Source organism: Dreissena polymorpha, chromosome 1, assembly GCF_020536995.1.
Source record: "Dreissena polymorpha isolate Duluth1 chromosome 1, UMN_Dpol_1.0, whole genome shotgun sequence".
Taxonomy (NCBI): domain Eukaryota; kingdom Metazoa; phylum Mollusca; class Bivalvia; order Myida; family Dreissenidae; genus Dreissena; species Dreissena polymorpha.
This window is the reverse complement of record NC_068355.1, coordinates 39,106,007-39,216,628: the sequence shown is the minus strand read 5'-3', so window position 1 is coordinate 39,216,628 and position 110,622 is coordinate 39,106,007. Positions and strand designations below refer to the sequence as shown.

The window sequence follows — 110,622 nt, the reverse complement described above, 5'->3', positions numbered from 1 at the left end:
AGGTTTGGGGGGATTCTGGGTAGGGGCGTGGGGTATTGTTTGGGTGGAATGGATTGTGGTATTCAGGTAAGTGTTGTTGTGTCAAAGTAATCATAAAATGTGATCATTAATAAAGAAGTTATGGCAATTTAAGCAAAATGCTCAATTATCTAAGTGTAAAAGGGGCCAAAATTATTACAAAATGCTTGATACAGTGGTCTGCTCTTGTTTATAGGTTGGGGTCATGTTGGTAAACAAGTATGCAACATATAAAATCAATATGTCATAGGATATAGGACATATTTGGGGTACCACGCAAACTTTAACATAGATTTATCAATAATATGCATATTCTAAGTATAAAAGGGGCAATAATTATGACAAAATGCTTGATAGAGTTGTCTGCTCTTGTTTATAGGTTGGGGTGATGTTGGTAAACAAGTATGCAAAATATGAAAGCAGTATGTCAAGGGACAATGAAAACAAATGGGGTAGTACGAAAACTTTAACATTTGCTGCATATTATAAGTGGAAAAGGGGCCATAATTATGACAAAATGCTTGATAGAGTTGTCTGCTCTTGTTCATAGGTTGGGGTTATGTTGGTAAACAAGTATGCAAAATATGAAAGCAATATGTCAAGGGACAATGAAAATAAATGGGGTAGTACGAAAACTTTAACATTTGCTGCATATTATAAGTTGAAAAGGGGCCATACTTATGACAAAATGCTTGATAGAGTTGTCTGCTCTTGTTTATAGGTTGGGGTCATGTTGGTAAACAAGTATGCAAAAATATGAAGCAATATGTCAAGGGACAATAAAAATAATAGGGGTAGTACGAAAACTTTAACATTTGCATACTAACGCTAACGGAACTGAACGGAACGGAAACGCCGACGCCGGGGTGAGTAGGATAGATCCACTATATATATTTCATATATAATAGTCGAGCTAAAAAGTAGTTAAAAAGAGCTGTTTCCATAGGAAGACATATGGCCCCAAAACGCTTTTTCGAAACCTGAACGCAGATTTCGAAACCTAAACGCGGACCCTGAGTTCAAGGTCAAGGTCAAAAGGGTCAAACATTTTGCGAGTATGGAAAGGCCTTCTCCACAAACTCATGCAAACCAAATATGAAGGTTACATCTGAAGCGACATAGAAGTTATGAGCATTTTTTGAAGCCTAAACGCAAAAGTGGGACAGACAGACGGAATTGCAATCACTATATGCCCACCTTCGGGGGCATAAAAAAGAAACAAAACGCTTGCCAAAACGCATTAATATATCAATTGTATATTTAAATGCACTTAAGTTTAATTTACCTGTACAAAAACGTAACGTCTCTTAGACAAAGTATGTGTTATCAATATCAAATACCTACAGTTATACGAGAGGAATCAGTTAAGTGGAATGACGTGTGTAATCCATAAGACTACCCTATAGGACGTTTCGTCAGTTCGTATTTACATTTCCAGAGAGATGTTGCCAGGAGGCAAAATCATAAGAACATGTCACATTATGAAACAATTGTAAATTATTCCTGAAAAATCATTGGAGCAGAAAGAATTTACAATATGCGCATGTCCGCCATAACAAAGTTAAATACAATTCAGATTATTAGTGAGTGCTATCGTGAGTGCTATCTTGCGCGAAAACGAAGTATCGGATAGACGGCCATTGATCAGGATGGACACGATTATTGGGTTCTGACCCCCGTAAACTACATGCTTTAACAATTAGAAATTGCACGGATATACCGTTTTGCAAATAAATCCCCCCGTCCTATTTCTGGGAGCCCATCAAGAGAGTCAGAAACAAACAAATTCGCTATAAAACATGACGTCATAATGAATATGTAACATGACCTGCACTGTAAAGGGAACGGGATTGGGGAACCAATAGATATACGGTACTTAATAATAATGGATTTCAAAATAAACTTAAAACGGCTTGTGTTACTTACGTAGTCCCTCGTGGTCCTTTGCTTTTGACTTGTCAACCTTTGGCATAACTTTCTCCCCGGGTTTCTTATTCGGGTCAAATGTCGGTGGAGGCTCATTGGCTGCGGGGGAGATAGGTGTTGTCTCATCGTCAAAGAAAGACCCGAAAAACGCGTCGGACATTCCTCCCGCTCCAGCTGAAGCTCCAGACCCGCCCACAGAATTAGCGTTCGCCACCGCGTTCCGCGCCGGTACACCGTTTGCTACAGCAGTACGTACCGGTGCGTTTGATGCTGCGGTCAGTGATGGAGCGTTTGATACCACATTCCGCACTGGTTCACGTCTCGTCGGCGCTACAGCATCCGCGCGTGCCACCGGAGGTGCAACTGCGTCAACGCGTGCCGCAGGAGGCGATACTGCATCAGCGCGTGTCGCTGGAGGCGCTACTGTGTCAGCACGTGCCGCTGGAGGCGCTACTGCGTCAGCGCGTGCCGCCGGAGGCGAAACTGCATCCGCGCGTGCCGCCGGAGGCGCTGATGCTTCAGCGCGTGTCACCGGAGGCCCCAATTCGTTAGCGCGTGTAACCGGAGGTGCTACTGTGTCAGAGCGTGTCACCGTAGGCGCTGGTGTCTCGTCGGCTGGCGGGGGCGCTTGCGTCTCGTCGGCAACAGGCGTCTCCTGAGGCACCGTATTACTGCTGCCGTTATTGTTTTGAGGCTTTATCCGACGCCGACGGACGACTCTCCTCCTCGGTTCTTGTGGCGAGCCGCCGTCGCCCCCGACGCCGTTTCCTGTTTGGTCTGGTTGCGTGTTGTCGGCGGTGACGTTGGAAGTTGGATTCGGCTGTGCGTTTGTCGTGTAGACGTACAAAACTATCACAGCTACGGCTAGTGTTAATGTTGATTTTGAAACCATATCTTGTTCTGAAACATACAATAGTGCGTCAAAATTGACATCATTAAAATTATTTTGGTTGGTATCAAACAATATACATTTTGTACGTATGTCGTGTTTCATCATCAATGTGTTAATGACATATGATAAAAAAAACTTTAAAATTCGTATTAAATTTGAATGTTATTGCTCACAAATACCCTATCTACTCATTAAAGTTACTTCTGTTAGACGTAAGCAATATTTACATTCATTTCAAAGCGTAATTAGTTTTCAATACAAAATATATCACTAAACGTGAATGATTAATTCCTTACGTATTTACACGTTACACTTTTATGGAATATATACAATCTGTTTCATGTATGTGTTTGAACATTTACAATTCGTTTTAATTTGAGTTATTATTTTGCCAGGACTCATTTGTTTATTTGTATGAGTCTCTGTACAAGAATTAACGGTGCTCGGGTTAGAGAGATGATACTGTCCATGGCAGCGATCACAAACTTAATGTTAATAACCAATGATTAACAGATAAAAACGCCCAAAAGCGAACCGCTAAAAACCCCATAAGCGCTCCAGTGGTCTCAAAAAACATATTTTGTGTTTCTGTCTTCAAAAGTATAAAAACCGGATGTATCTAAAAAATAAAAGCCCACAAATAATGAGGTACTATTAATTAAACGTGGCTCGAAATCAACGTTCCAGTTAACACGAATAGCTATAAAATTAAATACCAAATATTTAAAGAAAATAAAAACAACAAAAGTTAATTGTCCTTAACTCATTAAGCAACAGTAAACGTACGTAGGGCATGCGGTAAGTTGCGAATTTGTGACGTCGTTTGACATTAACACGCCATAAACGTCAGTCACGGGGAGTTATTTAACAGGAGTAATGTAGTATTTTTGTAAACATTATGAACACTCTATCTTCGGTTGTGCACGTCGTGTTTGTACAATTGTCTCAAAACGGATATAATAATAACCATCGAGACGGCCATAAAATGTAGTTATTATGTGGGTACCGGTTGTTGTCAGATATTTCAAAACCGTTTTGCAATCGTGTATTTCAAAATAAAGTTATTTATTTTAATCATTATTGACACAACCTTCACATCAAAAGCCGTAAGAGTATCAATTTCAAAAGACCCAAGGAAAAAAACCTGTACAATTACTCCTATTCCTTCACGGTAACTAAACAGCAGTCATATCGGTCAAATAAAAAATCTCATCCTTACTTCATATTCAATTTACGAATCTTGTTTGCCTTGGGTTAGATTATAACGTTAACTAATTAAATTAACACATATTTTTCGTGGGTTTGGATTACAATGATCCAGTACAACTGGAGAAACACACTTTTATGAAGAGAATATTCGCAATAAAAAATCAATTGTTAAGACTGGACCCAAAGAAACCTCATGCAATTAAAAAATTAACACATATACTAAGAATGCAATTAGGATAATCAATAATATACTTTCAAACTCTTACCTTATTTTCTGTTGTTAAAAATCCAGACACCGACCAACTATGTAAGCGTTAATCAACTGACGTATCTACACTATCGTATATTACTGAAACACGACGTAACGCAACCATGACGTGTCTAACATCATCCATCAGCGCTGTTGTACGCAAAAACACCGAATAATGCGAAAGAATCGGTTCTTGTGCATTAATTGCAAACCGCAAAAAACAATGCTACATTAAAGTTAAAAATAATTATGTGCCACACTGAATGTAATTAATCTTCACATGCCTCAAATATTATACATATTTTATTACTGTTCACAAGTGTACACAGAACTAATTTCTGAACTAAAACACTTTTCTCAAACTTCATACAGCTTACGTGAAGTTACATTCGTACGTAGAGTGTTTATTTAACCTTTTTATGCCTATTGGACTCTCTCATCCTTCTAAATTGGATCAATTTATTTCCAAAATTAGGGATGTCTAGTATATTTATTTCTATATTTAGAATAGTTCATAAAGAAATTCCTTTAAGCAAACAGCGCAGATGCAGATGATGATGCGGCGTCTCATCTGGGTCTACGCTGTTTGCAATGTCCTTTTTTCAGGACGCTAGGCATAAATGGGTTAAATACTCATTAAAATTAAGAAACCCATGTTTGATGAAGATATTTGTATACACCGCCATGGAATTAAAGAGCAAAATGTGAATGTGATAACAATAATTAGTTTTAACAAGAGCTGTTTGTAAAACATGCATGCCCCCCCCCATATGGGCTCTCCGTTGTAGTGACAGCCATTGTGTGAATATGTTTTTTGTCACTGTGACCTTGACCTTTGACCTAGTGACCTGCAAATCTATAGGGGTCATCTGCCAGTCATGATCAATGAACGTAGGGAGTTTCATGATCCTAGCCATAAGCGTTCTTGAGTTATCATCCAGAAACCATTTTACTATTTTGGGTCATCGTGACCTTGACCTTTGACCACGTGACCTGAAAATCAATAGGGGTCATCTGCCAGTCATGATCAATGTACCTATGAAGTTTTGTGATCGTAGCCATTAGCGTTCTTGAGTTATCATCAGGAAACCATTTTACTATTTCAGGTCACCGTGACCTTGACCTTTGATATAGTGACCTGAAAATCAATAGGGGTCAACTGCGAGTCATAATCAATCTACCTATCAAGTTTCATGATCCTAGGCATAAGCGTTCTTGAGTTATCATCCGGAAACCATTTTACTATTTCGGGTCATCGTGACCTTGACCTTTGACCTTGTGACCTGAAAATCAATAGGGGTCATCTGCGAGTCATGATCAATGTACCTATGAAGTTTCATGATCCTAGGCCCAAGCGTTCTTGAGTTATCATCTGGAAACCATTTTACTATTTCTGGTCACCGTGACCTTGACCTAGTGACTTGAAAATCAATAGGGGTCATCTGCCAGCCATTATCAATCTACCTACTAAGTTTTATGATCCTAGGCATAAGCGTTCTTGAGTTATCATCCGGAAACCATTTTACTATTTCAGGTCACTGTGACCTTGACCTTTGACCTAGTGACCTGAAAATCAATAGGGGTCATCTGCAAGTCATGATCAATCTACCTATCAAATTTCATGATCCTAGGCATAAGCGTTCTTGAGTTATCATCCGGAAATCATTTTACTATTTTGGGTCACTGTGACCTTGACCTTTGACCTAGTGACCTGAAAATCAATAGGGGTCATCCGCAAGTCATGATCAATCTACCTATCAAGTTTCATGATCCTCGGCCTAAGCGTTCTTGAGTTATCATCCGGAAACCATTTTACCATTTCGGGTCACCGTGACCTTGACCTTTGACCTAGTGACCTCAAAATCAATAGGGGTCATCTGCGAGTCATGATCAATGTACCTATGAAGTTTCATGATCCTAGGCCCAAGTGTTCTTGAGTTATCATCCGGAAACCACCTGGTGGACAGACCGACGGACCAACATGAGCAAAGCAATATACCCCCTCTTCTTCAAGGGGGGCATAATAAGTGACCACGCGCTCAAAAGTTATTGGTAGTTTAAGTCCATTCAAGCAATTTTGACACAAATTGACAGACATTATTTAACTAAGTTACTATAGAAGTGTTTAAAAGCAACAGCTACACATACGAAATCAAATGTAAAGAAATTGCATCCGTTATATTACAACATACAAGGGAACAAATCTGGAATCAAACAATACTTACCGCCGACCCCATACCCGTTTAACTTGACATCCGTTTTTGTTGCATGTGAATGTCCAATCATTGTAAGGCTGTGTACTTTCTTTGTAAGGCAGGTTTTTTTGGCAAGGTTTCGTCCATTTTTGTGTTAGGCTAAGTCAGTTTCTTAGTAAGGATATTTCCGTTTTTGTAATGCAATGTTCAGTTTTTGTAAGGCTCTATCCGTTCATCTGTTCCGTTATAGTTTTCACGTTCATCGCAAGGCTATGGCTGATGTCTTGTTAGTGTTCCTTTTGTTAGACTATGTCCGTTAAATATTAGGTTATGCCCGTATTCATAAGGGTATTTACTTTTGTTAGTTAGGCTATGCCCGTTCTTCCTAAAGCTAAGTATGCCTACAGTAAGCACTTTCCATTTATCGGAAGACCGTCCGTTTATTATATAACAGCATTTGTCTATCTTAAGGTGATATCCGTTTATTATAAGACAGCATTTGTCTATCTTAAGGTGATATCCTTTTATTATAAGACAGCATTTATCTATCTTAAGGTGATATCCGTTTATTTTAAGACAGCATTGGTTTAACTTAAGGTGATATCCGTTTATTATAAGACAGCAGTTGTCTATCTTAAGGTGATATCTGTTTATTATGAGAGTCATGTCATCGAATGCTTTTGTCAGTTCATAGTGCGATGTTGCTCTGGTATTGTAAGACGGCATCGGTTCATTATAAGACAGTTTAAATATATTGTAAGGAAAGGTCTGTTAAGCCTTGGGCAACTTTATGACTTCTTTTTTCTGAGAACAGTATGACTCCGGTCTCGTAAGGGCAAGAAAGACTTATCAGAACTCTTTGCATTGAAGATGATGACACATTATGGTTTAAACTGAGATGTTAAAAACATATATGTAACAATTTATTTAAAGAGCATTTTAACGCAGTTTATTACAAACGATTATAATTTATTCACGAGTGTCTGACATCTTATTTCTTACAGTTATACTGTCATACTTTATTTCAAATCACAGACAGAAAGTTGGTTTAGTTACAAAATAAACAAGAAACCGTCGGAGACGGGTGATGCTCCCCAAAGGTGTTTTTTTTGTCACAATATTGCACTATATATTCAGATAAAAGGAAACGTCTTGAGGGGCATAACTTTGGACAAAATAATACGATGGATGGTTAAGCAAATTTAAAATTTCAAAGGGCCATAACTCTCTAAATAAATCATCTAACCAGAACCCACAAATAACATGCGCATCTCCTCAAGGTAGTTAAGCTTCCCATAAAGCTTCATTGAATTCCAGTCAGTAATTTGGGAGAAATAGCCCGGACAAGTATTGCACTACATGTATATGTACTGTTAATAAAAAATTTCAAAGGGCCATAACTCTGTGAAAAATCATCCGACAATAACCGGCTGATTATATGCACATCTCCTGTTGGTAGTGAAGCTTCCCATAAAGTTTCATTGAATTCCTGTAATAAGTTGCTGAGAAATAGCTCGGACAAGAATTGCACTTGATGTACGATGGAAAATTTCAAAGGGCCATAACTCTGTGAAAAATTATCCGACGAGAACTGGCTGATAATATGCCCATCTCCTCTTGGTAGTGAAGCTTCCCATAAAGTTTCATTGAATTCCGGTCATTAGTTGCTGAGAAATAGCCCGGACAAGAATTGCACTATATGTACAGTTAATGGAAAATTTAAAAGGGCCATAACTCTGTAAAAAATCATCCGACCAGAACCGGCTTATAATATGCACATCTCCTTTTGGTAGTGAAGCTTCCCATAAAGTTTCATTGAATTTGGGTCATAAGTTGCTGAGAAATAGCCCGGACAAGAATTGCACTATATGTACAGTTAATGGAAAATTTCAAAGGGCCATAACTCTGTGAAAAATCATCCGACCAGAACCGGCTGCCAAAATTAATTTTGGGGGAGCATAAAAGCACTCGCATAGAAAATATTATGCTAAAACCGATTTAAACAATTTAATACAAAACTCATTCTTAACACACTAATAATGGGATTCAAACAAACAGGCATACTGTATACACAACAATATCGTTTATACGGATTTGTCATCTTCCACAATACATCCACCCATGATTGTCTGAAATGAACAGCAGTTAAGAGTTTAAATTTAAAAAGAGGGAGGGTGTACATGTTTCTAGAACATTGCTTTTCAAAGCATGTGACAGTGCGAAAAAAGATGTCCATGACATGGTGTATTCATGCATTTTCAACAAAACATTTTACTCATGTGCACTTTTTATAGGCAACATAAAGTTTGATCTACAGTTATAGACTTCGTTTAATGCTTAAAATGCAAAAATATCCCTATGCAATCAAATATATATTGCAATATGATATAGCTACCTATAATACAGTTCATTAACTAAATAAAATAACATCAACTTAACAAAACGGCAAGTACTTGGTGTTGAAGGAGCCTTTGTTAGAACATTGTTTAAATATAAAAACATTTCATGATAATCATATGTTTCAATAAGCATTTTCATTTTTTCTTGAAATGTCTTTTTGTTTCAATATAGATTTGACTTACGTTAAAAAACACCCGTTATCGATGTACAAGTATAAGAAATCATCACATAAGGTACCGTTAGTACTTCTGTACATGTTTGACATTTTCACAAGCTAAATTCCTTACAAAAAAAAAGAATGTAAAAATATGCAAGATAATAACTTGTAATTACTTTTTCTTAAAGCCAGAAAAAGTGAACTCTCCATATTAAATAGAAGGTCACGAAGCAATTTATAAGAATATTTAAAATACATCAATTTAATCTGAATTCACATCTTAGCTTTGATTTAACAATCTTCATCTCAACATTTAAGCAATAAAAAATAGTAACAACAGTTGGAGGCGCCCAGTGCAACTTTGAAACAGCTACACAATGCAATGAATAAAATCTTAAAGGGAGAAATCCGCGTATGGACATGTTTCTGCATGGAAAAACAAAAGAATCATTTTCCTGTGACCTTGATCTTAAAATGTGATCCTGTCCTTGAAACCAATACCTCAAACATAACTTCTAATTAAAGCAAATAGCTGAGCTATTTTTTCTCAAAATATCTTTAATTGAAGTTTATGGCGCACACAAGCATGAAAGAATGAGGGACAAATGTAAAATACTTAATTTGGCAGGATTATAAAAAGCTTTATCAGGAGGCAAAATACACAGTGCAGAATGGAAACAATAAATTACACACAACTAACATACACAATAAGTTTATAAACTTGTACAAACAAACTCACTTAGATTTGTCGTTCTTCATCTATATTACCGCTATTGGTGTGTAAAATATGATAAAGGGAATAAAGTGTATAAGGGGTATATTTTCTTAAATGGACCCTGCGTGCTAAATATGGACTACCCATACTTAATATTGACTAATGTTGTAACCAGACAGGTTACGTTTTATTGTATTTTGGTGCGACAATTACTAGTATTTAAAACTGATAAACTGATAACTATTAGTAACTAATAGTGAACAAATCTAACATTTCAAAGGCAACTTAAAAAACGATTTCAGTATTTATCAATGCTATTAAATTGCTGATTGTATACTGATTGATACATGATTAAAATGTTCAGGACAATGCAAGCAATAGAAAACTAGACCTTTGGCCCAAATGGCATAATGATGATCATGGTCTTCGGCTTCTGTCCCTTTACACTTTCGGTCTGCCTTGCTAGTCACTTTTATGTCATAGGTTACTTCATGCAGTTTTCCATGTCTTATATAAACTACACCTGACACAGATGGACATTCATATACATTTGGAAGAGGACTGAGCGAAAAACCTCCATGCCATTTAGTAATATTTAATGTAGTATTCAGGATAATACTGGTTCATATCAAACACACAGTATATTGTTGGAGCCAGAACTTGGTTAACAACAGCATCGTAATATCCTTTCTTGAAATCATTTGGGTCTATCTGTGGGGGACGCTTCAAACCAGCCTGTCCCATGCAGGTTTTTCCCGCCAGAACTTTGGCAACAAACATAAATTTGTGGCCGTTTTGGTCAACTGAAGAATAAAGATCGGAATATTTGGATGTCGTTGCAAAATAAGAGCCATCACCATATAAGGCCCCTACTCTTGAACCTGAGATACGAAAGTCAAAGTTGTCATGAATGATATTTTCTATGATATCTGGCTTGGTACCATGGTAGAGGTGAAGTTCATTTGCTGAACCCTGACCGTATTTCCTTTCCATCTCTCGTTTCTTTCTGAAAACAAATGAAGACATCATCAACTTCATGTATATTGTATATTAATTGGGACAAACTGAATTCTTTTTTTTAAAAATAATTTAGCATGTTTTTGTCTTGAACATGAGATATCTTCTTTGAATAGCTCCCTTCTAAAACAACAAGAACTAGAGCTTTGTCACAGACGTGACGAATAACCCCACATGCCAAATTTTCACAGAATATTTTGCATGTTGTCTTTACAAAAAACAGCGGACACCATGCTCAATGTTTAAAACGCACTAAGTGACCCTGTGACCTAGTTTTTGACCCGGCATGGCCCAGGTTAGAACTTGACCAACTCATCATCTAGATACAACTTCTGACCAAGTGTGGTGAAGATCCGATGAAAACTTCTTCAATAAGAGAGCGGACACCATATGCTCAATGTTTAAAACGCACTTAGTAACCCCGTGACCTAGTTTTTACCTGCCATGACCCATGTTCGAACTTGACCTAGACATCATATACATACAACTTCTGACCAAGTTTGGTGAAGCTTGGATGAAAACTACTGGAATTAGAGAGCGGCCTGACTGATGGGGTTATTTACCCTCAGGATTTTGGTTAAAAACCATTGCCCGAGCACGCTGCTTAACATATATACTGTGCGTTAGAGAGCAGACACCATGCTCAATGTTTTAAACGCACTAAGTGACCCCTTGACCTAGTTTTTGACCCAGCATGACCTATATTCGAACTTGACCTAGACATCATCTAGATACAACATCTGACCAAGATTGGTGGAGATCGGATGACAACAACTTGAATTAGAGAGCGGACACTTAATACGGACCGACAGACTGACTCACCGACAGACATGCTCACTCCTATATACCCTCCTAAACTTCGTTTGTGGGGGTATAAAAACAGGTTAAATACTAAATACAGGATGGCTGGCAATGCTTAATGTGTCACTTACATAGCATCCATACCAAAATTACTCATTTAAGTTCACTTGCAGGCAAATCAGAAATGGGTAGATATCTTAAGATGAAGTGTTTTACACATTTAAACTTCATGTTGATAACATATTTCCTCTTTTATTGCTTAAGCTATTCAGAGGAAGTTTGCTCCACAAACGTAAAACATCTTTTGTGGTTTAAAACCTAAAGAAACCAAACAAGATGGCCCTAGTTCGCTCACCTGAGAGGAGTAGGTTCATTCAATCTTTACCAAATGTCAAACTTGACCTAGATATTGTCCAGACAAACATCCTGGTCAAGTTTCATCATAATTTCATCTGCGAGTCATGATCAATGTACCTATGAAGTTTCATGATCCTAGGCGTAAGCATTCTTGAGTTATCATCCGGAAACCATTTTCCTAAGTTGAGTCACCGTGACCTTGACAGCCATTGTGTGAATACGTTTTTTGGCACTGTGACCTTGACCTTTGACCTAGTGACCTGATAATCAATAAGGGTCATCAGCGAGTCATGATCAATATACCTATGAAGTTTCATGAACCTAGGCATAAGCGTTCTTGAGTTATCATCCAGAAACCTTTTTACTATTTCAGGTCACCATGACCTTGACCTTTGACCTAGTGACCTGAAAATCAATAGGGGTCATCTGCGAGTCATGATCATTGTACCTATGAAGTTTCATGATCCTAGGCATAAGCGTTCTTGAGTTATCATCCAGAAACCATTTTACTATTTCAGGTCACCGTGACCTTGACCTTTGACCTAGTGACCTGAAAATCAATAGGGGTCATCTTCAAGTCATGATCAATGTACCTATGAAGTTTCATGATCCTAGGCATAAGCGTTCTTGAGTTATCATCTGGAAACCATTTTACTATTTCGGGTCAATGTGACCTTGACCTTTGACCTAGTGTCTTGAAAATCAATAGGGGTCATCTGCCAGTCATGATCAATGTACCTATGAAGTTTCATGATCCTAGGCCTAAGCGTTCTTGAGTTATTATCCGGAAACCATTTTACTATTTCGGGTCATCGTGACCTTGACCTTTGACCTAGTGACCTGAAAATCAATAGGGATTATCTGCGAGTCATGATCAATGTTTCCATGAAGTTTCATGATCCTAGGCATAAGCGTTCTTGAGTTATCATCCGGAAACCATTTTACTGCTTTGGGTCACCGTGACCTTGACCTTTGACCTAATGACCTGAAAATCAATAGGGGTCATCTGCAAGTCATGATCAATGTATCTATGAAGTTTCATGATCCTAGGCATAAGCGTTCTTGAGTTATCATCCGGAAACCATTTTACTATTTCGGGTCACTGTGAACTTGAACATTGACCTAGTGACCTGAAAATCAATAGGGGTCATCTGCGAGTCATGATCAATGTACCTATGAAGCTTCATGATGCTTGGCATAAGCGTTCTTGAGTTATCATCCGAAAACCCTCTGGTGGACGGACGGACCGACATGAGCAAAACAATATAACCCCTCTTCTTCGAAAGGGGGGGGGGGCATAATGAGAAAATTGTCCCTCTCCCAGCAGCCATGTTATTCAACTGACCGGAACCATTTTTGAACTCAACTCTTGTATCAAGGAAACAAATGTTCTGAGCAAATTTCATGAAAATTGGGCCAAAAATGTGACTTACTTTGTTCACATGTTTTCACTAGATACATATAGAGAAAAATGCCCCGCCCACTGGCGGCCATGTTTTTCACCTATCCCGACCATTTTCAAACTCGTCCAGGATATCAATAAAACCAATGTTTTGACCTACTTTCAAGATGATTGGGCAAAAATTGTGACTTCTAGAGTGTTTACAAGGTTTCTCTATAGCCAAATAAGGAAAACTGCCACTATATACAAATAGAGAAAAATGCCCCGCCCACTGGCGACCATGTTTTTTCACCGATCTCGACTATTTTCGAACTCGTCCGAGACATCAATTGAACCAATGTTTTAAATAACTTTCATGAAGATTGGGCAAAAATTGTGACTTCTAGAGTGTTTACAAGGTTTCTCTATAGCCAAATAAGGAAACTGCCCCGCCCACTGGCGGCCATGTTTTTCAAGAGATCGGAACCACTTTTGAACTCAACCAAGATATCATTAAGACAAACATTTTGACAAAGTTACATGAAGATTGGGCATGAAATGTGAGTTCTACAGTATTTACCCGTATTTACAAGGTTTTTCTTTTTTTTGACCTAGTGACCTAGTTTTTGACCGGGCACTACCCAGTTTCGAACTCGGCCGAGATTTCATTGGGACAAAGCTTCTGACAAAGTTTCATGAAGATGGGACAAGAAATGTGGCCTATAGAGTGTTTACGAGCAAATGTTAACGGACGGACGGACAGACGGACATACGACAGACAAAGACCGGTCACAAAAGCTCACCTGAGCAATCAGGTAAGCTAAAAAGGACAAAAAAATGCCTCCAATGAACTTTCTCCCTGCTAGATTATAAAAGAAGTAGGTCTCACAAGTTGTAGTGTTCCCAGAGTTGTGCGTTCTGGACACGGGTGATGGACACGATTGTGACATGAGGCATGGTCTTCATGAAGTGCTTTTCAACCTCTGCATACTCCTGTCCCTCCATGGAATCTGTCACGTTCAGGTTAACCTTTACCACTTCATTCACCTAGGAAAGAAATATAAGACTTAAGAGCCTGTATGGTTTATAAATTTACATTACCAAATAGGACAATACATTATACCACATTCCGTAATAACTCTATGTTTTCGGACACTCTAAGTTTTCGGACACCCCCTTTTTTAGCAAAAATAATTATTTTTCATGACTCTTAATTTTCGGACACACGATTGTTCGTCCATTATTTATGTCTCTAAGTTTTCCGACAGAATATTTTACAGCCCTATTTTATCAAATTTCGATCCTGTTTTCGATATCTAATGACACTTTGATCATGGAGTTTTACAACCAGATTAGCATCATAAAACATGGAAGGTGCATGTCTGAGGGCAACGGACCATTACATTGCGTTATTGGGTAAATAACCTTGTAAACCGGTATTAAACAATGGTTTCGCCTGATAGCATAAGCGTTATGACACTTACCAGGGGCAGTACCGATTAACAGTTCAATTATCTACTGCAATGGTCCTACCCCTTCTTAGTAAAATAACTGTGACAAATACTAAACGCTTCAAAGTGTGATGCACCCTATTGCAAGTTTTACAAACAATGAAAGGTGTTAGAAAACAACTACATGTATCTGAAATGAACAAACAAAGAATTCATAGTTTGCTTTTTTGTGTTAATTACAGGTTCATACTAGCGAGTATCGGTACGTCACATTCTCATCTTTGAACTCGTTGGTCAAAGTACAACCTTGTAGTAACTTTCTGTCAAATGAATTAAGCATTTAAAATTATTTAAAATGCAGTGCAAATATATATAACTGTAATTTATACTAAACGGCATGGTATTTTACAAGTGCATGCTATTACCGGTAGTCGTTGATACAATTTACGCTATTTTCGGACACTTCAATTTTCGACTTTAAGTTTTTGGACACCTGCATTTTGTGAATATTTTAGTATATATGTTTTCGGACACGAAAATTTTTTATTATTTTTAAGTGTCCGAAAACATTGAGTAATTACGGCAGGCAAGAGATATAAGGACAACTTATTTGTTCTCATCATTGAAGAATTGTCCAATTGATGATTGACTTGATGCCTAAAACAATTTGGCCTACAAATCAAAGGTTATAACTGTTCAAGACAAGTTTCAACAGAAGTTCTCTAACAGAAAATATTAGCTGACAGGATTTTATAAAGTGTATGTCTTTAAGTCATACTTAGAAAGTTGCAGGAATCAACTAGTCTGATGACCTTGGATGACTTTGTGTTCCTAGTACTTATGACTTACTTTATTGCAGAAACACACTGTTTGTGATATAAAAAATAGTAACTTGGCCCCCGAAATCGATAGGAAATAACAGCCGAAATGGCTTTACTGATTTAACACCTTGCTTTATCAAACCCTATTTATTTATGCAAGGTTCTAGTGGTTACAAATAACTTGGAAATGTATTTGTAATATGCCAGTTATGTTATTTCACTTCATTTTGAGACATTTTTTCTGATGGATGTTTGGAATTTTGGAAAAAAATGGGAGAGTGCTGTTTTCCAATACTTTATGGATGTAAAAAATTCACTTTTATGATCATACATACCTGCATTTTTGTCCAGTTTATGGGCAGACGTATTCCTGACTGAGACTGGGCAGGCTGGGTCTGATATGCTTGCTGAAGCCTAGATAATATTTCAATAATATGCATAACAAAATCAGAAATTATTTTCAGTATCAAAAATGTAACTCTTACAAAAGACCCATGGTGGCCCTGGTCGCTCACCTGAGAAGTATTAATGATAAGTAAGCGTTGTAAACTTTACTTTTCCCCAAAATGCTTGGACAGTGCTTGATATATAAAGGCCATAGTGATTGATGCATTTTTCAATGCACATGTGATACTTGTGTTACATAACTGTTTACACTTTACACACTTGTAAACTTCTATCAAGTGGTTCCAGCTTTCTATTGTGATCCAACAGATCTAAAATATGCTGATGTAAAATCCATAATCTTATATGGACAATGTTTTTGTACTTTCAGATATTGCTCAAACATCAATGTCACTCTGCTCCATTAAAACAGGTGTTAATTTCTATCGAAGTATGAATTTGTTTGTTTTAAAAGCCAGATCTCACTTGCTTGATTTTGCTGTGGTAAAATGTTAACCTACATTAACTAGTGGGCTGGGTTTATCTGCCAGTGATTTGCTGATAACATTACAGTGTTTATAAACAGAAACACCTGTTTAAGCAGACAGCAATTTGGTATAGTGTTGAATCAGTATTTACATGTAAACTTGATTTGAGTTTTCCGCTAGCTATTGGCTGAGAGAAGTTTATAGCCTTTCAAGTGCTTAGCATTTACAGGGAAATTTGAATTTCAAGCAGACAACAAAAAGCTGTTTTCTGTATGTCAATAACTATATAATTTACAACCACCAAATTACACATACATATTGTTTGTATACTAAAGTATATGTATGTCAAATTTCATTGGAAAATATTAAATACAAACTTAAATATTTTGAAAATAATCATTTTTGTTTTCTGCTGTTTACACACCAGTGTACAACTGAAAAGTAGACATTTTGTGAGTTTGTGGCCCTTTTATACTGCTTCTCTGGTGTTTAAATGTGTGTTAGGCATTAATTGGAATGAATGCTAAGTTTCTGTTAACATAAATACATTGAAAACAACAAAAAACAATATATATAACTTTAAACTAGATGGATCAAAACTATTTTTGAACTCAACCGTCGTATCCAGGAAAAAAAATGTTCTGATCAAATGTCATGAAGATTTGGCATAAAATGTGTCTTCTAGACTGTTCACATGTTTTCACTAAATACATATATATCAGTGTCAACTGGGTCATGCAAGTTGTGTATCGTGTTTTTTCTTAAAAGTTGACCCAGCATGTGTAAAAATATTGCAAGACATATACATTTCCAGAGAGGAAATTCATTTCTGCGTTCAATAAGACCGAGATCGTGAAAATCGCTGCACAATTGATGAAGATATGGCTGTTCAAATCGATGCACCCCGTTTTGGGGTGATTTTGAGTTGCATACCTTGTTATATATATATTTGATAGTGAATTTTTTTTTCCAGAAAAGTTAATTTTTCATTATTATATGATTATTTATGCAAAATGATGTTTTCACTAATTAATATCATAGCAACACGTACGCTAACCACCTGTGGCATGACCTAGTTTTGAACTCCGTCGAGGTATCATTGGGACAAATATTCTGACAAAGTTTCATGAAGATCAGACAAGAAATGTGCCCCCTAGAGTGTTCACTAGGCGAAATGTTGACGACGGACGCACGACGGACGCACGACGGACGACGGTCAAAAGGCAATCTCAAAAGCTCACCATGAGCACGTTGTGCTCAGGTGAGCTAAAAATGTGTACTTTTCAAAACACAAGAGACCTTAAATTATTTTGTTTACTATAAATTAATATTAATTCTGTTGATGTTGTAATCACCAGTCAACTAGAAGTTAAAGTTATTTAACTAGAAGTGGCACAATAATTCTGACATGCATAAAGGTGGGCAAATAATGTGTACAATTAAAGCACTTTCAATCGCACCCCCATTTCCCAGAAAGTACAGGCAGTAAAAGCCAAGATTTTGTATTTAATTCATTCCTTTTACAGTCTATATTTCTACACCTTTTGCCCAAACATTTCCACAATATGTATGCCCTCCGACATGCACCAAAGTCATCCCCAGACCTTGACTTTTGATCTCTTGATTAGAAATTCATTAGGGGTCACCCTTCTTCAAGACTTACCAACATACTTAAATAAATGATCCCAAGAATGTTCTTAAAAGCTATTTTCATACAACAAGCTTGAGACAGTAAAATCAATACGCATCTTTGTATCATCCCCAAAAATCAGCATAGCATTGATATGTCAAAGTCTCTCTTGATATTGTATGGAAACTAATCTCAACCATTGACCAGATGACCACAAACTCAATAGCTGTCTTCCTTTTTGACGATGCTGGAACAACATCGTCCAAGGTTTGATAACCACCAAAAAAATTTTCACTATGGCGACCTATGTAAAAGACCAAGCCAGTCCGATTGAGATAACTCGATTTTTCAGTTACTTCCCTTTTGCATTCGCCACTGCGTAGGAGATTGCTCGTCATTGATAACATTCTCCTAGCAGAGTTGTCGTTCGTGTTTCAACATTCAACAATGGCCGCCCCCGTGAGAGTCTCGATTCAAAACTTTCTTACTGCATAAATTGGCTTGCTTCGCTATTGAGAAGCTGTCATTTAGGATATATGAATTATTTATTCACTAAATCTCCGCTTATGACAACAATAGTTGGAATTCGAAGGATATATACTCGATGTGAATGAAGGACTTTCTGGATCGTAACAGCTTGACACGGCAAAACTGTCATACTGGTATTTTTAGTTATCAATATAAGTCACATTGTGCTTTATAAATTGTATTCGAGCATTTTGCGACTTATTGAATGACTATGATACCCGATATCAACATTTCATCGGGGATTTGCAGATCACCAAGCTGTCCTGAAATTCAACATTGATTTCAAACTCTTTACTGGTTTGTACTATTTCTTAGTGTTAGTACTTTTTATCATTTTAAAGTTAAATGAACTGTGTCACAGTAAAAGAGACATAAAGGCGATTGTGGCCAGTTTGGATCTAGATCAGCCTGCAGTCGCTTGAAAGCTGTTTGCTTAAAAGCGTTTTTCTGACAATAACAAATAATTTAATTGGATACTGATTTGACTGCGCTTTTCCTGTGACCTGGCTTAAATAATAGAATTGTCATTAATCAAATTATTTATTTCGAACATTAATCAATTGTTTTTCTTGTCCCTCGGGACTCCAGCACTTTCCTGTTGAGAATTGAATATTGCTAAAGGCGATGCTAGGGGGCGTGAGAGATGTTGCACCTTCCAGTATCGCTCGATTGATCATTGTCGGCTCGGGTACTACGTACATGTACCACGGGTCCTCTTAAGTATACTTACATGTATCCCGGGTACGGTAAATATACTAAAATGTACCCAAGAAATTTAACCTTAAATCAGTCATTGTCAACTATTTTTTTGTAATAATTATATATACACATTTATGTCAATTTTCTGTAGAATGGCCTCTATAATATCGGAACACATACTCAAAAAGCATGTTGATGCAGTGTTTTTTGAAGAGAAGTGTGTTTAAGATAATCGGTTGCGCATTTTACGACATAGGATTTTGGGCGCAAATACAACTCGGTTACAGTCTAATATGGACCGAGTACAATTATGTTTATTTACCGTACCTGGGGTACATGTAAGTATACTTAGAGTACCCAGGGTACATGTAGGTATACTTAAGAGTACCCGGGGTACATGTAAGTAGTACCAGAGCCGACAATGACCAATCAAGCTCCATTATCCCTCATGAACCGACTAAAAACCGAGTCGGCAATATTTGACTTAATTTTTGGTTTGGTTGCTCTCGAGGGATCGAAAATTTCAGAATCTTCCTAAAAGCCCTACTGGTTTGATCCCCAGAAGCATCATTGAAAACTAGCATACTTTGTTATCTAAAAGGCTGCTAAACCTGATATACAATGATAATGTGAATTTTCTCTCACATGATGTTCATCAGTCATATTATATAAAAACTTACAGCAGTAGTAAACAACTGGACAATAATTAATGAACGCATCTTTCATTTGTCTTTGACACTTTGATTTTGACATGGCCTAAATTTAAATATGTGACTGGACTTTACCAGCACTCTTGTAACAGAGCTAAAGTTTAAATGTACCATTGAAGATCACCTAAATCCAGATTTGCTATTATAGACGTGTGGAAAGTTTTAAGGGTGTGACAAGTAATCAAAAATTGGTCATTACCCAGAGGCCACAACTGATCTATGACTGTATTAAAACAAGAAAAATCAGTGCCTGATTTAGATTTCCTTAGATAGTTCAATAAAACTAATTTCATAAGCCTGGTAACAGTTTAACGGTAATGCTACCAATGTATCGCACCAGGGCCTTGAATTTGAAATCTACAACATGCATGGTCATTTCTTCATGAAATCAGGACACAAAATTGTATTTTAAGTCCTTAATTGACCTGGCTATAGTTCTCAGATTATTATAAGCCCAATCAGTATATTTATATCATTATTTATGCTTTGTGTATTGTAAACATATACACAATCATGCAGTTACATGATAGCAATAAATAATATCAAAGCTACCCATACTATAAAGGTCATTGACAAAGCCTATGGTAAAAATGTGAACACATTGAGTGTAATCGCCCTCTCGTGCCAGCAAAAACAACACGTTGACAAGTTGTCATTTTTGACAGTTCTACTTTCACTTTCATTTTGTGATATCAAACTATTAACAATTATGTGGCTGAGAAAAATATCGCCATTGCTTTTTATGCCCCCGGTAGGGTGGCCTATATCAGTTGAACTGTCAGTCAGTCAGTCAGTCAGTCAGTGTGTCAGTCTGTCCGTCCGTCCGAAGACTTTAATGGCCATAACTTTTTTAATATTGAACATAGTAACTTGATATTTGGCATACATGTGCATCTCATGGAGCTGCACATTTTCAGTTGTGAAAGGTGAAGGTCATTCTTCAAGGTCAAATGTCAAATATAAAGCGTCTGTCTGTCTGTCCGAAAACTTTAACATTGGTCATAACTTTTTCAATATTGGCATGCATGCGTATCTCATAGAGCTGCACATATTGATTGGTGAAAGGTCAAGGTCATCCTTCAAGGTCAAGGTCAAAGGTCAAATTTTGCAATATTGAAGATAGCAACTCCATATTCGGCATGCATGTGTATGTCATGGAGCTGCACATTTTGAGTGGTGAAAGGTTAAGGTCATCCTTCAAGGTCAAAGGTAAAATATATGGCTTCAAAGCTGCGCAGCAGGGGGCATTGTGTTTCACAAACACAGCTATTGTTTAATATATTTTCTGCACATTTCTTAAAAAAACTTCAATCAATACACGATTTTCTTCGTTAATTCAATCATTCCTCACAGACTTGTGTACATATTTCGCTTACATTTTGACGCGCGTAAGTAGGACCGCATTACCGCTTCCGAAATGTGTATTCATACTATTGCCTTCGAGGAACTAATCTGATGTTTGACGGAAAGGGCCGAAAATGTGCGAGTGTGGGTCAAGTTCCCCACAGGTACTACTTTCCCGTTCCCACAATTTTTTTTCTGTACCTAAAATTTTTCGTACCCAATTTTTTTTCGTACCCAATTTTTTTTTCATCCCCAATTTTTTGTTCGTACCCAAAAAAAATTCGGTCCCAATTTTTGTGTTCCCAAATATTTTTTCGTACCCAAATTTGTTTTCATACCTAAATTTTTTTCGCAAAATTTTTGTACCAAATTTTTTTTTTGTACCAACATACACAATTGTGGTGATTGTGGTGATGTAGATAAACTTAACTTGATGCTTTTATATCCATCCTCTCAAAAGCATCGTCACACCAGTACTGTCAGTACTTTGATCATCTAAATAGCCACTATTCCAATTTCCAAGGTGTAATTTTTTTATTTCAAGTAACCAGCAAATCATTTTAAAAGGATAGTAGGTCAAAGCATTCCATACATATCATACAGATACCAAGTTGTTCGTACAGGCTTATGCGATCTTGACCTTTGATCTGGTGATCTTAAAATCAAAATGCCTCTTCTCTTACTCCCATGTTACCAATTTGCTAAATCAGTGATCAAAATTTTAGTGCAAAGGCAATGCTTGTTAATAAACCCTTGTGACCTTGATCTTTGACCTGTCGATCTAAAAATCAATAGAAGTCTTCCTTTTCACCCAAGTAACAACTATACTAAAATGAAAGATGGACCGCAATATTACTCAAACTTGATCTGTAAGTCATGCAGGTAAACTCCTTTACCAACAAGCAAATTCGTTGAATTGATATCCCCCGCCAATATGCTTCTGGACACAAAAGTGTTATATTTGACACTAAAAAAGCATTTTTTCAAGATACAAAGGGCCATAACTCCGTTATTAACAGATGGTGTACAATGCCATTTGGCTTGCATCATCTTCTTATATATATATATACTCATACCAAGTTTCATTGAAATCTGCCAAAGCATTTCCAAGATATGGCTCCAGACACACACAAAAAGCATTTTTTCAAGATAAAAAGGTCCATAACTCCGTTATTAACGTATGGTGTACAATGCCATTTGGCGTGCATCATCCTGTTATCAATATATATACTCATACCAAGTTTCAATGCAATCCGCCAAAGCACTTCCAAGATATGGCTCCGGACAGACGGAAAGACGAACGGAAAGACGGACAGACGGACAACGCCAAAACAATATCCCTCCGCCTATGGCGGGGGATAAAAATCAGATCAATATCTGAAAGCGTTTTGGAAAACCTACTGAAATGGATGCCTGACAGACAGACATATGAGAAGACAGTGCAACTGGTATATGCCACACTATCAGGGCCAAAAAAAGCACTTTAAGTCACTTGATACGTATCTTGATACTCACTTCTCAAGCATCTGTTTTGTGCCTTTGTCCTGTATAAGATCCACAGGGGTCTGTCCCAGTTTGTTCTTGAGTCGCAGGTCTGCTCCCTTCTCCAGCAGAGCGTATACGATGGCGATATTGGAATCACCAGCCTTGGCCACTGATTTCTTGAAAGCAAATAATGCAATCAGAAATGTGTTTGTTAAGCTTAGTTTTTCGCTTCTTTCAGCAGTATTTTAGTATTATCACAACAGTATGTTAGTCTTAAACAGACACTTGTTAGTAGAGCTGAATTTCTAGACACTTTCAAAAGTATTTTAATCTTATCAGAGTGGTCAGTTGACCATTTTTACCACTTAAAAGTGCACAATCTTATGCCAGTAACTTACAACAGCCCAAATAGATTCAGAAATAGAGTGTAAGGGCGGTAGCAAGGATATCATGACCTATCACCTCAGCAATTATGGGGCTAAGCTGGGGATCAACCCAGCTGAGGCTCTACCATCTGAGCTAGCTGGCCATTGCAATAAGACATGATCATGAACTAGATATGACACAGACAATTAAATGAATATTAACCCTTTACCACTTAGATACCTATTTTTACGCATTTGTAGTCCCTTCGAAAGTTAAATTTAATGAAAGGCCTTTCTTACTAGATTCCAGTTTTAAAGGCATCTTTCCAACCTTTAGTTACTAATGAGCAGCAAACAGCATAAAACCTGAACAGACTGCGAAGACTGCGACTGTTTCATAATTATAGGGGCTTTATCTTGAAAACACCTAAGGAAAGGAAAATAACCTACCTGAACATCAAAATTCTTCATTATTAAACAGATCCATTAAAATATTTGTGAACCAATCTTGACACTTACAGCAGGGACAATCACTCTCATAGATATTATTTCTATAGCAGCAAAGAAAGAGTGAAATAAATGTACTATTATTTTTGCAATATCATATTATCATACACGGAATGACTGCAGGAGTGGTATGTTCTGGGACAGATGCAGAGGTGTGTTCCCATCTTTGTCCTGGGCATTCACGTTGGCATCTGTAACATGGAACAAGGGACTAACATTATGAGAAATTGATGCACATGGGAAACAACCCTATACAAGATACAATAGATTCGAGTTGTCTCTTACTTAGAGAGACAGCAAAACTTTGGGTATTGAATGTAATTTAAATGATTGTCCTAATATATGTTGTATCACACTTATTGCTTTTTCATTGTGGAAAAATATGAATTGCAAATTTAAGTGTAAATTCAATCAGTATTGGGAAAATGTTTTATTGATGGATTACAAAATTGTTGAATATGTATTGGTAAAACTTAAATAAAACTTAAAACACTGAACTAAAGATATCAGTTAAATGAATATTACAACTGCTATATATCTATCTGCAATAGCTATATTTCCAAGCATCTGACAGTCAAACCATCCATAGGGAATATAGAGATTGGATTTGCAACAAAAAGATTCATTCTACACTGGGAATATGACCAAATAACTGCTATAAAATCAGCCCATAAAGCCTGTTCAGGTTTCAGTTATTAAAATAATTGCTTAATGATACTCATCATTAATTTTCTAACAGATAAAGGTTTGACACATTTAATAGATTTTATTTACTAATTTTTTAATCCTTGCTTAATTTATCCCCTTCCAAAATCGCAACACAATTTTATATATATCTACAGTTTGTAGCATCAACAGCAACTGTTTAGACAGCAAAAAAAAGAGATTTTTTTACCAAGACTTGCTTTTGTCAAACACAATTCCCCCCCCCCCCACTGCGCTTTGAAGCCACGCAGCAGCTATTTGAGAGAAACTGTCTAAGTCCAAGGCCAATAACTTTGTCAAAAATCAATGGACCCAAACAAAAGACACACTTCTTATGTAGTCTTGTTGGTACCACAATAAAGCAGCTAAATATCTGAAAGCATTTTGTAAACAAGAGCACCGCCTTGCGGGTGCAGACCGCTCATCTATTTTCTTTTTAAAGGTGAAGGGACTCTCATTTTCAATCACAAAGGAGGGAGGAGTGGAGGGAAGAGGGGTGTATAGTGTGGGGTTGTGGACATTTATTACATTATCTTCCAAAAAAGCGAAAAAAAAAAAAAAAAAAAAAAAAATCGGGGGGGGGGTATAGTGTGAGGGTGTGGTGATAATTTGTGAGATGATCTTAAAAAAAAAAAAAAAAAAAAAATCAAAAAAAAAAATTGGTGGGGGGGGGGGGGGGGGGGTGGGGGGGTGGGGTGGGGGTATAGTGTGAGGGTGTGGTGGTCATTTGTGAGATGATCTTATAAAAAAAAAAAAAAAAAAAAAAAAAAATTAGGGGGGGGGGGAGGGGGGGGAGGGGGGGAGGGCACGGGGGATGGTTTGGGTGAAGTCTATTGTGGTATGTCAGGTAAGAGTAGTTTCATCAAAGTATCAATCAAATCTAATCATAAATAAAGAAGTTATGGCAATTTTAGCAAAATTTAATAATTTGACCTTGAGAGTCAAGGTCATTCAAAGGTCAAAGTAAAATTCAAGTTGCCAGGTACAGTAACCTCATGATAGCATGTAAGTATTTGAAGTTTGAAAGCAATAGCCTTGATACTTCGAGTGGATCGAAACACAAAATTTAACCATATATTAAAAGTTACTAAGTCAAAAAAGGGCCATAATTCCGTAACAATGACAACCAGAGTTATGCAACTTGTCCTTTTACTGTACCCTTATGATAGTTTGTGAGTGTTCCAAGTATGAAAGCAATATCTATGATACTTTAGGGGTAAAGTGACCAAAACATAAATCTTAACCAAATTTTCAATTTTCTAAGTATAAAGGGCCCATAATTCCGTCCAAATGCCAGTCAGAGTTACATAACTTTGCCTGCACCGTCCCCTTATGATAGTTCATAAATCTTGCAAGTATGAAAGCAATAGCTTTGATACTGTAGGAATAAAGTGGACCTAAACACAAAACTTAATCAAATTTTCAATTTTCTAAGTATAAAAAGGGCACATAATTCTGTCAAAATGCCAGTCAGAGTTACATTACTTTGCCTGCACAGTCCCCTTATGATAGTTAGTAAGTGTTGCAAGTATGAAAGCAATAGCTTTGATGCTTAAGGAATAAAATGGACCTAAACACAAAACTTAACCAAAATTGTCAATTTTCTAAGTATAAAAAGGGCACATAATTCTGTCAAAATGCATGCCAGAGTTATCTAACTTTGCCTGCCCAGTCCCCTCATGATAGTAAGTAAGTGTACCAAGTTTGAATGCAATAGCATTGATACTTACTGAGAAAAGTGGAACTAAACGCAAAACTTAACCAAAATTTTCAATTTTTTAAGTATAAAAAGGGCACATAATTCTGTCAAAATGCACGCCAGAGTTATCTAACTTTGCCTGCCTAGTCCCCTCATGATAGTAAGTAAGTGTACCAAGTTTGAATGCAATAGCATTGATACTTTCTGAGAAAAGTGGACCTAAACGCAAAACTTAACCGGACGCCGACGCCAACGCCAACGCCAACGCCAACGCCGACGCCGACGCCAAGGTGATGACAATAGCTCATAATTTTTTTTCAAAAAATAGATGAGCTAAAAACGGTAATTATACAGAAAATGTTTAAGTCAAAGGCCCATAACTTCACCAAAATTCAAATGATCTGAACGAAACGCACGCTTCATCTGTAAGTCATGTAGGTTGACTTGCATACCAAAAATCAAGTATTTATCTAAAAGCGTTTCGTAAAACATACCCCGCACAAAGAATTGTGAAGTAGAGGGCCCAAAACTTTGTCAAAAATCAATGGACCAAAACAAAACTCACACTTCATCTGTATGTCATGTAGGTTAACTTACATACCAAAATCAGGTACATATAAATATCTGAAAGTGTTTCGTAAAAACCCCTCCGGACCTCCAAGGACCATCAGATGCCAAAAATTAATAGACCAGAACAAAACTCACACTTCATCAGTTAGTCATGTCAGTTGACTCGCATACCAAATATCAGCTAAATATCTGATGCAATGATTAAAAACCACCGGAAAACGGTTTTATAGAGAAATTTTTAAGTCCAAGGCCCATTACTACGCCCAAAATCAATGGACCAGAAGAAAGCTTACACTTTATTTGTAGGTCATGTAGGTAGGCTCATATACCAAAAATCAGCCCATAACCTGAAAGTGTTGAGTAAAAAAACTCGTTGCGGAAAACGTTTGCCGGTCGAACAGATGGACTTAAAGTGCGACTGAAATATGCCAGGGGGGCATAACAGACTCTGATTAATTAAACCAAGGATTCATATTTTTGAAAACTGGTTCCAGAAGGTTGTTTGGGACCCATAACTCTCATAAGATCACGGTGCTTTCTTGCTGATCTCACCTTTATTTAGGAGCAGTTCTATTGATCTCTTGTGTTGTCTGATGACAGCAAGATGGAGGGGAGTCTTTTGCTCACTATCCAATGCATTGGGATTGGCTCCACCCTAAAACATTGTTATTATTATACTCCTAAATATGTGCCTCTCTCATTTGTTGAACAAATGATAGGAAATACAGAACATTAATCACATTCAATGGAATAGGGAACTGAGCCAAAACTAGCTAGTTTTTGTACGAATTCCTTAACTCTAAGAAAAATATTTTTCGCAAATGCTAAAGGTACACATGAAATTATGTTGTGTAAATGACGTACTTTACAATAACACTTGTTGGTGTGAATTTTAATAAATGCACACAGGTATTTGTATCCTAAATGCACATACAAAAGATAAAAGATATATTTATAGATTTAAGACAAAGACATGTTCCGAAAGCAGGTTTTCAAGTGGTACTTGCAGAGAACTTACAGGTCTCAAGTATTCTTAAATCCACCAATGTACAAGAAATCTCTTCGCCAATGTAGAAACTGCACTCTAAAGCTAATTTTAATTTATACTTCCACGATGCCCAATTGCATTGCCCATTGAATCATTGCCATTGTATCAAAGTTACAAGTTTTATTCAGAAGGCTTCATTTTTAAGCTTCATTTACAACTAGTGCATACTTGAAATCATCAAAACAAATTATCAACAGACCTTCTCCAATAGTAAACCAGACACCTCCACAAAATCGTTGATGGAAGCCACATGGAGGGCAGTGTATTTGTCTGGACCCATGGGAACGTCAACCAGAGTTTTATTGCTATCTAGAATGACTCGCACAGCTCTAAAAAGAAAAAAAATGGTAGGTAACTATATTGTAATGGATTCGGTTTTGACACCAGACATAACCGTTAAGCGATGCGCCAACATCAAATGTTTGGACTCTCACAAATCCACTTTATATAAAACAGTGGAACAAAACACAAAGGGTCTAAGCTGGTCCCAGCCATAATTTCTTTATCTACACTCATTTAACGCTTTCCCACTTAGAAGCTAAGTGAAAATGGCTATGTGCAAACAGCATAAAACCAGAACACCATGCCAGTAACTCACAGTCTGTTCAGGTTTTATGCTGTTTGCTGCTCATCAGTATCAAAGGGGTTGGAACTGAAACCTTTAAAACTTGAATCTGGTAAGAAAGGCCTTTAATTAAATGTAACTTTCTAAGAGACTACATGTGCGCTAAAATACGTTTCTAAGTGGTAAAGAGTTAAACATTTAGGCTATACCAATGTTACAGTTTGAAAGAAATCCACCAAGCAGTTAAAAAAGAGATGAGTACACACAATTTAGGCATGATGCATACATTATTAAGTTTCACAGTTATCATAGTTTAATTGTAATACGGCATTCTGCTTTTGGTCAAGTGCATATATACAAAAGAAATATGGCCAAGACAGCAAATCATACAATAAAACAGTAAAAAAATGGTACAATAGAAAAAACTGACAGTCATTACTCAGCCAAACTGGCCGCAGACAAAATTCTTTCCAATTATCTATAAATTAAGATCATCAGCTGTGAAAGTTCTAGCAAATTCCGCCACCCAGTTTAAGACGAGTGGAAAACAATTAGTGTTGAGACTACCATGATGAAAAAATGACAATGGCCTTAATTCTGACAAAGAAAGTCACAGCGAAATTCCTTACTTATCATCTACACAATACTGTTATCAAATTTGAGAACGTTTTAGCGAGCCCAGTATTAAAAGAGGACTTGAAAATACCAAGTTTTTGGAGTATATTATCTTCAGTGGTAAAGTACACCGTCTATCATCACCACTGGAAATAGAAGACCAGCTAAGCGAAAGTAAACATCGCGCAAGAGGTAGTGCTCGCGAAAAAAGAATAAGTGGTACCATTTTTATTGCGAATGATTTTCAAAAACTGTGTGACAAATTAATAGTGGACATATCAAACTTCTATCCTAAGTCATTGGAGTTCTTTATTAATTCATTCGAGTGTTGAAATATATCAATCATCAGCTACCTGGTACCGAAAGTTAAGTTCATTGGAACATCTTTTTTTCTTTTGTCCGAGGAAAGTATACTAATTTTGCCAAAGGTGTGCAATTAAAATGATAAAAACTTTCGGTTTTTGAAAGCTTCAGCCCAAAAATCTAGTTAGTATGCAAATGTTTGGCTAAAATATAAACTTCGTTGTGTATGGCGAATAGAACCTGATGTGTACGGCGTATAGCAAAATTAGATTCTTATATTAATTGAAGATACGTAAACAAAATTTGCTAATTATCGCTACTGTTCCTTTCAAGTGCAGGGGTAAATGATTTTATTCAGTTAAATTAACTCGATTTAAATAGAATGTGCGAAACTTTATCCTTAAAAAGTCATAGCGCTGCCAAGCCAATGTTACCAATTACCAACTTTCCCATTCCTACAATTTGTACAAATTTGTTATTCGGATAACTATTCATTTAACATCATTTGTTGATCTGATGAGGGCTGTAATCAATAATTTAGAAAATTGTGTTTTCATTTTTATTTATTTAGTTTTAAAATGACAATATGCTGCAACTATTTGCCGTACATGACTTTAACTATTCACCGTACACGACTTTTGCCAAAAACAACTATTCGCCGTACACTACAGTTATTTTATTTTAATAGATTTCCACGAACAATAATCAAACATAGACCAGAAAAAGCGTAAAGATGGTATATATTGCCTATAAGAATAGGAAATCAACTTCATACACGTTGACAAACCATGTAATCATAAAAGAAAAGATATTTTTTCGAGAAGTACCAATTTCAAACCGGTACCAAGCAGTCATAAATGTGTGTAAATAACGCTTCATCGATACGAATTGCAATATAGATACACATTTTTCAACATATTAATCTTTCTGTAAGATGCCTAACACGCACTGGTTATCCAGGAGCAAGTAATTATTAGATATTTTAGGTAAATACGCACTGCTCTCCATGGTTGGTTTGTTTACTTGCGCTTCGCTGGTCATCTATTTCCGGTGGTGATGATAGACAGTGAAGTAGTTAAAAGCAATGACTCTGCCAAAACGTATTGCAGCCAAAGTACCTATCTTTATCAGTAAAATCATCTACACATGAAGGTAATTCAAACTTTACAGTTTGAACTAGATTGCCCTGTTACTAAAGAGGAGTACAAATTTTGGTACTATATATTTTGTCTGTAATGGAAAAACAAACAAGCGACATAACTTTGCCAATTCTTGTCAAAGTCAAAAATTTGTTTGTGTATGATCATCTTCATGTAAGGTCATTTACCAATAAACGTTTGAGCAAGATCCAACTGAACCAATCATAGAAGAGGATTTAAAAGTACATGCTTGGGATTGTAACAAGCGGACAGACAAGAGCAATGCTTAATGCCTCCCACTTTTAGTTGGGGCATAAAACTAAAGAAAAGAATGTAAATATCACTATAACAAATAGATACTGTTTTTATTGCAGCATAGTTTTCAATTCAATTGGCAATAGGGCAATACTCCACACCAAGACAAAAAAGTTAGTAATTCATAACAGATAGACACACATTTCTAGATTGCAATACATCGGTAACTGAGCATGTGATTAAACAATTAGTACAAAGAACTCACGCAGGGCAGTTTTTATACGCTGCATACTGAAGAACATTAAAATTCTCGTGATTGCAGATTGAGAAATCGGCTGACTTAGAGGATAGTATCGCCGAGACCAGCATGGGCTGCCCTTCCTTCTGTTCTACAGCACTGTGCATGGCCGTCTCCCCATCTGTGGTCTACACAAGACAGAAATGGTTGTGGATTGCTGAACGGCACTTGAATAATCAGTTATGCTAAATAAGTTTTCTGTCCTGCCATAATTTGTTTCTGTTTAAGTTGAGGTATTGACACCTGTTTTGCAGGTGTGCAAGGGAGAAAGCTGAATTTTACATAATTAACATGCTAACGCCTCTTTTGTAACAGTTAAACAAATTTACATATAATTTAAATGAATTATTCATCGTTTTGTACTCAATTTATATAACAAACACTATAATAAATTTACTTCATTACATGTGAACATGTATTGCACACTTCAACTAAAAACATCCATGTTAGAATAAGTCGAACAACGAATATTGCAATAGTCAATTTTGAACTTCCAGTGACATCGAGATAACAAAGTTCAGTCATACCTTCAGGGAGACATTGGCGTTATTCAGAATGAGGCACTGGACGGAGTCAAGGTCTGATTGGTCCACTGCGATCATCAGTGGTGTCACACCATTTTTGTTTTGCACATTGGGGTCGGCAGCGTTCTGTAAGAGCTCTTGAACGCAGTCTGGCTGCTTACTGGAGTAGCGGGAAAAATAGTCCTTATTAACCCTTTAACATACAGATATGCATTTTGACATCTTAGATTATCTAATAAAATTAAAGACCATTTGTATTTGTTTCAAATTTTAAAGGATTAATTTCGAAACGCTAAGATACTGATGAGCAGCCAACAGCATAAAACCTGAACAGACTGCATGTTACTCACAGGCTGTTCTGGTTGTATGCTGGTTGCATTTAGCCATTATAAATTTGCATCTGAGCAAGAAAGAATAAGTTTTATCCATCATTGTTATGTAGTCAGAGAACATCTTCAATAGCCAAGAATTGAGATTCTTGAATATAATCATGGAAGTTTTTGTTTGTCTGTCTAGAATAAAAGACATACAAACCAATCAGCTAAATGACTCTCCTCACACATTTTTATTTAGACATTTTGTAATTTATTAAAATAAAAATTGCTTCAATCATGACCATACTTTGAACTATATTATTTTGAATGAAAGAGCACTGAATAAAAGAGAGAATATTCCAATCACATGTACATTGGTAACCCATTCAACCATCAAATAACTCAAAACCTTTCATAACATACAAAATAATTTAAGCAAAAAGGGTGGGGTACAAACGCAAGCCATTCTTTAATTTGCACAAATGAAGGACACAATTCCAGGATAAATTACCATCAATACAATTCTTCAAAAATAGAATACTTACAACAAAGTACAAGAGTGCCAAACTGTCACAAGATACGCCCGTTTTAAGGCTTTGGACAACTTGATAACTTTACCATGACCCATATTTGAACTTGACCTACATATCATCTAGACACAACTTCTGACCAAAGTTGGTGAAGATCTGATGAAAACTACTTCAATTAGAGAGGGGACACCATGCTAAATGCTTGAAATGCACTTAAGTGACTCATGACCTAGTTTTTAACCTGGCATGACCAATATTTGAACTTGACCTACATGTAGATATTGTCTAGACACAACTTCTGACCAAATTTGGTGAAGATCGGATGAAAACTACTTCAATTAGAGAGCGGACACCATGCTTAATGCTTGAAATGGTTTAAGTGACCCTGTGACCTAGTTTTTGACCCGGCATGACCCATATTCGAACTTGACCTAACTATTGTCTAGATACAACTTCTGACCAAGTTTGGTGAAGATCGGATGAAAACTACTTCAATTAGAGAGCGGACACCATGCTGAATGTTTAAAACACACTAAGTGACCCTGTGACCTAGTTTTTGACCCGGAATGATCCATATTCGAACTTGACCTAGATATTGTCTAGATACAACTTCTGACCAAGTTTGGTGCAGATCGGATAAAAACTATTTGAATTAGAGAGCGGACACTGCTGTGGACGCCGCCCGCCCGCCGCCAAGGTGAAACTATAATATGTCCCGTTTTTTTAAAACGGGCGTATAAAAATGACAGCAAACAACTTTTTTACTAAGTAAAAAAAATTAATTCCATAAGAGTACCGGGTAACTTATATTATATAGTTAAATTGGATTGCAATTATGATATTAAAATGGATTACGTAACATCCAACCACTGTCTTAACCATGTGATCCAGAGATTTGTAGCCCAGGGCTCTAACACATATGAATTTTCAGGGACAAGAACATGATTAATTATTATTAATTAATTTTTTACCCAAAAGCTGCATAATGCAGAGGAGTGTCCCCTTCGTCATCCTTCAAGCACGTGTTCGCTCCCAACTCAATGAAATTGGTGATGAGGCTTTTGTAGCCTTCGTGGCATGCTAGATGCAGAATGGTGCGACCCTCCACTTTGTAATCCAGCTGCAAATGAACAAAAAAAATACGCATTTCAATGGGTCAATATAATTGTTTACAGAAATTACAATTTTCTGTCATAGTTTGTTGTCAGTAATTGTGTAGAAATGGTGGATTCAACTAGAGCGTTAAGTCTCAACTTTGAAGACCGATGCAAGGAACAACAAGAGATATGTTTGTCAAAAACACAATGCCCCCTACTGCGTCGCTTTGAATTAAAAATTTTGTTACCTTTGACCTTGAAGGATGACCTCGACCTTTCACAACTCAAAATTTGCAGCTCCATGAGATACACATGCATGCCAAATATCAAGTTGCTATATTCAATATTGATAAAGTTATGGCCAATGTTAAAGTTTTTGGACAGACGCACAGACTGACAGACAGCTCAATTACTATATGCAACCCTACCAGGGACATAAAAACAAACAAACACATGCTTGTAGATGTCTGAATAAGTACCATGTATTTTCTAATACCCCTCCCCTATTGTTTTCAATGATAATTAAACATTCAATGCCAAATGCTTTGGGTTTTTCAACAGTCAATTGAAATAAACATGTAAGATAAATCTTTGACTAAAATTTTTGAATATTGAGCTACACAGTCAAAGTGTAATAATTTTCTTATAGTGGTATACATGAAATAATCCAATTATTTGGAATTCTTAAAAACGCCTTGCCCCCCCCCCCCCTCCCCCTAATAGCAAAATGTATGTAAGACCAATGGGGGCTAATAAGAGAGTATATGATACATTAAAATACAAACATCATAGTATGATGTCAAATATTATTCACAATATAAAGTACATGGTATGTTTGTAGAAATAAAACAGCTTGTGTAGAATAACCCTGAAGGTACAGCATTGTCTGTCTTATCAGCCCTATAAAGGCTGTGCCATACAGGAAATGAAAATATAACAAATATAATTTCACTTGTGTACTGGTATGTGTTTGTTTGTTCTTCATGGCTAGTTATAAATGATGATATTATTATGTAAAGAATTCTAAAAAAAAATTTTTTTTGCATACCAATTTTTTGTTGTCAATAACATAGGATAACACTGCATCAAGATCTGCTTTTGCAATAGCCTCAAACATGTTGTTTCCATGGTTAGTGACGTCTTGATTACGTTTCAAGTTATTCATGTTGTTACCAAAGTCATCTGAAAACTCTGGAAATGATGAACACAACCAGCAATAAGCGACTCAAAATAGATTAGCACTGACAGAAAGTTAATGTTCTTGTGTAATAAGTGAATTTCATAAACTAGACAGTCACAGTAGTGACTCTCCACAACGGTGCATGTTGTACTATGTAGTATGTTCTTATTGAATGTCTATTAAGTTGAAAAAGGATCATAATTTTTCATCTACAGACTGACAGATTTGATTGGTTTATTCCTATATACCCCCCTTTTCTTTACAAGGGGGGATATAATACATATGATAATTAATAAAAGCTGACAGATTAATCAATCATGGCAAAAATAATCATGTAAAAACGGAACAAATCAAAGTAAATGACAAATTCACAGGTCAGTCTTTTCATTTTCCATTAAATATAATATATTAGATATATAAGTTTACATGATTTGTGTATGTTGACCAATTAAGACAGGTTACAGGGGTGAAGCAAAAAAATCAGGTCGCATCATGCTACTTTTTAATTCCAATCTTTTCCTACCCTGAACCAAAACCCATTACTGCACCATACCATATCAATCTTACCATTCCTACCTTTAAGGTTTTTGTTTTCCTTCTTGTCTTCATCGGGTTTGCTGATGAACCGCCTACCTGGCACACAATCACCCTCAGGCGCTGGCTTTGCAGATTCATCTTCCCCTTTAGTATTGTCATCGCCGTCGGAATCAGGGCTTGGCATCGGAGGTGCTTTTGACGCCACCTTGGGGTCCGTCACAGGCAGGCAGCACGATGGATTGAATGTGTACTGCTTGCCACCCACCATTACCAGCATGTCACCGTCTTTCCGGATTTCGATGAGGCGACCGAGTTTGCCACAGGCCTTCAAGGTAGGACCATGTTTTGTTGACCGTTTACAACTCAGATATGCACATCAACATCTAAATAGGCGCCTTGAGGACCATTCTTAACAGATTCAAGTTTTAAAGGATTCATTTTCAACCTAAGATACTAACTAGCTGCAAACAGTGTAAGACCTGAACAGCCTGCCAGTTAATCCCAGGCAGTTCTGTTTTTATGCTGGTTGCATATAGCCATTTTCCCTTTGCTTCTGAGTGGGAAAGGGCTTAGGTGTGAATATGGCAACCACCAAAACAAATCCCCTCACAATTTATGCAACTATTATTCCATATTAGAAGTGTTACAACTCTGAAAAGTGTAACTCACAGGAAGAGCTTTGCCCGCAATTAAAATAAGCCTTCCTTAGATTCCAACTAACACATTGTTTTGTTTAATTGCAATAGCGCAAAATGCAGAAAGTAACCATACAGCACTTGTATTGTTTTCTGTCACATTGTTTTTTGACACTCTAAGCATTGGATGAAATAGCTATGTGTGTGTTAGGACATACATTTATTTGCAATCACAATAACACCAATTAAAACAAATAAAAAAGAATAATTAAGGCGACAGAAAAACTTTTTTCTCTTTACCATCTCCATTCCAGCCGGCATCCCTCCATGGCCGTTCTGCAGTATTTTCAACTTGCTCTTATCTGGGATGATCTCCACGGCATCTTTCTCACAGAAACCACACACCTGCAATACAGTGGAGCTGAAGTGTTGCACATGTTGCATGCAATCATTGGACTGATACTCATATTAAGGATCTGATATTAGTTGTCATATCATACCTTTGGCGAGCTTACTAACGAATTTCCTGGACAAGTTTAGTAAAATATGGTATGAAATGACACAAGGAGCGTCAGATCTTTTTTATCACATGCTTTTTAATAAGCAAATTAAATAAATATTTACGCAAACATAATGATAAATCCTGAATGATGTTTACATTTCGTGACGTCATTTGACGTTGCAACGTAATTTCAGCAAAATAACAAAATTTGATTGGTCAATCGAAGGAAAACTAAGCCAATGAAAAATAAAAAGTATATAACACATGTGTAAGATTAAACATGAGATATGTTTGACAGAAACACAATGCCCCCTATTGCTCCGCTTTGAAATAAAATTTCAATATATCATTTGGCAGATTTAGAAATTATCTCCCTTTTAAAGCATATAACTTCCTTTGGATTGTATTTTTTGACTTTTGACCTTGAAGGATGACCTTGACTTTGACCTTTCACCACTCAAAATGTGCAGCTTCATGAGATACACATGCATGCCAAATATCAAGTTGCTATCTTCAAAAAAGCAAAAGTTATGGCCAATGTTAAGGTTTTCGGACAGACAGACGGACGGTTCAACTGCTATATGCCACCCTACCGGGGGCATACAAATTCGTAATGGTTATATTACATGGGAAACAGGGTATGGCATGTGATAAAAATGTATTTTGGATGATTCATTAATTCACTTTTGTGGCAAACAAACAAAGAGTTTAAACGAGAAATTCAAGTACAATGTTGGTTTTGTTGTTGTTGTTTTCACCAACATAGAGAGATCTTGAGAACCCTCCCTGATTGGCAATTCAACCTGGGACATACCAGTTAGAGGACGAAAACTACTTTCACTTCCATGTCTCCTTCACTTGTATATTGGTTACAAAATGAGCTCCTTAGGCCGAAAACATAACCACACAAACTTGAAACATTAAAACAAAGCAACGACTTTTTAAAATTGTGTCAACCTTGTAACTATGAGGTTCTGGCTTCAATCCCCACTCAAGGGGTTTCCCAGGATCTTTCAAAAGAGGGGGGGGGGGGGGGGTCTGACTGACTGACAACCAAGGCCTGTAGTTTATCAAAGAGATCATAGCCAGAGTTCATCATGTATCTATGGACATAAGTCCACAGGTATGTAATAAACCCAACCATTCACAAATTAGTACAGGAAAGAAATGATAATATATCATTTAAAAAACACCTTTGACAAATCAATCATTTGAGATATAAATAATCAAAATAAAAAATCTGTACAGTAACTGTGAAAAGAACTTAAATTCTTAGTAAGGAAATATATAATCTGAGATTTATAATTATATAAATTTCTTCCTTTGAAAATAATTGTCTCTAACAAATCTCTATTTTTAGTAGCAACAAATCTCTATTTTTAGTAGCAAATAATTAAAAGCCACTACTGTGACCTTGAAGGATGACCTTGACCTTTTACCATGATGTGTTTGTCAGAAACACAATGCCGCCTACTGTGCCTCTTTGATTTATTTAACAAAAATATAAAATTTGGCAGGTCATATAATTATGTCCATTTAAAGCTTATTACTCACCGTAGATTTATTTTTTCGACCCCGTTACCTAGTTTTTGACCCGGCATGACCCATATTCGAACTTGACCTAGATATTGTCTAGATACAACTTCTGACCAAGTTTGGTAAAGATCGGAAGAAAACTATTTGATTTAGAGAGCTGACACGAAAAGTGTGACTGACAGACAGACTTACAGACGGACAGTGCGTAAACTATATACCCCCTTTTCTTTGAAAGGGGGCATAAAAAGAACTGGTTCCTCCCAGTATCCTGAAAGTCTTTTTAAGCCCAAAGCTTTCAATAAAATCAGGCTTAAATATGAAAAATTGAAAACACAGAAAATTACTCTGGATCATACTTCATACCCTGAACAAAGCAGTCTTGGATATGACGTATTCCTTGCCATCCAAGTACTGGACCCGGAATGATTCACCATTAAACAGGCTCTCTACAATGCTTCCCGTCTCAGACAGACACTGAAATAAATTATATAAGCTGTGCTCTGGAAAAAGGGGTTTAAATGAATGTGTGTAGTGTTGTCCCAGATAACCATATGTAATCCGCATTGACTACACTTTCCCCTTTTTATTGTTTTTTTTTGGTATGAAGGAAGTATTTTCACCAAAAATCAAATTCAGTTGGAAAATATCGTCCTGATTAAGCCTGAGCTGACCGCACAGGCCTATCTGGGATGACACTTTAAGAACATGCATTAAACCCCATTTTCCCAAAACAAGCCTCATATATCAATTTTTAAAAGCATGTACAGCTGAAATACAACATTGCCAAAAGTTAAAGGGAAAGGATTTACTTGAAACTTGTCTTTTTTATAAACATCTACACAGGAAAGGAAAATACAAATAACTCTTTTTTATGATTTATGCAGCTTTTATTATAATATAGTTTTTAATGAAGTCCAAAAGCATTCACCCAGAAAAGCTTTTGTATTTGGGTAAATATATGTGTACTTTGGAATATGTGAGTAAAGGAACACTCTCTATAACATGTGAATGCAAAATAAAGAAAACTTTGCAATTTTCTAAAAAAATTATAAAAACAAGGCTGTTTGTAAAACATGCATGCCCCCCATATGGGCTGTCAGTTGTAATTGCAGCCATTGTGTGAATACATTTTTTGTCACTGTGACATTGACCTTTTACCTAGTGACCTGAAAATCAATAGGGGTCATCTGCCAGTCATGATCAATGTATCTATGAAGTTTCATGATCCTTGGCCTAATTATTCTTGAGTTCTCATCAGGAAAGCATTTTACTGTTTCAAGTCACTCTTACATTGACCTTTGACCTAGTGACCTGAAAATTATAGGGGTCATCTGCCAGTCATGATCAATGTACCTATGAAATTTCATGATCCTAGGCGTAAGCATTCTTGAGTTATCATCTGGAAACCATTTTAATGTTTCATGTCACTGTGACCTTGACCTTTGACCTAGTGACCTGAAAATCAATAGGGGTCATCTGCCAGTCATGATCAATGATCCTTTGAAGTTTCATGATCCTAGGCGTATGCATACTTGAGTTATCATCCGGAAACCATTTTACTGTTTCGAGTCACTGTGACCTTGACCTTTGACCTAGTGTCCTGAAAATCTATAGGGGTCATCTGCCAGTCATGATCAATGTACCTATGAAGTTTCATGATCCTAGGCCTAAGCATTCTTGAGTTATCATCCGGACACCATTTTACTATTTCGAGTCACTGTGACCTTGACCTTTGACCTAGTGACCTGAAAATCAATAGGGGTCATCTGCCATTCATGATCAATGAACCTATGAAGTGAAGTTTCATGATCCTAAGCCTAAGCATTCTTGAATTATCATCCGGAAACCATTTTACAATTTTGAGTCACTGTGACCTTGACCTTTGACCTAGTGACCTGAAAATCAATAGGGGTCATCTGCCAGTCATTATCAATGCACCTATGAAGTTTCATGATCCTAGGCCTAAGCGTTCTTGAGTTATCATCCGGAAACCATCTGGTGGACGGACCGACATGTGCAAAACAATATACCCCCTATTCTTCGAAGGGGGCATACAAATTGTTAAAGCTTAATGTATACACACTTCAAAATGCTTTCAAAGATTTTTAGAACAGCCACTTATGACTGAAGTACTGTTATGTAATTAACTTTCTGCATTAATGTTTTTTTCAATTATACACTTTGGTATCCATGTAGCGTCAAGTGGAAATGAAATCTGGGGCAAATGATGTATTCATGCACAGATTAACAAGTAAATAACCTTATACATCTAACTTTTTGGGGGGCAGATAGAGACCAATTGTTTAGTGTAGCTACATGCAGGCAAAGAAAACTGGCACCACAACATAACAAAAATGGAGGATAAATCCAATAAACATCAAAAATCCACAGGAGGGAAGCCCATAGTATTATTTTTTTTATATATATTCTATAATAGCATATATTAAAAAAATACTATGGGCTTCCTTTCTGTGCAAAAATCATAAGACTTCATAAAAATAAACAAAAAGAAGTCATTATATTGTGCTTGATTGCTACATCCTGGAAATTATTACATAAAAGTAAGTTTGAATTCACAATTTAAACCTTCTGATGACATAAACAAATGTTCCTTGATACCTGTGTGGCTTTTGTGTCCCAGCCCCCAGGTACCTTCCCATCTTTGTTGGCTTGGGCCTGTATGGCATTGAGCTCCTCCAAGGTCAAGTTCACCGTGACCTTGTCCCCTACTTTAAGTTTCGTAATACCTGAATAGGAAGATAGAGCTGCTGAGTGCTTGTACTGGTATTTAATTGTTAAATTATTGGCATTCAAACATTTTCTACTCCTTTTCTATCAACAAATGAGTCTAAAACTGCACTGACTGCTAAACATTTCTTAACTACTTCAAATAAAATTATATGGGTAGGATCTACAGGAATAAACAGGCAGGTGCGCTAAAAACGTAATGCTTTTTACTTTCTGTATGTTGCCTGACCAGGTCAACACAAACCATGAAAATCTTTTGTAAATTTAAAACATCCTTTGTAAAAATTCACACACACAAATTAAGTAAAAATATGAATTACAAGTTTTAAATCATAGGCAGGTGGTGTGCATACACTGTAGTATTAGAAATAACCTTTTATAAGATGATATCAACCCATGGGAAGAAAAAACAAGTTACAGGACATGAGGTCCAAAATCTTTTAAAATTTACCGGACCTCAACAGATTTTAACGCTTCTCTTCTAATCAAACATTGGAAAATACCTTTCATTTTTATTATCATGACATTCGCAATGTTTAAAAATTCTCAATACAATAAAAAAAATAATTAACATGCAATATTAAAACATGGATAAACTTAATTAAAAGTGAAGAGAGCTTTGTGATTTTTTAAAATAAATGTTCGTGATTGTTGAAACAGACACTCGTTGTGCTGACTTTCGGAACAGGCAAAGATTGTTTGGTTCCCTGCATTGGTGGCATTGGTGACATTGACGACATTTGCTAATTTGGTGAATGGTTGAGCAGGCCCTGCTGTTGTGTTGCTTACGTCATGAAACAAGATGCATAGGACTGATTCTAAGACTTGCACTTGGAGTTTGTTACCTCACCAGCATATAAAGCAAGTTCAACTAGACCAGTCCATATTCCTAGTTTCCTTTTAACTTTTATCTCAAAGTTGTACATATTGTTGGGTTGTGTTGTTGTTTTTTGTAGAATACAATGATAAAAAAAAATCAGAAAAAATACCGGAATTATTCAAATTTTATCACAAATATCCGAGGTCAGATTTTTTAGCGTGGAATGGTGATATCTATAAAATACAAGAATTCTCAAATCAACAAAAGGTAATTGCTCTGCATGGAAACTTCCAGAGAAGATGATGACAAACACCACTTACATAAGAACAACAATCTACCAAGCCCCTCCATAATCCACTCACCTAAGAAAGGCAAATGGTCTGAATAGACTTTTCCAATAGGAACAACCTTGGACGCGATGACGTCGACGTATCCCTCCGCTCCAAACCTGTACTCCTTCATCTCTTTGCCCACATCCCACTTTACCCGCACCCACGCACGGTATTTCCCGTCCTTCTCATCAACAAACGCCTTGATGATGCCTCGGCCTGTCTCCCCTGAATTAAATGCAGCATTTTCTTTGAAAACTTGTATTAATACACTTTCCACTTAAACTGGATTTTTTTCTATAAGAGACTTCCTTTAAACAAAAGTGGAAAATGTCATCTCTGATAAGCCTGTGTGGACTGCACAGGCTAATATGTGACAGCACTTTACGCACTTGCATTAAGCCCCATTTTCCCAGATTAAGGCTTAATGAGCATTTAATGTGTAAATGAGAACTGTTCATTATTTAATGAGGAGTGTTTGGGGAAAAAGGCATATGCTGCATTCAATAAATTCATATGCCTACAGAGGAAACCTTGTCAGTATTGATTCATCAGCCAATTTGAATAAGTCAAAGTCCAATAGTAAGCCAATGTCAAGGTCAGAATGAGGTCAAGTGATTTGAGTCTATTGGTTGGATTAAAAGGCAACATCCATGCAAGTGTCAGAGCTTTATAAGAAGAAATATTGGCGTTAGACGAAACATATCATTTTGGGTTTACAAAGTACGGACTCAAGATTGCCGAACGGATGGATGGAAAAGAAGACATGGAAATGTGTGCCTATATGGCTCCAGGCATCTGCAGAAGTTGGGAGCTGGGGAAATCAAATAGCAACGTGTAATGTTTATCAGGTATGGAAATTCCGATTTATTATAAAAAGTTTGACTTCAATTAATAAAAGTCTGACTTGACTTTCATTAAAAAATTACAAGTCACTACTACAGAATGTCTCCGTTACGCTGTGCTAATACAAGTCAAATACATGTCTGCCTTATCACTTTTAGTTAAATTATGCATAAAATAGATTGCTAAGTTGAAAAGTTAGCTGTACTTCGACAGACAAGGGTGTGCATATGAAGGGCTCATAAAAAAATAGACATCAATGGTGAATCAAATAAAACACCCTTTATAATGAGTAGCATATAATTAATTATTCATATGAGCCGTGTCTTAAGTTTCTACCCAATTAACCCTTAAAGCGCTGGAGCTGAATTTTAAAGGCCTTTGCAAACAGTTTGGATCCAGATGAGACGCCACAGAACGAGGCGTCTCATCAGGATCCAAACTGTTTGCTATTCTGATAGTATTCTTTGAAAAAAATCGAAGAAAATGCTAATTTTAGAAATTCTGCAGACGACATTTTAGCAGATGACAAATTTCCCAGCATGCGAAGGGTTAAGTTCGCTCAGCCTGCACAGGCTAATTAGGGAAAAAACTTTCCGCTCTTCTGGGATTTTTTGTTTTGATGAAGTTTATTGATAAATCAAGATTCATTAATTGTCTCTGATAAGCTTGTATGGACTGCACAGGCTAATATGAGATGACACTTTACAAACATGCATTAAGCCCAGCTTTCCCAGAACAGGACTCATATAAAAAAGAGAAGCCTTTTACAGGAATACCTACCATCTGCGCCAGTATAATTCCAGTGGGGTCCTCTTATGACTTCTGTCTTCTCTGTGACGCCCATCAAGCGAAGAAACTGTGAGTTTTTACGAGGTGGGAGAGGAACTCTTTAAACAAACATTATAAGTGTTTAAACAGCAACCCACACAATCAAAAAATAGTATGACAGGGATTTCCGCCTAAACAGATTTTCAATTCTTTAAACAATTATCATAAAATAATCTTACTGTGCATTAGTTTTTAATTGTACACACTTGTATAATGTGCATTAAGTTGACCAGTCTACCAGAAAAAAAACAACTTACATATCGCTTGATGCTGAATCCAGCCTATAGAATGTGTGATCTAGATTGTGTTTATCGCCGTGGTAACAAACGGTACACAAATCCTCCTTGCAGTCTCTGCATGTGAACAACATCCCTCGGATTGGAGAACTGTTACACCCGGAGCACTTCTTTTTATGGGAGATACCTGCAAAAGAATGCATGTTCAATTTGTGACGACTAGGTTTTGGAGGAAAAAGCTCTGTACATATGTTGATGTCTATAACTTTATATCTTTATTCATTGTTATTCAAAATGTATATACTTAATTTAAGAATATAAGTGTCTCTTCATAAAGAAGTCATACGGAGAAAAGATTCAGATTTAATAAAAATTAAATAATGATGCTATGGTCAAAATTGCTTTTTCCAAAAAAGACGTGCCTTTAAATTTGATGAGCCAGTGGTTAACTGGCACCAAGTTCAAGAGGCTATATATGCGACTTTTGTTTATCAACTGTTCAAAAGCCATGAAACATATTTGCAAAGCTTTCAACCTATAGTGTATGCAAATTGGGATTTATTTAAACAATTAATTCCTCATGAAGGGATAAAATTAAGTTCTTACCAACTTGTTGTAAATCATATGCTCGAAGGTCATATTGGCCGGTAAACCCAGAGTTGTAGTTGCGTTCTTGGCCAGTGTCCCACACAACATGCACCCTATTATTGGTTACAGTTTTAGGGACATAGCTTAGTATCCCTAGATTTGTTTCGTCATGATTCTTGACAGTTGCCCTGAAGTCCGGACCCCTGATGACCCGAACTCCTGGTTTCATCCAGTCTGGCCATTGTGGATCCGCAGGCTAGATACATAGAAGGGAACATTATATTGTTTGCTGCTTGGTTGGATTTTTATCCCTTTTTTGGACACCTTTTACATTTATTTGTAGTAGTTACACTTCTTTGAAGGTTACATGTTATGTATTACCAATGGGTTTGTAATAAGGACTATTAAAGCCACATAAAAAAAAAAAATCAAAAAATGTTTCGTAAGGTAAAGTTAACCCATAAAAAAAGTAGTGTTCCCTTGTCTATAATTAAAAAAGGAATATCTTATAATTTGTTATAAACATTATTTTAAGTTTAATGTTTATCTTTTCTGCTAATAAAATAATCCATATTATTGATAACAAGAGATGTGTTTGTCAGAAACACAATGCCCCCTATTGCGCGGTTTTAAAACAAAAACTCAATATATTATTTGGCAGGTTTTGAAATTATCTCCCTTTTAAAGCTTATTACTTCCCTTGGATTGTATTTTAAGACTTTTGACCTTGAAGGATGACCTTGACCTTTCACCACTCAAAATTTGCAGCTCCATGAGATACACATGCATGCCAAATATCAAGTTGCTATCTTCAATATAGCAAAAGTTATGGTCAATGTTAAAGTTTTCGGATGGACTGACGTATGGACGGACGGGCAGAGAGTTCAAATGCTATATGCCACCCAAAGACCTATAGAATACGTATTCTATAGGTCTTTGATGCCACCCTACCAGGGACATAAAAAGTCAATATATATCTCTTAATTGACTGAATATACAGCAATCAGACTTCAAATACTATAAATTAGCAGTTTAATTGAATTTTAATTGATTATTTCTTGTAGTGGTATATGGTTCAAAGTCATATAAGTGTGAAAAAAGTGTATTTGTTTGCAAGTTGTTATTCTTTATTGTTGTTTATAAGACTATACCAAATCAATTTATTTAAATATTTTTTTCCAGTTTTTGTTTCAATGTGTGTCACTTTCACTTTCCTAGTATTTTATACATGTGTATGGATATGCATTTTCCTAATATTTTGCCCATGTTTACTCGGAGATAAAGCTAAAATGGTATGCATGAAAATGAATGGTATCATTTTAAAACTATGTATTGCATTACAACGTATTGGATTAGTATTTATAGTAACAACTGTATTGTTAATAGTTACCCTCCCACTTTTACCAGTGGCCATCACAGCAACATTGAATGAGGAAGTTATTACCAAGACACCGGTCGCTTGAATCAACACACTGGTTTCGGGTTTTACCAGTTGCACGTTCTGTAAAGAGCAAGTGCTGTAAAATTTATCACAATAAGATAACATATAAAGTTGTATTATGTATTTTATTAAATATTCATCTGGTGTCACCTTAATAAATGCATATGTTTTGACAGTTAATTAACAAGTTGAATAGATATAATCGATTGTAAATTTCTTTCATCTTGATAAATCAACATAAGTATGAAACGGTGTGACAATAACTTATGGATGCAGACATTGCACGAGCCTCTCAAGCCGGGGATATAGAGTATTTTCAACATCAGCTAAAGAATGATGTATGCAAAAGGAAAATCATAGATTACTTTCATCCGAAATCAGGTGACACAGTCGTACATTATGCATCAAGAAACGGTCACGTGAGATTGTTACAACATTTTGCAGTGGAAGGCTTCAGCCTGGAAATAACCAACTTTGATGGCAAAAGACCTCTGCACGAAGCAGCGCACGCCGGACAGAATGCCTGTGTAACGTACCTTTTGTCTGCGGGAGTGGTGGTTGACCCATTGAAAAGGGCTGATTGGTGTGTTTAATTAACATCTTTGTAGAATGTTTTTGGGTATATCTAAACATTTAAGGTGCAATATCATACTGTTTTGGTAAAATACTCTAACTTGGTATTTTGCGGTCCTTCTATTCTCCCCATATTTCATAAAGGATCTTTGGCTTTTGTTTAAAAACACACCTGTGTGACCTGTTTAATAAATCTGCAAGAGAAAATATCTTGGTACCTGAGTATCAATTGATTCTTGGTTTAGTGAAATAAGTCACTGCCAACAGAATTGCAGTTTGGCTAGCTCTTTAACTATATGGTTAGTGTCTGACTTCCACTCAGGAGACCTTGGTTTAATCCCTTTTAAAGCTCATGATTTTTCACGTTCAGTGTGAAGTGGCAAAATAAACTGGGAATAAGTTAATGGGTCTGCAGTGTTGTTGTTTTTTTCAAAATCAGGGCTGGTATCCTGCCCCACGACCCAATGGAAAAATGTATATATTTTCCCCAAATGGGACAAAAAAAATCCCAATTGAAGGTTTTTCATGCTACCCTAAAAATTTTGTTGGAGCATATAGTTACCAGTTTGTCCTTCCTTACTTCCTTCCTTATCTCCTCCTTACTTATGTCCTTACTTCCTTCCATCCATCACACTTTTGTTACAGATTTTTATTGTTAAGAAACCATCCATTGGGATATTTTTGACAGCACTTGGGAGATAGTTTTTTTTTCTAATTTGGAAAGTGTCGTTTTCCGGTAATTTATATTGAAGGAAAAAATCGCTGATGGCTTATGTTATACTGTCAAGCACTCAAATAGTCGAGCGCGCTGTCTTCTGACAGCTCTTGTTTAATTTCTAAAATAAGAATAAAAACATTGAAACATTCATTTGGGTTTTTTAGGACATAATTATATTGTTTTTATTAAGTATTGGGTCTTTTATTGGCCACAAATGCGATCATAAGAATCACTTTAAAGTATTTGTGGACAGTGGATTTATGATTTTCTTAATTGTGATTGTCTATAAATTTTATTTCTTTTTTAGGACTCCTTTAATGCTAGCTTGTTCCAAGGTTGACCTTTATGTTGTCCAGGAATTGGTGAATCATGGAGCCAACTTAAAACTCAAGAACAAAGATGGCTGGAACTGTTTCCATGTCGCGGTCAGGTATACCTGTACTTAATTAAATATTTGTGAATCAACTGTTTATCAATTAAGGATTTTGTCCAAGATAAAAATCTACATGAATTCATTATCCAATGAAAGATATTCTTGTTTTTAAGTGTTCACAAAGTCATTCCTTACATAAAAAGAAGTATGTACTAATCAACCAGGTTTTCAATTGTGACAAGTATATAAGTTTTTATGCTCCCCATAATTGTTTTTGGGGGAGCATATAGTCACCGCTTCGTCTGTCCGTGCGTGTGTCTTTCCGTCCGTGCACAATTTTCGTCCGGGCTATTTTTTGGGGGGGAGCATATAATTGCCGCTTTGTCTGTCCGTGCGTGTGTCCGTCCGTGCACAATTTTTGTCCGGGCTATTTCTCAGCAATTAATGACCGGAATTCAATTAAACTTTATGGAAAGCTTTACTACCAAGAGGAGATGTGCATATTATCAGCCGGTTCTGGACAAATGATTTTTCACAGAGTTATGGCCTTTTGAAATTTTCCATTAACTGTACATATAGTGCAATTCTTGTCCCCCCAACTACTAGACGTTTCCTTTTATCTGAATATATACCGTAATGACTCTATGTTTTCGGACACTCTAAGTTTTCGGACACCCCGTTTTTTAGCAAAAATAATTATTTTTCGTGACTCTTAATTTTCGGACACACAAGTTTTCGTCCATAATTAATGTCTCTAAGTTTTCAGACAGTATATTTTACAGCGCTATTTTACAAAATTTCGGTCCTGTTTTCGATAATTAATGACACTTCGATCATGGGGTTTTACAACCAGATTAGCATCATAAAACATGACAGGTGCATGCCTGAGGGCAACGGACCATTACATTTGCGTTATAGGGTAAATAACCTTGTAAACCGGTATGAATCAATGGTTTCGCCCGATAGCATAAGCGTTATGACAATTACCAGTGGTAGTGCCAATTAACGTGAGTGAATCCACATGAGTGAATCCTTTGTCTGTGGTTAAACCACGTGACCTATGTATCGGTCAGCTTAGCAATTAGTGACGTCACAGCAGAACTGTGCTATTATCTACCGCAATGGTACTTCCCCTTCTCAGTAAAATACTTGACAAATACTAAACGCTTCAAAGTGTTATGCTCCCTATTGCAAGTTTTACGAACAATGGAAGGTGTAAGACAACAACTATCGGAAATGAACAAACAAAGAATTCATTGTTTGCTTTTTTGCGTTAATTACAGGTTCATACTAGCGAGTATCGGTACATCACATGCTCATCTTTAAACTCAATGGTCAAAGTACAACCTTGTAGTAACGATCTGTCAAATAAATTAAGCATTTAAAATTATTTAAAATGCAGTGCAAACACATATAACTGTAATTTATACTATACGGCATGGCATTTTACAAGCGCGTGCTATTACCCGTAGTCGTTGATACAATTGACGCTATTTCGGACACTTCAATTTTCGACTCTAAGTTTTTGGACACCTGTATTATGTGAATATTTTCCGTATCTAAGTTTTCAGACACGAAAAAAAATTATTATTTTTAAGTGTCCGAAAACATAGAGTAATTACGGTAGTGCAATATTGTGACCAAAAAAACCTTTGGGGAGCGTCACCCGTCTCCGACAGTTTCTTGTTAAAGAAGGATAGAAGAAAATAAATCATAAAAGCCATTGTAAAAAAACAACATGCTGTGATCTTGCCAGTGGGCATATTCTGGCACTAGGGTTAAAATTGCAAAACTTGTTTGTGTACAACTTTTACTGTATATTACATGTAAAGAGTTTTTTTAACCATTGCATCGTACAGTAACTGTTGTATCAGGGTTTTTTTTCCACTTTTTGGGAAGATAGCCCATGGCTTTGGAATTGGGAATTTTATCGGCATTTTCATGAAATTGGGAAAATAAATTCATCAGCCTTTTTTTCCACACGAAATGTCCACTGATTAGGGAAATACTAAATTTGATTTAACTCTTTATAATCATTCAAATTAAAAGAAAAAATCATATAATACTTTGTTAGATGTAATTGAATTAAAATTGAGATAAAATACACATAAGACTTCTTTCTAAAAAAAAAAAAAAAAAAAAAAAAAATTTTTTTTTTGTTTTTTTGGCAATTGGGAATTTTTTGCCACATTTTGGGAAAAAAGTATACTTTTTGGGATTGGGAACATAGCCGAATTTCGGCTATAAAATCGGGCCAATAAAAACCCTGGTTGTATAATAATCATAATTAATGCATGTTTGATATGATTCTTTTTTTCAGAACTGAAATTTAAATTGTATATATTTAAGGTCATTGTTCCGGTCCATTGAAAAGGCCATGTGGATGAGAAATTTTTTCCTATATGGCTGTAGCAAAACCTTTTGAACACTCTAGAGGTCGTATTTATTGCAAGAAGTTTGAACCTCACAAATGAAAGTGTGCTCATGGTTTTCAGGGAGGGCAATCTGGACATTATTGCCTATCTTCTTGACTGTGATTCTACTTTGTGGGACACAGTCAGTCTCAATGGCAGGTCTCCACTGCACACGGCAGGTATCTCTTACTAATATTGATTACATTTTACAAGATTTTATAACCTCAACCATACACCACCATGTTTCGTATAATTTATACATTCTCAACCAGTGTTGTTGTTTTATTTCTTTCAAATTATGGTCCAGTAGGAGGATGCATTCCCCAATGGAAAAAGTATATATTTTCCCCAAATGTGACCTACAAAATCCCAATGGAAGGTTTACAAAAAATATATTTTTTTAATAAATCTAAAAATATCATTGATCTCCAAATCCAATTCTATGAGTTGAACTTCAAAAAATGTAATTTTGAAAACCCTTTTATGATCAATTTTAAGGTATTAGTAAGCATAAACTCAACAATATTAATTTCCCAATTTTAGTCCAAAGGACTCAATATTTCCCAATCTAAACAGACCAAGACCCATTCCCCAAAATGGTGAAAATAAAAACTGTTATCAATTCAAGTCTTTGTGATTACAATTTGTTTGTTGACTCAACAAAACTTGATCAGAACAGGTGACCCAATTATATCTCAAATGATTTTACAACTGGGTCATGTTGGGTTAAAAACTATTTCACTGGGTCAACTTAAAGAAAAAGCCTGCTGAGAGTTAACACTCACGAAGTCACAATTTGTTAACTCAATTTTTGTGAAATTTTCTTTGAACATATGTCCAAATGGTATCTCGGCTGATTTTTGAAGATACTTCCACTTCATAAGAAAAGCATGGCCCCCAGGGGGGATATTTTTTCCTATATGGGTATGATAAACATTTGGAACACTAATGAGGTCTCATTTATTTACAAACCGTCTAAGAATATTTGACACAATATCTCACCTAAGCTCAAAAGCGGGTCATGTACGTTCAAGACTAGGTAATAACTTAAGGTTGAAATAAAGAAAGAGCTTGTGAATACCTTAGAAGGTTGCCAAATCTTCATGAAACTTGGTATAAATCTTGATTATATCTTAACGAGGTTGAAATTCGGTTACAAGGATCAAAATCTTAGTCACAAGGTCAAATTAAAGAAAAAGCTTGTGAACACTCCACAGGCCCTTCTCTAGAGGCCCTTTTTATTTTCTGATTTTCATGAAACAAGTGAAGAGCATTTGTTGAAGTAATATCTCAAACAAATTCGAAACTGGATCAAGGTGGGCCAAAAATAAGATAACTCGGTCAAATTTAAGAAAATGTTTGTGAACTCCCTAGGGGCCATATTTATTTCCAAATCTTCATGAATGTTGGGCAGAATTATATATATCATTGTCCCAATGTTATCTAGGCTGAATTTCCTCGATATTGGGTCAAATGGCATCAAAAACTAGATCACTGGGTCAAAATAAAGTAAAATACATGCACAATCCAGATGCCAAATTTTGTGCCCAATCAATATGAAATTTTTATTGGAATATTTTTATGTCCCCCACCACTATAGTTGGGGACATATTGTTTTTGCCCTGTCTGTTGGTTGGTTGGTTTGTTTGCTCCAATTTTAACATTTTGCCATAACTTTCGCAAATATTGAAGATAGCAACTTGATATTTGGCATGCATGTGTATCTCATGGAGCTGCACATTTTGAGTGGTAAAAGGTCAAGGTCATGGTTCAAGGTCAAAGTCAAATATATAGCTCCAAAGCGGCGCAGTAGGGGACATAGTGTTTCTGACAAACACATATCTTGTTTCTAATGATATCTTTGCCGAGTTATAAAATAGTTCTCGAAACATCGCAACAGCTAATCAAAGCAGTTTAGGCCTGCGACCTCGGCCCTTTTGCACTCTTGTTTTTAGCTCGACTATTATATATGAAATATATATAGTGGAGCTTTCCTACTCACCCCGGCGTCGGCGTTTCCGTTCCGTTAGCGTGCAAATGTTAAAGTTTTCGTACTTCCCCAATTATTTTCATTGTCCCTTGACATATTGCTTTCATATTTTGCATACTTGTTTACCAACATGACCCCAACCTATAAACAAGAGCAGACAACTCTATCAAGCATTTTGTCATAATTATGGCCCCTTTTCCACTTAGAATATGCAGCAAATGTTAAAGTTTGGGTACTACACCAAATATTTTCAATGTCCCTTGACATATTGCTTTCATATTTTGCATACTTGTTTACCATCATGACCCCAACCTATAAACAAAAGCATACAACTGTATCAAGCATTTTGACAGAATTATTGCCCCTTTAATACTTAGAATATGCATATTATTGATAAATCTATGTTAAACTTTGCGTACTACCCCAAATATTTCCTATACTAGTATCCTTTGACATATTGCTTTTATATTTTGCATACTTGTTAACCAACATGACCCCAACCTATAAACAAGAGCAGACCACTGTATCACGCATTTTGACATAATTATTGCCCCTTTTACTTTTAGATAATTGAACATTTTCCTTAAATTGTCATAACTTATTTATTTATGATCACATTTTATTTTTACTTTGCCAAAACAACACTTACCTGAATACCACAATGGATTCCACCCAAACAATACCGCACGCCCTTACCCAGAATCCCTTCCCCCCCTAACCCCCCCCCCCATTTTTTTTTTTAAACATCATCTAATTAATAACCACATCCCACATCGTACCCCCCTCTAACCCCCCCCCCCCTACCCCCGCTCCCAATTTTTTTTTGCTTTTTTTATTTTTGAAAGATCGTCTAATAAATGACAATTTCCCCATGATGGCTTACGTTATACTGTCAAGCACTCGAATAGTCAAGCGCGCTGTCCTCTGACAGCTCTTGTTGTTTTTTCTGACCAATACCTCAAAACTATTTTATTTTGATGCTTCTTTCATTCTTCCTGTAGCTCTTCATGGTCATGTGGGCGTGGTCAGATACCTTTTAGAGGCGTGTCACTACGTGACTGACACCCAGGACAGCTGTGGCTCCACCCCTCTCATGGATGCCGTCAGGGAGGACAGCATTGGTTGCATGGAGCTTCTGATACACATGCATTGTGTAAGTTATGCTTAAATAAGAGCATTTCAACCTGTTTGCAGTCCCTAAGAAAATCAAATTAAATTACAGACCTTTCTTACTAGGAACACGTGTTTCATTTCTATACCTAAGATACTGATAAGAAGCAAACAACATAAAACCTGAACAGACTGCAAGTTACTTGCAAACTGTTCTGGTTTTCTGCTATTAGCCAATGCTATTTTTAATTTGCTTCTAGAGGGAAAGGGTTAGACCGATACAATGATTATGTTGGGTAAAAGTTTTAAACATGATTCTGTGTTAAAGAAATGCTGATGCCTTACTGGAAGCCTTGTCAGTTTCGATACATCTGTCCATTTGAATATAAAGTCTAAGTCCACAATGAGGTCAATATCAACATGAGGTCAGGTGATGTGAGTGTGCTGAGTGTTGAATGGAAGTATCAAACCATTTGAGTACAATGTACCCAGTATTTATGTTAACTGCATGGTCTCTTAGATTTTAATTTTGACCTTCTGAATAAGTGTTAGTCCAAAAGTAGGTGTCAGGTTAAAATAATCAGAGGTGATGGTCTTGTGTTGATGGTATTCAAAGACATCATCAATTCAGGTATAACAGATTTATAGGAAGCAAGATTGCAGTTTGACAAAACGTACCATTTTAAGTCAACCAAAAATTTAAACCTTCTGAATTAGTCAATGTCTAGGTCATAATGAGGTCAGGTATTGTGGATATGTAGAGACTGTTAACATAGATAGCATCTATGCAATTATCAAAGCTATGGAGGCCACATTATTGATGTGATCTGAAATATGGCACTTTAATTGAATCTGATACGGACGGACAAATGGAAGAAAGAAAGAGCGAACAAACAACAGCTACTGGACAGGCCAATCCCTATTTGCTTCTTCGCATCAGTATTTCCTGAGGATATAAAAAAACATTGTGTGCTAACAACTACAGGGAGAGGTTGTTGTTTAGAACTCTTTTTCGTAAAATATAAAAAATATGCTGTCTATAAAGCTTTGATAGTTGCATGGATGTTGACTTTGCACAGGGTTAACACACCCACATGACCCTTACCTCATTTCAATATTGACAGTTATCTACTTTTACACTTATACTTACTCAGAAGGTCCATTTTTTTCAATCAAAATGACAGTTTTTATATGATATGAATAATGCTTTCTACAGAGCCTAGCTGCTTGCATGTATGTTTTCTTTGCTAACTATTGAAACCCCTTCATCACACTTACCTCCCCTTCATCACACTTACCTCCCCTTCATCACACCTCAATTTGACCTTGACATTGGCCTTCTTTTTGGACCTAATTTGGACTAAGGCTTATTCATATCAGCCTATGAATCAATATTGACAAGGTTCAAAGGGTGAACACATCATTTTTTTAATGCAGTGTTAAGTGAATTGATGTTGTTTTTCACTTTTTAGGGTCAGGTTAGCTAAAACACAGATATTTTCTGCTTGGCTTTATGTTACTGTTTGTTTTTAATGTTTACGTTTAAGGGTATTTTTTAAGAAGAAACTAATTGCATGGGATGTATTTATACGGAAGATGAAGAATTATTAACAGAAGGATTTTGCAAAGATTTGTTTCAATTCATTGGTAATTGCCATAATAAATTTATATTCAACCTTGAAAATTCTGAAGAATTTGATACCAGTATGTTTTTTAGTTTAGCTTTTGAGCTTTTTTTAAACAGTGAGATAAACATTGAGATTTGAGGGAAGTCTGGAAGAACATAGATCTGTGGTTATATTAAATCTCCAATTGGAACTTGAACATGCGTGTAAATGATTGTTAAAACAGCAAGTCACATGTCTAACAGAATAGAGTTACAATGGTTGCTAGATGCTGAAGGGCTTGGTAGAAATATTGAGTCCATTTTTTTTTTTTATTTACCAGGTACTTTAAAGATCTTTAACTTGCATGGTTTCCTGTTTTAATTGACACGAGTTGCATAAACTGTACTAGACCAAAATAAGTTTATACAAACACAGATACTTAAAGGTAACACATGACGAATTGTTAAATGATCATTTCTCCTGAAATGAATTTGAAACTCAAAACACGAAGGGTATTCTTCACACATTGTGGACATTTCTGTTCCAGGCCGACGTCTTCAAAGTTGACAACCTGGGCAGGCAGTGTGTGCATGTGGCCTGTCAGACGGGAAGTCTCAACTCCCTGGTGTGCCTGGTTGAGACCCATAGGGCGGATCAAGGGATCCACATCAGCCCCAGTGGGGCTATGTGCCTTCACATAGCAGCCAAGGTAAGTGACTGGGTTACAATTGAAGTATAGGTTCTGTTCAAACAACTCTATCACAGTGACAATTATTTTGTTGTTGTTTTTATGCCCACAGATCAAATGATCAAAGGGTATATTGTTTTTGGCCTGCCTGTCTGTCTGTCTGTCATTGTATGTGTGTGTCTGTCTGTCCCAAAACTATGAGGTTGTTCATAAATTTTGCAATATTGAAGATAGCATCTTGATATTTGGCAGGCATGTGTATCTCATGGAGCTGCACATTTTGAGTGGTGAAAGGTCAAGGTCATCGGTCAAGGTCAAAGGTCAAATTTTGCAATATTAAAGATAGCAACTTGATATCTGGCATGCTTGTGTATCTCATGGAGCTGCACAGTTTGAGTGGTGAAAGGTCAAGGTTATCCTTCAAGGTCAAAGGTCAAATATATGGCTTCAAAGCGCAGTAGGGGGCATTGTGTTTCACAAACACAGCTCTTGTTACATTCTGGTACCAGTTGTTATATAAAAAAAAATCAATCTGGGTAGGTTTATATTTTAGTACTTAAATTTTGATAAATAATCATGGATTTAAAATATGGATAAAGCATTAAAAATTATTGGCCATTTTAAGGTAAAGCCAGACGGGTTGTCTCTTATGTCTCATACTAGAGAGTTGCTGGACAGTGAATCAAACATCAATTATGGTAGGCAATACATTTAACATGGTGTATTAACACTAAAGTAAACTGCATGATAAAACCAATAAAGTCACTGTTCCTCTCCTGATTTCCTCCTGTACTCAGTATGCCAATTATCATCTGGTTAACCCTTTACATGCTGGGAAATTAGTCTCCTGCTAAAATGTTGTCTGCTGAATGTCTAAAATTAACATTTTCTTTGATTTTTTTTCAAAGAATACTATCACAATAGCAAACAGTTTGGATCCTGATGAGATGCCACGTTCTGTGGTGTCTCATCTGGATCCAAACTGTTTGCAAAGACCTTCAAAATTCGGTTCCAGCGCTTAAAGGGTTAATTGATGGCAGCAGCTTTTCTTTAAACAATTACTGATACACGAAAGTCATCCGCCTAAAGCAAGTATGCAACTTTGCATATATATTTTGTTTGGAAGCTGATTTTTCAATATTTGGATATTTGTTCCCATTTCTAAATTAAACCCAAAATAAGGTTGAATATCTGCAAGAAAACCATGTACAGTGACTTTTATATCATGTTAGTTCAATTACTTTGTATTCTCTGTAACACATGTAAACCTTGTTTTTAGTTGTGAGCGTTAGCTAACAACTAATTTAGAGAGGCAGTTTTCCAAGTCAGTCTGCTTTAGACTACGCTAGGAACGACAACTGCAAGTCACTAGGCTAGGAACGATAACCACTGCCTGTTTATACTTAACCACTGGTACACTTCAGTAGACAGCCTTTATGTAAACAATAGGTTTAAGAGCTTGTTCAACGATATTGGCCAGTCTAGTGTTTATAACAGCTTGTGACATTTGCCAGTTAATCATTGAAATCTGTACATATTGGCTGCTTTCAGGGAAAACAGGGCTTAATGCTGCATTAAGTCTGTCATGTGGGCAAAATTGTTGCACAATAATTTTAAGAAAATAAAGTATTAGATACACATAACACAACATGTACATGATTATAGGCTTGTTATTCTTTAGCAAGGAAACAGAATTTTAAAGATAGTTGCCAGTGCAGCAACCAATTGTGAAAAAAGAGACATATTGTTGTTATTTTGTCTAAGTTATCTGTTTAACATTAATATGAGGATAAACAGTGCACACACATCTCGACCTGTGCCTTAAGACAAACTTTTTATAAATTTGAATGGGTTGTGTTCATTTCAAACTTGCGATATAAAAAGCTATAACATAATTTTGAAAACTGAGTTGCGTCTAAGATTATGCAATAGCGAAAAACTTCAGTGCCTTCAGCGCTTTGATTTTATTTTCCAGGAAGGCCATGTTAACGTGATCAGTTACCTTCTACAGAAGAAAGTCAACATTGATGCTCAAGACAGTAAAGGTCGCACAGGTGGGTCAAATTAATTTGTAAACATTTGGGTCATTAAAAATAGTCGCAATTAAACAGTTATAGCAACACAACTATACAAAATACCAATATTTGTTTCTGCTGAAAATATTCTTTAACATGATAACTACAATAACATACATACAGCGTCAGCATTTATTCTTCAAAACTGTGACAAGATCAAAAATGAAATTTTCCTTTTTGTTTATATTAAAAAGTTAATCTTTTTTGTTGTGTAACCTTACTGTTCTGTCATTTTCATCAACAATTTAAAAAGATAAACCTGTCTTGTCTGCGTTACATAGTTTAATTCATTTTAAGAAAACATGATCCAATTACCTTTTAATAATGTCCTTTTACAAAATGTACTCTCACTTTGTAATTGTATGTTAATTTAACATTTGAAATGAGCCAATGATACTTGCATAGGCAGATCCAAGATTTAGGGTTAGGGGTGAGCATAAATTTCTATCAAGTATTCACTGAATAATCTGAGCTCTACTTCTTGCCCAAATGTGTGCGACGCCTTAGGCAAAAAGCTCTGGTTAACATAAGCGCGAAACATCTACGTATTACTGTACTACTACGGTATTCAATGGAAACTTCACAAATGTGTGAGGTCACTTTTTGAGATTTCATGACACTGACCTATAATTGAGCAGCATAATGCCCCTTGTACTTAAAAATTTCACGTGAACTTTTGTATGCAACAATTCTTTATCCTAGTCTAATACAGATATTTGAATAAAACATGTGTGTATAGGGTCTTTATGAACATTCAATGAATAAGGCCATTAACTATGACCAGCTTTTTTCAGGTTTTTGTTGTCTTTTGTTTTCACAAAAGTCCAGTTTAAGTTTGCATGCAAGATGAAATTTATGTTAGTGTTTGCATTTAACAAGTACATATCTCAAAAAACAGCTTAGATGTCTTGAGGACCATCATTGGCAGTCATTCACCAAGGCTCATAACTCTGACCTGATATTTAAAGAATTATACCCCTGGCTTTTTGTTAATGAAATTCATGTTAGCGTAATTTTGCAATATCTCCTTTCGCTAGATGACATGTTGACCTTGCATGGGGTTGCTTTTGTGGGCCATTTGTTTCTAGGTCAAGGTCATTATTGCTTTAAGGTAATGCAAAAGTTTGTGTTTAATTACGTACGAAAGGATGGAGATATTTTGCTTAAAGAGTGAATGTATGTAGCTTAAAGGCTGTTCTAGCAAGGAATTGCATGTGCCACTGGTAGGGTCAAGTTTGTGGTTCTTAAAAGTAAAAATAGAGTCTCCACTCTTCAACTTGAGTTTGGATGGAGGTGTTGTGCTGTTATATTGTTCATAGGAAGCTTTTATCCTGACCTTGGGTGGGATCGCATTTTTGGGCCTAGGGGTCATTGAATAAGTACTTGGTGTCTTATCCCAAAATGTTAAGAACGCTCCAAGAGTGCGTATCAAACCCCTAACGTTCTGAGCGCTAGGTTGGCGCCATATCCTCCATGCCTTTTTTGACAAAAGAAATGCGCAGAAATCTATACTTCTTAATTGGTTATTGAAATGTCTATATAATCTTTGTCTCTTAGCGCTACACATAGCTGCTGGAGCTCAAAAAGCAGACTGTGTCAGAGTGTTACTGAAGCATGGTGCGAGCATCATGGAAGACCAGACTGGTTCGACACCCAAGCAGTTGGCCCTGAAACCGGAAGTGACTCAGATATTTGAACACTTGGAGAAGACTTGAGGCAGGCGTCTTTCAATTCTGTGTTAACAGCTTTGTGTTCCCTAGGTGTATTATGACTTACATCAAAGGTTGGAATGAATGACCTTAGAAAGGATTTTAGGACCAATCAATATACAAGTCATGTGACCAGGCTGGGATCAAATCCCTGTTATTGGATTAGTGGTCCAATGCTCTAACAACTTAGCTAGCTGGCCTTTTAGGAGAAGTGAGCAACTAACCCTTTCAGTGCGGGAACCGAATTTTAAAGGCCTTTGCAAACAGTTTGGATCCAGATGAGACGCCACAGAACGTGGTGTCTCATCAGGATCCAAACTGTTTGCTATTCTGTAAGTATTCTTTGAAAAAAAATCGAAGAAAATGCTAATTTTAGAAATTCAGCAGACAACATTTTTGCAGACAACAAATTTCCCAGCATGCAAAGGGCTTATCCTGGAAAGCTTAGAATTGACTTGTGTCTGCAGTGGTCTTGGAAATGTATACAGTTATGTTAAGCAGTTCTGTTTTAAGGAAACAAGGGTCTTGAATAGTCTTATGTACAAAGAGCAATCAGATAGGAGAATGATAGGACCCTGTGAGTATTATACCAATAACATGTGACCAAAAATGAAATGATTCACATAAGGTTGTATCAAGAAAAAAAAAAAAAAGTATATATATCAAGAAAGTACTTAGACAGGGTTTGAAAAGGATATAGTTTTGTAAATAATTCTGTAGTGCTCAAATGATCAGTTTATGGTTTAAACATTTGTTATGCTCCCCCAAAAAATTGGGGGGGGGGGAGCATATAGTTGCCGCTTTGTCTGTCCATGCGTGTGTGTGTGCGTCCGTCCGTCCGTGCACAATTTTTGTCCGGGCTATTTCTCAGCAACTAATGACCGGAATTCAATGAAACTTTATGGGAAGCTTCACTACCAAGAGGAGATGTGCATATTATCAGCCTGTTCTGGTCGGATGATTTTTCACAGAGTTATGGCCCTTTGAAATTTTCCATTAACTGTACATATAGTGCAATTTTTGTCCGGGCTATTTCTCAGCAACTAATGACTGGAATTCAATGAAACTTAATGGGAAGCTTCACTACCAAGAGTAGATGTGCATATTATCAGCTGGTTCTCGTCGGATGATTTTTCACAGAGTTATGGCCCTTTGAAATTTTCCATTTACTGTACATATAGTGCAATTCTTGTCCAGGCTATTTCTCAGCAACTAATGACTGGAATTCAATTAAAATTTATGGGAAGCTTCACTACCAAGAGGAGATGTGCTTATTATCAGCCAATTCTGGTCAGATGATTTTTCACAGAGTTACGGCCCTTTGAAATTTTTAAGTTGCTAAACCATCCATCGTATTATTTTGTCCAAAGTTATGCCCCTCAAGACGTTTCTTTTGATCTGAATATATAGTGCAATGTTGTGACAACAAACACTTTAGGGAGCATCACCCATCTCCGACGGTTTCTTGTTGTACTATGTATTGATTAAATGTTGAATTCAATTGATTGTAAAATGTTTTCAATTCATTTATCAAAAACTAGTGACACAGAAATATTTATTTTTTTCAAAAGAAACATCATAAATCAAACTTGTGTGAAAAGAGAGACATAAAGCAAATCAGACGTTAGAGTCAATTAGATAACTAGTGTCAAAGGACTGTATAAAGGTACAATAAGTTATTTCTGAAAAGCAGTCATCCATGTTTGTTTGCTGGTAACTGTGTAAAACACAACAACAGCAAACTCCATACTGCAAGAATTTCATTTACGAAAAAACGAAATATGAAACACTCATTTATTCCACAATACTTAAGAATGTATGAGCAAACACCTTCATATTGTTAACTTAAGGTATAAACACAAATATCATGAATATGGTGATCACATTCAGCAGATGTAGCTATGTCAACATGTTTGTAGCAAATGTCAATTATTTACAACTTGAATTCAGTATAGCTTTCTTATATATTAGATTTGCAATGAAATGTTTATGCACTTAGAAAAAACTGATAAGTATTATGAAGATGTAAGAAAATGTTAGCATTGATGGCGTATTTTTAATATATATGCTATTGTTCACAATCTGATGAAAAAGAATTAAATCTTACTTTAAATAAGATTGTATATCTTTTCAGCGTACTGTCAATAATATACAGACACACAAAGCTTAATAATAAAATATCATCTAAGAAGTGTGTACACAATTTAGTGAATGCTGTTTACTTTCTTATAGAATGCATTTAATTATGTACAAAAATGTACACAATTCAATATTGTGGGACGAGATGCAAAACTGTTGTATTCCATATAAACATTGGGAGGAGATACAATATTCTCAACTTTGAACCACTGAATCATTCACATTTTGTGTAAAAAAACAACAATTAGTCTATTATGTAAAGTTGGAATACGACATTAATTCAAGAATGGACTGTTCAGCACCGTATTGGCAAGCCTCCTTTGCTCATACACCGCATGGGCAAACCCCCTTTGCTCATACACGGCATGTGTATGTGCAAAGGGGGTTTGCCCATGCGGTGCATGAGCAAATGGGGTTTGCCCTTGAGTTGCAGGAGCAAAGGTCCATCAATTTTTTATTGATAACTCTAGAATGTATGGCTTTAATCATTGTTTTTATGACCACTGACATTTGCAAGGTCAAAACCAAGCAAATGAAGCTGAAACAGATCATTCTAGAATTAATGTTGTATTCCAACTTTACATAATAGACTCAAATGTACATGTAGTGCTTATGTGTGAACAAGTAATATGTGTGAGCATCTTGTACTGAAAAGTATGAAGAGTAACTAATACTCTGTTGCATGTCATCTTTAATCCGAATTGGTGAATATATAGAAGATATTTGTTGGATTTGGTGCAACATCAGTTTTAATTCACGAGTGATCACAGAAATAAATATTTTCACGAGTGGCTTTGCCACTTGTGAAAATATTTTTGTCATATGATCACAAGTGAATTAAAATTGATATTCCACCAAATCTAACATGTTGTCTTTCTATTTTATGCTTAGAAATGATTATTTTTGTATTTTTGCCATTCTGGCCAATCTCATTCACTGTTAGGTGCCCCACATGTCAATACATGTATGTACAAGGGAAGCTAATATGTATGTTGTAAGAAACATTGAAGAGTAGTCGCCCTTGGTAAAATTGGAAGTCACAACGGGGAAACCAAACATATCCAAAAATAGTTTTGGTCAAGCAATGAAATTATTGATAATTTTCACTGTTTATTTTCACTGTTTTTAACAGAGAATTATCAATTTTAATTCAATGCTATTTCTCTATAAACCATTGGAAAGCATAAAATATATACATGTTAATTTACTTAATAATGGCATACCATATAATATAATTCTCCGTTATTGGATTGTTTTGGAAATGTTTTGAATTGCTTAACCCCATTTTCCACATTAAGTTTCTGTTTGTTTAAGCATTTGTTTTTAAAAGTTATTTGAAGCAACAAAAATATAAAATTTTGTATTGTTACAGATGTGAGAGAATTTAATTATTAAAGGCGAAGTTAGCACATATGGGCACAATATACATATAGACATAAGACATAAAACAAGAGCAATACAACACATTTATATAGTATACAAAGTACTTAAGGCTTAAGCTTATTTCATAACTATTTACATGAAAATACATGCAATCTCAAAATGACTTTAATGAAGTCAACACAAGACCTCTTCATTCACACAGGCGTAGCACTGACAATAAAAATATTTTCACAAAATAAAGGCATAAGTTAAAAAAAAATCATACAAAAAAGTACAATTTTTATTTCATTATTTATTCATAAACTCTTGAATAAACCTTTTAATTTTACAGTAAAATGATAAAGCCCTTATAAATTATTATAGAAATCAATGAGGAAAAGAGTAATCAGCTATATTTAAACATTTATAATTTACACAAATTTAGTAAAAAAAACACAAGTTTGCGACAAATTTTGTCTAATGAATAAATGGATTATTGCACAAACATTCTACCCATAAAACTGGAGTTTTTACCAGCAAAATAAAAGTACGAGAATACAAGCGGCACATATTGGAAAAAGACAAGTAAAAGAAAGATTGTGGACAGTTTTGTTTAGGGTTTAGATTTACGGCAAAAGAACAACTTAACAATTCCTTAACAAAGCAATAGTTTCATAGTGCTTATTTAAGATTCTGCAGTGCAACTGTTAAATTACTTTGATGTGATAATGTCTGCTATTCACCAGGATATGGTGCCGGATTTGTATTGATATTTTTTCAACTGTAAATGGTTATAACTTTTTATTACTGACCCCTTTTTACAAATCATGATCTCCCGTTATTTTTGTTAAATCAAACTTTTTAGTTTGCATTGTCAAATGCATGTTGTGTATAATAAAAGGAACAATGAGGCAGGTAGTATTTTAACACTGGGCATACTTAAAGACATCTACATGCATTTATAAGGCAGACTACCATCACAGCACAAAATGCATAACAACAAAATTTAACTGTCCTTTTCATGTTCAACAATCCTTTTAAAGCATTAACTGTTTTGCCTGTCATTAAAGGTCAGTTTTTTAGGTTAAAAAAAGACTTGAGCAAGCCAAGTCTCTTGGCATTATTTTGTTTGAGTACACACTCGGGTTAAATGGTGTGTTACCTTTGTTGCAAATGTTACAATCCAAATATTTACCTAGTTGTCACAGTATCATCTGATTGATTTGCTTGTCTATTAGATTACATAAATATGCTAACTGTAATATGTATCCGTGATATATCATCATTTTATCATCAAATGCACATGCTAAAATGTGCAGCATAGTATAAGAGATTGTACAGGCCTCCTGGGGCCTCCTTGCATTATAGTGACCACCATTCCTGATCTTTTGACTTTGGTCCGATAACGTTTATTTTCCTGACTGGTTTGTCACTTTGAGGAAAGAAGTCCTGATCCATTTCTTATGAGGTAATGTTACAGGAACTTTTTAAGCAAAACAATCTCCGATGTTGAAAGATGTAATTTATATCATATTTACGATGTCCCTGGTTTCATGTAAGCATCATCAAAGTTGACTGCATCCAAGACTGCATTATTTACTTAATGAGCTTATTTTGACTAAGCTTTAACCAAAAAAATCAATGATACTGAAAGATGTTATTGCATATAATAATAACGATGCCCCTGGTTTTGTGTATGCATCATCAGAGTTGACTCCATTCAATACTGCATTTTTACAATTTAAGTTTTTCTGCTTTTTTTCTTTTACCAGCTGTCAGAAAATGAGTATATTCTTCACTGCAATGATGTATAGTTATGCAACAGCAAGTTTTTTAGTGTAAAATGGTTTGTAGAATGTAATTTATGATGAAAATCTCTAAGCAGGTTACAACACATCCAAGAAGCCTCCTTATATCAACTATTTAAAATATTACATAATCAGCTTTAAAATTAGAGGTAGGTCTGATCATTACATCTCAAGACGTAGCATGAATCGGTAGTGGCACTGCTGCATGTCTTGTCACATGACAGACTAATGACCTTGTGACAGCATACCGTCACACATGACAGTGTTTGATGTCTGCCTCATCCTCCTTTCCTCTCGTGGAATATCACAACAACCCATCAAGGAATGATCAGTGAAGCGTTCATGGTTGTCTTGGTTTGCGAATTGCTTGTTATAAATATATATAATGACCAGAGAAGGAATATTACCATTTATAATTTTGTGTTAACAACAAAATAATGTCTGGAATTGATTAATTTAATATTTTCTTACATTTACACTAGAAGAGCTACGATTAATGCTAGGAACCCTAAGAGACTAGAGGTGGAGCAACTAGCTGCAGTTCCTGTTGGATTCTTAGACTCAACGGTTTGGATTTTGCTTCCAGAGACAGAACTCGGCTTTTCTGCAGTTTCTTCTGTGTTTTCCTCACCGTGGGAACTTTTGTTATTGTTGTCAACCTTAGGTGGTTCTCCAGTTATTGTTTTGTAGGTGCTCTCATTCTTTTCATTTGTGACGACAACAGGTGCTAGAATTATAAGAAAGTTCACATGCTTATTACATGTTTCGTTTAATCAAGCTATGCTATATGGAGGCTTCTTTCATAGTAAGGATGGACATAATTGTATGGAGGCATATTGATATACTGAAGTATGACGTGTTTAATTTATGGTTTGCCTGTTTTATCCACAAAAGAGTAATTTAGAATTTTTATCATTTGGATCTGCATCTGAAAAATGTGTTTCAATTGAATAAAATTATATACTTGCATACAATTGCTATGGAGGAGTCAAACAACAATTAGCCATACCGGTATTTGTTTTTTGTTTCAACTGTCATTAGCAGTATTTACTTCCTAGTATTCCCATTTACTGCCTTTTAAATGTGTATTTAACATTAAATAATACCTTGGGTACTGGTGGGAGGTGCAAACTGTAAACAATTTTCACTCATTGACATTGGTTGAAAATCCTCGCATTCATTCACTGGAAAAAAAAAGGTGATCATTAAGATGGACATAATCTGCATTCACTTGAAATCGAGCTAGAAACCCTTACCATAGAGATTGACAGAATTTGCATGAATATGAATTAAAAAAACACCTGGGGTGGTATTCCAGAAACATCTTAAGTCATTTCTTCACTTAAGTTCAAAATTACAATGTTGTGTATTTCTTTACAAGATAAGGAATCACATGTTTCTTTTGGTATTCCTAAAATAACATTAACAAAATGATGTTACATGTATATTGATGTAATGCTTGATGCCAAACTATTGCATTAGGAAATGAGACACTTACGAAATTTTCCCAATTTAAGGATAAGAATTTTTTTAAACTTAAGATGCTTCTGGAATACGACCCCAGATCATAATGATGGACACACCATCTGCATTAGGGATTGATACCGCAGCTAAATAGGCATGGGCTATTTACCAAAAACTTTTTGATCTTGTTGATTTTTTAATGATTCAAAGTTTCTCAAAAATGTAAAATGTGAAATGTCAGAAACACGACAAAAGCATTTTTTCACATTGTTTTGGTTAAATTGTATTAACGATTACTTTAATGTGCAAAAAAGTACAATCCAAAATTGCCAAACCTAGAATAGGTGTAAATATAAAGAGAATAGAATCAGTAGTTAAGCTATATTTTAACAAGAGGTGCATGTCAAAAATTAAAGTCTTATCTTTCTTTACTGCTAAAGCAATTGAAATTAAATCACCTCAAATGGATGGTAAAATCGAAAAATCAATTGATTATTACTGTTATTCAGAACTTTTACAACTTTTTTTCTGCTAATTTTTAGAAGGTACAAACAGGAATGGCTTATAGTCCACGGTGTTATGTATTGTCATTCAAACTAAAGTGAATTTAGATCTTTTGTCAATTATGTTACAATTTATGTGACAAAAGTTAATATTACTGAAAAGTTGTTTACACATAGGGATTAGTCGAGTTCCGAAGAATCTGTATGTATATATGTATGTTTTTATATAGCTTACCATCAGTCGAGTAGTGGAGCTCTAGACCGCAAATCATTGACAAGTCATCGAGTATAATTCCTATTTCCCCACAGCGAGGTTTAAATTCGATCTCATACAGATTGTGAGAATTGGTGTGTGGGGTACTCTTGAGGAACATAATACACTGTTCACCAATTTTTGGTTCCACAGCCGGGCATTCTGGGATGGCTTTGTTCTCCATGTTTCCTGAAAGGAAATTCAAGTGTTTGTTTTTTCCGATGTTTCACTGTATTGTAATTACTTCAGTAATATTACAGTGGACAGTGGGCAGTGATTTACATGCTACTCACCTACCCTGAAATATAATTATATTGGTTAATCTTCTTTGCAGGGAAGTAACTCTCATGTTTAACAATAACAAATCAGCAGAAGTTGTCTCCCTTCCACAATATTAAATCTTATTAATTTTAATAGCACATTTGTATTGAAATCAGTCTCTTGCCATGAATTAAAGAGTTTGAGTAAACTGCAACTTTTAGTACTTATATTGCAATTTCTTCTGCTGCTACTACAACTTGTTTTACTATGACTGCTATTGTTGCTGCCAACTCATCACTACTATTACTATAAGTTCTGACCCAAACTTAATTGCTTTCTTAACTAAATTCTAGAATAAATGTAAATACTAATTTCCAGAATTTATGTCATGTTTGTCAAGAATGACCAAACATATTTCACAATAATGTAACAAACAATTTAAGTGCACTTACATACTTACATACTCAAGCCATTTTTGATCAAGAAAAGAATGCCTTAAAATAGAACCAAGGTTACAACGTGCAATTTTTATTAAAAATATAAGCACTTAATCTGCATTACTTTATTTATTTCATGCTCAGCAACATTAAAATAATAAAAAAGTAATTTGAGTGCTGAAATAAAATCTGTAGTGCTCGTAATTTGAGCACATGTTTCTGGCATGCAGTCTACCATGCATGCTCTTGGGAATATTTCGCATACAGTTTCTGCAAATTTTCCGTACATAATGTATTCAAGTTTTTGCCAGACAGGAATGACATTATACCCTGCTCTTCACTTCCTATAAGCTTCCAGTTTATGCATATTATGTATATACGCACACATTTACGGAGCCAAAATCGTAATTATATCACTTTGGCTATTCAGAATGTACTACTCAGTCTATTATTATATAGAAAACTACAATATAATATCAAGATTCCTAAATTATTTGTGCTGCAGTAGAATTGATTAGTGTGATTTCAACATCAGCGATATAATATCAATACCAGTAATTGCGAATTCTTGTAATGCAAAATGGGGTAACACAAGTCATATAATAGTGATGATCCAAGCACTTAAGATGATAGTATAATGATAGAAAATGATGATAATGACAATTGTGAACATGTAGGTGATAATTGTGATTATTGTTATGCCCCCCCTCCCCCTTCGCAGAAGAGGGGGTATATTGTTTTGCTCATGTCGGTCCGTCCATCAGATGGTTTCCGGATGATAACTCAAGATCGCTTAGGCCTAGGATCATGAAACTTCATAGGTACATTGATCATGACTGTAAGATGACCCCTATTGATTTTCAGGTCACTAGGTCAAAGTTCAAGGTCACAGTGACTCGAAACAGTAAAATGGTTTCCAGATGATAACTCAAGAATGCTTATGCCTAGGATCATGAAACTTCATAGGAAAATTGATCATGACTGGCAGATGACCCCTATTGATTTTCAGGTCACTAGGTCAAAGGTCAAGGTCACAGTGACTCGAAACAGTAAAATGGTTTCCGGATGATAACTCAAGAATGCTTACGCCTAGGATCATGAAACTTCAAAGGTTCATTGATCATGACTGGCAGATGACCCCTATCATGACTGTAAGATGACCCCTATTGATTTTCAGGTCACTAGGTCAAAGTTCAAGGTCACAGTGACTCGATACAGTAAAATGGTTTCCAGATGATAACTCAAGAATGCTTACGCCTAGGATAATGAAACTTCATAGGAACATTGATCATGACTGGCAGATGACCCCTATTGATTTTCAGGTCACTAGGTCAAAGGTCAAGGTCACAGTGACTCGAAACAGTAAAATGGTTTCCGGATGATAACTCAAGAATGCTTACGCCCAGGATCATGAAACTTCAAAGGTTCATTGATCATGACTGGCAGATGACCCCTATTGATTTTCAGGTCACTAGGTCAAAGGTCAAGGTCACAGTGACTCCAAACAGTAAAATGGTTTCCTGATGACAACTCAAGAATGCTTACGCCAAGGATCAGAAAACTTCATAGGTTTATTGATCATGACTGGCAGATGACCCCTGTTGATTTTCAGGTCACTAGATCAAAGGTCAAGGTCACAGTGACTCGAAACAGTAAAATGGTTTCCAATGATAACTCAAGAATGCTTACGCCTAGGATCATGAAACTTCATAGGCACATTGATCATGACTGGCAGATGACCCCTATTGATTTTCAGGTCACTAGGTCAAAGGTCAAGGTCACAGTGACTTGAAATAGTAAAATGCTTTCCGGATGATAACTCAAGAATGCTTACACCTAGGATCATGAAACTTTCTAGGTACATTGATCATGATTGGCAGATGACCCCTATTAATTTTCAGGTCACTAGGTCAAAGGTCAAGGTCACAGTGACAAAAAGCATATTCACACAATGGCTGCCACTACAACTGACAGCCCATATGGGGGGCATGCATGTTTTACAAACAGCCCTTGTTAAGAAAGTTATAATGATAAAGATTATTATAAGTTTTGGTGTCCTGATGAAGAGTGCTGATAGAATTACAGTTGGATGATTCTTTACGAAGCATGTTAACCAGTTCATACACCTTACAATGAAGTAGAGAATGATGTTCCAAATTAAAACGGAAGTCTGTCTGTCTGCCTGTCCGTCCGTCCGTAGACCCGCCCGCCCGCCTGCCTGCCGGTCTGTGGGTTGGTAGACATTATGTTGTCTGAGAAGTACTCCAACATGTTTCAAAAATACAAATCAACCATGATGGTTACAACTAGTTACATGAAATACGACATGTGGTCATGTGGCGTCATAGGGTATTCATAGCTACTGTAACCAGTCCTAGGTGCAACTGCCTGTAACTGGTTCATAGCAGGTACATGAAGTACAGAATGTACAAGAATGTCTCTAAAGGACATGAGCTTACAAAATTGCAAGTGTGTTGCTGTAGAGAATTAAATTAATGGCTTTAGGTGAAGTGTTTTCCAGAATCTGCATTGTAAGAGCTTTTGCCTATTGTGCTGCTTTTACTTTCATACCAGGACTAGAAATGTGATTGCCTTAATTTTTCAAGTTTTCGAACATTTGTCATGTGTGTTTTTTTGCTGTAAAATGTTTTTGTTTTTTTTCAAGTTTAGATCTTGTAAAATGTTGTCAGCACATTTGGGTTACTTTGCCTTTTACAATAACAGCTTTTTTATTTTGCTCATTTAATCACCTTACCTTACCTTTTTTCATTTGATTGTTAATTTTTATTTTAACCTTCAGGGTAACAAACACCTTTTTATATCTCCCTTGTTAAAGGCAAATAATACAAAATTTCAACATAAAAGAAGACTTGATTTATATTGCATGCGTGCTTGCAATTTAGTATCAAGTTCAACTTTTTTTTACTATAATAAATCTCTCTCAGCACTAAATGTATTCCTGAATTTTTCCTGACAAATTCTCCTGTTGATTTTCATGAACTGAACAGCCAGCTCAGCTTATCTTACATCTTTTCTTCATTCAGAATGGAAACTCAAATTGCTCAATAGTTCCTGATTTTGATGAGTTATTTTCCAGATGAAAATCAATAAATATATTGCATCAGTTCTGAAGACTGGCCACCAAATATTGAGATTGTTTTCTTGAGGAAAATAATTATATGTAATGTTACCCAGTAGATAGAAACCAATCATTTTGTAGCTCTGTAAGCAATAAATAATTGAGATAAATATCACTTATTAATATCTGTCCCACAGCGCTTTGAAATTTCAACCTAATTCATTTCAGCTTTAGTAATGTAATTTGTTAAACATGCTACTGTTTATTACCAATTTATTTGGGTTGTTATTGTGTTGGAATTTTGTTTTCTTGAGTATACTTGAACTTAAATATTAATTATACCCCCACAAACGAAGTTTAGGGGCGTTATAGGAGTGAGCTTGTCTGTCGGTCGGTCTATCTGTCTGTCCGTATTAAGTGTCCGCTCTCTAATTCAAGTTCTTTTTATCCGATCTCCACCAAACTTGGTCAGATGTTGTATCTAGATGATGTCTAGGTCAAGTTCGAATATAGGTCATGCCGGGTCAAAAACTAGGTCATGGGGTCACTTAGTGTGTTTTAAACATTTAGCATGGTGTCCCCGCTCTAAATCAAGTAGTTTTCATCAAAGCTTCACCACACTTGGTCAGAAGTTGTATTTTGATGATGTGTAGGTAAAGTTCAAACATGGGCCATGCCGGGTCAAAAACTAGGTCACGGGGTCACTTAGTGCGTTTTAAACATTGAGCATGGTGTATGCTGTTTTATGTGAAGACAACATGCAAAATATTCTGTGACAATACGGCATGTGGGGGTATTCGTCACCTCTGTGACAAAGCTCTAGTTAATTCTTGTTGCTGTCCATATACTGGTATTTGTAATTGTAAATATAAGCTTAGGGTTGGGGAGGGGGGCAATTATGTTTTAGATATGGTATCTGGACTCGGACTGGGATGTATAGGGTTCGATCCCCAAGCAAGAAGTATTCTCAAGATCTTTCCTAAGAGACTCCAAGTACTGGTTCTTCCCAGGAAATGGACTCAAGAGTGTCTATTAGTCTTAGAAGTTTGAAGTTTCAAGTGCATTAGTAGGTTTAAACTTATGTGAGCTGACTGATGTTGAAGCTAATCAGTGTTGGATACTGGCTTGTATTGATTTTCTGATGTCGTTATGAATAATATACAATGTGATTTGGCATTGGGTGGCTTATATCCTAACATAATACTAGTAGCTCACTAGAGTATTGTGAATGGTTATACTCATACATTTATAAGCCTACTTGAACTATAAGCTCGAGTAATATGGATAAAAAATTGCAAAGGTTTATTATTTAGGGTTTGGAAACATCTGCTCAAAATCTTTTCTATTAAAAAACATATTTATGGAAACTCTTGAGTGAACACTTTCTTAACGGTAATATACATAATTTGTGATATATACTATAGTCAGATAAAAGAGATTTAAAGAAAATACCATGGCATTTTTAACCAGACTATATATTAACTTCCATTCCTGGTCAGTTATTTATCAGCCAATCTGGCCGCCTACGGCGCCTACTGTAACCACTGACCAGACTTACTGACCATTCACAATTTGGCCAAGACAGAATGCTGACCAGGTCAAAGTGGTCACTTGAAAGGATGCTTGGTAATTAATGGCTCATCAGACTAACACAAACACATGCAGTAAGAATAGAATAATCACAGAATAATGGTCTCCTGGCATCTGAGTTACATTGTAGATTGCCTTTACAAATTGGTAACATTACTAATTGTTGGGAATGCCAAGAGTTAGATGTTTGTACATGCATGAAGTAACAGTCATCAGGAATTTTGATGATATTTTAAGGGTGCTAATGTTTGGGATGGTGAATCATTATATGTATGATTGGTGCCTTACTGCTTTGTAACACTCATTATTTTACTGTTTGAATGACTGCATGTATGGAGGAGTTTACAACTATTTACATGTAAAGGTTGGTCTTGGTCAATCGGTAGTCTTGTTTAATAGTGGTCTTTATCAACTGATTGTCTTGGTTAATTTTTGGTAATTGTCAAATGGTTTGTCTTTATCATCTGATGATCTTGGTCAAGAAGTGCTGTCTTAGTCAAGAAGATTTGTTTGGTTAAATGTTCTTCTCTTGGTCAGATGTTGGTCTTGGTCAAGTAGTGCTGTCTGAGTCAAGATTTGTTTGGTTAAATGTTCCTCTTTTGGTCAGATGATGGTCTTGGTCAGATGTTGGTCTTTACAGTTGAAGGTCCTGATGGAGGTAATCTCGGTGAATTGGTTGTTATTGTCAAGGCTTAGTCTTTGAGGAATGGTAGTCTTGAATAGGTTAAGTGTGTTTTATTAAGTGGTATAACGGAACAGGCCTGCTCAAATAATGATCTTGGTAATTAAGGGTTTTAAATAAATATAATGAATTAATGAAGTGAACTAAACTCATTCTCAATTCATCAATGGAAAAGTAGGTTCAATCGATGTTACTCTCAATCCAAGGCAAAATTACATGCCTGTTTTCAAATTTATTCCATGTAACGCCTCATAATATACTTACATTTTCTACATCAAGAAACATGAAGCTCTATCAAGCCAAAATTGATTTTAAAACCTAAAGATGTAACATAACCTTGTCTTGATGTTATAAAACTATGCATGTGACATTAGGTGTTATCACCTGAGCCAAGGCCATTGTAAGGAAACAATGTTCAGGGCTACAGCACTACAGCAGCTGCTGTGAATCCAAGGGATTACTGAGTCACTTGTGGTTTGCTACATCATTAAAAATAATGTTGATCACAGATTAATCTTAATGCAAGGATGCTAAATGAGGCCAGCTTTATTGATTGCTGTGGGCAACGGAAATACATTCATAACAGCATGTTACTATAGAGGTGTAGGAGGCAAAAAATGCCAATTTTCATCAAAAATTTGTTTCAAAGATTAAACAACAACAGATTAGATATCTATCACATGGACATTTTCTTATTAATCACACTTTTTAGCATGTGTGACGTAAAATGAATGCATTTTTCACACAGCCTTTAATAAATTTAGTAAGTAAAATGGTGTAAACAAATTTTTTGTTAGTAAAGTTCATAAGTGTATTCTTTTAAGGGACGGAGGTGTGAAATCAGTAGTAAAACATATCAATTGAACATTTTAGACTTGTCATTTCTGTATAAATTATAATGCACACTGTATTAATAATTGTCACAACAGTTCACTGGTTGATATGACAATAAAGAGCTTATTAAAAGCTGATCAATGCAGTAATAATTAAAAATTAATCAGCTCCTTTTCTCAAATGTAGCTCACAGCAGTGTCATTTCAACCATATTAATATTGTCATGTGCAAGATGTGGAAAATTGATTAGGATGAATCAATATTTTATTAGATGGTGTTCAAGGTACAGATTCACAGCTAAAAGCATACAATGTACTATTACTCAGACCCAGGAAGCAAATTTTACCAAAGTTTTAAGTTGCACAAAGCATAGAGCTTTTTAAATATAAAATATTCACTATTAGATTGATTAGTATTGAAGAACAAAAGAAAGACTCGTAAAAAATATTTTTCACAGTGAAAAAATTAAAATGCTCATCTGGTGCTTTCTGTATTTGTGATTCAAAGATTTGCAGCTAAATTATTTTTTTGTGTTTTCTGGTAAAAAAAATATTTCTCAAAGTGAAAAAATTAAAATGTTTATCTGGTGCTTTCTGAATTGGTGATTCAAAGATTTGCAGCTGATTTATTTGTGTGTGTGTGTGTGTGTTTAATTCCATTTATTTGTTATTATAATTTGTTCTTTCTTTGTTATTATAAAGTGTTGCAAGTGTTATTTTTGAAGTGCCTTTCGGCGAACATTTCTTAACAAATATCACATTATAATAAATCTTATCAAGAGATTATATATACTGAAGAACAGATGTATTTGATGTAAATACTTTGTGAATACTTTGAGCATATGAGGATTTAAATGTAAAGCTAAAATGTACAGGGCTTATGTAAATTATGTCAATGAACATATACATATAAATGGTAAAAATACAAATCTACCTGGTATTTTTTTAACAAAGTTATTGTCATTGTTTGAAAGTTAAATGCATATTTGAAATTGGTGTTCTACTCTAGAGCCATTTTTAGTGAGAGTGAAATAATAATTACATTTGTTTGACTCTATTAGTTACTACAAAATATAATTTATAATGTTTTCCTTGTTTGAGGCTGCCTCAGCCTGGTGTGATGCCACCTGGATTCCATCTCTGAATAAATTGTTCATTTGATATGTCTCTCATCATGTATTTTGTCAGACAGGTAAAATTAGTCTTATTACGCAATGTGATGATGAAATAAAAGCATTTGGTAAGAAATTCCTCTGTGTTACAAAACTGAGACTTTAGAAAGGATAGCCAAGGGCTGATATTTGTGGAATGATTCAAATGTTAAACATATTGTTTTCATTAGCAATTTGTCAGAAATTGTTTTCTGAATTCATGTGCACATGTATCTGGCAAAAACTTCTCAATTTACAAGTCGCTTGTCAAGCAATTCTAAAAATTCTTTGGGTTGAAAAAAAAGAAGATTTTATTCATAATAATATCATTCTCAAACAATATCAAGTAACACAAACCGATTTATGATTTAGCAAAGTGATAGTACAGACACATGCATAATTCTTAATCAAATACCTGACACATTTATATTGTTAATCTTGTTGGCAATAAATTTTCCCTAGTCTACAAAACCTTTGTTCTTGCAGTTGAAACTCACTGTCTGTCTGGCGATGTTTTAGACAATGTCTCATAAGATTTCTGGAAAGCATCAATTATGGAAACAGCTTACATGCTGGATTTGTATGCAACACGAACATCATGGGTTAAGAATCAAAGGACTGTAGCGCCTAAGTATTTCTCTATTAGATGCTTTAGTTACACTCTCAAACATCAAATGTTCAATGTATAATTATGCTCTCTCCCTTACTCAGATACATTTAATGCCCAAACTTGGAAATTATCAGCAAAGTATAGAATTTCACTGCTTTCTTATAAAAGATTTTTATAGATGGTACTATGATGCTGCATTAAACATGGCCACATATAACACTGACTTGGTGATCATATCAACTGCTTGAGATATGTCATAAAATATCATATATCTACAATTTACTTAAAGTTACCCTATTATACCATAATGTTAGCAGTAGTTGTATTTTTGTGATAAATTTTAAAGGAGGCTTGAAAATGTCAGTCATCATAATGTTTCTATGCAAAATCTATTAAATAATGTTTTACAAAATTGTCAAATAGTATTTCTCTAGGCAACAATTATATGATAAGTGAGGAATTTTGTGAATTTAAGAAATATTCCTGTAAGACTACCTGGCAACATGGGAAAAAAAGACATCCTGTAATGTCAAATTTCAAGGAATGACATTAATGCACTTTCCAATTTATAAAAACGTTTTTTATGTAAGACTTTTCCAGGGTTTGCAGTTGACATGAATGTAAATGTCTTTTCAAGAAGTCACAAAAACTTAACAATTGCTCTAAATTCTCAAAGCTGTATGAAAGTGAACACTCAGACAGATTGTCTGTAAGCGATATGTATGTAAAATGTGTTGCCATGGTTCCAAGAGGAGATAAATATGTTGATGAACAACCTATTCAGCATTCTGTCAAAAAGTGTATGCAAGTACAATTAACACAGCAGATGGTGTCCTTAAGGAATTGTTGTTTTGTTTTAGGTGGAAGAGGAATTAAAAAGCAAGATACATAGTACATGTATTGTTTAGTGCAGACATTCATCGGATTGTTATCATTGACATGTTTTGTTTTGATGCATGGCCTTAATGTTTTGTCTACTGTTCACAAAATGCTGACCACATAATTTTCTAATCATTTTTTATTGTTTTGTCACTTGATGTCAGACAAAAGTATGTTCAACATTTTAAAAAAGTGCTGCAAGACAAGTTATTTGCACAAATGCAGTATTTCAAATCTATAACATACACATGTATTTTTTAAAACCTAAACCTTTTCCTGTAAAATATCGACACACTTATGATTCATGCATAGTTGCATCAGAATATCTATTGATTAACTCTGTTGGCTTCTGGTATCGATTTTCAAGTCTCAAAACGTCACAAATCAGATAACACGATAAATAGACATTGTCTGAGGGCCTGTTGTTTTTTGTTCAGGCTTTCTATTACGAGATGGTTCCATGATCCAATACATAATCATATAGACTCCATGGATATTACTTGACCTTGGCAGCGCATTCCGTGCCATAATTTGTGAATTGCAAACACAAATTGCCTACAACAAGCATTGCAGGATAATGGAAATGGAAGGGGAATGGATTGAGGAATTGATATGGAAAAAGTTAACATATCTTGAGTGCACCTGGGTTATTCAACACATAAAACAGCAAGATCAGTAAAAGTCAGTCCTGTGATCATTGTTTAGTGTATATCTCAATGTGAAACTTTTTTGACAATGGCTGTATGACAGTTATGAATCCTCTCCTTCACAACATCTCTATTTTTCCAAGAAAGAGCGACATTTAGAACAGTAACGTAAAATAATTTTTCAATAATGTTCAAAACCTTATGAGCCTTTCTTTAATGTTTTAGTGATGACTGCACCAAACTTCAGTTATTTTTTTGCACAAACTAAGAGGGGCCAACCCACTGTAACCACTTTTGTTGCTTTTGGAGAGATAAAAAAATCAGCAAAAGTTATCCATAAATTGAATGATATGATGTTTTGGGTTTTCTATTCCTGGTGTGTACAATATAATGCAGGAAAAGATACTGGTATTAACAGTGAGCAGATTACTTGCCATGAAAATCATCCAAACTTAATTTTGTTGGCAGTAAATCTGTCATTTATATGCAAGCAAAATTTTTTTACATATCTTGACTGTGTTTGAGTTGTTTTTCTGATTAAATTGTCTTTTCGCAGAAAGCCATCAAAAGCTTTTAGTAGCGTCTGTATAAAACTTTATTGAGTTAGTGTGTTGCAATTAATTAAAGCTTCTCCATTGTAAATTGGGTGAATGCATGGAGTCCATTTCTAAATAAGTCAACATGAATATCAGATTGTGAAATTATTATTTGTTGTTTAAAATTATTACAAAATTTCGCTCACTGAATCACTTATGGAAACATTCTTTTCAAAATATAATCTTATTATGAAGGTTGGAAAGGAATAATTTGTAGTAACTTTCTTAGATAATTTCTGTAAATGACCTTCAAGGTGCATTTTTGAACGATGAGGCCTGAAGATGTGGGAATTTTGCGCCCACATTTCAGACACAGATGTAAAATTTTGAACAAATTCCTCACCCACAAATACCCATCCATGCTCTCAGCATTTTGCACCCATATTCAATGCATGTACAAAACGGACTTTTAAATTCCACTCAACAAGGCACGCCATGGTGAACATTTAATTATGGCATCAAGTTCTATGTGGCCAACATAGCCTAACGCCATGATCTTTGCATTTGGCACCCACATGCCAAACACATAATTATTGAGGTGACCTCAGACTTTGTCCTCAGCATGATCCCAGTTGAGGCACACGCCAACCCTCATGCCTCAAGGCAAGCCCCCTAATAATGTTGACAGTTGACATGATTTGTCAGCCAATATCTTGTGACCCAAGTGAGGTCCCCATGGTGATTACTTTAACACCTGCCCAATTAGCATTGTTGTTGCTGGGGTATCCCCTCATTATGGTTCAGCAAAAATAGAGTTTTAGGAGTAAATTACAGAGCATGGCATTGATAATTCACAGTGGCATATTATTGAAAGCTATAAATGCCTTTGATTTCTGTTCAAAATTGAAAATTTCCTTACTTTAATTGGATTTAACCTCTTATTGTGATATTTTTTTATGATAATGCCCAGAATAAAGGTTAACCAAAATCCTTATGCATAGGAACCTACCAAACTGTTATAGTAACTAATTAAAAAAATGTGTTTCCTTTTTCCTTTTTTGGTATAAAACAATAAGGTGCACTTTATACATACCGGTAGTTGGATATATATGTGGTTAAGCATGGTGCAAGTTTGTAAACAAAGTAATGGGTCGCTTATGTTACTTGAAAACAACTCTCTTTGCTATTAGATGTCCAAAAAGTAGTAGCAATAAACATATCATTGATGTACAGAGAGAAGTTTATTTTGAAAGACACCAATCATAATCATACTCATTAACTTTTTTCTCATTTATTGGCTTGAAAATCTGACCTTTGATTACAGTAACAACATTAACCAATCACCATGTGCTCACCGTGGTTTCCTAGCAACAGGATAATTCAAATGCAATTCAGCCTCTGTAATAACAGAGAGAAACATCAAGAATGCATTTCAGTGAATAGCATCTAAATGATGCATGTTATTGCCACAATATTGCCATGTGCCAATCTAAAAAACAAAACTTTTACTTTTTACTTCTGCAAAAGTCTTATGTTAAACATGTTTAAGCCATCAACACAAATGAAATTATCAAACTCGTTTACTAACTAATTCTGGTGAAATAATTCATATAGAAAATGCAGTAGTTTATAGTTTAAGTCCATTGAGGTAAAATCTACTGGATTATTCTGTTATTATTATTCTTGTTCTCAAACAACTGCCAACACACTTGCATTATTTTGATTCCTAAATATGTTATATATTTGGGTTCAACTAATTCTTTTCCTAGGTGTGGCATTTTTAGAATGTGTTTAGGGGTGGGGGCCATTGAATTCCATCCTTCAAAGACTCTTCATCAATCAATCATCGTTCCATCTTGAGACACACCCCAATAAAGTGGTTTGTAAAATAATCATTTGTTGGCATTTCACCAATTTCTAGAGTTCCACTGAAACCAATTTCTAGATTTCCACCTAAAAGAGTTGTCTTTTTTTACTAAAAAAACATTTTGGATTTTTTTCCTTATAAAATAACACATTGTTATAAGACTTCCAGGACTTAAATTTAACGCTAGACTAATTGTGTGACGTCAGAATTATTACAAGCAATAATTTTTTTGACACTGTTATTATAATTTGTGTATGTTAACCACAACTTGTTTGGCTATTATAAAAGTTTATTATTAATGCAATGTTATTAAGACATAAGAGTAAATAAACTTTGAGACATAGTTTGATGTGGAAACGCTATGTTACGGGCAACAATCATAAAACTATTGTATCTAATAATTTGTTTGTTAGATACACAGTTCTGCTCTCTGCTTTGCTTTATCAATAAGCTGTCAATAGAATCTGGTAATAATTAGTTTTAACAGCTTTTAAGTTTTGGAACTGGTATAGTTATATAAATTTTTGGCATATGTACCACAATACTTCTATGTTTATTGCTTTAGTCAGTCTTTATAACAAAATGAGCTCCTGACAATGATTCTGGAATTGTACTTGTCTCATTTTTAAGATATTAATTACATGCACATCATTATATTCATGCAATTTCAGAAACATTTAGAGATTTTAGAGCCGATGCATCTCATTTCCAGCAAACCAGCAACATCTCAAGTGTTTTAAAGAGTCAGCATTCTGTAAGTAATTAGACTAAAGCCCCAAGATTACAAAAGAATTCAAGTCCCTGTTAAGTCATTACATAAGGTAATTAAGAACACAATGTGTATTGCAGAAGAGTAAAGAACTTTCAAGGTAATTGGCTTCCTTATTTAAAATCTGAAAGATGGAAGGATTCTTGATGAAAATAATTGCAGAGTACATAGTAACATAAAACAAAAATAATTTAAATGACACATCCATTGGAAGGAAACATTACTTTTGTGGTATTTAGTTGTAAACTTAATTGACTGTATTTATGCAAAGGAAAAGGTGTTTAACTAATTGGAATTGAGAATTGTTTTTGTAAGTTTGACAACTTTGTCTCTTATTTAACATTTCACTTTAAGGTAATGAGATTTGGATATTCACTGTGTGTTAACTAAGAAAAGTTTTGCCATTTATTGTGATTAATGAAACAATTATGCACTGTACAAAATAAAATAGCACAATCTTAACTGAATTAACTCTTTGATCTGTCTCTTAATGTGATATTCAGTTTAGTGGTCAAACATTTCTTTAACTAAGAAAATGTATTGTTGAAATACAAGACCATAAAAAGTCCAATCATTTCTCTTGATTACAGACTTTGTGTGTTAGAACCACTGCCCTTTCTCCTTCCAGTGGCAATTTAATCTTAATAAGAATCAAAGTATAGAACATGGAACATGCAAAATCAATATCTAGAATAACTGCTGGCAAACCTTTATTGCCAAGCTTTTAAGATGGATCAGTGGGGTACCCCTTCTTGGTGAAAAGTATTATTATACATGTAATTCATTTTAATGAATCTGATTGTCCTAATTTCAAAGCCTGAACTCATTTTCGCAAGAGTAGCACAGATTTTTTCATTTTGAAATAATTTTGTAAGTGTCAAACCATATATGAAACTGATAGGTATATTTGCTGTGTGGCTCTATAAAACAATTTTGTCAATGTGTGTAAATTGGATGTTTGCTATTTTAATTTGAGATAAAAAAAATGTTTTTGTGTTGGCGAATTTATTATTGATTTGTCCTTTTTGATCTGGTAGCAATTAAATGTCATAATAAATAGGAGTTTGAACATTATTTGGTATTTAGTTTCATAGACTAAATACTTGTGAAGTTAATGGGAAGTCATTAATATTGATCAGGTGTCCATTTGTACATAACACCATATAAAATAATGTTAGAGAAGGCATGAATTTTACTTGTATTCACTGTTTTATCTTGAATATTAATATCGCACATGCTTTATTCTGTTTCTTTGCACTTCAGGTTTGTTTAAAGTAACAATTTTACAAAATGTGTATTTTATATAGCTTGTTATGTGCACAGGTACTTTGCAAGCAATTTAATTTCCTTTGTTCCAGCAAAAAACAGAATATGTGCTGCATAATAAACCAAATGGCAATGCAATTATGCCAAGGTCCATGCCTTCAATCAATTTGTTAACAAAGTCACAATAAAGACCAATATGCAAATCTTATTACTGACTGGTAATTGGCACTCAGGGTGACCCTCAATAATGCCCGGTTGACAGATTCAGTCTGCAACCTTGGTTTCCTGGTCTTTGATTGAGGAACTTTGGTTATTTGTAGTGCTAAGGGACAATTTAGCTGGCCTGGTGACAGATTTTGTGCAGCTTAAGCCACTGTACTCTTGTACAGGGAGGATTGTATAGAGTTCGCTGAATTCTTTGAAATGCCAATGGATAATGGGCCACTTTGTCCGATTAAGTTGATTACTTCTTTGAAAATGTGCAGTTGTATGTAAATGAGTTGCCCTGGTCATTATGGAGAAAATTTTATTCTGAAAAACAAATGGTTCTGGAAACTCTAGCTTTTGGTCATTATATTTTCTATTAAATCATTTTGCTGTTAGAATAATGTACTTATTTTGAATGGATTGGCTGCTGATAAAGCACCAAATTAATGAAAACCAGTCCTTAACAGATGCCTAGTACTCAAGAGATTGCTATAAAGCTTGAAGTTAGATCATTTTGATACATAATAACTATTATAATAATACATAATACTAACCACTGGCTGTTTACCTTTTTAAGATTTCTGTAATCTGTGTACCTTTAGGTACGGTATTTGACATGGTACAGTCACTTTTCTGTGATAAGTGAGACTTAAGGAATTCTACATTGTGCAATCTTTCAGAATGCCATAAGTACTGATTAATAAAGGTGGGAGGAAAAAAGTATTCCTATATCTTGCCAGTTTTCATTCTGCTGCCAAATGAGTGCACTTAATGGGAATGGCTTATCTTAACTGATTATTGTATCAGAATTACTAGAATGCCTGAAAGGTGTTGTTGATGGAGTATGATTAACTCAAAAGGATTTTCCTGACTACTAACATTTTATAAATTTTACGTCAATCATATTATTTTATTTCATTGTCTATGTCATATGTGTCGTGATTTTCAAGGCATTAAACTTGGTGACCTTATAGTTTGTTTTTATATATCAGTACAAATCAGCTATCAAATGAATGAAATATTTATGAAGACATGTTTATGTTAATTTTACATTAGTTGCTGTTGATAACCCAATTGCAATCAGTTCTTATACACTTGCTAAGGTTTTTTTTTTTTAAAAAAAATTATTTGAATGCACAAATATTCCTTAAACTATTTAAGTTTGAAGGTATATCTGCTATTCTTCGTAACTTACAATTTGCTAATCATTAACACTATCTGTTTGAATGTCCTTGAATACTTTTTCTTAGGAAATAGGAATGATCCCGTGTACTGACTTAAGCTGTCCTCTGGAAATGTTTGTCTGTTATTTAATGGGGAAAGAAACAGCTTGCTAGCAATCCAGTCATGTTTTCCACTTAATATCAAACTTCCTCCATCCGATCAGTTTTACTATTGCTCAGGGGACAAATAACAAGTATGTGCGTTATTACCGGATATAATATTTGCCTGTTATGGCCGTTCATATAATGCAGACACCATAAAATTGGAGACCATGGTGGTGCACTTCAATGCTGCATGGCAAATATCAATAATATTAACGCATTGAATTCATTGAGTCATACATTTGATATATGTGATATTGTGAAATACACTGACTGATACATTTGTACTGTTCTCCTTTTAAATATAAAATCATGAAACTTTTGGGCACTGCCAAAAATTATGTGTACAGGAAATGTGACTTAGTTTGTATGCAATATAAGTATGTTATATTAGCCTTGTATTTAATAGATTATAAATTAAAAAATGTGGTTCATATAAAATCTGTATGTATCACCCTTTTCCTACAGTATATGATGCTACTTATTCTATTGATTACACAGAGTTCATAATTGAAATATCTTGTATCATGATAAAGCATGGTTGTTTTCCATATATGGTGACAGCCTTAAATGGAAAAGGTTTTTTTAATGAAATTTGTTTGAATATTGACTTTCTCAGTAAGGTATGTCTCATTTATCACTCTTAATATCTGATTTTGTGTTTCCCATTCATATATTGGGTTGGGTATGACAGATTTATCATAATAGAACAAACATTAGGTAATTTTGAGACACTCGATAATGCCATAAAATCTAGCTTTTTATTTGCCAAATTTGAATATAAGGAAAGATTGACCAACCGTCTTAGTCAAAGAAAAGGTATTTGCATAGATTCTTGTCATAATGGAAGCTTCCGCATGCAGAAATTACTGTGAAATTTGATTTATTGAAAAAAGCCCGACATTTCCTATTCAATTCGTCTAGCATTCATATGATAACAAATCCCTATGTTGAATAAGTTACTATATTGTGTTACTTTGAAGTGGGTATAGGGGGATATTTTTCAGCCATTTTCAAGAATTGTTTTTATGCCCCCGAAGGAGGGCATATATTGATCGGACCATCTGTCCGTCTATTCTTCCGTCAAACTTTGAGTTTAGGTTTCTCGTTTAGGTTTTAGGTTTTAGGTTTCGAAGATTGCTTATAACTTCTATGTCACTTCAGATAGCAACTTGATATTTGGCATGCATGTGTATCTCATGGAGCTACACATTTTAAGTGGTGAAAGGTCAAGGTCATCCTTCAAGGTCAAAGGTCAAATATATGGCTTCAAAGCAGGGCAGAAGGGGGCATTGTGTTTCTGGCAAACACATCTCTTGTTCATTCATAAATGATTCATTTTAAATTTTTGCAACAAAAATACACTTTTATCTGGTATACATAATTTGCCTCTGGCGGAATTGTAAAATAAAAGTCAACATTTTGGTAAATTGCACACAATTGGCCAATGCGCACAATTACTTTGGACTTTACAGTTATTTTACAATCTATGAGTATTATGTGTACTTTTCTGAAGTAAAAAGTTGTCTGCTAAAAAATTCTGAAACACAAATGTTAACAACATGAGTGGTGGTAACATGTTTTCAGTATGTTCTAATGATATAACCACTGTGAGTCATTCATTTACCGGCGGGGGGGGGGATTGTGTACTGATTTTCATAATTATTGAAACATTCTTTTGGTACTACATGCACATTGTGTAATAGACAAAAAATGTTAATCTGTCTGTGCAATGAATCAGTTTTAGTTTTTCATTTTCATATGCCGTTAGTTTGTGTCATTGTAAGCATTTGGGTAATTACCTATGTTTTTTGTTTAAACATGTTGTAAAACAGCAATAAACACGATAATTAAACAGTTCTCCTTGATGAAAGAATGTCTTGGAATTGTTGAGAAAATTATTCAACTTAGGCAAACTGGTATCTGGAGTTGTTCTAGTGCACTTCAAAACATACTTGCTGAGCAACATTTTTGCTTGGGATTAATGTTGTGGTTTCATTCAAATTGAAGGCATTGGTTTTCTGCCATTTGATTGTTTAAAGGCTTTTAACTGTTAAATATACAACATTGATAATGGAACTTGAGCTATAAAATATGATATATGTTTAACTACCACAATCATACAACGTCATCTTAAGTGTCACGTGGAAGCAGTTGAAATTAGAAAACAAACATATTTGTGAAATAAATGTAAAGAAGTGAGAAGAACATCCTTGATGTTATTCGACCATTACCTCTCAAAATTAAAAACATCATGACAATACATGAAATATGTATTTTAAAAAAAGGTAAAATTAAATTGGCAGTGAATTTGTAAATTCAAAGATTGGGAATCTAACATACAAATGTAATTATAATGTTACAGCAACAAAAATTCTTAATATGATAAAAACGAAACTAAAGTATCAACGGTATGTTTTAATAAAAATATTTATTTTAATTCATGAGATAAGCGCTGGTTTACTGTGGTCATTGATCATTCACATTTCAGCTCTAAACAATATAATGCAATGCCTTGTATTCCACTTGGTCTTTTAAACAGTGGTTACAGAATATTGATTGAGGAATGTTTCAGAAACATTGCTTCTAGAACAGATGGCAAGCAATCCAGCTTTTACAGAGCAAAAAAATCATTTAGCCACAGCATGTGTTAAAACGTAAACCATAGCTAAACCATAAGCTGTTAATATTTCATAATAAATCTTTTTTTTTTCAAATTTCAGATAGAAGGTCAGTTTAAGCACAAAAATTCCTGAACATCAGTAGACATTTGCAAGGAAAGCCTTCATACAAAGACGTAGATAATCTGGTAACAGTAAGTATTATATTCAATATTTATGATACTCAATTGATCTTATGTTTATTTAGTGATTTAAACAGTATTTTTTAATAATTGTCATCATTTGAACAACTGATAGAAATATATCACAGTGGTCTTTACATGCAATGCTTTAACTTATATCTCAAAATGTCATTAACTCTGAAAAACAGAAACAATATTTGGAATTGATAAAACTACCGTACTGTTTGCAAGTTGACATTTGTTAAGGTCCTCTTAAAGAAATTGTATAAGAATTGAACTAAATAGTGGACAACGATGATCAAAATGGCATTAATCCACTTAATAAGTTTCAAAGCCATTTAGTTCTGAGGTGCAACTGAAACATATGTAATGTCACTCGGTATTACAAGAACTTGGTTTAGATGGCGTAATCTTGGAATGCAAGTAAAAGGATCTCGGAAAGTTGTGACATCTTGAAACGCGGAAAGGTTATTTGTTTTGGCATGTTGGAAGAGCAAACACATTCCTGATCTAGAGGCAGATGCTGCTGATGTTTGAATGTTGTAGGTACATCTGTTGCAAATCATTATAAACATGTACTTAGTGTGTCTGCTGTGCAAAAAAGATGTTACAATAAATAAGATTTTAAAACACATTAACAATAAAATGTGTCGTTTGGCTAAGTGTGGATCCCCTAATTAGTCTGGAAGGGAATGTTATCCATGCAAGAGAGTATTTTAACATGATCAATACATTTACAATAATAAAATTATGTCTATTAGACTGTGGAAAGCCTTATAGTATGTTTTTCACATTTGTTATTTTGAACCTTACATTTTTAGCTTTTTTATAATCAGGTTTAATAGTCTGATTAATATGTTCTCAAAAATATTAAGAATCTCAAAAAGAAAAATCTTAATTTTCATATTCACCTTGCTTAGCCTTTCATTACAACTAGTTGCATTGATTTTTTTGTTGTTGCAACATCGGAACATTTATTACTCCATTATTGAATTCTTTGTCAATTAGTTGGATCAAAACATGTGTCTGAAGGTTTTGATCACCCATGCATCTCATTAAATTGTGGAAATCAATATTGACACAAAAGAAGACTTTGTATCTTTGTTCCATCATTGTAATCATTGACTCCCCAATTTTCCTTTGTTACACTCGACTGATTTCATGGAAACATTTATTATGACAATGACAGATAAAAAAGCACGTGAATACGCTGTTGTTGCTTTTTTTGCATTTAGTTATATTTTTATTTCATTGACTTCCAGTGATGAAAAATTAATAAGGAGGGTAAAAATAGCATGAAATGTCAGTTTCTGTCATGGTTAAGAGAACGAGATGGGTTTTTTAATGTGTACCACATGTTTTAATTTCTGATGCCAGGGCACTTTAAAGGGACTTATTCATAGTTTGGTGAACTTTTCAATTTTCAAAACAATTGTCATAGATTCCAAAAAGAATGTATGAATTTTATTCAAACAAGCACAATAATACTCTGACTCAGAAAAAATGGTTAAAATGTATGTTTATTTATTGAAAATCATAAATTGACATTGGAAAGATTCTTAAGTGTTTGGAATGCTTTTCATCCATAATTTATCAAAAATGTGTGTTAAGTATTATAAATCCTTGGTGGTTAAGGGGTAGCAAATTTAATTAGCGTTTGCTTTAAGAGATCCTGACTGGGTTTGATTTTCAGGATAGGCACGTTTTATTTACTTATTTATTTTACTATAATTTAAAGCTACTAACAGTTTTTTTAGTAAAGAAAATATATTATATTTAACTAGTACATACCAGTACATCAATCATAACTATGCATGTATGCATCAAAATTATGAAAATCAAAATTATCACGATTAAACATTAATCAAGCAGTTTTGGCTTTTACTCATACATAGAGGGATATGTTGACCATTTAAAAATGAGTGAAAGCCAAAACTGTTTGATTCATGCTTTATGGTGATAATCATAATTTGATGCATCCATGCATAGTTATGCTTGATGTACTGGAACGCCATATACCAGTTAGATATACATGTAATATATTTTTCTTTGTTCCATCAATATAGATGAAATAAAAACAAAGCCACTGTTGTCATTATTAAATACCTCTCTGTTATGAATTATCTAAAAGTATACATCATCCTCAAACTTAATCCTTTATACACGTTTTTTTCTTTAGTATTCAACAAGATCAACATACAAAGGACATTGTGTTACCTGTGGTGCATGGCCCAAGAACAAGTGGAATGATGTTCTTGGAGTTTTATATCATTTGCAGACCATAACTCATAGAGGTGCTAGCCGAGTTTCGGTCTTATCTGCAGCCACCAGATAAAAGGCAAGGGGTAATTAGAGAAACACTTCATACTGTTTATTGCCGTCTTGGTCTCCGAAAGTCATTTGCAAAACAAAAGCTGTGCTTATCAATGACAAAAGCAGACAAATAGGAAATCCAGAGGCCCATGGCACTCATTATCGCTGCTCTGTAATTTATTACATGCTTGTCAACATTTTCTACCTAAAATACTTGATTTGCCAATACACTGTATGTTTTGTGCCAAAATATCTATTCTACACCCATAATTAAAACCTTGACAGTGCATTAGGTATCTGCCATAATCATCATTAATCCCTCTTACATAGCATAGATTTGTAAAAGAAGGAATGAACCACTCTTGTCATACATTTTCACCCTCTTAAATGCCCTTAGCATCACATACAATTATGAGTTTGGCAATGTCAGCAAAAGTCAAAACGTGCCCAAGTCTAAACTGGCCCCAAAATGTCAAAACTAGCACAATCTGAAGTTGAATGTAGGCTCAAGCACCAAAATAAGTATATTGCATTTTCATATATTGTAAGTTATGAGTCTTTATACATTAAATTCATCAACAAAATCACGATTTACTCATTTGAAATATTTTTGCAGACAGAGTGTATTAATTGTTCCCAATGTTTTTTTTCTGTTCGATGATTGTCCTTAACATAAGTATACAACATGCACTTGCTTTGGTAATTCACTTTGTTTGGTATGGTGTTAATTGTATACAACTTGCCTAAAAGAGGGGCTGGTTTTGCCATTTATGGCTTGTTAATACATGTGGGATTTTGACTGGGTCGGCTTTTGCGAGCTCCTTTTATTCGTATACTAGTAACAGGATTCATTTGCTGCATTTTTGTTTTTGGATGTGGAATTCTTCATGTCTAGTAATATTGAAAAGTTTGTATTTTGAAGTGTTGATGTCAAATACATATAGCCATGCTCTGTGAAAAGGGGGTTTAATGCATGTGCGTAGAGTCATCCCAGATTAGCCTGTTCAGTTTGCACTGGCTTATCTGGGATGACACTAAACGCACATGCATTAAACCCCCTTTTCACATGCACGGCTCATATATGAAAAACAAAATAGGCTTGTTTAGCTCCTGGATATCAATTACATTTATCCATGAAAAACCAGCATGTGCACTTAAATAATTAATGCAGAGAAAATAAAGCTTATCACAGTGCACATGTTTATAGCGAAAAACTGAGCTTTTTGTATGAAATGAACAACCCGCAAAAAAAAATATTGCAGACATACTGTGAAATTCCATCATTCATCAAATGTACAAATATTTCATTCAGAATTTTACTCACATTCTTTCAAGTTACAAAATAGCACATAGGGCAGATCACTGACTCGGATAGCCTGATTTTTATCATTATAACCTGTTTTTTATTACATGAAATGCATGTTTTAAAAAGGTTTTCATCATAAGTGTATGTAGCATTCAATTTTCTACGAAAATAAATGAAAATAAATTCCTGGGAGCTCCTGTTATCTCGAATGTAAATGTAAAAAACAAAGTATGAAACTTGATAATCCCCAACTGTACTCATTCCCCTTCGGAATTAGCTTGATAAAAAATAATAGACATCATTGAATCTTCATTAATTAGCTATTAATAACTATCTCACTTCATCTTGGAAGTATTTAATGCTAAATATTGGTGGTTATTTTTATCTGCACACGTAAAGAACCTTAATGATATGTGTGACCCCTCATGCAAGTACAAGTGCTTGTTAGTTGTTGTAAATTATGTACTATTTTAAAGTTACCAAACAAAATATTATTTTTATGATTCCCCACTCATTATTAATTGCCATTTAAATAATTATTTGTATTATTTAACCCTTAAACACAACTTAAAGCGTTTTTACCCCAATCCCCCACATGCTATGATTTGAATTTACCATTCCAAGGCGGCGGTTCTATTCATTGTTTTTTGTTTGTCCTTTGTTTTATTTTGTGTCTTAACTGTATGGCAATTTGTCACTTGCTATATATTATTGACCTTTACATGGTGATAAGAGCGTTCTCTGCTGATGCAAATAGATTTTTTCTTGTGTAATATTGGTCAGCGGCTGTATCTAAGAATTCTAAATGCCTTCCCACTGGTGATTTAACCCAGGCTATTAAAGAAACCTTATTGATTTAATTGATTCGTTTTCCATATAGGTCTCGGATGGATCAGACCATAGTAACAAACATGTATTTTCTAAACAGTTTAACTGACGTTAACCGTGACTCCATGCAGTGAAATACGTATTACAAAGGCAAGGGTGCTTTCCAGGGAATAATTACCAATGGAAATGGAAATGTAATCAGGCAAAAGATGTTGTGGTTAGAGGAATAACAACAGCATTGCCAGACAATTTACACTGGGGACTTGGCGGTTCTCGGAATAAAACTACCGGGTACTTCCCTACTTCTGTCTGCTGGCATGAGCTGCAATGACGAAATTGATGATGACATTATTAAAGAGGACTGTTTATTGCATATTTGATACCAACAAAAGACAAGTATTGGGTGACTACTTAGTGTTAGATTGATAAAAGGAGTTGTGAAATCGCTATATACTTTTAACCAAAAGTTCGATTCTCCGTAATTTGTATACATGTACCGTTCGGCATATACTGCAATTTTGCACAATGTTATATGCAGCTGCAAATTATTTGCTTTAAGGACAACAATGCATGTATATCTTTATAAGCTGTCATACGATAACTCGCTTTTTGTATTTTCCTCAAATGGCACAACTGATCTATAATCGACCTATGTGACATTGAACACTTTTTGCAATTGATGAATGAAATGCAAAGTCGTTAACATTTGCACAAAAGTCAGTAACGTCATTTTGTCAATGGTTGAAGAACAGTATTACTGTCCACAGGTGGTTAGCGTGTGGCTATGATATTAATTAGTGAAAACATCATTTTGAATGATAAATAATCATATTATAACGAAAAAATAAATTTTTTGAAAAAAAAACAACAATTTTACTATCAAATTTATATATATAACAAGGTATGCAACTCAAAATCACCCCAAAACGGGATGCATCGCTTTGAACAGCCATATCTTCATCAATTGTGCAGCGATTTTCTCGATCTCGGTCTCATTCAACGCAAACATGAATTTCCTTTCTGGAAATGTATATGTCTTGCAGTATTTTTACAAATGCTGGGTCAACTTTTAAGAAATAACACGATACACAACTCGAATGTCCCAGTTGACAATGATCATGCAGTCTTTATGAATGAAATCTCCAGTTGTAAAGACACACCTCCGCATTGGACCAATGAAATCACTCGGGTGTTTAAAATGTCAGTTGAAATGTATGTTAACAAAGGTTTCAAACGGCGCTGGACAGTTAGTCTTGATGCATAAAGTAACGACAAGAACGGTAATAATGTTTTTTCATACGTTTTATTGAAATATGGTATCGAGGTACATGAACTTTGTAGGGACGTTGCCCTTTACTCCGTGAAGATTTCAGTATTAAAGACTGCATGATCATTGTGATAAAAGCGATGCACCCCGTTTTGGGGTGATTTTAAGTTGCATACCTTGTTATATATATATTTGATAGTGAATTTTTTTTTTTCATAAAATTTAATTTTTCGTTAAAATATGATTATCTTTCATTAAAAATGATGTTTTCACTAATTAATATCATAGCCACACGCTTACCACCTGTGTTACTGTCATGATTAGTTAAGTTTAGTTTATTAAACAAAACAATACACCCAGAAGGCCAAAGCCCAAGTGGAGATAGTAAGCATTCGGTGTTTTCAAAATAGTTAAACAAAGTAATAATACTTTTCATGGCAACAATACATACATGTATTATTAAATCCTACGTTCTTATATTAACAACTATCGATAGTATGTATGCAATTAAAAATGTGTTACAACTTCACATTCTTATGGAGCTAATTAATTGCAACCATGTATTATTATGTACATATGTTGGGACTGCATGTAAAATAGTATAGTATAAATACTAAGTACTAACCTCAAGTAACAACTTTCATGAATATGTAGTAATTATTTGCAAAAATAGTGCGTACATCGGGAAACGAAACGAGGGTCATGTTAGCGTATTAACAATCAGAATGGAGTGTTTAGATGAAAAAAAGAGTAACAAGAGGTGTGTTTGTCAGAAACACAATGCCCCCTACTGCGCCGCTTTGATTTATTTATTTATTGTTTTTGATTATATCCCTTAAAAAATATTACTTCCCTTGTAAAAATGATCTGTACCTGCCAAATGATAAATAGAAATTATCTCCCATTAAAGCTTGCTACTTCCCTTGGATTTGGATTTTTTACCTTGAAGGATGACCTTGACCTTTCACAACTCAAAATGTGCAGCTCCATGAGATACACATGAATGCTAAATATCAAGTTGCTATCTTCAATATTGCAAAAGTTATGACCAATGTTAAAGTTTTCGTACAGACGGATGGACAGTTCAAATGCTATATGCCAACCTACCAGGGGCATAAAAAGTTATACCTATAGACTAATCAACTGTGCCTTTTCAAGTTGCAATTTTGTCGAAGACTGGAGTCAGAATGTCTGCACAACTATGATTGCTAATGTCAAACACTTATCGTATTTTTTGTTTTTGGGGCATAACTATGTAACAAATTGTTGTAAGCTAATGTTCAGGGAGTTATGCCACAGACAAGGTAACTTGTTCTACATGTTCACGGGAGTTAAAACAATCAAGTTCTAGTTACACGGCTTGTCCTTAAAGAAGTTATAACTTCTAAAACGGGTAGACGTATCAATAGTTAATAATGAGACTATTAAAGTTGTTTCATATGTCATATATAATAGTTACATGGTCAACGCTTAGTATTGATATCTCTATGTCTGTTAATTGCTGCAATGGTAACATAGGCAGAGTGTTAACTAAAGATTATTGCTATGTATAATAAGCGAATTCACATTGTCGTGGCCAATTATTGTCAAACGGAATGAACTTTGGCAACACTGTGATATAAAACATGCTGTCTTCTAATCACAATGGCCACAAGACATGGACATTTGTGTTTACAGTGGTCAGACAGGCGTGTGTTACAAGAAAACCAATTAGAGGGGGCTATTAACATGTCAAAAGATAAAATCTGAACCACTCCAATTGTCCCACGTTGTCTGTCTTGTTTCAAACAGGGGTTTGCATTTACTAGTAAATGCATTCTGTCAGCTGTTTCCATGTTGCTGGTAAACGTTTCATTTGCAAAAGCTGAATGACCATGTGACCCGATTGTTAAAAGCGTCCAGTAAAGATGGCGTTTAAATACGCTGTCCAGTACATATTGGGAATATTGGAACTGAAGTAACATTACGAGGAGAGAAAATCTTGCTAAAATCGCGAGTCCTTAAGAAAAGGCAATAGACCAATCTGCTTTACAATGAAGAACAAATGCCTCACACATTATCTTAAAGATAATGTATTTAAAGATAAGATACACATTACTATTAATTTCTCTTAATGACGTAGGAGCTTGAACAATTTTATTTTGATGACAATTTGTTAAAATATTAATTTTATAAGTAACACTATATAGATTTTTTGTTCATTTTAACTATAAAAAAATAACTCAATATTCCTCAAGCATACAAAAAGGGGCCATTCATCAATAGTTGACTAGCAGAGTCCTGCGGTTACAATTTCATTACGATTCTGTTCAGACGACAACATATGTTGCAACTAATGATTTACTGTTCAGTTTCGCTTCCAGAAAACACATGGTTCTAAAAAAAATACATCAAAGTTTGCATGATCGACCTGCAGTCTGCTGCACTTTCGTATGCAGAGCAAATGAACTCCTGTTGCATCATGTAACATCTGGCTTAACGTTTTAAGTAAAACATTCAAAGCCTTAAAATGTGTTCAAAAGCTGTTTAATAACGCTCACATATCACCTATTGCTCAAAGTTATGCTTAAACAATGGGGAGCCATGACCTGCTCTTTTTGCTAGCTGAATCAGAAACAATAGCTTCACATGCAAACTTCTTGATATTTCGTTTTCTGGTGTGGGTTCAAATACGTATACAAAATCTTGGCTACAAATTCAAATTGAAAATAACCAAACACATTCTTAAGTCGTTAGTGCTGATGCTACACCACCTGCACAAATAAATGTATTTGAGCTGCCGTCGAAAGTCCTAACTGCATGTACATCAAGAGGATCTGACACGAGTTGTCATTTCATTACATACTTCATTAAACGAAGTCATGAATTGTTTTAGGAAGCGAGATTTTTGCGAGGTAACTAACACAATTCTCGGATAAGGTTGATAATTTATGGTTTGAAATAACAGCGAGTGTCAAATCTTTGAAATTTCAAGCTTTTTAATTAGCAAAGAAAAATGATTTAACTAAACTTTATGACAAAACTGGAAAATTATTTACATTTTGTGACGTCACTTTACGGTGAAACGTCAATTTAGCAAATAATGTTATGTGATTGGTCATCAAGGCTAAAAGTAACACTCAAACAGCTATTTTGCACGTGAATATTCTTATTGGTTATACACATGTATAAAACAAGGTTAAGAATGTGATAAATTATGGTGCTTGCTTATTCGATTTCGCTTGCTTCAAATGGAAAGGTTTATTCATGTTTACTTTATTAGTATCAATACAATTATAAAGTGGAGTTTTTCGTACGTTTCTTTTTTTCTGTTGTTAGTAAAAAATAAAATGCTACTCTTCTTTATTATAACAAAATTATTTTTGCCAGAAGGTTATATCAATACCATGAAGGGTGGGACGAATGACTGTACTTACATTCACTGGGTGAGACGTTATTTCAAACACGGGTACTTCCATCAAAGTATCCAATCATTGAATGTATCATGTAAAGACTATCCAGATTATGGAAAAGTTGGTATTTTTTGTCAATTATCTCGCCAGATAATGATAGATTAGCCCAATTACCAATGTTTTTGTATTACGCATTCCCTGATATGACATTTGCTGCCACGTTAACGCCCATACAACATGGAATTGCTTAACCATCATTTATTAAAATAACCTTATTATGACAATTAGTCTAGCAAACGCTTTGTTGAGTTGCTTTGATTAAAAATGCAGTTGCGGATTAGAATTTTCATTAATAGAGGTGGATGCATACGTGTACATGAACTTATATAGTTGGTCTTTTTCTAACTCTTATAGAATAGGTTACATGTTAGTTATATTTGACTGATGTTATATCGTCAAAAAGAAACTTAACAAAATGCATTAGAAGTTTGATCATCATATTGATTGTCATATTTGTTTATGTATCATTAGAAACGAAACCCGTGTGTCGAAGTTATTCAAATATAAAATGCAATCTTGAACAGATAGCTCGCCGTTTCTCCTGAAATACATATACAATAGGCAGTATTTCCAGGAAATACTTTGTCAGCATAAACGCTGCATTTTGAGCATTAATCCACAAAGATATTAGTTTGCGAAATAAAACCGACGTTCTTTCTGTATGATTACACAATTAATACATTTACTGCAATTTACGTAGTCGCTTAGCAGTTTGATGCAAAATGCACATGGTATGAATTGCATCATAACAGAGATCGAGTAATAATGTTTACAATTGCTATGTTCTGACATCATGCAGTCGTCCTATTATATCAAAGGAGTCAAAGTGGGAAAACCAAGCTTAGGATTACCATACATGTGCAGTGCTTTAGCGTTCACAAAAGTGTTCCCTTGCATTGCTTCGCACAACGCTAAAATACTCTGATTTTACCTCCATCTTGCATCTTAGTGCCGCTCTGTTATACAGTTTGGTCAATCATAGCAACTGTCCCAATCAGTTGAGCAGCCATTCGAATTTTCCAGACATATCAATGTGAAATACAGTATGATAAATGTCAACAGCTATGATTATTTTTTGTTAACGCGATGCTTTTTGATAATATCATGTTGCCTTATGAATAATTGTATACTATCACTCGTTATACTAAAATTGTCTAAATTTTGCTTCAAGGGACTTGTTTACAGATTTGGGCAAATTGATAGATTTTGGCATGTTGGTCATTAAATGCTTTAAACTGATGTATTTGGGCAAGTTGGTCATTTGATAGATGTAAATATTTGAACTAAAGAGCTAAAGTATAAATACACAATAATTTTCTTTAAGAAAGAAAAAAATGTTTTCCCGCGGGGGTCGAACCATTCACATAAATCACTCCTTAACATTCCGAATAAATTGTTAAATCGTTCTACGTTTGTAACGCTGTATAATTGTATCAATGTCTAATGATTACCTATAAACGAACTTGAATATTAGCATGAGTCTACGTTATAAATGTTATTTCGCTCCCGGATGTAGATCTACAGCGTTCTTTAGAAAATTGCATTTCAAAAAGCTAAGAACACAAGTCCTTCAACATAGATTTGGAGTAAGGGATGCGAAGGCATTCAACATTAAACATTGAACGAAGACTAAGACGATAGTCCGAGTTGTTTAACAGTACCCACGCAGAATAACGATAAAGAGTTGTATATTGACGGAAAGTGTAATTAGAATGAGAACTACACGTATATGTTCCAATGAAATGACCATGTCTGGTTTCTTTTTGTATTGTTTAATTCTAGTTTTCCCAAATTCAGTGTTGTCGGTTCTAATTTGCGATACATGTATATAAGCGACTGTCGAATGCCTTGTTAGAATTTTCATTATCGTATGCATGTACTATAATAATGTTCCCGTGTGTGGTTGCTTTACTTTCTCTGATAATTATTCTACCAATTCACAGCTTGCATGGACACATTCCGACGTGTTTAGAATAAGAATCGTTGTAAGAGACCATAGATAAATCGGTCAGTGTGTAGACCGGTCAACGAATGTTACAGACAAAGGCGGCATTCCTTTTTTACCCACGATTATGAACAAACAAGTCTGCTGTTAACAAATCATATCAGGAAAAATAGTGTTTTATGAAGCAATAGTGTGTTGGCTTGTTTGTTGAAGGAACATTTGGCTTATTTATGAACATTGTTAACCTTACTGTATAGCGGTATTTTCCATTATGGATATTTTATTGCTTCCAGCTAACAAGCGGCCGGTATCTACCAATTTGCACAGTATTTCGGATACTTTATTTGTGCGAAAAGCAATGGCGAACCGCCATTTCCGAAAGAGACGGTTTAAAATGTAAATTAAATTACTCGAGTAGGCCAGTTTTACGTTGTTTTTCACAACTATTATTAAACACGTGTGAATATTGCGTTTTGTTCAAATATACAGCCCCTTAACACTCCAAATCAACGAATATTTCGTTAAATATTTCGACAAATAAAGTTAACTCATAAAATGAATGTTCGGACATCGTTGCGGGAAATTCACATGGACTATTTTGTATCTCGTTAAATCTCTTACCAAAAAACATCTAGCGTTGAAATTTTTGCTATTGCTATAAGGAACACTGATTTGTTATAGGTTAACTTTATTTTACGAAATATTCGGTAATTTTGAGTATTTGTGTGGCTTTAATCACTTGTTCCTGTCCGGCATATTACTTTACCACTAGCATTAACAATATATCTTGTCCATTTTGGTCAAAGTTATGTATGCCTGCCGGTAGAAGGTAGAAATCTCATACTGCGTCGGTCTAAACACGTGGTTGCGACTTACGCAATTTCTTAAATCGGAGTTTGTTACCATTCGGCATTATTTGTTAATAACATTTTCAATTACAAGATCACAATGCCTTTATAATTATATTTTTAACTTTCGTTTTAAGAATCACCATTCATATAACGCATTTAGTGTTTTGTTAATTGAACCTTTCCATATTGATGTGGACTCCTTTGACGTGGCTTTGACCTATTACGCTTGGTTATTACAACTTTTTAACAGAATTGGTCTTTTAGAAAATTGAATTGAACCAGAGGCTTTTAATCGGAACAATAGAGCATCTGTCATTTGGATTATTAAGGAATTCGGTTTATGGATGAGCAAATTCATGGTGAGTGTTAATCAGCCACTATAACAGTCAGTAATCTTAAAGAAAACATTTGATTTGACCAACGGATAGAAAACTTAGTGGTTATAATGGTAATATTTAGTTATGTTTATAGTGAACTTAATACAGGCCAAATAATTACTACACACGTAGATTATTCAACCGCAAGCAATTTTCATGATTTCTTCAGGGACCTGAAACATTATAGACCCAGGGTGCATGCATGATTAGAGCGTGGCGTGTCCACGTGTAATGGATTTGTCGTATTGCAATAACCGAGGGAGGAATATCAAGAAGTCGTTGTCTTCGGTATTCCGGTCATTGTTGGAACAATCGCTCATTAATTATTAGAAGTCTGGGGTAAGCATGAGTTCATTTATCACGTTGGTAGTTCGCGAGTTGCGCTTTCAATTACCATCGCCAGGAACACTCAACTAAGCAATTAACTGTGCTAGGTGTGTGATGCTCGTTCGAATATGGGTGAAATTCATAGATTTGAAACAAAATATACAAACAATCAAAGACGCTTTGAAACCAACATAATTATAATTGATATTTTATCTTTCCATTTCACACATGCTGTCAACATATATAAAGACCAAATTCCGCGCATTTTTCAATTACAAGACGAAAGACTTTCGTCATTGAGAACAACTAGGTTAATATCTGTAATCTCGACAAGAGCCATGATCTACGGTGTATTAATGAGTACACAAAGGAGAAAGTTTCACCAGTTATTTTGGTTCGTTGATAACGACAAAGAGTTAATACAGCTTACCGTAACAATTATTGAGTCATAGGATAATGCTTTACCCGTAAATAAATACGTTTATATATTATTTGACAAGGGCTGAATTCATACATTATTACAATGAAACGAAAGTCAAAGAAAAATGACTAAAATACTTGTTAGAGAAAATGCCACAATTTTGATTCGATTAGATTCCTTTTTGTCGTTTTTCTAACATGTCTAATTGAACACGATTTTCTCGAGGAACTGGGTCTCTCACTGTACCTTGTAGTCTCTAACATGACGGATGATGCTTTAAGGCAGTCTAATAAGGCGTTTTAACGGATGATGCCACATTTTTCACGTTTATCAATCTATTGCTGGGAATGATTGGAGCGAAAAACGAACGGCACTTGTTCTGTGGCTACTGTTTTTGCCATCTGGCGTCGTCGAGTAACCATTGAGCGGCTTTAAATGGGTGATTTCTGTCCTTAAATATGATTTGCGTTGAGTTGATTTATTCTTCAGATTAGAGGGCGCTATATGGTGCTTTCAAAGCTTATTGTCGTTTTTATATCATTTGCTTTTATATTAAAAGCACGTGGACTTAAAAATGTAATAATACTTTGTTTCGCTGTTTAAGTCTTATTATTAAATTAATTGTTAATAACGAAAAGATTATTAGAACAGTGAATATCGATGTTGCAATACCTGTTCGTAATGTAGGAATAAATATTTCAAGCGCATTTTAAAAACGCCACATTTACATAATGGAGTTTAAATTCAACGAAAATTTTGTTAAAAAGAGTGAACTAGTGGCACGAACCATTTCACGTATTCTGTAATACGCATACAAGTTTAAATGTCGTGATTTCGTCATTTGTACGGCGTCTTGGTCGTCAATCAAACACATCATAACGCGTAAATACTACACGACAATGCAAATAATGATGTGATCTAACACTACAATGACTTACGGAAGTTTATTTATTTCTGGTCAAGTTTCGGGACTGGCTGTTTCACACTGTTTACATACGGTTACAGTAGCATTGCTTTCATTGTTTGCTATGTTGACAGATGAACGTTTTTACAAACTGTTTGTTTAACTGGCCCAACTAGAATTTGGTAAGAAATTATTTTGGTACGTATGGTCAATATTTGCCCAATGAATCTTTGTCTATGCTAGCAGCGTTTTGTTTATTTGTTGCCATTTTTATGGAATGTGGTTACATTGACTGATCGTCAACTTTCAGTTTACTTATCTACTTGCCTACAGCGTTTTAATTTCGAAATCGAACGCAGAAATCAAATACACCTAGAGATAATACATTGTTAGCTGACTTGTAACTTGCAATTATTGTTGTCGATGTGTTGATTATGATGCACATTGAAACGTTTAGTTTAGCTGTTCAATAACTGTTAATTATTACAAATTTAATTACATACTATGCGTTTTTTAAATATACTCACGCGTTATTAAATAGTATAGATTAATTTAATGTAGCGTATCAATTGTAACCATAAGGCTGAATTGCGACAAGAACAGACTGATGTTGAATCGCTTAAGCCTTAAAGCCAAACACCTTTTTGCCTCTGACTTTGAAATGAAATACATGTTAATCAATCCATCTAGATGCAATTTGAAAGTGTGCACAATTGTCATTAAATCTATAGCCTAGTTAGCAAGTAATTAATTATTTTTCAAACGGTACCGCTTTGAAAACCGAAAGTAGGATTTCTAGACGTATACGTCCATTCATTTCGACAAACGCGATTATTTTTAAGTCTTAAAGCGCAATAAGACGGATTTCTACCTTGTAACCACCAGATATATTCTAATTGGCATAAATAAAATTAAATCTATAGCCTAGTTAGCAAATAACTTATTATTTTTTCAAACGGTACCGCTTTTAAAGCCGAAAATAGGATTTCTAGACGTATACGCACATTTTGACAAACGCGATTATTTTTAAGTTTTAAAGCGCAAAATAGACGGATTTCTACCTTATAACCACCAGATATATTATAATTGCCATAGATAAAATATGGTCCTTATTTATACTTAAATTAACTATGCAAAATAAGATGTGTGGCTTTAAATTCCCTCGTTTTACTTATAATCGGTATCAATTAAGTTTAATTTGCCAGTGTAAATGGTCAATTTTCGCCTACTCAGCAAGCAAATGACCAAGTGTTATTTACGTGAAGTGTTAATATCGTTTACAATGTCCATCAGCTTCAACCATCTGAGGGGGTCCATATGATGACGAATTAACATTTGCAATTACCCTTTTCGATGGCGACACATAATGAAACGTGTGCTTTTGTCCGTTAAAAGACCACATTTCCGAACCGGGTACATTAATTACATTGACAGAGGGCAGCCAAATGAATATTGAGGTAGTTAGGTAGCCAAGCGACATTTTGTGACGCGGTCAAGTTTCAGCTAATGACCAACTGTCACGATTCACGCGAGTTTGAAGATGGAGTAAGTGACAATTAGTTTAACGCGATTACTTCTAACCTAATCTATTATACACCTACATTTACGTGTGTACGTGTTAAAACAAAAAGTTCTTGCTAGTGCCAACTAGGTAGCTACGACAGGAAAATACGTCGTTATTTTGTACTCATCTAATAAAGCGTGGAATCATACGCAAGCAACATTAATACATTTGGACCATTTGCATCACAGCACGAAGTGTATCAAAACCAAACTTTATCGTAGCAAAGTTGTCTCCTCATATTCACTACTGAGGCCTACCGAACAACTTTTGCCATGTTTTAGAAATCATATTGTAAGTTAAGTTTCTAGAACAGTCAAAACACTAAAAAGTGCGCTGGTACCTCCCGCTATTCGATCAGCGTTTACATGGAAAGTGAACATTCAGCTTCGTTGCTACTCATCCGTTTGACGGGCAAATCGGAAACGGGAGATAGCATTACAGTCAGTAAGGGTCAAACGAGTACAATGGGGATTCGTCAGTTTAAACGCCCTAAACCTTTCGAACGCCAGTAGCTTGAACATTAATAACAAGAACTGCATGTTTTACTCCGATGTGTTAATACTTCTTCTCGTAAAAGTGCAACCTTCGAGACAAAACTGCCATAGTATGTAAAAACTCTTGAGTATTAATAAAAAGTTTATACAAAAAAATGCTAACCCGTACTGGCTTAATGATTTGCACGTGTGCTTCTTTCTTCGCCGCGACCAGTCCTTTATCAACACCCCCCCCCCCCCCCCCACCTTGAACAGCAAAATGACCATCTACCTTACAATGTAACGTGTGTGAACTTGACACCTCATGACAAACCATCGGAATAACAGCCAATTATTACAGCAAACCTTGCCTTTATATTTCATTTACAAGTTAACAGAGAAGTCGCGTATGTAAGTAAGAATGCACATGTCTTGCCTGCCTGGTGTATTTAATTAAAACAGTCACGTGGCTATTGAGAAAAGTGAACTTTTAATGAAAAATATTTCAAACTAACTATAGCATTCCGGCAAATGCAGTGTTCCCAACTATTCGGGTTTATCTCGATTTAGAAAGATTTACCTGTATCCGCTTTCGTTACGATGCTACGGATGCATCCATTATCATACTGGTGCATATCCCATTTAGCATAATGCGCTGCTGTAAGTCGCAACAAGACGCCATGTTTGATGTATGTAACACATGTTCGCCCAGGTAACGCTCAGTGTACAGAATTTTCTCTTTAAAGCACTTGCATTCCACGTGGAACACTAAAAATGAAGCCTTTTCATTCCATCACTCCACATTCCCTCCCACAATACGTGTGCCCCGTTTCTTTTTTTCTTGCATTACAACGCAACCGTCTCGTGTTTCATGTAGGAATCTTTTATATGTGCCATCCGCCACGAACCATGCATATTTCATTGACTAGAAAAGACACAAAATTGTCTGAATCTTTCAACAAAAATCTCTAGCACGTGAACAACGCTATTTATCAAGAAAAACTAAATAAAGCAAGTTCCATTAATTCCTGTCTGACTGAATTGCTGGTTGTTTTGTTCTTTTTTCTTCACAATTCAGACTTAGATGAAACTATCGCTGCAAACATATCATGGTTTACGAATCCCGTGGTCATACGCTTTTTTAAACGAAACCCCAAAGTCATGGCAGTGAAAGTTGCTGATAGTTATGTTATGGAATTAGTGTGAGAACTCTGTTTTGATGGCTCATCTTCCGCCGTTCCGATTCTGTTCAATACATACTGCGACGATGGCGTCACCGATGTTTTAATTTCACGAATGCAGTCGCGACGTGCAGCAACAATAAGTCAATTGAGATTTTGTCGAATCGATAACAGACAGGCACTAGAAACAAAACCCAGAGGTACAATCGATCAGACGCCGCTTGTCGCATGTTTTCTGTTTTGCATAATTCTGTCAACACGTCTGGCTTCATTTGGCAGACGATTACGACATCGCCCGCCTGGTGTTGGGCTGGAATGAATACAGCTGCCGCGAAGGCTGAGAAAATTAGCGCCATTGGCGACGAATATTAAACTCTTTTTTAATAAAGAGCCATGTTTAGCGTCCTTCATTGTCGGCATTTGTTTTGTCATTCGAGAAAACACTTCAGATAATGGGCTTATTAGGTAAAAAGTTTTGTGAGAACAAATATAGCTCAATAATCAATTTATATGATTTGGTTGATTTATGTGAGAATGTGTGTATCTGTATCTATTAATTAGTGACGTAATACATCTAATAAAGATATTTTAATGCATGAACATCGAGGTTTTTCTAACAGCTCTTCCTTTAGTCACATAATACTTATCATAAGCTTTTAAATAGCGTGTCGTAGCCGTGCACGTTCAACTTCCTGCTTATCTGAACTTTTATTCAAAGCACGAATGAATTTTGAATCGTAATCGCACCCCTGGAGGCTTATATTCTGGGAATTTCATCGGAAACGATGGTAAGTCGATTCCGGAGATTTAAACCCTCATAAGCGGTGAAACAGTAGCTGATTGTTGGTCAGATTCCGGCTAACAAGACATATGCATCGGCTGTTGGTATTCACAATAGAGGCAGACGTCACCACTACGAAGATGGATTTCTCACTTTTGGCACCTGTCCACATTGGTACTGTCAAGTCGCTTACATGGTCGTTCAATCGACCGTACAGATGTCAAGTTCGTTTGTTACGATTTTTAGCCCTGTAAACAGTTTTTCGATCATATCACGGCGGTTCAGATACTCTACGCTGATACCATGACTAACAAAGTATGTTAGATATCGATCACTCACAGTTAGATTTGAAGATTGTTAGTCGATTGCGTTCAACAATAGTTATGACATAATGGTGGTAATTTAGGGATAGAATGTCGTGTGGATGCGAAAACAGGCATATTTTTGGGTTAATAATGATTTTAATGGCATTATTTTGTATAATACGTAAACTAAATATAAATCAATGAAATATCAAACGTGTGTGACTTGCATTTTACTGTCTGAACTATTATTTAAACCATTATGTTTAAAAAAATAATAATGTTACAGTTCAGTAAACTTTTAACTGTTCAGCTGTTCTGGTTTTATCCCATGTTCAACCCTGCAACATTATTCGCTTATTAATTGATTATTTACATGTAAGTGTAGTTGTATGTTGTGACTAAGTTGCGTCACAATTAAATCAGTCATTAAAGGCGTTAAAAAGGAAGTAATAACATTCGTTTCAAACAATATGTTTTTAGCAGGAAAAATGATTACATTGGTATGACATGTTCCTATCTCAAGAGATACTTTCAAGTGAAAATGAAATATTTTCATCATCCAAGTATGTCCAATAGTACTATTAGAATGCCCTTTGTTAAACGGAAGGAAGCTAAAATTGACTTAATGGGGACTTGCATGTGTTGCTCAAGTTATCTGTATTGTGTACCGAGATCTGGAAACATTCATATATGACCTGACATTAACTGATAGCGATATTTGTCATTCACGAAAGTATGAACAATAGACAGCAAGGCTGATTGTGAAGATTATTTCTCTACTTGACTCATCCAAATAACGAAACTACTGAAAACAATTAATTGAGATGTACCCTAATATCGTTTAACTAATTCAAAATCACTAATTTCTAAGTACTTGTACTATCCATCATTCCTCTCTCCGTCGTCTAAAAGTTGTAATAGCCGTACCCACGCTCTTTCTATACGTACTAGTACTTGAATACAATGGTTGTAACCGTGAGCTATTTCTGTATCGAGGTAGCAAAAATAATCGATCTTTTACTGGTAAATTTCAGTTTACGTGTCTGCTACAGACCCTACCCAAGAGCCCAAGACGTCTTAGTAACTAAAACGAGCTATATTCAGTTTTATAAGAAAAGTGATTATTATACATTACTTAACTCCAACAGGGATATTAATTAGCAAAAGCCAACAGGCTCTAGTTTCCTTTTCAAGTTTTCGTTTAAGACCCACAATTTAGGTGATTTTTTGGAAAATCACCTTACTTACTCAATAACAGAATAATATGGGTAGCTGTGGTCAAAATATTTAAAAATAAATAAATATAAAACATGCGTTAAGTGTCGTACCAGATTAGCCTGTGTAGTCCGCTCAGGCTAATGAGGGACGACACCATCCATATTTATGGAATTTTTTGCTTAGATGAAGTTTCTTCTAAACGAAAATCCAGTCTAGGTGATAAGTATTTTCCTTGATTAACCTATAGGAGTGCACAGGCTAATCTGTGACGACACTTTCCGCACATGCATTTAGCCCTGTTTTCCAAGAACAATGCCGACTGACTTACCCATGCCGGTGATGAAGATCGTAGACTCGACTGGTCCGCCCTTGTACGAGCACAGGCTCTCAAACTCCACAGTAAAGATTCCCTTCAGGTCCTTGTACATGAGCGCCTCGGTCGCGTTCTTCGTGATGGACCCAAACACCACGAACTCCGAAAAGTGGACGCGGGATTCATCCACTTCTTTTGTGCCGCGCGCGTACCAGGGTAGATCTATCGTGCACCCATGGCAAACCGCCACCAAGGCTCCGAGTACTAGCAATGCAATCTTCTCCATTGTATTTCTTTATTTACTTATTACCTCTTTGACAATTCTGTACAAGTATCCTTTTAAATATTGCTTTTCCGAAATCTGACCTACTGCTGGTGTTCTAATTTGTCTGCACTTTTGTATTGTTACAAATTTTGCGATATCTCAAATTTCCCTGTGAATTAATTATAATATAGTTCAAACAATTATGATATATCCCAAATATACAGTAGCTGCCAATGAAATATAATCCGCAAATCACTCGCTCACTTTTTACGGGATCACTAACTCGGTGTAATAAGATACGCGCGTATCTTAAACAATGACCGATTTGAACAAATACCGTTCAAGTAGCCAACGATATCTTATTGTTACTGTGATACAGTTTCTGATAAAATACGTCTGACTTCGTCCGCAGTCTTTTCGGTTGTTCAAACACTGGGTGACAGCGTTAAACACAAGCGAAAAAGTCCGATACTACTTCTAAAAGACTCGATACCGCGCCGTACAAGCTCTATAACTCAGCGAGATCGCTACTAGTTAATTCTTCCCCCGATACGACAGAGTTCCAGCGAAGCACGTTACAATAACGAAAGCACAGCACAATATGTTGCCAACGATACTTTCATTTATGATTCGTGAAAGCTTTTGTGAGAAATGCTCGCTTTTTGCAGACACAGTTGATCATTTTAAACACAGCTGCCCTTGAGGGCTTTTCTGATAAAAAATAAATAAATCGATAAATCACGAGCGCGCACCCGTTGCGCAATTTCCGTATATTGCGCACGCCAGCAATATTCAAAATATTCAACTGACCGCGTTATTGTGAAGACAACCATGTGTCAAAAACAATGCCCCGGGTCAAAAATTACCAGTAGTCAGGTTTACAATTGTTTCCGAGTCCGGCTAATGACTCGCCATTATTCTCGTTAAAATCACATCAGACGGGCTAATTGTTTAATATTTATGACAGGTCGGGTAATAAATGTCCATATTTGTTAATTGGATTTTATCAACGGCGCCCCTTTTACCTTATTTTAGAGATTCAGGATTTCGAATATATGACACTCTTTTAATACATGCACGTTTAAAATGATCGACTTTTTTCGATCTGCGTTTTTGCTATAATGACCGATTGAGTGATTTAAATGACACGTGTATACAATATGCTATTATGGGATGCAAAATGCATTCGAGGAAACTGCATTGCTTAATTTATATATAAAAAAACAAGAGATGTGTTTGTCAGAAACATAATGCCCCCTAATGCGCCGCTTTATTTGACCTTTTACCTTGAAGGATGACCTTGACCTTTCACCACTCAAAATGTGCAGATACACATGCATGCCAAATATCAAGTTGCTAAGTTAAATATTTCAAAAGTTATTGCAAAACTTTACTATATTAAAGTTTAAAATCTTTGGCCTTGAAGGATGCCCTTGATCTTGACCTTTCACCACTTAAAATGTGCAGCTCCATGAGATACACATGCATGCCAAATATCAAGTTGCTATGTTCAATATTTCAAAAGTTATTGCAAAACTTTACTGTACGGTTAAAGTATTGGGACAGAATGACAGACAGAAAGACAGACAGGCCAAAAACAATATACCCCCGATCATTCGATCCGGGGGCATAAAAACAAGAAAAAGAAACACATTTGCGCCCAATGGAAGTCTTGTCATTATTGATTCATTTGTCCATTTAAAGACGTTGAAGTCCAAAATTAGGTCAAGGCAAAAATAAGGTCAGTTGACGGGAGTGTTCTTACTTTTGGCTTGCAGTATAAAAGCTTTTCAGCTGGCAGAACGGTCAAAATTGATTGAACAAATACCCTGGACCTTCATTATCTCAAAAAGTTCAAAAGAAGGTAAATGTCAGGGTCAGAATTAGGTAATGTGTTGGTGCGTTTACAGTGTTCATATACAAAACCCATACTAGTATCGCAGCTGTGTAGCAAAAGATAGTTATAGACGAAATGCGTCATTTGGGGTTTACACAGAATTTTGAACTTCTGAATTACTTTAAATCCAAAAGTAGATAAATGTCAAGCTGTCTAAATGAGGTCAGGTGGGATGGATTTGTTTGTGTTGTAAGACATCAGCCATGTAAGTATTGCATGTATCAACGTCTTTAGGAAGCATTTGGATGAACGTCATTTGGGGTTAACATAGGACGGATGAATGGGCAAAGGAACGGACAGGTCAATCGCTAGATGCCTGTCGGAATCAGTAGATGCCAGAGACATGACAACATCAACACAAGAATAAAAGGTTTTAAGACCAACCGGTATGTGCATGTATTATATATGGACCGTGCTCTGTGAAAAAGGGGTTTAATGCATGCGCACAAAATGTCTCAAATTATTAGCCTTTGCAGTCACACAGGATCACCAGAGACGACACTTCCGCTCTTATTGTATTTGTTCGTTTAAAAAAAAGGTTCTTCTTAGCAAAATCCAGTTTAGGCGAAAAGTGTCGTCCCTGATAGGCTTGTGCGGACTGCACAGGCTAAGGTCGGGTTTCCATGTCTCCGCGTACGCGTTCCGTGTCCGTGAAAAAAACGAACTGGTTGAAATCTGTTGGAGCTTTTCCATGTATCCGCGTTCCGCGGCCGCATTTTTCGTCCGCGTATTTCACGGACGCGGACTCAGTACACGGACGGCAGCCAACATGAAAGGTCGACTTTCAAGCATAGATATTAGTGAAAATAATAAATTTAGTAAGGGATCACCCTGAAATATACAACCAACGTATGAAAGAATACAAAGACATTGCATCAAACATCTGAAAAAAGCATTGATAACGAAATGTAAATTAATGGCGTTTCAGGTCAGTGAGAAAAGAAATATGCGAATATATATCGTCTGCATATTGTACACTCTATAATCGCTTTTAAAAAAAAACAGTTTATATTTCAAACAAGATATAACGCTATAAGAAGTCGCTATTTATGTTCTTTTTTGTCTATGCGAGTTCACATACAAGTTTTGAAGTCTGTAATACGAATAATCAGTAATGTTTATCAATATAACTATGCTAATTGTCATTAATTCAGCCTGATGGTAGTATGTGCCGTAAGTTTGACGGTTTCTTATGATGGCACGTGTACAGTACCTATGTCTGCGTTTCCGTCTACTAACATGCAGTACTGCCGCAGCAGTCATCATAAAAAAATGTGTGCTCTTCTAATAACGACATCCTTATCTAAGAACAACCACGTTTTGAATGAGCTTTTTACACGGAAAGGCTAAAATAATAAGCGGATGCATGGAATAGATACTACGTGTCCGTATACGGAACGCGGACACGGAACGCGGAGCGCGGACACGGATGCATGGAAACCCGGCCTAATGTGGGACGACTTTTTACGCACATACATGCAACCCCTTTTCACAGAGCCCGGCCCATATCATAAATTCATTTTGAACCCTCTAGAAGGATTGTACGTGTAAAAAAGCTGCATCTGTTAAATCTCATTGTACAGCGGCAGCTGTCTTTCCTCGCGGAAAAGGAACACTAGTTATTTACCCATATATTTGTAGTATTTGTGAAAATAAGTCGTACAATTAGAACCATTGTGTGTCCAATAGGTTAAACGATACAAAAATCACGATTACATGAGGTGGAAATGGAGGCTCGTGACACACACCTCGGTGTTCTATTAGGCCGTAAATTGTGCTTGATAAGGGCGAAGTTATGCGAGTTCAGAATGGTTAGAATACCTGCTTTGATACGTTGTATCGCAGTACAATGAAAGAAATGTACCGGTACATCCGTGTCAAAGGTGGTAGGGAACCTTTTCCCAGTGTAATGTTTTGCGACGAGCGAATAAGGCCTGTTACCGTCTTTGACAGTCCAGGATTGTCATGGTCAAAATTAATTAATATGTTTCTCTTCATTTTTTTTCGTGTGTTGATATCAATTAGCAAAAGCCATGGTTTGTAATTTGTATTATTTTTGCAAGAAAGTGATCAATTCCTGGACTGCGGGTTTATGCAATTCAGTAAAAATGTGGATGCGTTGGCTTCGGCTGTTACGATAAAACAAAGGGAATCCTGATAATGCGGTCTTCAACTAAAGTAACTTATTTTCTGCGTGGCGTGTAAGGTTATGAAGTAACAAATCTCGGTGATTAACGACATGTTCTCCTGTTGCGATAGCAAGTATTGGTTGTGACCAGAAAACAAACTTGAAAGTTGCACCATCAGCCATAGGCCTTTGTTTCAAATTAACTCAAACAAATAGGTCTTAACAACAGATTTAAGCGAAGAAACAGGTCCGTTAAAAGAGGTGTACTCGAAATTGGATCGGACGAGGCTTTTATGTATGATGGCATATGCTAAGTCGCATTAAAGGGATAAAAACTAGTTTCCACGCCGTCGCTTATATGGTGTAGCTAAATGACAACGTATTACTTATAATCTTATTAAAATCAATTTCAATAAACCGATTATATTACAACTTCTTTTCAAACGTAATTCTATTAATTGAAGAGGGGCTTAACATGTTGATTCTATTTTGTTAAGATTCGCCGTGCAAGTATTTCGGTGTATTTATATAATACTATTAATATTATGAGAAATTGAACCTAATTGATTGTTAATGTCTACGTTGTCAAACATTGGCCTTTTGACAAGGACACTCGTTATGTCAAAGCTATATTTATATACCAAAAAATAAACTAAACAAACAAAGCTTACGTACATTCTTATTCTCAAATTCCTTAGATGTGTGACGATAGTGACTTTTATGGTACTATCTAATGAATTGTCGTATTATTTTTTATTAATTTCATATAATTAGTTTACTTACAAAGAATGTAATATTTAGAATACTTTTAACGTATTATTATAACAAGGTAAAGGATACAAAAGTGCCAGCGTTTTGGCTCGAACTCGGGACCTCTAGAAGCAAACGCAAACTAACTAACCACACTGTTTAAAAATTTGCATCGTAGTTAAAACACGATGTCGGTAATAAGCGTTTTTTATCCAAATTATCGATGAAACGCATTACAAACGCGTTGAAAATTATACTTGTGTGATTGCTGATTATTATTAAACGAACGTGTTTTTAGATGTTTCTTAGCCATGCGTGTTATTTTGCTTGATTTAATATAATTCATACAATGTTTTTGGAATCTATGACCTTTTTATGATGAAAATGTAATTTTGCCAAACTGTGAACAC

At 35.4% G+C, this 110,622-nt stretch overlaps 4 protein-coding genes and 1 long non-coding RNA gene across 7 annotated transcripts in view; 2 read left to right on the top strand and 3 right to left on the bottom strand.

The window, feature by feature from the left end:
- LOC127877368 (uncharacterized) overlaps positions 1–4,406 on the bottom strand; it is a 17,350-nt gene extending 12,944 nt beyond the window's left edge. Inside the window, exons 1-2 of the mRNA XM_052423129.1 lie at positions 4,312–4,406; positions 1,945–2,844 (exon numbers count right to left, since the gene is read on the bottom strand). Coding sequence (XP_052279089.1) covers positions 1,945–2,836 — 892 coding nt within the window. The 5' untranslated portion in view covers positions 2,837–2,844; positions 4,312–4,406. The remainder of the gene's footprint in view (positions 1–1,944; positions 2,845–4,311) is intronic.
- Positions 4,407–8,482: 4,076 nt separating this feature from the next.
- LOC127877309 (E3 ubiquitin-protein ligase MIB2-like) lies at positions 8,483–45,672 on the bottom strand. Of its 2 annotated transcripts, none has more exons than XM_052423029.1 (20): positions 45,568–45,672; positions 44,196–44,433; positions 43,611–43,776; positions 43,306–43,412; positions 41,713–41,907; positions 40,402–40,529; positions 38,146–38,256; positions 36,045–36,149; positions 35,140–35,434; positions 34,441–34,583; positions 33,267–33,415; positions 31,455–31,611; positions 30,895–31,055; positions 27,952–28,081; positions 27,257–27,359; positions 23,839–23,921; positions 22,889–23,034; positions 15,926–16,004; positions 14,208–14,365; positions 8,483–10,768 (listed from the first exon to the last, which is right to left on the bottom strand). In XM_052423029.1, the coding sequence occupies exons 1-20, from the start codon at positions 45,589–45,591 to the stop codon at positions 10,348–10,350; spliced, it is 3,099 nt and encodes a 1,032-aa protein (XP_052278989.1). In that variant the 5' UTR covers positions 45,592–45,672; the 3' UTR covers positions 8,483–10,347. The 2 variants fall into 2 exon arrangements, with proteins under 2 accessions (XP_052278989.1, XP_052278994.1); XM_052423034.1 differs by having other exon boundaries at positions 35,149–35,434.
- A 104-nt stretch (positions 45,673–45,776) lies between these two features.
- On the top strand, positions 45,777–60,376 carry LOC127865026 (ankyrin repeat domain-containing protein 16-like). Its single transcript, XM_052404895.1, has 7 exons — positions 45,777–46,201; positions 47,217–47,339; positions 49,778–49,875; positions 52,688–52,839; positions 54,951–55,112; positions 57,067–57,145; positions 58,724–60,376. Exons 1-7 carry the CDS (start codon positions 45,885–45,887, stop codon positions 58,879–58,881), a joined length of 1,089 nt encoding a protein of 362 aa, XP_052260855.1. The 5' UTR covers positions 45,777–45,884; the 3' UTR covers positions 58,882–60,376.
- A 241-nt stretch (positions 60,377–60,617) lies between these two features.
- LOC127865036 (uncharacterized) lies at positions 60,618–106,049 on the bottom strand. The gene is made up of 4 exons (XM_052404915.1): positions 105,188–106,049; positions 66,387–66,593; positions 65,291–65,368; positions 60,618–64,911 (listed from the first exon to the last, which is right to left on the bottom strand). Exons 1-4 carry the CDS (start codon positions 105,456–105,458, stop codon positions 64,658–64,660), a joined length of 810 nt encoding a protein of 269 aa, XP_052260875.1. The 5' UTR covers positions 105,459–106,049; the 3' UTR covers positions 60,618–64,657.
- LOC127865065 (uncharacterized) lies at positions 85,262–90,582 on the top strand. Of its 2 annotated transcripts, none has more exons than XR_008042467.1 (3): positions 85,262–85,358; positions 87,526–87,691; positions 89,894–90,582. It is a non-coding gene; the product is annotated as an uncharacterized LOC127865065 (long non-coding RNA). The 2 variants fall into 2 exon arrangements; XR_008042468.1 differs by having other exon boundaries at positions 89,846–90,582.
- Positions 106,050–110,622: the final 4,573 nt, after the last annotated feature.

Bases quoted from the DNA above. Each gene is read 5' to 3' on its own strand.
- LOC127865026 (XM_052404895.1), top strand. From the start codon at position 45,885: ATGGATGCAGACATTGCACGAGCCTCTCAAGCCGGGGATATAGAGTAT. The intron at 47,340-49,777 runs GTATACCTGTAC...CATGGTTTTCAG, and splicing joins TGTTTCCATGTCGCGGTCAG to GGAGGGCAATCTGGACATTA. The intron at 57,146-58,723 runs GTGGGTCAAATT...TTTGTCTCTTAG, and splicing joins AGACAGTAAAGGTCGCACAG to CGCTACACATAGCTGCTGGA.
- LOC127877309 (XM_052423029.1), bottom strand. From the start codon at position 45,591: ATGGCCACTGGTAAAAGTGGGAGG. The intron at 34,584-35,139 runs GTAAGATTGATA...CATCATTTCCAG, and splicing joins AAACCTTAAAGGTAGGAATG to AGTTTTCAGATGACTTTGGT. The intron at 14,366-15,925 runs GTATGTATGATC...TTTCTTTCCTAG, and splicing joins TAAACTGGACAAAAATGCAG to GTGAATGAAGTGGTAAAGGT.
- LOC127865036 (XM_052404915.1), bottom strand. From the start codon at position 105,458: ATGGAGAAGATTGCATTGCTAGTACTCGGAGCCTTGGTGGCGGTTTGC. The intron at 66,594-105,187 runs GTAAGTCAGTCG...ATTTCCTTTCAG, and splicing joins GATCTTCATCACCGGCATGG to GAAACATGGAGAACAAAGCC. The intron at 65,369-66,386 runs GTAAGCTATATA...TTTTTTTTCCAG, and splicing joins GCTCCACTACTCGACTGATG to TGAATGAATGCGAGGATTTT.